The sequence below is a fragment of the Neovison vison genome, chromosome 3 (genome assembly GCF_020171115.1).
Source record: "Neovison vison isolate M4711 chromosome 3, ASM_NN_V1, whole genome shotgun sequence".
Taxonomy (NCBI): Eukaryota; Metazoa; Chordata; class Mammalia; order Carnivora; family Mustelidae; genus Neogale; species Neogale vison.
In genome coordinates, this window is record NC_058093.1 from 55,217,259 (window position 1) to 55,358,035 (window position 140,777).

The window sequence follows — 140,777 nt, forward strand, 5'->3', positions numbered from 1 at the left end:
ACTGAGCGGCTCCCCTTTTAAGTGTTTTAGACACTGAAGTTCAGGGAAATATGTAATTTTTTCAAAGAGCCTTCTTAATTTAAAAAAAAAAAAAAGAAAAACAAATAAAAAGAAAAGAAAACCGCAGATTATATAATCTAAGCTTCTGCTGAGATATAACGTGCTCTAGTTCACACTTTTAATGAAGGTGTTTTCATCTCAGAAAAAAAAAAGCTTTTATATTTCCTTTTCTTCATTCATGTGTTTTTGATTCAAGTAAAATAAAATCTTAATGACTTGTATTAGTTTTATATAGTTTATTTTATATTTTTGCAATATCTCTCTTATTAAATAAAAAGATGAACTGATGTGGTGCTTTTCAAAAGAAAATTAAAGACAACACAGAGATGGGATGAAGTCAATCCTGCCCATGCTTAACTTCAGTTATTTTTTCCATGCTGCCTTTGGGCTCTTAAATAGTGTACTGCATTATCTTTGAGGTAGAACGACAACCAAAAAGGCAAAAACATTCACATAAAGAGGGAAAATGAGGAAAAAAAAATCTGTAAGAGATTTCTTTTTAACAGAATCATCATCATTAGGCTTTGCAGTCTTCTTTGCCACAAAGTTGAGAGATAGTCTTCTTAACACGAAGGGCCGTTAGGCGGGCTGCCCCATTGGCATACCAACATTCCCGCATTATTCTCCCCATGACTCGGAGGGCCTTTAAGAGAGAAAAATATCAAACACTTTAGCTAGTCACACAAACACAGTCCAAGAGAAGCATAACCACAAACCCAGGGATTGATGCTAAGCTCTGACGAAGAAATAGTAAATTTAAAACGGTATCAGAAGATCAGGACCAAACGTCTTTAAAAATCCGGTCAAAACACACACATTAACATTATGGAGACTAACTTTTAATTAAAAATTCAATCCACTGATTTCTGGGAATATGGTAGAGTAGCTCTCTTTTAAAATTTTTTGAGAAGGGACATGAAAGACAAAAAGGCATACAGGATGAGTTGCACATTCCTTGATCTGGATGTTAAGTACATACACGCATACTCTTTTTGTTACTGCATATTAAGATTTGTGCATTAGAACATTTAATTTATGCCATAATACAATAATGACCTGGGTGTAAATATCAAAAATTTGAATAAAAAATAGTATAAGTGAGCTGCTAAATAAATAAGATAAATACTCAGAGTGGAAAACAATCAGAGAACACAGGAATCAATCTGGAGATGGAAGAAATCACTGAACCAGCGTCCACTCTGGTAACATCTGCTGATCTCACAGTCTAGACTTTCAGAATTGATGAACAACATGGGAAAGACAGGAAATGCCGTCAAAACACACAGGAAGTATCAGGTCAAGATGTTTCCAAAGTCCTGGATATACCAGTGAATCAGTCTTATAAGGAATTTTGTAAAGAATATTATCTAAATCTTGACTCTTGGTAAGAAGAAAAATCAAGCCCAGGCCTTAAAATTTTACAGTAAGCCTAAGCTCAAAACAAAACGTCACAAGACAGTAGAAAATAAAGTATCATAAGCAAGAATCAATTGAAACAACAAACAGTAAAATCAAATCCATCAAAACATTAGATGCTAGAATTAATGCCCTAGAAGAATTAATGTCCTAGAATAACACATGAAGAGATGCTCAACATCACTACTCATCACTTCTAGGTCCTTTTAAAAGATCAACTTAAATAAAATACATTTAAAGAATGCACATTAAGAAATCAGAAAATGATCTTAGAAGGAAGCTCTGAGGGGCGCCTGGGTGGCTCAGTGAGTTAAGCCTCTGCCTTTGGCTCAGATCATGATCCCGGGGTCTTGGGATCGAGTCCCACATCGGGCTCTCTGCTCAGCGGGGAGCCTGCTTCTTCCTCTCCCTCTCTCTGCCTGCCTTTCCACCTCCTTGTGATCTGTCAAATAAAAAATTAAATCTTAAAAAAAAAGAAGAAGGAAGATCTGAGAGGCAAAAAGGAATGTTGAACAAAGAAAATGATAAATATCTTCTTAAGTTTAAATAAGTAATAGTGGTATAAAATTGCACTATATCTAATACATAGGATTAATACAGAATAAAACAGAACTAAAATATGGTAAAAAATGGACAAAAGTTGCTTTTATCAGCAATGTACAAAATCAATCACATAAAAAATGACTATGTTAGTTCTATTCTAGGAATGTATGATTGGTTTAACAGTGGAAAATTTATAAATGCAATTTATCACATTAAGAGACAAAACTAGAAAGGCTATATCATTACCTCATAGGTAGGAAAAAAGCTTTTATCAAACAAAGTCAGTTTTTATTTAATGTGATTAAAGTTTTGACAAACAAAACCTACAACGAACAGCATACTCAAAGGAGAAATGTACAAAATTTTAAGGAATAAAACATGGATATCCATTACCAATTTTTAAGCAACACTATACCGGAAGTCCTAGAAACTCAAGAAGAAGTAAAGAAAAGGCTTAAGAATTTGTCCCAGAACTCTCATTATTTGGAGATATGATCATTTATGTGGACACCCCAAAAGAATCTACAGTTTTATACTCTAAGACATTTTTCCCCCAACACATGCATATATATATATACATATATACATCTATGTATATATATATATCAATCATTGTTTAAAAAATATTAAAATCACACATAAGACAATCAACAATAAGAAGAAAAATTGTATTCTACCCATATAATAGACTACTGCACTGATATGAGCATGAACAGATTATAGCTACATATATAAATCAAAGTGAATAGAAATTAAGAAGACTCTCTACAGTAAGTTTCAATAATATGTTTCACAGGGTGCCTGAGTGCTCAGTTGGTTAAGTGACTGCCTTCGGCTCAAGTCATGATCTTGGAGTCCTGGGATCAAGTCCTGCATCAGGCTCCCTGCTCAGCAGGGAGTCTGCTTCTCCCTCTGACCTTCCTCCTTCTCATGCTCTCTCTCTCTCTCTCATTCTCTTTCTCTTTCTCAAATAAATAAATTTTTTAAAAAATCTAAAAAAATAATGTTTCACAATAACAAAAACGTAAACAATATATTTTTAGCATGAGTATATATATATTTATATATACATATTTATACATAATATATATTTTTTTCTCCTAAAGAAAAGCAAGGCAATAATAAATAATCACTATTGTAATCTCTCAGAGCAGTTTGGGATCTTTGTTCTATTTTTTAAACTTAGTAGTGAATTCACTGACTGCCACTTTATTATTATGCATAAATTTTATATATAGTTACATATTCTTTCATATACATAAAATTATTAACAATAGAAATAATTTAATTTCAATTTGGTTATAAATATTTCAAATTCTGCTTCTAAAATAAGTATGTAGGTAAGATATCTATACAAAATAGAAACATCAAGACATAATTCCTCTCTTAAATAGAAAAAGAATTGAATGAAACATGAAGGGGAGGGGAAATGAGGAGAAAACCTATTGTATGAAATAACCCTTATGATGAAGTCCAGCTAAAAAATGTCACTATAAAAAGACCTGAAATATTACAATTACGTATGGTAGAATATAACAGTAATAATGGGGCTGAGGGAGAGTAAAGCCATAAAACAGTTGCGGAATTAGTCAGATGGTTTGCAATCTTTCCCTCTTCTTCCCCTCCTTCTCCCTGTGGGAACTAGAAAAGTCTCTCGCTTCACGTAAGACAGAACAAGCACTGGGATAACCACAATCTATGCCTATGACATGATGCTTACTGGATGCATTGTTGGTGATGAGAGAACAGTGGCCTCTGTCATGAGGAAGCTTCTCTGATTTAAAAACAGAAGCTCAAACTTTGGCAAATGTACTGACTGTAAAGATGATCGAAAAATTGCAATACTCTGCCTTGCATGGACACTGACGACCAAACCTGTCTGTGCTCCTACAATTACCAGCCTCCTTGCAAGCAGATCAGGCCATGTGACTGACTCTGGTCTGTGAATCATGAGCGGAAGTGAGGTGAGTCACCTGAAGCCAAAGCATTAAAAGCCATGGGTGACCCTCCAGCTCCTCTCTTTTCCTGACCTAAACACTTCCTGACCTAGACACTGTGTTGAGATAGGAGCATCCCAAGATCAAAGTTACCTGGATCATTGAATCACCACAGAGAGCACAGCTGCCTGACCCATAGGGGACTGTCCATAGCAAGAAATAGTCTTGTGTAAAGTCACTGGGATACTTGTTGCTGCCACTTATCTTGGCGTTCTGTGTACATATGGCTGAAGGGAATAAAATCTTTTTGAAGACTGATACAAGGACATATACTTATACATGTGGAATGAACTGGATGCCTAGATGAAGACAGTAGAACTATATGGTCTCTGAAAATCTTCCCCGATACTTACCTCAAAATTATAACAATTAAAACATACGTAAGAACATAGCCTGGGGCACCTGCGGTGCGAGGTGGCTCAGTTAAGTGTCCGACTCTTGATTTTGACTCAGGTCATGATCTCAGGGTCAAGACATCAAACCTTGCACTGGGCTCCACAGTGGGCATGGAGCCTGCTTGAGATTCTCTCTGTCCCTCTCCCTCTGCCCCTTTCCCGAAACCCTGCCCCACTCCATTTCCAGCCAAAGAGGAACACAGACTTACTTCACAGCTTTGCCACTGGTTTGGGATACTTGGCCGAAACTTCTGGTCACAAACAACCTTCCTCATTTCCTCTATTGAAGGATCTGAAGGCACCATGTCATAATAAGGCAACTGGTACTCCTCAACAATTCCTATAAGAAATTTGCATAATAAATTTCCCAGTATGAATAATAAACAAAGATGCTTATTTCAAAAAGAATACCAATTAAGTCCTCTAGGCACAAGTGGCACTCTGAGAAACTGGAAAGTCAGGTTTATGAAAATTCTATATCACTATAAAACTAAGGATATAAATAAAGCACTCAGATGAATAATTATTGCATATGTTCTAAAATACATATTATGAAAGTTTACATAATCTTGAAAATTATATAAATTTTATATAAAACATAAAATTATATCCATTTTACAAAAATATAATTTATGCAATTACATAAAATCATACAATTTTATATAAACAAATTGCATGTATATAATTTTAATAATTATATAAAATATAATTGTATATTATAAAAATTATGTGAATACTGATTTATGTAAAATACCATTGTACAATTCAGAAGTAATGCCTAATTGCAAAATTTATAGCATGGTCCCATTTGGGAATGAAATATGTTTCTCCATTAAATAACCTTTTCAAAACAGGATAGTTTTCGCTTTTTGAAAATTGATAGGCAATCTTTTAAAAGTTGAGTTCCTTACATTTGGATTTTGGAAGTACTGTTCCAGAGAATGTGCCAAAGAAGCAGCAAAGGTACTGAAGATGGACAGTTCAACATGAAGGTTCATATTAAAGAGTCTCAAAAAGAAAGATCTGAACTTAATTACCAGAATATTACCTGGACTTGAGAATGTCTTCATAAAATTGTTTAAATTAACATTCCTTTCAATTTAAAATATTTAATTTTAATTAAATTAATTGAAATACTTAAATTAAACTAATATTATTTTAACTATTTCAACAGTTAAAGAAAATTTAAGGACAATGACCAAAAAGCAGATCTAGAAGAATATTAATATGAAATTTAAAAAATTTATTACAAACATGTTTCAGTCTTGCTATTCACCATGCACTGTCTTAAACTCTTTACATGTTTTAATTATTCCTCAAAAACCACTGACTAAAAGAGGTAGCATATTATCCCTACTTTACAGAATGAGGAAACTGAGGCACAAAGAGTCATCAGTTTGCTCAAGGTCAAAGAGCTAGTAAGTGGCAGATCTGGAACTCGATCCCAGGCTCGAGGATCCACTACAACTTTATTGCTGCTATAAACCACTTCATTTTCCTGAATGGTTTACTAACTTATTTGTGAATAAAAAGGGGAAAAGTATGTTTTCTCATTCAAAAGAATTTTACCCTTGTAAAGTTTAAAAACTTTTTTAACCCATTTTTTTTAAAAAAATGAAATTGGTATAAGGGAAAATTCTATCAATGCAAAATACAAAAACTGACAGTTGTCTGATAATGACAGCTCTTTTAGTGAACATTTACTCTGTCCTATGCTCTGTACTAATTAATTAATCAAATGAATCTGTTAAATCCTCAAAACCCAAGGGATCAGTTTTATTACTCATTTTACAGATGAGGGAAATGAGACCAGGTAACTTGCCTAAAGTCAGACATTCAGGAATTTGCTAAACCACAGCTTAGTGTTATGTCAGTCTCACTGGAAAGTGAAAACCCTAATCAGTTTTCTACCAGGAGGTAACTTTTCTCCACGGATGCCACAACTTCATAAACTGCATTTGTAGGGTTTCATCCTTTCAAACTCTTCCCCCTCTCATTATTAATCTCTAAACAGCTAGGAACAGTAGAGTCAGGAAGTTAGTCTTCCTCTCCACATCTGCCCTCCACTTTCTCCCTTCCACATTCATTATCATAAGGAAAAAGCAACAACAGTAACAAAAAGCATACAAACAGGACGCCTGGGTGGCTCAGTGGGTTAAGCCGCTGCCTTCGCCTCAGGTCATGATCTCAGGGTCGTGGGATGGAGCCCCGCATCGGGCTCTCTGCTCAGCAGGGAGCCTGCTTCCTCCTCTCTCTCTCTCTCTCTCTCTCTGCCTGCCTCTCTGCCTACTTGTGATCCCTGTCAGATAAATAAATAAAATCTTAAAAAGAAAAAAAAAAAGCATACAAACAAAAACTGGAAAAACCTGAAAACTAGAAGACATCAAGTCCTGTGGCTTTTGGTAAATCATTTAACATCTTTGGGTTCAATTTCCGGTAGAAAGTAGGGATACAGCTAACTGCATACAAACTCAAGAAAATTTTCAAGTGCTTCGCAAAGGATCATTAAGAAAATCAGAATGATCAGAACTGTCACCCCCACCTGAGCAGTAATCATGAGACAAAATCATCATCATATGTAGGATGCTCCACTCTTGCCATGGGAAAGATCACACCAAAGGGCATTCTCTTAAATATTAAAAAAATGATTCAATATAATGCTTAGAAAAAATACATAGAAAAAAATATCTTGTATTCAGAGCATTGAGAAAAGACAGGTACAAAGAGTATCTCCAACATCTTACCTCCAACTGAACACCTTCGGGCTATTTCCCAATAAACCAGACCAAGAGAATAGATGTCAGCTCGTTTGAAAGACTCAAAGATATTCACATTCATTGTATCATCCAGCATTTCAGGAGCCATATACCTTAAAAAAACAGGCACATTCCAGATCCTCTGTATGACTTTATAGCAATCCAGTAAAATACAACCTTAATAAATCCCCACATAAAATATAAATTAATAGCTTACATCAAATTTAAAAGTAGATCCAAGCCACTGTAATAAATTAAATTTATGTAATATAGCTATTGACTGAACTATAATTTTAAAAACATTTTAAATAAAACTAGAGGTCATCCTACTCAGCATATCAAAGCAAGGTGCCAGGAGCCAAATACTTGCAAAGGACAAGCTAGAGGGAAATGCAGTAAGCAAAGCATTCAATAGGAGAGATGGAACTCAACCTCCACCAACAAACATTGCCATGGAAAGCTCCTTAGGGCAAAGAGCATCTCTTAATCATCATGGTGGGCCCAGAACTCTAACACAGTGCTTAGCAGCATTCCGTAAACACCTTCTCTGAATGAACAATTCTACTATAAATTGGCTTCCAGAAATATATACACCTTATATAGTGGCTACAAGAAAATGACAGCCTTGTTCAAATAAGACTAAACCAAAGAAATCTACAGCCCATGGGACCTGATGGAGTCTAGCTGTCTTAGGGGACAGTTTCCCAGAGTATTAAGAGTATTAAGATGAGGATGCAAAACCCTCCCAAACTCTTAAAAGTTTTAGAACCTCTGAAGGAGTCTAGCATCCAAGGCTTCCCGGGGAGTTGGGGGTGAGGGGTGTCTGTGATGGGCATACATTCCGATGGGCAAGCTGAAGTTTACTTTTTATAGGGGAAAGAAGAGAAGTCCCATAGGGCTGCCTGGCTTGAATAAACTGCCCAGAAGTATTCCTGGGGTGTCATTAAATTGTCCTAGGGAACCAAGGGAAGGACTCAGAGGTTTGGGCTTGGAATCTTAAACATGACTTGGAGGTCAACTATACCAGAAATCCCTTATTCCAAAGAGCCTTTGACAACTCCAGGAAAATGTTTTCATGTTTTCTCACTTCAAGGTCAAGAACCCAGGAATTAATGTCAAAATAGCATGAGCTTGATATTCGAATAAAAGGAAATGGAAGTACACTGGCCATATGACCACAGGCTGGCCAGAACAAGAAACCGCAAGAAATCCCATTACTAATGGGCCTGTGGTAATATATATGTCATATGTTCTGTTTCTCTCATATTTGTTCTGAACCCTCAAAAATTCTGTTCCTTGAATGTGGGACTTGTGTCCAAACTCCTACTACCTCAATATACATCAATATACATCAATTTGGGAGACTTAAGAATAAACACAATTATAGTAAATACAAAAACTGTTACATATTCTTAAATACGAAGGGAGTACAGTAGCACATGTATGTATTTATGTAGAGTCCCTCACTTATCTTGCTCAACACATTGACTGTATCTATTGTTTGGAACATTGCACAAAAAGAACTAGCCCTGAGTTTCAGTTCCCTTATGAGTATAAAGGCTTTGGGGGAGCTATATACTGATGACATGTTTTTCCCCTCCTAGCCATGGGAAAATGTATTTCCGGAAACTGGCCCACTCAAAATAATGTATCTTCCACCATCCATCTCTATTGGATTCCCCACCCAGATAGCTACCGTCTGTATTACTAAAATGCCAACTGTCCTCGCTTTATAACCATTCTGTTACTGACTTCTCAATGACCCAGAGAAGACTCCTTGCTTTCCTCTGCCTAATGATTTTCCATTTGGACTCCCACCTTCACCCTCAAAACACCCACACACTCACCCCAGGATTTCATGTTTATGGTGAGGTCATATGTCTGAGTGTGCCACCAAAGTTAGTGATCTTACCTTTTGGTTCCCACTTTAGGATTCTGAGGTATGTCAATTGTGTTCAGTATTGAATCATGCTTCACAGCCAGCCCTAAGTCTGCTATGGCACATGTTTCGCATTTTTTCACTAAGATATTCTTTGATTTTATATCTCGATGAGCAATAGCAGGTTTACCTAAGAAGCATAAGAAAAGAATACACTTTTTTTTTTTCTTTTTCGTTGTTGTTGTTGTTACCGAAGGCTGACTCTCCCTAAAAGGAATCACACCTGGCTCAAAAGTCACCTCCAAAAACAGGTCTTCCCTGACCACACATTCCACATCCCCTGTCAGTCTCCACAGAGTATGCCATTTTTCCTTCTTCATAACCCTTATTACTCCCTAAACTATACTGTTCATTCACATGTGTGTTTGATTATCTGTCTCTCCCAGCTAGACTATAAGCTCCCTAAGGGCAGTGCCTGTGTGTTATTCATCAGCCTTCAGCATGTCATTGATGCTTAGTACACTAGGTGGCATTTAGTAGCCACTAGTACATTTTTGTTGAATGAACAGGAAAAGAATTAGCATTGCTACATCCACATAAGAACACAGCAAATATTCTCTTACAAAACAAGTCTCAAACTTCTACTACCTTAGACTAGCAGTTCTCAGAAGTGACCCCCAAATCCCTGGGAGTGTTTGATACTCTTTTCCAAATACACAGCTGTGGGATATTAACTTTTCTGCACATATTTCAACCAAAACATAAAGGAACAACTGAATGAAGAGCATGCATGAAAATCTATGCATTAAGTCAGACATTAAAGAGATTTGCAAAAATGTAAAAACAAAACCACATTTTCACTAGATTGGTTTTTGTATTATTAAAAATTTTTTGAAACTTGTTTAATAATTATTAAGTAAATTAATAAATACTTTAACATTTTTTTCAATTTTAGTTTTTAAAAGAATAAATATTAACAGTTAGAATGAAAATACACCAAAACCTCTGGGGTCCTCAATAATTTTTAAGAGTTTAAGGGATCATAAATCCAAATTTGGTAACCACTGCCCTGACTGAACTATGACTTTCTAGAGCAAATTCACTATTAGCTCAATAAATAGAAAAGACAGTGGGAATCATTTGACCTTTAAGTACTTTACATGTAAATTTTTTTTCAAGATCATATTACCATCTCCAATTATTTTAGCTATCAGAAGTAAATATTTTAAATTAGTTATATTCTCTGAACATAGAGCATTTGCCACCAAAGTACGATCTCCCAGGTGTATGTGCTAAATGACAAAGTTGGAGCCACTAGGTGTAAAAATATTATTATGGCTAATATGCAAAAAGTGTGTAGATGAGAGTTGGCTATATTATAATATCCACAGCTTTATAAAGTATCTTAGTGTTTCTTTACATTTGATAATTGTTTTTAATAAACTAAAATGCAATTAAACACTAAAACACAATTTGGTGTTTCTATCCTCATAAATAAGCAGGAAAAACTTAGAAAGAAAACACGTACCTTGTGTGCCAACGATCTCCATATGTAGGTGGGCCAGGCCACTAGCTATTGAAAGAGCCAGTTTGATCATGCCAGCCACGGTCACTATGTTTCTATTCAAATAGTCATATAAGGAACCCAGTTCATGATATTCGGAGACAAGCCAAAGTTGAGTCCAAGTTCCATTATCTAAATGTGAAAAAGTCATTTTATTGCTATAAATATATGTTGAGAAAGAAACCAAAAGCTTTTACCAAATGTCAGTATTTAAAGTAAAGCTATACGGTTCACAAAGCAAAGCTAATTCCTTTAGTGAGGACGCTGATGGTCCAAATGAGCAAAGTAAAATTTCTCACTGTATCTCTGAAAATACTGATATGCTAGAACCTGTTGCATGTATCCACCAGAGCTACAGGAAGCTGTGAGAGTGATTCTGATGAAGTGAACAACTCCTTTCTTACTCTCTTTTTATACTGATGGCACCACATTATAGGAGAAGCTACTGACAGATGTACTTAGGCTCAGTGTCGTGTTAAAATTACTCTGAGCTTTCAAGAAAGATTGTTCCAGTACAAACCAGAAATGCAACAAATTTACACAAAGTGTTATTAATGTAATAAAGACTCTAAAATTCTAAGAATGTACAATGTTCTTCACCTTTCAAAATACGAAGCTGATGATTTTCCCCAAAAGTTAAGGTTAAGAGCCAAATACAGTTACTAGACATTTTCTAGTAATTTACTTCATTACCAAAAGCTAATCCATCTTATAAAATATTTTTAGCAGAACAGAAATTAGCCTATAACTTCTTCAAGTATTAGAGTCCCTGGAGTTAGCTTTAGCTTTTGGAATAGTGTCTACAGCAGCTCTGAACAGCCCTGGCCTGTTCTAACACTCAGAGAAAGGAAGCCATAATGAACATTTACTATGGACTTTTTCTATTAAATGCTTTATGTACAAGAGCTACTCCTAATCCAAATATTTACTTTTCAAATCCGGTAGTGATAAAATTTCCCAGGAATACAAAAATCAACATAACATGATAAAGTTCAGTAATAAACTAGCCATGTATTAAACTAATCCTTATTCTGACTCTGTCCCTGCTCAACACCAGTGGCTATCTTGCCATCTTATAGCAATGTCTCTGTCAGACTGTTGACTAACCAATGGAACTATAAATACCACAGAAGATTTAGAAATGAGGATGAAAGCAATGTTGGAGATCATTTGAAACCATGCACAAAGCCAGATAAGCCAGTGACAGAGGTAGACCAGTTAAACTGAAGAAGAGAAAATCAAGGATGATCTCCCTTGGGCCTATTGTTTTATAATCAAATAAATGTCATGATTAAATTAGCCTCATCAAGATGATCCATATAACTAAAGTCATTACTGCTTTGACAACAATGTTAATTAATCTGATCAGTAGGTACACCTCAGCTCAATCTTAGGAAGGAAAAGGAAAAGTTCTTAGCTTACTAAGAAAGGTCTCGTTTTCAGCAGTCTGGATATTTTTTCAAAGTACATAGAGTTAAGAGTTTGGAAAGAACCTTTTTTGTTTATAGCTCATCTTTATCCAGTTTATACCTGGGAAATCAGAAAACACATACCATCTGCAAACATAATTATGGCCAAAATGTACAATAATTCTAAGCCTCTCTTTTGTCATCTAGTTAGTAATAATCAAGCTTATAATAGATAAAAATAACCACAGATTTTAATTTTCATGGGCAATGGTGGGTCTCTGATATCCACAGGTAATTTGTTTTTTAGATAGAGGTTACAGTCTCTACCTCACCAAAGTTCTTCATGAATATTACTGATTCGAATTTTAAAAAATTGACTGGGTCATGGTTTGCTCATCATTGTGCCCTGTTTCCTTTTGTTATGGGAACTAATGCACAATTAAGTAAGTAAAAGCCATGCAAAAAGAAGAAAGAAAGCGTAAGTAATCTGCAAATTATACCCAGTCCCTGATTAATCAGGGATTTATACAATATTTTACGAAAATTGATTTCAATACCAAAACATTGATGCTCTGTCTTGCTCCACAAATCTCAAAAAGTCATACTATTTGAGGTTGTTGACGTTAAGTCTCAATATAATTTATACTCAAAGTACATTAATAGAAAATTTCACTGAAATTGATTTGCTTACTGCCTTTCTGGTAATACTCATAGAGAATTTGAGTCTAGGAGTTGAAGCCTATTTATACAGATGAGAAGTACAGTCTTAGCAAAGGTAAATATTCAACTAGCATTCACTGGTATGCCTGTCCCAGTTAAAATATTGAAATATTTCTGTCCTCATTGGTTAACAGCTGCTATTCAAAATTCCAATGTCATCCCTTTGCCCTAGACACCCAAAGCAACCTCCCCCACCTCCCACTCCACCCCCTGACAAGATGCCTCTCCAACTCTTCACGAACCAGCAAGTAAGCGATAAAAACTAGCACGGCACAGTTCTCCCAGGACTCTGGACCAGCTGAGGCTTCTGTTCTGATTGGATGGTTCCTGTACCATACCAGTCACCAAAGATTTTAAGTGTCAGCCTGGCTATGACGTCATCATGATTTCATGTCACTCGTGTGCCCTGTCTTTATTGTATGGTTCTGTACATTTATCTGTGGAGAAGAGGAAAAGCATCTTCCATCCTCAATAAAGAAATTAGACTTTTATGTATTTTATTAAAACAAAGAAATTATTTATGGTGATCCGACAATGGACATGACATGTTTACTTGCTGAACCCAATTAGATAGAAAATACCTTTGTTGTCAGCAGCAATGAAACCAAGTATGTTTTCATGTCGCAGCATAACTGTCTGATAAATTTCTGCTTCCCGAAACCAAGATCTTTCATCTCTGGAGGAGAAGATTTTTACAGCCACATCTTCCCCACACCATCTTCCATGCCAGACCTCACCAAATCTACCTTTTCCCACTATCTCCTGAAGTACGATCGTCCTTGCAATTGTTCTTTGAACCAACAGAGGTAGACCTAACCAAAGAAAAGATGGAATTGATGAGTACAAACAAGGAAGTGTCAGGAAAGAGCTATCATAATGATTATTATTTTCACACAAAAAAGGCAAACATTGAAGAGCTTTCATAATTTTACCGATTTTGAAGAAGTAAGGACCATTGTATCAAACTTTTAGGTCAAACCTTTCTCAAAACAAAACAAAACAAACAAAAAAAAAAACCACTCCAAATTCTTCATATGAATTTCTCTTCTCACATTCCCAAATAAAGATTTCTTGAACATAGACAGTTGCTACAGATATCTGATTTTCAGAATTGCTGGAAATTTCCCTGATTTGCCCACAAAAGCCAGTCAGGTTACTAAATACACAAAAGTTTAAAAAAAAAAAAATGCCATCAGCCTCTAAAACAAAATGCATTGTTTCTAGTACAACCGGGGAAGCAGAATTCCTTGTGAATTTTTTCAAAAACCAAATTAAAGGGCCATTTGGGTGGCTCAGTGGGTTGAGGCCTCTGCCTTTGGCTTGGGTCATGATCCTGGAGTCCTGGGATGGAGCCGCGAGTCGGGCTCTCTGCTCCACGGGGAGCCTGCTTCCTCCTCTTTCTCTCAACCTGTCTCTCTGCCTACTTGTGATCTCTGTCTGTCAAATTAATAAATAAAATCTTTAAAAAAACAACAACAAAAATTAAAATTGCAAAGTGAAGAATCAGATTCAATTATCAAGTGAGATAATCATGTTACGCTAAAAAAGCAAGGCATCATCATAGAAAACACCAAATGGACATTCTTTGTGAAATTAAAAAAAAATTCAAAGAAAATATATTCCAAGTGTATGTTAAAAGTTTAGATTCTTTGAACCAATAACCCCACCTCTAGAATTCTATCCTAAATATTTAATGCAAAATGCAGAAACATTATGTCAAAATATTTAATACTTTAATATTTATAGGAAATAGAAGGAGAATAGAAAAATTATTAAACATATTGTTGTGATTAAGAGAATAGATAAATTTAAAGACCTCAGTTCCAATTTCAGCTGTGCCACATGGTAACCACGGGCAAGTATCGGAACTTCTCTGAGCTTCAACTTCCTCATCTAAAAAATAGGGGATATTAACAGTACTTATCTCATAGGGGTAACACAAGAATGAATTAGCATGTTAAGCATCTGGGACAGTATATGGTATATTACATGCTCAGTAATGGTCAGCCCTTAATATTCTATCTTAGAACAGATTACTAGAGCAAATGATAATAATGCTGTTTATGAGGAGGTATTTCTTAATGACATGGGAAAATACTTTTGCTATAATGTAAAATGGAAATAACACAGTAAATTTGACTCATCTAAATAAATACACCTAGCTATTCAAAATATGCACAGGAAAAAAGCCTGTAAAGGAAATTTGCCAAATGTTATACATGGTTCTGCCTATTTAGTGGAATCAGGATGAACTGTGATATTCTTCTTTCTAATACACATTTTCTTAATTTCCACAAGAGGTACCTACCACTTTTAAAATTAGAGGAAAAGAGGTAAAGAGGTTACAGTCTAAGTTTACTCTGGGAGGTCATGTTTAGTTATTTTCCATGTGCTCAGATGGCTTGGAAACTCTCATTGCTACAACCCTCTAAGCTCTGCAGGGTTAGGCCTCTGCTCCTGAAATGAGCCACGGTTTATTCAGATGTTCTCCTCTTCCTAAGAACCACCCACTGTGGCTAAATAAGCACAGACTATAAGGTTGCTATTATGGATCTCAACAATTAGTCATAGAGCCCCATAGCTAGGAAGTTCTGAGATAGTCTTGTTCAACTTTATCATTTTAGGGATGAGAAAATCGGGGCCCTGCAGTAATCGAAGACTGACCCAGAAATAGGCTCTAGTGGGAGGCCAACCTACAGCTGAAAGCCTGGTGTTCAGTCCAAACTCTTGCTCTCGCTCGAGGAAGACAAAACATGAGGGACTCAATGTCACAAAACAAACTGAGGGTTGCTGGGGCACGTGGGGGTATGGAGAGGGTGGCTGGGTTACAGACACCGGGGAGGGTATGTGCTCTGGTGAATGCTGTGAAATGTGTAAGCCTGATGATTCACAGACCTGTATCCCTGGAACAAATAATACATTATATGTTAATAAAAATAATTTAAAACAAAACAAAACAAAAAATTTCTTGCTCTCACCATTCAGTGGATATGCCCGCAGTCTTCCCATTGGGAAGACTTCCAGCAGCAAACTCTAAGGGCCATTTCTTCAGGCTTATGGCCAAGTTTACTACTTGACCATGCAGTAAAAATTGTACAAACAATTATCAGGCCAAATTGCAATCTCAATCTTCCTCCTCCCTCCCCAATCTTGCACGCACACACTCAACAGAATACCGCCATCAACAACCACTACCACCAGAAACTGACTAGAGAACTCGATTAGCCTCTGTTTTCAAACTGCAAATTGATCAAACACAGGACCAATGCCACAGACCAGGGACAGAGGAACACAACATCAATAAAGGTACTGAGCACAGCAATTAAGCTGAGACACTAAAATTCAGGGAAAGTTGCTTCGGTATCTTTCAAGGCAGCCACTCCAAATAATCTAGTTCTTGTTTATACACTTAGAGATTTCATTTGAAGGTACATAAACTTTGCTTCTCCCAGTAGGTTCATTTCACTTTTTTAATTTTTTTTTCTTTTTTTTACCAGTAGTTGTAGAAGCAGATGCCTGTCTGATGAGAAGGCATCTTTCAGTAATGTCACAACCCATCAGAAGTGTTATATTGGGACAGGAAAGCAGCCATCCACCCAGTTTCTCAGAAACCACCTGAAACATAAGCCATTCTCAGAAATAGTCCAGCAGCAGATCTGTTCACTTACCTTTTTTGCAGGTATTTTATCTCTTTGAAATGACCTGGTCAGGGATAAGCCTTACAATTTTTTTCAACATCTAACAAAATTGGCTTTGCCTAAATTTTGCTGGCCAATTAAGAGAACTAAAGGGGAAGCGGAAGCACCTGATTTCCTCCCAATGAACGAGCTTTCATGATGGAAAACTTGTTGCAGCTAGACCCATTCTCTCTGATTACCAAAGGCACTGTTGTCATGAGGTACTTTTAGCCAGTGCTCACTGCTCAATGGATATAGTTGACTCTAAGAAAAAGCCTAAAACTCTTTCAAACTGGTCATTAAAATCATCTGTGCTTGGGTACATGTACGGCTTTCTTTTTAAGAAAGATCTTAGAATAATTTAAAGATGAGAGTTCAGCAGTCAATAAACCCAGATTTAGGTTTAAAGATGCACAAAAACACCAAAATATCTTAAGGTTAATTTTTTAAATTTCATGTCTTGGCTCATGACTACTTTCTTAAACTAAATATCCATTCTCCAGTTATAAAATCTCTATTATATTTACTTGAGAGGGAAATTCTTAGTCATCTTAAATATATTCAAGGAGGAGCTACTTAACGTCTTCAGATAAACTGAAATGCTTGGGGAGAATATTAAATATTCTCAATATCAATTATTTTGATATTATCAATTATTAAATATTCAATATTTTGATATTGAGAATATTAAATATTCTCAATATCAATTATAAATAAAATAAATATTTTATTTATTATTTAATCACTTGAAATTTATCAAGAAATTATATGAGGTTTCAAGGAATTGGGCACAAATCAGAGCACTCTCTGCTCATATTTTGTGCCTAGAATGCCACCAGTGTCCAGGAAATTAGCGCCCAGTGGGTCCCAGGATGTAACAGTCAAGGAAGGATGAGTACTGAATGTGAACAGCTTTACTTTTAAAGGAAGAACATCAGTTTTCTATGCAATAATTTAATTTGGATTTTAGTTCTATAAACTTTGCAGTCTGGAGACCATTTTTTCTGGGATGCCTCCTTTGAAAACATGCCACCTAATTTGTGCAGTGATGGCAAACACATTGAGACCTTGGTCCATGACACAGCAGGGGAACTTGCCCCCCAAAACAACAAACTCTCTGGACTCTGTGGATGGCCTGATTAGGCCTCTCTTTCCTGGACTCTTAGGGGACTCTAAAGCTACTTCCTGTTAAACAGACACTCATACAGATGCTACTGTCCCTCCGGCATCTGCCCTTGTTCATTGTGCCTGCCTGGATGAACCTAAAGGCCATGGGCTGGAAAGTTTCTCGAAGTCTGTTTGAGGTAATCATCCTAAATGATCCTTCCAAAGCAAGAGGGGTCCCAGGGGCCCCTAAAATGACCCACATAGGCTTACTCTAGTTCAGCTTTCAGTACTGCATGCCGGCAGGATTTCTGGACATATACATTAGGAAAGGTCATTTTAGAAAGTTTATTATTACAGAGAAATCTGCTTGGTCGCCAGAAACCCAAAATGGCCTCATATGGTTTGTGCGATGAAAAAGGCTCATTTAGGCCATAAAACAGCCTGGTCTTTTGAATTGCTTCACCAGGGGTTGGGGAGTTCCATTAAAGAGGAATAGACTTACCATACTACCTTAGCAAAAGTCAGCACAGGAGGGCTGCGCTAATCCCTATCATCTCTGTTTCTGTGCTTTAAGAATACATTCTTGATTTTAATTTTAGGTCAGCTCCCCGTTGACTTCACACACACACACCTCCCAGGGGGTGCTTCGGATTCTAAAGACTTCCATTACCACAAGCAAAGACACTCTCTAAGAATACCACTTCGCTCAACTAAAATCCTCCTCAGAACTCAGCTCCTCAAATACAGTAACTTTTGTGCCCATGAAACATTACAAAGAGAGCAACAATGATTATTACTAACCATAATGGTGGGGGGCGGAGGGAGAAAAGAGAAACTCTTTATCGATTCAGAAATACATTCTGAAAGAATATAAAAATGAGAATCTGAATACCTAAGGACAGAAAAGGCAACTGAGAGGACTTAGTTCTTTCGGCCACAGCTGTTGGCTCTCTTCATCAAATCCAAAAACAAGTTTTAATATCAGAACTTACCCGTACCACATCAAGCATTCTAAATGACCCAGTTCAAAATACTGGGGCCCTTTTTGTTAGAAATTGTTTTTATTTCTTTTTTAAATAAGAGTTTTCTTACTACAAAATGGACAACAGGCACATACCAGAGCCAGATCCAGAGGCAGTCACATCATAAATCAGATCTTTGAGAGTTTTTCCAGCATTTACCAGATTGCACTCGGAGAGGGGTTCCTCCACATTCTGTCTCTTTTTCTTCCTGTTTGTGCACGGTCGACCTTGGCATGCCCAGATGGTCAGAACTGTGGCCAAGGACAGGAGGCAGACTGGCACAGTAATGACAACGGTCAACTCCATGGGTCCAAGTTTGGGGGCATTCGGAGATGCTTCAGTTTAAAAAAAAAAAAAAAAAAAGAACATGACCATACAACAACTCATTTAAGGTACTCTGGAAATTGGAAATGTGATCACCAAAATCTCACATCTTTGATGTGGAGCTATACCCTATGCACTTAGGTGAGTTGGTAAAGATTCTCTGGGGGATAAGCAAAGATGGGGAAAGGGAGTTGAGGTCAGGATGCACCCAGCATAATTATGCCAGGTGAAGATGGGAGCCCAAATGAGGATCACGGAAAGCACTAGTGTGTGGGATCCTTTTTAAATCCTCCAAGGTATTTGACATTTTCCTACTATCTTCTTCCCATTTTTCAGCAGTCCATCCTGAGAGCACATTCATTCATTCACGCCACAGATAATTACTGAGCTCCGGCAATATGTCGCCACTATTCCAGGTGCGGAGATACAGTGGTGATGACAGCCAAATCCTTGCTCTCGTGGTGCTTCTGTTCTCATACTCCCACTAAACAGATGGATATGAGATATCCAAGCAGGAGGCCCTCAACATTATGATGAAGCAGAGGGGAAAGCCCATGATGCCGGGGTGCCCCTTAAGACAGAGTGCTCCCAAAGGCTACTCTGGGAAGGGGCAGGGAGAACAGCAGGAAGAGCCCAAGAAGGTGTGCTCTGGGCAACACGAAAGCAAGTGTACACCCCAAGATGAGGCCCACTCGGGCTGCTCAGGAACAACCCCTGCCTAGAGTGCAGTAAGCGAGGAGAAAGGCAGAAGACAGTAGGAGGCAACCAAGGGAAAGAGCATGTGGGGTATGGTAGGCTAAGTGAAGGACTCTGTATTCTATTCCAAGCAGATGCTGTCTCAGGACTTGGAGCAGGCAGCCTAACTCCGTGATCTCACTTCCATTCTGCAGGGCTGCAGAGGGGCGCAGGAGCAAAAGTGAAGAGACACATGAGATCATCCAGGCAGGAGGGGACAGGAAGGTCTTGGCTGAACTCAATCTGAAATAGGAACACTACCTTCTCAGTCCCCATTCGTTCTCTATACCCCTTTACTGCTTTGTTTTCATTCCTGGGTTGTATCACTGTCTGACACATCATATATTCATGTATTTATTTATCTATTATTGAATTCCCTCCAAAGAAAGTTTGCTTAGTGAGAGAAAGAACTTTGCCTGTTTTTCACAATTATATCCCCAGTGTTTACAAATGGAGATGATTAATAGTTCTCGAATAGCAGAACCACTAAGAATTCTACTAGTTTTGTTATTAATCGGTAAGGGATAAGATTTTTAGTTTTGGAAAAATAAACCTAATAATTGAAACCAAGTAACATAAGGATATAATTTGTGACTCTAATATTAAAACACAGATAGCCACTTTTTCCAAAACTTTCCTTGCACCTAAGAAATCTTTTTAATTTAGGGAAAATAGTGATCCATGAAAAATCTACGATGGCAGATATTTTCTGTATTTTTCAAAGAAATTATTTTGACACTTGAAATGAGCACATAGTTCATTTTTCCTTCGTTCATTAGACATCCTCAGCATCAATTTAATTTCATCCCCATATCCTATCATTAGGGATCATGATTTTTTGCTTTTAATAAACCCTAGGAAGTATTTGATAGGATATAGGAACAGAACTCTGGTGTCTCAGCTTCTCAGACATCAAGGAGAAATAGAAGAATGCAGGCTTTGGAGAAAGAGAAGCAAAAGTAAGCAGTTTCTCCATTTGTGGCTCTAATGCCTTGAGCAAACTACACCCTTCCTGAGCTAACAAGGCATACCCAGAGAGAGGGTTGCAGACATGCATGGAAAGCAACAGTACAACAACCGCCCCTTAGAATCTAAACAAATGATGGTGATAATGGACCTTGTGAATTAAGCCATTCGTCAGACTTCCTTCTTTGCAATGACAATCCTGAAGAGTTCCTTATATTAAATGCATTTACATTTTACTTACAATATGTCAACCGGAATATATAAGTATAAAGGCAAAACAAATACTTAATTCTCAAGGAAAAGGAATCAAATTCTTCAAAAACGTGTTCATACGAGTATCACTATAATCCTAAAAATAGCTGTTTTTTTTTTTTTTTTCAAACCGATAAATAAAAGAATTAAAACTGTTAAGAGAACCCTGGAAACAAACATTATCCATGCTCTTCTACTTTGCCCTGGGAATTCTGGCAGATCACCAACTTTCCTTCTCCAGAGTGTTTCAGGATTCCGCTGAAGTCATCAGGAGGTGTCCAGGTGCATATAAGAAGAACTTGGCCTTGAATGTTCTCAAGACAAGGTGCTAAAGAGTTCTTTGACTTGACTTCGCTTTAGAAATCCTTAACCATAGTACTTGCAACTTCTACCATTTGCTATTATAAAAGGGTTTTATTATTCATTTCGCAATGATCTTTCAAACACACATTTCAAGTTGTATCTGTATCTCTAGGTCCTCACGATGGTATTCTAGGAATTCTATGAAAGCCACAGAAAGCACTTAATCTTTTACAACCTACATAAACATCTCACTTAAATATGTTTTTAAAACAAAAATAAAATTTAAAAAATAAAATTCCACTATTAGATCCATTTATATGGCTATATCTTATTTCAATATATGTTATCAGGAGCTACCAAGATAAACATTAGAGTTAAAAAGCTTATTGATTGTCTTCATTTTAGTAGTTCTATTAAGCAGAGCTCAGATCATCACTATGGCAACCAATAAAGAGGCGAAAGGTCAGTAACCCTGAAAATAGAATATTCTCTATAAAATTGTACTGCTCTAGTGAAGGTTACTGCTCTCAGAGATATTTATTACAGATGAGCAATTTTTCTACTTTTGTGAACAAATTTACTGATGGGAGTTAGTAATAAAAAAAGATTACTCAGCTAGAAAAAGGCTGGCAACAACATCCAGAAAGAGCTCCTTAAACACTGAGCAATTTTTAAAGCAAACATTTGTAAAACTATCTTCTAAACCAAATGTTGACTATAATCTCTATAGGAGATAAACGAAGAAAAACTGTAGTCTCCACCCAATGAGTCATAGCAAAGGAGATAGCAGTGCAGCTAAGAAAATATTTTAATAAGTTACCTTTGATGAGTGTATTCTTTTTTCTAGCAGGTTTTACATTCTCGATCATAGAACTCTCATTATTCAGTAATTTCCAATCTGAGATTGCCTGTGCCAAATGAAATGCCCGCTCCGTATTATAAGAAGCTCCATGGGAGAGTGTGTGAATCCCCAAAGTGAGGTCTGGGGAATGCTGCATTGTTCATTCATGTAATTTCACTCTCCAGCAATTAAACAGAATAGATGGGGGGAGGGGGCAGAGAAAAGCTCTAGGTGAGAGCCTAGGTCACAAAGATCTCCCCTATGTAAGTTCTATAATACACTGAACCAAACAACACAAGGAAGGAAGTATTAACGAGGTAGGAAGAAGGGCACATTGACTCAAATGGGGTGGAAGATTCTGGACAGCTGAAGAGAGTCATGTGAAAGGCAGACGAATGTAAGAAAGTAAGACAAGACAAAACAATAAGAACCAAAAAGGAGGAAAAAAGAAAGGAAGGAAGAAGGGAGGGAGGGAGAAAGGAGCAAATTAAAAAAAAAAAAATGTTTTGTGTGTGTGTGTAAACTTTGCAACTTCCCACTAGAGACCTGAGTAGAACTGTTGATGGTGAAAGTCAATGATCATCACCACTGCTCAAATTTCAGAACTATTTTCAATGCCTCAACTTCTTCTAGGACAGCGCCTCCTTGCCACTCCCTACTTTCGGCTTTAGGGAAGCATTATTCAAGATGAAAAGAAAAAGGTAATACGGCCATGACCCCCATGTTTCCTCCCCTGCTGACCTCTTCTCTTTCCTCATTAAAAATCATTTTTATAATTACTGATGTTTGCAAGATGTATATGACCTTTAATTAATTTATATCTCCTTAGTTTATGCTATTAGTAGGATGACAGAACTAAGTGGAGCTCTGGACTAGATCAATAGCTTCAAATAGCCCATATTGATTATTGGTATGGAAATCTTGAAAATGTCTCTGTTCCATGTAAAGACACATTTCATTATATTTAAGCACCTTTCAACTGATTACAAACTAAGACATTACAATGGAGTGAGGAATAGAAACTCTGAGAAGGGACATCTGGGTGGCTCAGTCGGTTAAGCATCCAATTCTTAATTTCAGCTCAGGTCATGGTCTCAGAGTTGTGAGATGGAATCCCCTGTTGGGCTCTGTGCTGCGTATGGAGGCTGCTTAAGATTCTTTCTCTCCCTCTCCCTTTGCCCCTCCTTCCCCTCTCTCTCTTAAAAAAAAAAAAAAAGAAAGAAAGAAAGAAAAAGAAAAGAAAAAAGAAACTCTTTGAGCAGAGAATGACTAAAGACATATGCACTGGTCAAACAGTTGGTGAAAAACAAATCCAAAGAAAACAGAGGTCTCTGTCCAAAATGATTTTTTACAAAACTTCGCAGGGTCAGTGCTTCCTTCCCAAAGTTGTTATAGGAAACAACCTATAGAAATTGAAGAGGATCCAAAACACCCTTAAAGAAACCACAAACTAATTTAATATTAAAACCACTCGTGTTCCTTTTATTAAAGGTTTTGCCCCAAGGGAAAAGATACCACTTTGCAAGATTGTAACCATGAATGCATAAATATCAAGTCTTCAACTGCCTCCCCTCCCCTTCTCCCCATAAGAGGAAGAATTTCTTTTTCCAGTTCGGAGCATGTTCTCAGGTAGTAAGCCAACGAAAACAGACAATGCTGTTTGAGATGCCTTCTGAAGGGTGTGCTTCTGCCCTGGCATGGGGAAGAAATGCCACCAGGGTCAAATGAATGCTGTGATCCGTCCACCTACCCTATAAACCCTCTATGACACAGGCTGTGACATTAATGAAAGGGTCTTTGTTTAGTTTAGTTCATAGGGGTCTGGGGGACATCATGGAAGTAATATCTGCAGCTGAAACAAGAGAATACATTGCCCCAAGATGTTCAAAGCTATCTTGTTAATTAGCTCAACAGGAATAATATCTTTTGCCAAAAAGAGAAAGACATGTAAAGCACTGAGAAGTCTCCCAAGTCTTCACGATGAACCTCTTTGAACCTGCCATTTCAAATCATCCTTAAATGTGGATACCATCATTTCGAACATCTGCTTGATGGTAATGAAAAGAGATTTTGAATTGGTTTCTTGCTGCTCTACTGAAAGACTGGATCCAAATGGATTGCTTTGTGTGACACCGCACTGAGAATAACTCTCTAGGGCAGATGCCCGAAAATGAGGCACAGTCCACATCCTTATGGAACTTAAATTCTACTAAGGAATACATGATTCGCCTAGGGAAAAATTCCAAAACAATTTCTACAGTAAAAATATGAAGACAACTTTACATAAGAGCAAGGCAGGTGGGTGATAAGAGAAAGATCATGATGAAGAATTCCATTCATGATCAGTCCAATATAAAACCACATGGAACTGCACTTACATGTGGGCAGTGAATGGGTCTCCTTTGCTAAGTCAAAGATACTGGTTTTATTTGTCTAATACTCTTACATTATTCCACATTCATGAATTGCAGGCAGCTCCCCACTCTCTGGAGCTTTTCATAGCTTCCTACTTCTTCACAGTGACCCTTATAAATGTCATCAGGAATAATCCAATGAGAAGTGAATTCAGTTAGATCCCTCCAACATACTCCAATACAAGGAAAAGCAAACAGCCACCCTTCTCCATGGAGTAAGAATAATCATGTTAACAGGTTATTTCTCATCAACAGGAACCTCAAGGACAGAACAAGGGGAGAATATCATCTAATCTAGAGATTCAGCAGAGCAATGAAGGTGACAAATAACGTGAGAAGTATTTCTGCCTTTTAACTGAATCCAGTGAGCTATCGATGGGGCCATCCCATTGTTCAGTGCTCAGTCTACTATGGCTGTTTCCATCCACCATCTTCCCCTGGAATTATTTCATGATTTTATGGCGTGCTGATCATACCACATATAAACCTATTTCCTGGCAGTTCTCCTTGTGTTGCTGGGCTTCCGGGAATATGTGAGGAACACTGGGTATATCTTCAAATCTTCTCTTGTCCACTTTTGTCTGAATTTAGAATAAAATTGTTTTAATATGTTAAGGAATTAGGAACATGAGGTTGAAGAATATCAACTTTGGCATGGGGTCTGTGGAACTTTGACTTCAGGGTTCAAGATTCAAGATTCAAGATTAATAAAATGTAAGAAGGACGGGCACCTAGGTGGCTCAGTGGGTTAAGCCTCTGCCTTCAGCTCAGGTCATGATCTCAGGGTCCTAGGATCAAGCCCCGCAACTAATAAAATGTAAGAAGGAGGATTTAAATCAGCTCCATAGTTGTTCTTTATTTCAGTGCATGCACCCAGAGATTAGTTTATTATCTGTCATCAAAACACATATGATATGATACAATACATATTTGTATAGAAATTAGGTAGTAATTATTCAAAGACCATTTCAGTGTTGTTGCTTTTTTTTTCCTTAAGCCAACCTTTTACATGGAAAAAATGAAAGACCCTTGTAAGCAGCACCTGTCTCTCCTATCACTGTTTCCCCTCTCATAACAAAGCCTTGTTCAGGGAAGCCATTTAAAAACATTGACCACGGGGTGCCTGGGTGGCTCAGTTGGTTAAGCCGCTGCCTTCATCTTGGGTCATGATCCCTGGGTCTTGGGATTGAGTCCCACATCGGGATCCTTGCTCAGCAGGGACCCTACTTCTACCTCTGCCTCTGCCTGCCACTCTGCCTGCTTGTGCTCTTTCTCTCTCTCTCTCTCTCTCTCTCTCTCTCTCTCTGACAAATAAATTTAAAAACAAATAAACAAACAAAAACACCAAAACATTGACCAAGGGAAAGAAGTTACACTTCTCTGTCCTGAAATTCCTGCTACTGTAAATTCTCCCACAGCAAACATACTCACACAAAGCAGGTTTTTCACTTGGAAAAAAGACTGATGCGAGATCATCCTATTTTGACCCAACCCAATGTCCCGTACAGGATAATCACCCAAAAAGTATTTCAGCAAACAGGTAATAGTATTTACATATCTGAGAGAGTAGAGGCTCACATTGTGTGAAATCCTCAATTTAGAATTGGTTATAAATTTTACTTCCAATTTCCCATTACATCCCTCTGAACAAAATTTCGTAATTGAAATCAGTGTACTTCTTTACCGAGATAGGAAATGCTTCCTATATTAAATGACTTTAAGGCACATGTTTGACTTCTTTGTATGCTTATATTTCATAGCATTTTCTCAAATATAAAAATCATAGCACCTAGCAGTTTACGGAGGGGGGAAAAAAGAGCCCTGTCTGGCACACCTGTCAGGTGTGCACTGAATCCTCAGAGGATAAGCTATAAATGGATTTGCTCCTGTGATGGCAGAACAATTCCACAAGGGGTCCCGTGAGTATTTCTCAGCAGGTAGATGTCACCTTACACTGATGCCAGCAATGAATTGGTTTAAAATAGAAAACCATAAGAAAGTTTGAAAACAACAATGAATTTTTTAAAGAATTGCAGATCACAAGACGTTTAAAGTCCCAAAAGAATTATACGATCAGAGTCTGCAATTTTTATAATTAGAGCATCCTTTGAAATCATTAATTTTTGATAAATCTAATTGTAATGTTTTGGCAGTTTATCTTCCTTCAGATGTAATCCTTCAGTTGGTTTAAATGAAAGTCTAATTTAGACATGTACCTAATCAATATGCATTGTTTACCTACCCTGACTGATATAATCACTTTCCCTTTTTCTCTTTACACAACTGAGAACAGAACAGGAAGGTGGAAATTGTACTGAGGTTAATAAAGCACCCAATATTTTCATGTTGTGCATGTCTTTTCTTTACTAAAACCAATTATTTGGAAAGCAAAAAATATAATAGCATTATTAAAATAGTGTATGAAATCTGAAAGGGAATTATTAGTACATTTACCTTTTCAAGCGCTGTATGTTTTGGTAGCAAAATAGGAACAAAGATACCTGGAACTTGGATGTTTTTGTTGAATAGCCGATTTCCATATGAAAGGTGGTAATTAGTGCAAGCCTGAACTAAATAGCAATTCCTATCAAAATTAACCCAGTAGGGATGCCTGGGTGGCTCAGGTGGCTAAACTTCTGCCTTTGGCTCAGGTCATGATCTTGGGGTTCTGAGATCAAGCCCTGCACCCAGTCCCACAACCAGTCCCAATGGGCTCTGTACGGGCTCTGTACTCAGTGGGGAGTCTGCTCGTCCCTCTCCCTCTGCTCCTCCCTCTGCTCCTCCCCCTACTCGTTTTCTCTCTCTCTCAAATAGATAAATAAATAAATAAAATATTTAAAGAAAAAAAATAAAAAAAAAAATGCTTGCTAGATACTGCCTGCATGAATAAACAGGGAAAGCCTGTGTCCACTAAGGAAGAATGAATTACTTCTCAGCTTCCACCAAAAGATAAATGAAGAAAGACATCAAGGGTGCCATCCCTGATTTTTCAAAACAAGCCAGATATGGAGAAGTTTCATAGGAAGATTCTGAATTTTTAACAATGTAAAGAAATTCCTGTTTCTTTCCTTTTCCAGAAACCATAGGTCAAACAAAACCTGTGAACCAGATATAACCCATAAGCAGGTAGAACTCTGGATGACAAGTTTTGTTGTTTCTATGTAATTAGAATTGGGTTTAGCCACAAATAACAGAGAAAACCGGACAGACGTTTCCTCAGTCATGGAAATGACACTTGAAGATGAGTTGTCCAATGTGAGCAGGTGAGTCCATGAAGTTTTCAGTGAGGCTCCTGTCAGTTCCGTATCACCACCCCCATGGTGCCTCCTCACAGGCCAAAGGCAGCCACTAAAACCACCTCCACATCCAGGCATCAGGATGGATGTGCCAGTTCTAATGGACTCCAAAACACTCACATTCGTCTCATTTGCCAGAGCCTAATCACATGGCCACACTTACCTGTAAGGGTAGCTGAAAACATTGTCTGTTAGGGGGACAGCTATATGATCAGCAAAAGTCTAGGTCCTGCTACAAAGTTGGTTTTGGAGGAAACAATATGTCTTTGAAACACTTATTTATAGGCATAATAAACTTTGATTTATTAGATTTTTTCGTTAGAAAAAGAACACATGTGCGAAGAAATAAATCAGACAGTACTGTACGAGAATTGATAAGAAAGGAGTTACCTAATGTCCTCAGCTGTTCAGCACTCCAACACCAACTCAGATGTTCATAGAATGTGTAACCTCAACCCAAACATTACCCTGAAACTTGATGTTTTGTTCTTCTTTTGTTGTGAAATATAGTGAATATACAGAAAAGTACACAGATTGTACTTTTAGGTTGAGTACAAAATGAATGATAAACTCCCATGCATCTCCTCTCCCCATCCCCCTTCCCCCGTCCCCACTACTCTGAGATACCCCCAAATGGTCACAACCTAATTTCTTAACCAAGGGTAACACTTACCTTGATTTGAGGAATAATGATTTCCTTACACTTGTACTGTGGTTCCCAGAATCCCTTTTCTTATATGGTTCCAGGTTCAAGTTGGCATATTTGCATACATGTTCATAAATATGAGTGGCTTGTAATTTCCTTTTCTCATAGTATCTTTGTTGGGTTTTGGTATTAAGAGTATGTATAAAATGAGTGAAGGAGTGTTTCCTCTTTGTTTGCCTTTTGGCAGAGATTTGTGTGAGATTGTGTGAGATTTATCTGTTCCTGGAAGTTTATCAAAATTTTCTGATAGCCCTCAGGGGCTTTGAAATTCTCTTTCTGGATATACATTTCCTACCTTTTTAAAACTACTGATTCAGACTCTTTATTATCATAATACTACTCAGATTTAGTAAATTACAATCTCCTAAAAAATTAGATTGTTTGTAAGCCATCTGGTTTCAACCTTATACAGTCTCACTAATTATTTATCCACTTGTTCTATCAATTACCAAGACTGTGGGATACTAAAATCTCCCCCCTGAGATTGTAGACTTCTGTATTTCTCCTTACAAATCTCAAATATTTTCTTTATTTTTGAGTCCCATTCTTAAGTATACAGGAATTTAAATGTATTAAGAATTCCTAAAAAAAAAAAAATCCTGGTAAGTTGAAACTTTAATCATTATAAAATGACCCTTCTTAACTCTAGGAATTTTTTTTGTCTCAAAGTTAATTTTGTCTGCTCTTAATATAAACTGATTTGTTTTGTTTTGTTTTGTTTTAAAATATGTATGGTTGGGGCGCCTGGGTGGTTCAGTGGGTTAAGCCTCTACCTTTGGCTCAGGTCATGATCTCAGCGTCCTGGGATCAAGTACCGCATCGGGCTCTCTGCTTGGCAGGGAGTCTGCTTCCTCCTCTCTCTCTGCCTGCCTCTCTGCATACTTGCAATCTCTCTTTGTCAAATAAATAAATAAAACCTTTAAAAAAATAAAATAAAATATGTATGGTATATCTTTTCCATCAAAAACCACTTCAACATTTCTCTAAACTTTCATTTTTAAGACATATTTAAAACAACATTTAATTGGATTTGTTTTCTCCAATCTGGTAATCTTTGTTTAGTCTATTTACATTAAATTATTTTTGTTTAATTATTACTGACATTTGGATATTTTCTTTTTGTCATGCCTGTTGTTTGCTTCTTTTGCCTCTCGCTCTCTCTCTTTTTCTTTTTTTTTTACTTTTTTTTTGACAGTTTTTATTGTTCTATTTTTCCAACTATAGATGAGAAGGAACATAGTCACCACTCTTTTAGAAGTAATTCAGATATGACAACAGGGACACTTGAAAGCATAAGGATTAACAATATTTTTATCCTCCTTCTAGACAAAACAAGGCCCCTAGAAAAGTTTAATTCCATTTATGCCTCTCTTGACATGTATAGTATGCTATTTTTATACTGAATGACCATTTTATCTTTTTTTAACCCCATAAGACATTGCTGTTGTTGTAGATTAATATTCTTTAGAATTAGTCACATATTTCTCTCTCTTTCTCTCTCTTTTTCTTTTTTCTTTTTCTTTTCATTCCTCCTTGCATGCCAGAACTTTGGTATAGTTTTTTGTTGTTTTTTGCTTGTTTGTTTTGCCTGAAGTACATCTTTAGAATTACCTTTATCAAAGACTTTGATAATGTGAAACTCCCTTATTTGTGTTACTTTGACAATGTCTTTTACTTAACCTCATTCTTTTTTTTTTTTTTTTAGATTTTTTTTTTATTCATCTGACAGGCAGAGATCACAAGCAGGCAGAGAGGCAGAGAGAGAGAGGAGGAAGCAGGCTCCCCACTGAGCAGAGAGTCCGACATGGGGCCCGATCCCAGGACACCGGGACCACGACCCAAGCCGAAGGCAGAGGCCTCAACCCACTGAGCCACCCAGGCGCCCCTTAATCTCATTCTTTAAAGGTATTTTTGCTGGGTAGAATTCTGGGTTACCAGTTAATTCCTTTTAGAATATTGAAGATGTAATTCCACCTTTTCTCTTTTTGCTTTTTGTTATTGAAAAGACAATGTCAGTTGCTGTGTAATTCCTTTGAATTTCATTTACCCTTTTGTCTGTCAGCTTTTAGTGTTTCACTTTGTTTTTGGTGTTCTGCAATTTTACAGTGCTATGTAAAGGTTTAGCTATCTTTTTATTTCTCCTCTTTTTTTTTTTTAAAGATTTTATTTATTTATTTGACAGAGAGAAATCACAAGTAGATGGAGAGGCTGGGAGAGAGAGAGAGAGAGAGAGAGAGAGAGAAGCAGGCTCCCTGCTGAGCAGAGAGCCCGATGCGGGACTCGATCCCAGGACTCTGAGATCATGACCCGAGCCGAAGGCAGCGGCTTAATCCACTGAGCCACCCAGGTGCCCCTATTTATTGATTGAATTTCTTAGATTTATAGATTGGTGTTCATCAATTCTGGAAAATTCTGAGCTATTACTTCTGCAGAGATTTGGCCCAAATCTTTCTCTCCTCTCCTATGGACCACTGTGTAAAAGCACATGTTAAACCTTTTTATGTGTTCATCTATTTGTCATCCTCTCTTCTATATTTTCCATTACGTATTCTCTGTCTTACTCCACACAAAATAACTTCTGACCTGTATTTCAGATCCCTAATTCTCTCCTTATACTAATTGCTATTAAACCTATCTGTTAAGTTTTCAATTTTTGTTATTATATTTTTAATTTTTAAAAAGTTTTATTCTGTTACTGTTCAAATCTGGTAGGTCACTTTTTCATAATACCTTCTTTAAAAGTATTTCCAGACATCTCTGCAAACAAGACATCCAAATGGCCAACAGATCCATGAAAAAGTGCTCCCCATCACTTGGCATCAGGGAAATATGAATCAAAATCTCAATGAGATACCACCTCACATGTCAGAATGGCTAAAATTAACAAGTCAGGAAAGGACAGGTGTTGGTGAGGATGCAGAGAAAGGGGAACCCTCTTACACTGTTGGTGGGAATGCATGCTGGTGCAGCCACTCTGGAAAACAGCATGAAGGTTCCTCAAAAAGTTGAAAATAGAGCTACCCTACGACCCAGCAATCGCACTACTGGGTATTTACACTAAAGATACAAATGTCGTGATCCAAAGGGGCACGTGCACCCAAATGTTTATAGCAGCAATGTCCACAATAGCCAAACTATGGAAAGAACCTAGATGTCCATCAACAGATGAATGGATAAAAGAGATGTGGTATATATGCATATATAATGGAATACTATGAAGCCATCAAAAACCCAAAATCTTGCCATTTGCAACAACATCTATGGAACTAGAGGGTACTATGTTAAGTGAATTAAGTCAATCAGAGAAAGATAATTATCATATGATCTCATTGATATGAGGAATTTGAGAAACAAGACAGAAGATTATACAGGAAGGGAGGGGGAAATGAAACAAGATAAAACCAGAGAGGGAGAGAAACCATTAGAGACTTTCAATCTCAGGAAACAAACTGAGGGCTTCTGGAGAGGAAAGGAGTGAAAGGTATGGGGTGGTTGGGTGAGGACATGGGGGAGTGTATGTGCTATGGTGAGTGCTGTAAATTGTATAAGACTGATGAATCACAGACTATACTTCTGAAATTATACATTATACATTAATAAAAACAAAGTTTTTCCAAATTTGCCTTATTTTTTTTAAACTTAGAATAGTTGGTCTACAATTATTTTCTGATAATTCCGATATACGAAACCTTTGTGCTCTATTCTGCTGGTCTTGCATGCTGCCCTGCACCCCCCGTGTGCTTAGGAGCTTATTCTTCACTATGTACTGCTCACGTCCTTGAATAAGCATCTGATTTATCTGCTTGAGACCTAACATTAAAGTTCCTTCCTCTAGAGAGCTGGTACTTTCTTCTGGCAGACTTAGGGCACTAACAGTCTGGGACTACCTTAAAGAACGTTTGTTCCCTAGAGAGTCCTTGAACCACTCAGACAATGGGAACAGAGGCCTGTCCGGGCTATATTCGTAGCTTCTCAGGGACAAGTTTTTGTTTGTTTTTCATTTTCCCTCTCTGCCTAGTGAGAAAGCCAAACCTCCTCCCTGGGGTTAAAAGGAGATGGGTTTGTATCTTGTTTAAGCTTGCAATATGCAAAGAGACCTTTGATATCTCTGCTCAATACGGTGCCGTCTATTAGACAATCCAATTTGAGCAAATCGTGTTTCTTGACCTTCGTCATCCTTCAACCTTGAGATCCCTGATAATAAAACCCAACATTTTCCATATTAGAAAAAGCAGACACACGTGAGGAAAAGAGTCTTAGCTAAAAGTACCAGAAAGTTACATAATAATATATTAATAATAAGGGTGTTTACCGATTCATGTAATGAGAATTCTGGAAATAGCCTGCTGATATTATTGAGTCTCTTTGTTAATAAATCATGGAACGAATCTACTTCCAGATTCCTAATCATGTTGAGTTAGTGAATTCCCTTATTAAGACATTATTATCTAAGTTTCGGATACTTTTATTTGAAACTATCTTGACCTATACATCACTCTTCTAATTTATGCAAAGCTAATGGGTAGAAAATAAAAATGGTTGTTGTAATTCGCATTCCTCCAGCTATTAGTGATATTTATCATCTTTTCAATATTCTGGCCACATAGAATATTCTCTTCCGGGTGCCTGGGTAGCTCAGTCAGTTAAGCGTCTGCCTTCAGCTCAGATCATGATCTCAGGGTCCTGGGACTGAGTCATACATCAGGCTCCTGCTCGGCAGGGAGTCTGCTTCTCCCTCTCTCTCTCTCTGTGCCCCTTCCCCTGCTTGTGCTCTCTCTTTTAAAAATGAATAAATTAAAAAAAGAATATTCTCTTCCGTAAAATTCCTGTTTGTGTCTCCTGCCCACTTTTTCACTGAGCATCCCCTCTCCTTCTCTTTCCATTCTCTTGCCATGCACACGTACGTACATGCAACATACACACGCAAGATGCTCCTTACCTTCTCAGAGTTAACTTTTCTCTAGTCACACATGCTGCAAATATTTCTATCCCATATTTAACTTATCTTTGGTTTTATTTATGTTATCTTTCATTACTCATTTTTATTTTAGTTTGCATGCAATTATATCTCTTTTCCTTTTATAACAGTTGGATTTCCTGTCTTATTTAAAAACAGCTTCCATACTATAAAGTCATAAAAATCTTTTTTTCTAAATTTTCCTCTGACATTTAAATTGTTTTATATTTCACAATTAGATATTTAATCAAGCTGTAATTTATTTTTGTATATGGTATGACACTGTGGTACAGCCCTGTTTTCTTCCAGATGGATAGATAATTATGCCAGCATCATTTCAAAAATAAACTATCCTGGAATTTCCATTTCTGCCAAGTTACAATTTAGATGTCCACAGAAGCCCTTCTTGGTACAGCACATGCAAAAATGCTGAATAAAATATAAATGAAAAACTTTTTTTTCTATTACATGATTAAGCTGGTGGAAAATAAATGAATTGCTTGGAGCCACAAATAAAGTGAAAATCCAGAGAGGTGCTTGTGCACTGGGGCTGCTATTTACCCTGGAGGCATCTGCCAGCTCCTGGTGGTTACACACTTAGCTTACCAGACCTCAGCACAAAATCAGGAGATAAAATATGGTTCCTGAGATAATGCAAGGCCAGATCAGAGACCCTCATCTAAATTTGGCAACTATGAGTGGAAATACACTGAAAATAAAACAGAAAATGTTCTATAGAGAGAGACAGGGTATATACTTGTCTATTTATCTGTCTCAACCTTGACTTTTATATAGCAAAAAAAAAAAAATCCTCAAGACTTGCTCACCCTAGTGTATACGACAGGCAGGCTTAGAGCCTGAATTCGTATTATATGTTGGCCCAAATAAAGCTAATCAAAACACTGAATGGGTTTCAGATACTTAGCAGATACTTAGCAGAAGCTAAAGTAAATCTTCTCTGAAGGAACATATTTTAAATACTGGTCTCAAAAGTGCCCTCCAGATACAGTTCCCAAAAACATGAGCTCACATTCAAAAATTACAAAACACAAGGTAAGTAGCCACCAAAATATGAGTCAGCAAAATAAAAAAACAGCACATTCAAACTTAAATAAACTGTAGATACTAATATTATCAGAGATTCAAACATTAGAAAATATGGAGGAAAGATTTTAAGAGATATAGAGAATAGACGCCAAAAGCCCAGCTTGCACAAACTCAGTGAAGGCATTGTGAGAACCAACAAGAACCTATTAGAAGGCTCACAGACAACTTGAAATGGATAAAAGACCTCAATATGAGGCAGGAATCTACCAAAATCCTAGAAGAGAACATAGACAGTAACCTCTTCAACATCAGCCACAGCAACTTCTTTCAAGACGTGTTTCCAAAGGTCAAGGAAACAAAAGTGAAAATGAACTTTTGGGACTTCATCAAGATAAAAATCTTCTGCACAGCAAAGGAAACAGTCAACACAAAAAAAAGAGGCAACCCGCAGAATGGGAGAAGACATTCACAAATGACACTACAGACAAAAAGTTGATATCTAAGATCTATAAAGAACTCCTCAAACTCAACACCCAAAAAACAGATAATCACATCAAAAATGAGGCAGAAGACATGAAGAGGCACTTCTCCAAAGAAGACATACAAATGGCTAATAGACACATGAAAAAATGTTCATTAGCCATCAGGGAGATTCAAATCAAAACCACATTGAGATACCACTTAGAATGGCCAAAATTAACAAGATAAGAAATAAGTAGTGTTGGAGAGGATGTGTAGAAATGGGAATCCTCTTACACTGTTGGTGTGGATTCAAGTTGGTGCAGCCATTTTGGAAAACAGTGTGGATATTCCTTAAAAAATTAAAAATAGAGCTACCCTATGACCCCGCAATTGCACTACTGGGTATTTGCCCCAAAGATACAGATGCAGTGAAAATAAGGGCCATATGGATCCCAATGTTCATAGCAGCAATGGCCACAATCACCAAACTGTGGAAAGAGCCAAGATGCCCTTCAACAGATAAATGGATAAAGAAGATATGATCCATATATACAATGGAATATTATGCCTCCATCAGAAAGGATGAATACCCAACTTTTGTATCAACAGGGACAGGACTGGAGGAGATTATGCTGAGTGAAATAAGTCAAGCAGAGAAAATCAATTATCATATGGTTTCGCTTACTTGTGGAACATAAGGAATAATAAAGAGGACATTAGGAGAAGGAAAGGAAAAGTGAACTGGGGAAAATCAGAGGGGGAGACAAACTACGAAAGACTGTGGACTTTGAGAAACAAACAGGGTTCTGGAAGGGAGGGAGTTGGGGGGATGGGTAAGCCTGGTGGCGAGTATTAAGGAGGGCACGTACTGCATGGAGCACTGGGTATGGTGCATAAACAATGAATACTGGAACACTGAAAAAATAAAATTAAATTAAAGAAAAAAGAAATGAAGAAAGCTCACAGACAGAATCCGTCATAGAGACACATCTAAATACTTTCCAGTGTGAAGACCGATTATTATTTGTTAACCCTACCTGATCCCCGAGTCCCCCACCAAGTGCACACCAATTTGTGCAAGTAAGTCTTTTCTTTTTGAAATGGAAATATTCTTCAAGAGCTAAGAATTAATCATTTACTTTTAAAGGCAAATTTTTCCAACTCAGTGGCTTCTTTCATAAATTCAAAGAAAGCTGAGAGTAGGCAATCTGCAGGAGTTACTGCACAGGAAGTTTCCTTAAGCCTGGGAGTACTAAAGTCAGAACTGGAATCTGACTGGAGTCAGAGCAAGAAAAGTAGCACCCAGAAAGGTAGGCAGATATGTTTGGAATTGAGGATCTAAAAATAAACAGGAAGAATAGATTAGACAGGGTACACTACATACAGTATATGTTTATCTTATTTAACTGATTTGCATTGTCTATATTCAATTTTTAAATATTCAGTACTACACTTATATGAAAATAATAACATATTTTCTGTTAGAAGAAATGTGAACTCAAAGTACTAGTCAAATAAATGGCTGTTTTTTGGAAATGGATATTGCCTTTCAAGTTTTACCTAAGAAAAATAAACTTCTAAATATTTGTGATAATAATTGAACTTAGAAGGTCATTCTAGTGACAACAAAGATACCAACTTTAATAAGCTTCAGGGGAGGAAGCAAGTTTTCTAATATTATATCTCTATCAAACTATAAAATTGCTTCTAACCAAAAAATTATTAACTCCTAAAAATTAAACTCATGTGCAATGTCAAAGAAGACAGTATGTTTTTTAAGGGCAAATTACTGAATTTAATGTGATCTAAATCAAATCTTGCTTACAAATATCTGAACTAATTCAACTTAAATCTAATGCAACTTAATATTAAAACTGAATGGGTAAAAGGTTTTAAAGTTCATTTAGAAAGAAAACATTTCAGATTAAAATGGTAACTAGATTCTTACCAGAGTTTTGTGCAGTAAATTAAAATAATAAGTGTCCTTGCTCCATTTTAAATTACCACATTTTAAATATCAACTAAAGTAGGGTTTCTCAAACTGTGAACAACCTATTAATGGGGTCTAATCAGCATTCCTAATTAAGGAAAATTCATATGGTGCCTCACACATTTAAAGGGTATGAATATTTTGTAAAAATTCAATTATTTCAGTTGTGCATGCATGCAGGTTGAGGGATATTGTATAAAATGTACTTCTTCTGTGTGTCTCAGTGGAAATCTGTATAAAAGCCACTAGTCTAAGTCTTTAGGAATTACAGCCAAACACTTAAAAGAATTTATAGGAGGGAAAGAGGGAGGGCCTACAGTTTCCAACTGCTGAGTTACAATTGCACTAGCAGAGAGAGGAAGGGAGAGAAAAAGTCCCAAGCTCTACTCAAGGTAGGAATTTTGTCACAAAGAAACAAAGCAAGAGCCCAATCATTACACATAGGACTTATGAACCAAAGAGGGTCAGCTAACACATCCCAAGCCTTGGTTACTCCACTTCCATCAAGTCACTACCCAAACATGGCCCCACAGTCTGGGGTGGTGGGTGAAAAAGCCAAAGAGCCAAGGGTCTACTTGGCTTTCAGAGGAACCAAAAGGGGAAGTCCGGATTTTCTCCAGTCTCTTCTGGTGACTTTCCTCCCTTTTTCTTCTCTATTCTGCCCATCATTGTGATTGCGGTGGTCACACCACTTACTCTGCAGAGTGCTTTTATAGATTTCATATATATATGTAACCACACTTGAAATGAATAAATCTCCTCTAGGCAGAGCAGGGAATGGATAGCGATCACACTCACTGATGACACAAAAACAGTGGAGTTCTTGGCACCGACTGTGTCAGTGCTCAGCCTGGAAGTTCCTTCCCAAACAGCTGCTCTTCCAAATACAGCTAATAACCATTAAGCGCTGCCTCACAGACAGAACAACCCGACACAAAATGACTACACATGCAATCCTGTTCAATTTCATGTCAGCTGACCACACAATGTCACTAAAGGACAAAAATTCTTAGTTCAAGTAAAGACATTTGAATTCAATGTCCCATAGCATTTTTTGCAGACATGCTAATTACTGATGAGACAATACATATCTTCCCTGTTATAAGTAATATTTGGAAACCAATGTCTGTAATCTATCATATCAATAGACTGAAGAAGAAAAAGCATTCTATAAGCTCAATACATTCATGAAAATACTTGAAAAATTTAATATTCACATAGGATTAAAAAAAAAAAAACTCTCCCCCCCCAACTAGGAATAAAAGCAAATCTCATCAATTGATACCAGGTATCTACAAAAAACTAGAGTTAAAATCATACTTAATGGTAAAAGAGGGAGTGCATTCACTCACTCCTTGGACCAAGAAAAAGGCAAGGATCTTCACTCTTACCACTCCTACTCATCATTGTATTAGCAATCCCAGCCAGTGCAAAAAGCAAGAAGAAGAAATAAAACACATACAGACCAGAATAAAAGACGTAAAATAGCCTGTATTCAAAGAGAAAATGATTGTGTATATAGAAAATGACAAACAAATTTTAAAAGAGCTACCAGAACTAATAAATTCATTTTGGCAAGCTTGTGGGAAATAAGATCACTATACAAAATTAATTTTATTTTCATATACTAACAATTAATGTTGACCAATTAAAAATACCATTCCCAATATCCCAAAACAGGTAATGTTTAGAGAAACATTCCAGGAAATATATATGAAACCTGTTCTCGGACAACTACAAAACATTGCTAAGAGTAACTGAAGAAAAATTAATGGGAAAACACACTATATTCTATACTAAAATGTGAAAATGATGATTTTCTTCAAATAGTTTATATATTCAACTCAATCTAATAAAAATCTCAAAAAAAATCTCAGGTTTTTGCAAAAACTGCTGAACTAATTCTAGAATTTAAATAGAAATGCAAAGGCCTCACAATAATCAAAACAATTCTAAAAAAGAACAAAGTAGGAGAGGTCACACGACCTGATTTTAATACTTACTATAAAGCTACAATAATAAAGAAAGTTGGATAGTGACATTAATATAGACATACAGAACACTTGAAAAGAATTATGAGGTCAGAAATATACACACACATATTTCTGGTCACTTTGCGTTCAATCAAAGTGGTAAGGTAATTGAAAGGATAGATTTTTCAACAAATGATGTTGGAACAATTTCAGATCCATATACAAAATAAAATTTCACCTAAACCTCACATAGTAACAAAAATTAAGTTTAAACTGAACATAGGTCTAAATGGAAATGCTGAAATGTTAAAATATCTGGGAGAAAATATAAAAGAGTATTTATGGCCTTTGTAGATAAAGACTCCCTCAGTTAAGACATGACATATAGGAAAAACATAATAAAAATACATACTTCACAAATTTTAATGTACTCTGCAAAAGACACATTCAAGAAAACAAAATGGCAATCCACAGAGTGGGAGAAAATATAATACACATACCTGATAAGGGACTTGTCTTCAGAATACATAAAGAAGTTTTAAATTCAACTTTTTTAATGTGAAAAGATTTGACGCTTTACAAAGCAAGACACACCACTGTCCAATATGCACATAAAAATAAATGGACATCATTAATCATCAAGGAAACGCAAACTAAAACATAATGAAATACCATTACACAATCACTTGAATGGCTACAATTAAAAAAAAAAAACTGATTATACCAGGTGACTATAAAAGTATGGACCAACCGGGACTATCATACATTTCTGTTGGGGATATAAAACGGTACAGTTTGAAAATTACTTGGGAGATTTTATTTGTAAAATAAATAGGTACTTATCATATGTTCCTATAATTCCACTCTTGGGTATATTTCTTACACACACACACACAAACATATATCCAAAAACTTGTACATAGACATTCATAGCACCTTTGTTAAGAGGCCCCACATAGAAACAGCGTGAGGACTCATCGGTGGGTGAATGGGTAACAGCAACAGCTGTAGTATATCCATATAATGGATATACCATTATATGGATATGCTCCTACCACACCCACAACATGCATAAATCTCAAAAAACCCTGACTGGAAGAAGTCAAATGCAAAATAACATCTTCCCTAAGAACTCCATGGTGTGAAAGTAAATCTAGTCCACAGTAACAGAAAAATAGATCGGTTGAGCCCTGGTCACACTGGGGATAGATTGAGGAGAACATTCTGAGGCAATGGAAAAGTGGTGGTGGTTACACCGGGTATGTGTGTGTCAAAAATTATCAAACCATATACTCAAAATGTGTGCATTTTATTATAGCTAAATTACACCTCAATAAAACTGATTTTAAAAAAAGACTGGTTCCTACGTGGACTTCAGGGTAGAATATAAGCTTCTCAGAGTATATAGTTAGGCTGGAAAGGACCCACCGTCTAGCTGCACTAAGTATCTTTAATTTGCCCAACTGCATATGAACCATTTTGCCCTCCAAGATGTTTTGTTGCTGTCAAAGTACTATCTTGTGTCTATACTGACTGGCAGCATGTGGGAAGCCACCTCAAAGATGTCATGGCCACAGGCTAAGGCAGACCTATCTCCCCCTCCTTAATTTTTGGATCTTGGTCATGGGAAGACCAATATCAGATACAGAGAGGTTTCACTTCAGGGTATCTCGGATAACCATGGGAGAAAATACAGTATCCAGAATAAATGCCAGATCAGCACCAAACCAAGGAAGCCTATGGAATCTGAGACACAGAGCCTAAGTATGGTCTAACATCCACAACTGCAAGTAACTTTGGGGGATGAAATATGCCAGATATGACTTCTGAGTTTGCAGTGGATAGTTTAATGTCCCAAAGATTGGGACAAGTCTCAGTGGTGACACATAAAATAATCTGAGATAATTTGGAATGGTCAACAAACATGATTTAAGTAACATTGAATTACATAATAATTATTTTTCTAATTCTTTTAATTTCTCTGATAACCAAAAAGCCTTATTTTCTGCTAGTATGTCTTAACCATCATATTCTTCTGTCTTTTAAACAAAAAGAAAATATAAAATACTTAACTGGAATGCAGTAGCTATGTTTGTTTAAGCACACAGTCATCTTCTACTTATGGTAAGTAAACTGGTTTTTCATTTGTGGTAGTGATGCCCAGTTTCTGCATAAAATAAATGTTCTTCAGAAAAAAAGGGGGACAGTGAATTTACAGAAAAGATAATAGTTTAAAAAGTACTACAGTAGAATATTGATATGGTGATAGGGAGCAGCTGAGATGATAACGCTAACTTAAAATGTTACTTTGTAAGAAAGACTATGTATCGGTGTGCAGATAGTAACATAGCAATAGCACTGAATTATTACTAAATTAATACACATTAAAGAAAATTCGCTACAGAATGTTTCCTGTCATAAATCAGCTTGTGATTTTAATTACTTGCCCCTTGATATCCCCCAAAGTTTCAGATTCCAAATTACAGATAAAAAATGAGATTAAGCTTTTCAGTGTCTTGTAAATTAGGATAAAACACCATGAAATTGGGGGCAAGGCAGGAATTTATCTGCACAATAATGAAGAGTTACACCCCATTTTCCATCTTTCTGCTCCTGAGGGCTTGCACAGGGAGGCAAAGAAGTTATCCAGAAGGTGCCCATGAAAAAAAGATTTTGTCTCCATAAAAGTGGCAATCTACTATTTTTAGTTCTGCTCTTTAGTCTCTTTTTTTCCCCCTTGGTATACATTTCAATTTCTTTCCAAGAATCCATACAAATTGGCATTTTACTCTGGGTCCATTAATCCTTTCAAAAAATACAATTCACATGGACAAATGTCTTCACAATTATTATGCTGTTGTCAATGTTTTGACAATCCTGTGTGATTCAAACAAAAAATCAGCCTCACCTAGGCTCTAGAGAATGCCACCAGTCAAAAAACAGAGAGAACTGTAAAATGGATTTTCCTATGTACAGTAATAACCAACACTTTGATTTCTAGCATGCTTATATAATTTCCCCCTAGCACAATAAATGTGAAATGAACAAAGAGGAATGCCTTACCCATTGGAAGGTGCAGTGTTATATTGTTGCAAAAGTCTGTGAAGCAGCATTCGGTTTTGGTAACATTGTTGGAACTATGGCAGAAGACTTGAGCATTCAGTTCTGGGAGAGAGACACAGGACTTGATCACCTGCTCTTTTCCATTGGCCAACATAACTGAAGCCCAGCATGCTCCTTCAGTTTGGCAGGTAAAGTTTGAAGAGTCACACAGAAGACATACACACTTCAATCCTGGAACGTGTAAGGCGGAAAGCTTTAAGACATAGATATATAGATATATAGATGATAAGATATCATGCAAATTCATTTTCTAATACTTGAATAGAAGAATTCAATCTTAATGAAAATTGAGGAAGGGTTTAAATGAACAGCACTGGATAAATATATGCTCCTGCTCTCTGTTACCCCTCAGTCACCGGTTTTATAAAATCGGTGGCCCAATCTTCATTTATTATTGCTTGTATTTTTGTGAATTTATTCAGTTGCTACTGTATTTTAAAACAATTTTCTTAGCCATGGTCTAAGTCCCACCTTTTTAAACTCAACTGGCCTATTCCTAAATCAACAGCTCTGGTGAAATGCTGGGATACAGTAACACAATGACCAAGGGGCACTGTCCAACATAAGCATAACAAAGAAATGCATCCCTTTCTACCTGTGGAGTGAGTTGAGTGCTCACCTTTTTTTAACAGACCAGTTTAGAACCTAGATAGTCACACAGCAGGGTGGCGTCTGGCCACAGTCCAAATAAGGACCTCAGGAAAAGAAGGTCTTGGTCCTACCTCTGTCACTAACTTGCTCATTGACTTTAGAGAAGACATTTAACCTTACAGGGGCTCCGTGGCTTCTTCTGAAAATGGGAAATAAACCAGGGTCAGGTCAGTGGATCCCCAAATCCTGAAACCTCATAGAGTGCCACCATTTAATAGTCTATGATTTTATAACTCATGGAAATTTACAATTACAAAATACAGAAAGCCTTTGACATTGAAGAAACTTAATCCACTGTGGTTATTCTTTACCCTCATATTTTGAGGGGCTGAAGTTGGGAAGAATAAATCTTCTGACACACAGTCTCAAACCAGTTGTTACTAGACTCCTCATCAAAGTCTGCATAAATTTTCTATTTCCAAGAGAAGCTAGCCTAGAAATCAAGGCAACTAACTATGGAATATGGGTCCACTGAAGGAAGACAAGCATAAAGCACTCAACAGTTAAACGTATGTTAGTTTCATGTGTATTTATCATTACTTATGTATAATTCCCAGTGCGAGTGTGGGAGTTAGGTGTCCCTATCTCCGTTCTATAGATAATGAAATAATGCTCAAAAAAAAAAAAAAATCAAGTGACTGCATTAATGTAGAAGCTAAAAGACTACTCTAGCAATGTTGTTTCTACCCTACCAAAACTGATATATATATATATATATTTTATTTTTTAAAAGACAAGTCCATAAAACATTTTCCTATCTCACCAGTTTCTAGCAATTGAATAAAATATAATTCTAATACAGCATAAATAAGTTAATAATTGACAATTGACAATTGAGATTTTGATCTGTATTATCCTAATTATCTTTCAAAACACAGTTGATATTTTTAAAAACCTACTTATTTTCTGAGAAGACAGGTAGTTAAATAAAAGTAAATTATCATGTGTGTGTGCATCTACGTAAATAACCTTATCTTTCAGGTTGTCTAAGTTGTGTATTAAGTGTGAACCTTTAAGTGTCTAACCTGATACTTTTTCTTGGAAATATTAGTAGCTCCTTATAAAAATGACTACATAATTAATAGCTCTTATCAAGAAATAATGTGGATACTCACTGAATGTTTAATGAGCTATAAAGATTTCCTTCAGTTTTAAGTAAAAGGTACAAATCAGAAGATTAATTCAGACCGAGGTGACATAGTTAAGGCACAGTAAATGCCACCTTGCTTTGCATGGTACACAATGGAAAATAGTGACAAAACTGAGAATGTGTTGATAATAGCTTCAAACATCTGCTAAATGTTCTTATTTATTCCAGGTCAACTGTCAGTACTATAGCCCTGCTGGAGAACACACAGCAAACTAAAAGGAACCTAAGATGTATAGCTAACATGCAACATATTCAGTCTTGCATTTTTCACTTCCCATCAAACCACTATATGGTCACATTTGGTATATAATTAAATTATATTTATATCAACCACCCTCAACATAGAACCCTTGTGCTGCCAATTAAAACATAAGTTGCCCTTAGTGATTAGACTTATGCTTTCATATTTTGTTTTTTAAAAGACTGATGTTAATTGAGTCAATTATACTAGAATATTCCATGACAGGATAAATCTGGCTGTTAGCAGACAGTAGTCCAGCCTTATGTTTCTTTATTTTGTACTTTCCCATTATAATGTACTTGAGTCATATGGAAAGGGATAGCAAATGAAGTTGAAGAAGGAGGTAATTACCCAGAATAAGGAGGTCTATTAGAGTTTCCCCACAAGAAAGATTGCACTTTTCTTGTATCTCCTCCCACCCTTTTAATTAGCCCCTTTTCCCCCTTTTTGCCAATTAGTGTGTAAAAGCCAAGACATCTGTTACTCATAAGACATCTGTTACCCACATGAAACCAAAGGATGTGCACATTCTTAATCAACCAGAAAATAAATTTTCATCCATATTTTCATGTGATGGCAAGCAAACCCTGGTGTCCGGAAATGTAAAATCCATCAGACAGCAGAAAAATAACCAAGTTTATTAATTTGTATTTATGTGCTAACAAGAGTTAAAAATCCAAATATTTGCTTGGGAAATATTAGTTGTTTTGAATTAGATACTACTTGCAATAAATCAGTCGCCTACATTTTATATGCTAAAATATCGATTGACCAGTGCCTTACACAAATTTCTGACACATTACCTTTCCTATTCTCCAGACATCAGTTGATTCAATTTCCCTAATTTTAGAGCAGGCTATTGAACACATTTATTTTTTTAAAAAAATTCAGAAAACTGTCTCCAATTTGACCTCCTGAATATATAATCTTTTCATCATTTGCAGACTTCTGAGTTAACAAAGGAACAATTCAAGCTCATCCATGTGCTGAATATAAAAAGAACCCCAGGACAACTAGCACTAGTGTGTGTAAAGGAAAGCCAGAGAGAGGTCAAAAGAAATCAGGCAAAGACCTAGCTTCCCTTCTATTCCTTTTCAACATTTGATTTTCTTGTCATGGGGTCATTTCAAATCATTTCTCTTCCTTCATGTTAGGGAAAAATATGATAGAAAAAGAAAGCAGAAGTAGTAAAATAGGGACAGTATGAAGGTAAACGTTTTGGCCAAAGGAGTTTTAAAAAGAGATACAACTTTTAGAAATTCTATTTACCAGGCTGATCCAAGGACATTCAGAAAGGAACCACTCTCACGGGAGGGATTCCATCCAAGAGAATTGTTTTCACTTCCAGCTGCAGGGCTCAAATTAGGAAGAGTCCAGCACATTTTGAATAATAGGACTAGCCATTTTGAATGCCCTCATTTCACAGGCAACACTATTTGAAACCAGACATGTCAGCCCATCTCCACCGCAAACCATCCAACACTACAATGTCTCTGCATCATAGATGCCTCACCTGAAATATAAGGTCAGGAAGCAGATAAAAAGATTTTTAAAGACCCCAGTTTTATAGTCTTTTCCTGCTCTGAGCCCATGTCCCAATACTCAGTACAGCTAACTACAGGGGTTATCTTAGGTATGATAAATAAGAAGAGAGAGCACCCAAAGGATAGGTTTATACCCCCAAATTCCCAAAATGATATTTTAGTGGATGGATGGCTCCTACTAGTTTATAATCCAACAAAATTTCTCCAGTTAACATTGAAGATTATTAACTGTGTCCTGTATCATATGAGAATCTAAAGCTTTTTCCAATATTGGCACAATATTTTTAGGGAGAGAGGGGAAGCTCATCACCTCTCTGAATTGGGCCAGACACTTAAAGTCTTGCCTAATCCTTCAATCACAGATATATACACCAACACAGAAATGGCACATGAGACCAAAAGCTATTCAAGAGTTCCACACTACAGCAAAATCTGATTCTACTAAATAGAAGTGAAAACATTTCCCAATGTTTAAATGGCTGACAAAAAGAGTAAAGTTTAAAACTGTCCAGGATTAAGTTATTTCTTTACTTATACCCTCAAAATGGGGACCAGATACAGAAAGGACATATCCTATGGCATAATCTTGAAAAACTATTTGTGCAATTCAAAAACTTCTTAACAGAGAAAAATGATCAGTTTAACATTTTTGCTTCTCCACATAGTAACTGAAAAGTTCATTTGTCAAAGAAGGACTTTTCCAAAATTACTAACATTAGCACCTAGGCTCATGCAGTATGATACAAAAATAAGACAACATATAAAGGTTATCTAATCTAAATTAACTAATCTAAAAAACTAATCTAAACTAATCTAAAAAGGGGGGATGATGGTATTATTTGTGCGGATTGTCTTAAAATATCCCTGTGACGGCATGAAAATGCAGAATTCTGAGCTGGGGAGAGGACAGCCTTGTCCCTTCTGCCTCTGGAAGTCAAGGCAGTCATTGGCAACAGGCAGGTAGGGGCGGCAGTTTCATGATGACCGCTTTTGGGACTAGCGTGACATCTCTTAAAGTATAGGCTTGTTTCCTTAGGGAGGGCACACTTCCTGTAGCTCTCTGGCCAGCTTTAGACTTGGTAGCCATGGACAGAAAAAAAGGACCTCATTTGGGATCTCCCGTATCAAAACATCATGTCAAAGAAGAAGGTGTTCCTAATCACAAGACACATTTCCTTGTCACCTCCCATGTCATTCTCCTTTAATTTAAGAAGTTCTATTCCTGGGCTGCCAGCCTAAATGGCTTCTCATCAAACTGTTCTCTCAGTCTTGGGATTTTTTTTTTTTATTTGTCTTCTAGTTAAGAAGAGAGCTATATTCAATGGAATCTAAGTACATCTGGAATAAAACAAATCCATGGCCATTATTTGTGACCTCATAAGCTAGTTGCTCCAACTTGGGTCCTTCCCACTTCTTTTTTTTTTTAATTAATCTTTTTTTAAAATTAATTTATTTATTTTCGGTATAACAGTATTCATTATTTTTGCACCACACCCAGTGCTCCATGCAATCCGTGCCCTCTCTAATACTCAGCACCTGGTACCCCGACCTCCCACCCCCCGCCACTTCAAACCCCTCATATTGTTTTTCAATGTCCATAGTCTCTCATGATTCACCTCCCCTTCCAATTTCCCCCAACTCCCTTCTCCTCTCTAACTCCCCATGTCCTCCATGCTATTTGTTATGCTCCATAAATAAGTGAAACCATATGATAATTGACTCTCTCTGCTTGACTTATTTCACTCAGCATAATCTCTTCCAGTCCTGTCCATGTTGCTACAAAAGTTGGGTATTCATCCTTTCTGATGGAGGCATAATACTCCATAGTGTATATGGACCACATCTTCCTTATCCATTCGTCCATTGAAGGGCATCTTGGTTCTTTCCATAGTTTGGCAACCATGGCCATTGCTGCTATAAACATTGGGGTACAGATGGCCCTTCTTTTCACGACATCTGTGTCTTTGGGGTAAATACCCAGGAGTGCAATTGCAGGGTCATAGGGAAGTTCTATTTTTAATTTCTTGAGGAATCTCCACACTGTTCTCCAAAGAGGCTGCACCAACTTGCATTCCCACCAACAGTGGAAGAGGGTTCCCCTTTCTCCACATCCCCTCCAACACATGTTGTTTCCTGTCTTTCTAATTTTGGCCATTCTAACTGGTGTAAGATGATATCTCAACGTTGTTTTAATTTGAATCTCCCTGAGGGCTAGTGATGATGAACATTTTTTCATGTGTCTGATAGCCATTTGTATGTCTTGATTGGAGAAGTGTCTGTTCATATCTTCTGCCCATTTTTTGATATGATTGCCTGTTTTGTGTGTGTTAAGTTTGAGGGGTTCATTATAGATCCTGGATATCAACCTTTTTTCTGTACTGTCATTTGCAAATATCTTCTCCCATTCTGTGGATTGCCTCTTTGTGTTTCTGACTGTTTCCTTTGCTGTGCAGAAGCTTTTGATTTTGATGACTCCACCCGCAAACTACTAGAACTCATACAGCAGTTAAGCAACGTGGCAAGATACAAAGTCAATGTGTATAAATCAGTGGCTTTCTTATACACTAACAATGAAAATACAGAAAGGGAAATTAGAGAATCAATTCCATTTACTATAGCACTAAGAACCATAAGATACCTGGGAATAAACCTAACCAAAGAGGTAAGGGATCTGTACTTGAGGAACTACAGAACACTCATGAAAGAAATTGAAGAAGACACAAAAAGATGGAAGACCATTCCATGTTCTTGGATTGGAAGAATAAACATTGTTAAAATGTCTACTGCCTAGAGCAATCTATACTTTTAATGTCATTCTGATCAAAATTCCACCTGTATTCTTCAAAGAGCTGGAGCAAATAATCCTAAAATTTGTATGGAATCAGAAGAGACCCCGAATCACTAAGGAAATGTTGAAAAACAAAAATAAAACTAGGGCATCACGTTACCTGATTTCAAGCTTTATTACAAAACTGTGATCACCAAGACAGCATGGTACTGGCATAAAAACAGACACATAAGCCAGTGGAACAGAGTCAAGAGCCCAGATATGGACCCTCAACTCTATGGTCAATTAATCTTCGACAAAACAGGAAAAAATACACAGTGGAAAAAAGACAGTCTCTTCAATAAATGGTGCTGGGAAAACTGGACAGCTATATGTAGAAGAATGAAACTTGACCATTCTCTTACACCGTACACAAAGATAAACTCAAAATGGATAAAAGACCTCAACGTGAGACAGGAATCCGTCAGAATCCTAGAGAAGAACATAGGCAGTAATCTCTTCGATAACAGCCACAGCAACTTCTTTCAAGATACGTCTCCAAAGGCAAAGGAAACAAAAGCGAAAATAAACTTCTGGGACTTCATCAAAATCAAAAGCTTCTGCACAGCAAAGGAAACAGTCAATAAAACAAAGAGGCAACCCACGGAATGGGAGAAGATATTTGCAAATGACAGTACAGACAAAAGGTTGATATCCAGGATCTATAAGGAACTCCTCAAACTCCTTCCCACTTCTTAAACCTCATTTCTTATCACACAGCCCTTCAGACATACTGAAGGGCTGTGTGATACTGAAGACCTCTCCTTTTCAGAACTCTAGATAACAAGTTTTTTCACCTAACGGTTTTTTCTTTTCTCTCCCCCAACCCCGACCCTCCGGCTGCTCCCTTTGTCTGGAGTGTGCTTCCTCTCCTTCTAATTTTTGGGCCTTAGCTAAAATGTCACCACTGCAGGGAAATCTTCAGACTTCTCGCCATAAGTGATCTTCTCCCCATCCTTTCCGCTATATACTGCTATCTGCAGTTAGCTAATTTATTGTATCAGTTCCACTAGAATGAAAAGTACATGAAGGCAGGGACGCTTTCTGCCTCATCTATCACCACATCCCAAATACCTACAATAGGGTATGGCAGATAATTAAAAAACCAAGAAATGTGTATTAAATTAAAACGTATAAAAAAAAAAAACTATATGGGGGCACCTAGGTGGCTCAGTCTTTAAGCATCTGCCTTTGGCTCAGATCATGATCCCAGGGTCCTGGGAATGAGCCACACATCAGGCTCCCTGCCCAGCGGGGAGTCTACTTCTTCTTCTCCCACTCCCCCTGCTTGTGTTCCCTCTCTGGCTCACACTCTCTGTCAAATAAATAAATAAAATCTTTTAAAAAACTATATGGAGGAATGGAAAATGATCAAACACATGAAAAGACTCACAACCCTGTAACTATTCTCACTGTGGTATATTATCTTCCAGTCTTTTTTTCTATATAGGTTTCCATAGTAAAATTCTACCTATAAACACAACTTTATGTTCTTCCTTTTTATTATGTCAGTATTATATCATGAGCTTTTATAATCACCTGTTTATAGTCACTTAATGGCATTTATAGACCCTCCATTAGTGTAAATGAATGACATCCAGCATTTACTTGTTTTTAGGCCTTTCTCTTGTTTCCATTTTTTTAAGTAGAATTTGAAAAATGTTTATTGGATAAATGACTAAATAAATGGGTAAATTATCAGTCATAAGTACAATGAGAATCCTTTATAGAGTTTATGGTTCCTGATTCATTCAGTATAAATCTTTTTTTTTTTTTTTTTAAAGCTCATCTTGAAGTATATTTGCTATAAAACGTTTAGGTATGGCAGGCTTTTCAAAAGTTTCCAAATTTTGCAATTAAATAACACTGTGTTGAATATTTCTGTGGATTAATCTTTAACCAAATTTAGTTTCCTAGGCTAGAGTCCCAGAAGTGGAATCACAACACCAGACTTTCTCGATAGACACTGTCAAATAGTTTTCCAGAAAAGTTGTACCAATTAAGATTTCCATTGGCCCTATATGAAAGAACCCATTTATCAGCATTAGATATTCTCACTAAAATCTTAATAAAATGATGGATGGGTGTTGCATCTATTTTAATTTGCACTTCCCTACGACTGGGGTTGAACTTTTCTTTTTCAAATGTTTCCTCTGGATTTCCTCTTGGGTGAATTTTTTATCCATGCCATTTAGCTCTTTGATAAGTATTAAATTTCTTCTCAAAGAGCTCATTATAAAGAACAGAAATCCTTTGCCATACAGTTACATAAAATTTTTCCCAGTTTCACTTTTATTTGCTTCTTCCTAATGTACCATCTTCATTGTTTTTGAAAAAAAAAAAAAATACTTGGCCCTTGTCAAAAGAAGTCAAGTAATACATGTAATATAAAGAAGTAAAATAAAATTAATTATTCCTAATCCCATATCACCAAAATGACTAATGTTAACATCCTCTCCAAATATCTTTCTATGGAACTTTACTATAGCTATCAAAAAAACTAATGTGACAGATGGAAATAGTATCAATCAATCAATCTTTTCCTTGGCACCTTCTTCCTTTGCTTTCAAGCTTAGGAAATGCCCCATCCAGTTTATGACTTTTTAATACACCTAATCCCTAAATATATGTGGATTTGATGGTGGTGTTAAATAATAAATAAATCTAATAAATAAATCTCTTTGGCAGGTGATACATGAATTACTCTATGGTAAGTTTCTGGATGTTAAAAATTTCCTTAAATTATTATTTAAAGAATATTGTATTAGCCATGGTTCTCTGGAGAAAATAGAACCAGTAGGATATATATGCATATATTCATGCACACACACACACACACACACACAAAGGAAGAGAGAGAGAGACACTGAGAATTTATTTTAAGGAACTGGCTTACTGGACTGTGGAGCCTGACAATTCAAAAATTTCCAGGGTAGAGTTGATATCGCAGTTCAAGTCTGAAGACTGGAGGCAGAATTCTCTCTTCTTCTGGGGACCTCAGTTTCTTTTCTCTTAAAGCTTTCAACTGATTTGATGAGGCCCACACAACTATGGAGGGTAATCTGCTTCACTGAACGTCTACTGCTTTAAATATTAAACTCATCTAAAAAATACCTTCACAGCAACATCGAGACTGGTGTTTGACCAAATATGCAGGTACTATGGCCTAACCAAGTTGACATATAAAATTCATCTTCACAAATATTTTTACTGTATGTCAAATATATGGTAAGAGCTAAGGAAAGAAAAGAAAAAAAGACCATTCCTTAAAGGAATTATAGAGTTAAAGCACATTATGATAGCATGATAAGACAGTTAGTGTTACGTGCACAATATTTAGGGAACAAAGGTTGAGAACTGCTTAATCCAACCTGGGGGAAAGGGGGCAGGAGCACGCAGGTAATTTTCTTTGAGGTGAGTCCTGAGGAACACAGTTGTTCTTCACTATCCCCAACCCATTCTCCTCCTCCATAGTCCCATCCTACCCTCTCAGCAGTCATCAAAGATCCTCCAGCCAGCCCCCACCAGCCTGGATAAACTGAGGCAGTCCTCAACCAATATATGGTGGGAAATGTCTCCTGTTGTGGGGCTGAAATGTAGAGGATTTAACCTGTTCCCACTTTGCCAATGTGTTCTTGTTAAACACACCCCCACTTGAAATTCCATCCACAGTCCCAAAAGGCATCAGTATTCCAGGAACAGCCTCATAGGGCCCCCGGACTCAGCTGCTGGTTGGAAAAGCCCAGCCTTCCCTGGAGTTGCAAGATAAGGCTCAGAGTCCTCCCCAAAATAGGGCCACATAGCTTCTGCTTCCTCTTCATCTGACCTGTTTGCCAATCCCTGCTGGGGTTACCAGGGATCCTCAGGCTTTCAGCCAAGCACTGGCATGAATGCATTCTAGACCTAGCTCCTGGCCATATAGTTGTTGATATTCACACAAAACCATATTTAATAGTGGTAACCAGATTTGGGGATTTCACCAACCAGTTAAATTTCAAAAATAGTTTCAGGACGCAACCAGGGTTGCATTAAATTTTTGCCTTCCCCAAGGGAGAACACTGGGGACAAGGGGAAGCAACTTTCTATTATCATCATTTCAAAAAAGAAAGGTTATAATAATACCAACCAAGTAAGGAAGAACATAAAGGAACTAGAGGCTGACTTTGGCAAGATCATAGATACCTTTTTAAATTTTCAAATGTTGAAAAATATAATTACTTCATATAATGTTACATTTCTTTTGTCTTTTTCCAAAACAAATTGTTAATCTGGAGTGCCCAACCTATTCCTGTACTTTGCTTTGTTCACAATCAACGGCCACAACCCATATAGGAATGTTCTCTAGAATGGAAAAGGCAATATTCTACAGTGCTATTTTTATTCAGTATGGATATTCTGGAAAACTGAAAAAGCTGAATAACAGCCTCCTGTCCTAAGCTACCAAGAAACCTAAGATCTGTCCAGATCCCAGATCCGTGGTCTAGCTAATAAGGGTCTAGTTTAGTGAAAGGGCTACTGGATCTTTTGGCCTCAATTCAACAACTTCACTCTAGGCAATGCCTCCGTCAGTACTGGGGCACAGAGCTTAGCACTATATTTAATCAGCCTACACATTAGGGTCTATTTTACAAGACTTGGAGGATGACATATAATTTTTGAATCATTACAGACCTGTGTTCAATATATTGCTTGTCAAATCTATGACTTACTTCATTGTAACTCTTGATCAGGAGTACACCATTTTTAGTATTGTTGTCATGAGAAATTGTGACTAATTACAACCAAATCTGTGGGAGGCCACAATAAGGCTTGAGACGAGGACCAAACCAGGCCCTGACTTGTGCCTCCTTTAAAGTCCGAATAACCTAACCAAAGGTTTAGGACAGGAAAAGTTGAGTAGCACCAAGAAAGGGTCTGTGCTATGTGCTGTGCGCTCGCCTACGTGACTTCCCACACACTTGCTAAACAAATGAGAACAATTCGGTTGCGGTCAAAAGTTCGTTGTTGGTCCTTGCTGCCCTAATACTGCTCATAAATTACTTTCAGGTTTGCTGTATCAATACAGAACAATTGTACTAGCATCAGCCGTTTGGCATCACGAGGTCTGTTTACAGTTAAATGTGAAACTTATTATGGGAACTTTGGTTGTTTAACTGGACACAGGTGTATTGTCTCTCCTATCACTATATATATGGCCTTAATGCTTTGAATAAACTTAGCACTGTTGGACCCTCCTCAGTGCTCCTCTTGCCCCCATCTCTTTGCCTCTTAACTTCTTTTCTTCATCCTCTTAACCTCACGTTCCTGGTCGATTTGTCGCGCCGGCCGCGACACAAATCTCATAAAATACAATTTTCAGCAACATTTTGTACTGATAACGCAGAAATTGCTATCGTTTTGCATGGAGAAATGAACCTGGGTAAAGAGAAGAACAGGGCAGTAGTTCTAATCCAGTCTAGTGCATTTGCGGTCCAAGTTAGAAGACCTGAAGTTCTAATCCTGATTCTATTAATGTGGCCTTTGGGACTTTTATGTCCTCAACTGATCTGTCCAATTAATTTGATGATCACCAATTGTTCTAAAGTTGTATGATCCAAAGAAATGAATGCATCAAGAGCTGCCATGTAGTATCAGAAAGAGCGATATGAGGTGTGATACCCAGGGAACAAAGAAGTTGTCCTGGAATCAGAGATCACAAAGAAAATAGTTCAGGAAAATACTGTATCATTCTGATAAGGACTGAAGTCAATAATCTTGAGTTCCTACGTTGGGGGTCCATTAATTTATAGAAATCTAGTTTTGTGTTTCCAATCTCCATGAGGTAGAAAAGACAGAAAACAAATGGGAGAGGACCACAAAGAACTTAGTGATGTAAGGAAAACAGGAGCACGTGACATGGTCAATCTATTTTGGAGAGATGAAATAAAACACAAAAAGTTAATGGTAAAAACAGAAGTTTTTAAAGCTAAGGAAGCTCTGACTTGATTAAGGGAGGCAATTAGGTAATCAGTAAAGAAACAAGTAATCAATAGTTAATAGTCAAACTATAGGGCTAAAAGAACATACAGAGAGAAAAAGAGACAAAACTATCTGAAGTTTAGAACGAAAGAAGAAAAGGAAATTAAAAAGTTAAAGTCCTTGAGTTCTCGGGGGTTCACTTGTCAGAAATTTTTATCATGATCCACAGTTATTCATTTATATGATCAGATATGGTAAGGAATAGATAATTCTCAATCTAGAAATAAAAGGGAACTATCCAGAGTAAGATGATCTAACTAAAAATAGATGGGTAAGTGAAGAGTTGAAAGGGGAAAAGGAGGGCAAGTAATTTAGAAGGAAAGCTTTTTTTTTTTTTTTTAAAGGCTGATCTTAATTGGTCCTCTTTCTGACACTGACCCTAAAACTCAAAGGATTGGCTTAGATAGTAAGAAAACTTGTATTATACAAGCATAAGACAGGCAGCATCGCCTGCCCCTCTATCCATAGAAGGTACTTGGGAGGAAGAGCTGAGCAATGGGAAATGAAATTTTTAAATCTGTAATTAAAAAATATATACCTAAACCTCAGACTTCTTGGGATTATCATAGCTGGTGTAGAAAGTCAGTCATACAGCTTTCTCTGGAATTACATTTTCTTTTGTTTATCAAAGCATTATTAAACAAAATAACTGTTTTCATTGCAGCTATACTAATATATTTCAAGACATAAAAGTGAAGCAATAGAAAAAGAAATTAGAGGACCTCAGAGAAGTCTCAAAGAACTCATACTAGCCAGAACAAAAGAGAAGTCTAAGGCACATTGTTTTGCCTCAATTTTGCTGCTTCTCTTATATTAAACAAGTATAAAACAATACAACAACATAAAACTACAGGAAAGAAACAAAAAAAAAAAACCTGTATCTTTGTAGTTCTGTTCATTTGAGTTTACTGTTGTAAGACTTCAGCAAGGTGTTGGGGAAGGATCCTCTGTATCCAAGGACTGTCCGCCTGTAGCTGAAATCCAGAGTCCCCACGGGTTCAGCCTCAGGGCGTAACACCTCTCCAAACATGACTACACACTACTGAAACATGGATAATAATCCCTATCTCACAGGGTTTTATGTGATTAAGAGATATTTTAGATAAAACATTTCATGCACAGCAGATGTTTAAAAACAAAAATGAAAAATTAAGCTCCTGCTATTACAAATTATAAGCTATATGGACAGCTCAACATTCAAGGCCCAAACCACACTCCCTAAAACCAACTGTCAGTGTTCTGACAACCATTCCTGGCTTTAACCTTCCCTTTGGTAGCAACATTGCCACTTCAAGGTGATAACATTGGCAGCTCCAAAACAAATAGAAAATTTTTCTTTAAAAAAAAAAACAAGCCTTTAGCATCTGGGCATGATCAAAGAGTGGAAGTATCTAGAATGTTAATTCTCATATTGGTTACTATGTTGTCCGTGGAAGAATGAACAGAGTAAATGGTAATACATTATTTCCATTTGCCAAATAAGAAATGATTTCATAAATTACAACACCCAGAATTGGCAAGGGGTTATCAGTGAAATTTCATCTTTATTCATAGTTGGTAGAACATTATTTGGTACAAACTTTTGGGAATACAATCTGAAATGCTTGTCTTAGGAGTCCTAAAAATATATTCTTTGTGGTTGTATTTCCACTTCCTCTTTATAAAATAAAAGGAAAATAAAATTTCCATTGCAGTTATTATTCACAAAAATAAAAATTGGAAATAATCAAAATATCCCTAAATCAAAACGGGTGAGTAAATTTTGACAAAACATATGATGGCATAATGTCCTGTTTTTAATAATATTTAAAGGGAATGGAAATGGCTCACTGTGGCTATTAAATGAAAAGTAGAATTATATAGGATATGATTTCAATTTACATATATATGTGCACAGAAAGTAAGATTAGAAGGAAATACAACGAAATATTAATAGTAGTTTCCTCTGAACTAAAAACTAAAGATGATTTTTATAATTTTCAATGCTTGTCTCTAATCTCCTACAAAGAACACATACTAATACTATGATACTAAAGTCACCATATTTTTTTTTCAATTTAAAGATTTTATTTATTTATTTGATAGAGATCACAAGTAGGCAGAGAGGCAGGGGGAGAGAGAGAGAGAGAGGAGGAAGCAGGCTCCCTGCTGAGCAGAGAGCCTAATGCAGGGCTCGATCCCAGGACCCTGGGCTCTGAGCCACCCAGGTGCCCCAAGTCATCATACTTTGTTAAAATCATGTCTTACAGAGATTTGTTTTGGGAATCACAGTGATATCTTCAGACAGCAATTCTGCATAGGTCTTTAAAAGAACACTGATGCTGGAGTCTGGTGAACACCCACATTCCCGCTGCCATGTTACCCCACAGCTTACAGCAGCTCTATTTTCCAGACTAAAAATTGGAATTTGTGATCTGAAAATAGGCTAGCATATTTGAAAGCAGCATTGTCCCTGAAAATTCAGGTGCATGAGTATTATACAATGACTCTTACTCAATCCTGGAAATTGACCTGATCCTGAAATGGAAACCAACAGACTCGCTAGCCTGATGATCCTTCCCTAATCTTAACCTCTCATCTTTAAATCTGTCTTGGAAGAGGGTCAAAACACCCATGGTGACTTTCCCTAACTGTGTAGAGAACAATCAAGAAATGCTGACTGCCCACTGTGTGCATGAGACTGTACTGAACGAGGGTTACCTCTAATTTAGCTCAGCAAAATGAGGTTTGTTAATGCATTAATAAGCCCGTGTATAGACTGCTGGTGCAAGCAAAATTATCCATAAGCAAGTTTAAGGCTCTAGGAAACCAACAAAAAGAGCCCAAGCAGCCAGTAAGTGCTCCCTGGTAGGTGATAAATGACCTTTCAAGTGGTTTCACCTAAAAGAGCAGGTGAGGAATGCTGCATTTACAGTGGGCTTTATCTACGTATGGATGATGTACCTTAGTTGCAGTTTCCTTTGCCCAGAGAGGAAATCACTGCTACTCCAGGTTAATGAATTAAAACAGTCTAATTTATCCTAATTTCATTTCATTTCTTTCTACTTTATGCCATCAGACTGAAGATGATACACACAAAAAACCTTTTAACAGAAATCCTTTATTTGTATAGAGAAAACAAGTCAATTATTTGTAATTTTAAAATAGTTTAAAGTAGTTTTTGTTTTTATAACCAACCCTATCAGTGCATATGATTAAAAAAAAAATTCGTATAGGAAGAATTAAAATAGAAAGAATCTATCCCACTTCTTTCCACTCCTCCCCAGTCTCACTTCACAAAGACACTTTTAACGATTTTTGTTGTTTTTCTCTAGGACATTATCATAGGACATTAACTCTAAAAATACACTGCTGTTCTTAATTAACCAATTTGAAACATTATTGGCTAACTTTTTGATTTATACAAGATTCGTTAGTTCTCATACATACTCTCCAATCTGGGGAGGAGGATCAGGTTTATTAAGATTGAATTTACATATAGTAACATTCATTCCTATGAGTATACAGTTTTATGGGTTTTGACAACTGAGTTCAATTACCCCTCTTCCCAGATTTTCTCAGGCTCTCTTAGACAACTCCTCCTGCCACTCCCGTCCCTGGCAAGCAGTGACACTTTGTGTTCCTGATGTTTTCCTTCTTCAGAATGTCAAAATGAATGCAGCCATTTGATTCTGGTTTCTTTTATTCACTTTTTAAGGCCTTCATTCATGTTGTTGCATACATCAGTGTTCATTAAATGGACATAAAACAGTTTGTTTATCCATTCACAAGTTAAAAGCCATGTGGGTTTTTTCCCCCAGTTTTTGCTGATTAGGAATAAGCTTGCAATAAACATTAACATACAGATCTTTGCTGGAAATCAGTTTTATTTCTCTTTGTTAACTGTCTAGAGTGAAATTATTATATTTTATATTAAATGTATGTTTAACTCTATATAAAATTGCCAAAGTATTTTGTCTAAACTGGCTATCCTACTGAATATTCACTGGTAATGGATGAGAATTCTGAGTACTTAGGATTCCTACCAACACTGGTATTGTCATCTTTGTTTCCTTGAGCTTTTTTTGGTTGTTGTTTGTTTTAGTCATGCAAATAGATATGCAGTGGAAAGTTGCCTGTGGTTTAAGAAGGATTTCCTCAATGACTAAAGACACTGGGCAGTTTTGGTGTGTTTATTTCCATTCATACATGTTCTTTATACCTATTCCACTCTTTTGCCCACTTCTTATTGGGTTGTTTTCTTGTTATTGAGTTTTGAGAATTCTTTACATATGCTGATTCAAGTGTTTTATTAAATATGTGTCATGCAAACACTATCTTCCAGGCTGTGGCTTGTCTTTTCAATTCTCTTAACAGCATCTTTGAAAAAAATGTTAAGTGTTCAATTTTGATGAAACCCAATTTATCAATATTTTCCTTTATGGATTGTGTCTTTGGTGGTCACATTTAAGAAATATTACTCAGCCCAAGACCAAAAGATTTTCTTCTATGTTTTCTTTAAGATGTTTTTTTATAGTTTTAGATTTTATTTTCAGGTCTATGATCTAGGTCTATGATTTATTTTAATAGTTGCACACAGGCAAAGCATGTTTTGAGGTACTTTTCTTTCTTTCTTTCTTTCTTTTTTTGAGTATCAATGTCTAATCACTGCATCATCATTTGCTGAAAAGACTAAAAAGACCATCCTTTCACCATAGCATTGTCTTTGTACCTCAGTTAGAAAAAAAAAAAAATTGGCAATATATGTACTGGTCTATTTCTGCTCTCTCTATTCTATTCCATTAATCAACGTGCATCTCCTTTTACCAATAACACAATCTTAATTTCGTAGATTTATAAGACTTCAAATTTAAGTTACTATAAATATGACAACTTTGATCTTTTTTTTTCAAAATTGATTTGGTTATTCTAGTTCCTTTACCTTTCCACATAAATCTGAAAAAACAGCTTGGTGAATTCTGCAAAAATTCCTGCTAGAATTTTAACTGGAACATTGATTGGTATCACACTAACTCTATAAACTAAATTGGGGGATAACTGCCATATTAAGAACATTGTGACTTTGATACTGTGCATATATTATACTGTTCCATTTATTCAGGTCTTGTCTAAACTCTTTCAAATGTGTTTTAGAGCTTTCAATACATCCTTCCTTTCAATACAGACCTTCCATACATCCTGTTAGATTTTTCACCTTCATATTTCATGGGTTTTTAGGTGTTATTGTAAATGGCTCCCTTTTTCCCTAATTTCTAATTTTTTTGCTAGTATATATAAAAATACAATCGATTTTGTGTATTAATGTGTATCTTGCAACCTTGAATTTGAACTAGAATTTCAGTTCTAATTCCTTTTTTGGAAATTCTTTGGCATTTTCTCTACATAAAACCAAATAATCTGTGAATAGAGAAAATTCTTATTCTTATCCAATCCATATACATTTATCTTAATGCATTGGCTAGGACTTTCAATGCAGCACTGATAACAATTGGTAAAAACAGACATCTTTGCCTTGTTTTCACCTGTGATGAGGGAGCAGGAGGCTGGCTGAGACAGAGCAAAAGCTGGCGCCTTGCACCCCCTCTTCACCCACTCCCCTCCGTAATAGGTGTAGCATTCCTCAGACACCCCTGACTGCCATAAAACGAGAAATAGTTAACTTGCAGGGATCGCAATCCTGCAGAACAGGAATCTCCCTTGCTCTACAGATGTCCTAGAGACCTAAACAGGAAGGTTACCTTATCAATATCACAAATTTCCAGAGGCAATTCTGAAGCCCTAATGTCTCCCTCCCCACCATAAACTGGAGGAGGCTGAGGTAGAAGGGAATGTAAATGATAGCAGGATCATAACACCCCACCAAGAATCTCCCAACTATCTTGATGTTAATGCCTGACCTAAAAATGACATTGATCAGGCCATAAGGGCAAGGCCTCCCCCCGGCACCTTGTAGGCCCTCCTTAACATGTGAAAACTCTGTTGAAACCTCCCATCCCTTCCCCTCACCTTCCCCCAACCACAAGGTATATAACATGCCTACCCTCACAACCCGGGGCAGCAGCTCTTCCTGCCCACGGGTCCTGTCCCCATGCTTTAATAAACCACCATTTTGCACCAAAGATGTCTCAAGAATTCTTTCTTGGTCATTGGCTCCGGACCTCAGCCCACTGAACCTCACCTAGGTTCTAGAACTTCATCACCTGTAGTGAAAAACACCCACTCTTTCATAGGTAAGTGTAGTGTTAGCTGTAAGTTTTCTGGAAAAGCTCTTTATCATGTTAAAGAAGTTCACTTCCATTCTTAGTTTAGTGAATTTTTATCAAAGATATTAAGTACTGACATCTGGGTTTTATGCATCTATTGATACTATCATATATTTTTTTCTTCTTTAGTCTGCTGAAATGGGAAGATGGAATATTAGATTTTTGAATGTTGAGCCAGTCTTGCATTCCCCAAAATAAACTCCACTTGATCACGATGTATAATCCTGTAATATCCTGTTTATACTCTTGATTTGATTTGATAGTATTTTATTAAAGATTTTTGCATCTTCATGAAAAATATTAGTCTGTAGTTTTCTTTCACTAAGATGTCTTTTTCTAGTTTTTGTCTCAGGGTAATGCTGATCTTATAAAATGAGATGATAAGTATCTCCTCCAGTTCCATATTCTGAAAGAGTTTGTGTAGACTAAATATTATTTCTTCCTAATTTTTTAAAGTAATCTATATGCCAATGTGGGACTTGAATTTATGACCCTGAGATTAGGAGACACCTGCTCTACTAGTTGTACCAGCCAGGTGCCCCTCTTTCTAAATTTTCTGACCGAATTCATCGGTAAAGCCATCTGGGATTGGATTCTTCTTTAACAGAAATTTTCCATGTTATTTATTACTTCTTGAGGGGCCTTTGGTGGTTTATACTTTTCAAGGAATTTGTTCATTTCCTAAGTTTTCTCACTGTGGGCATAAAGATGTTTTGAAAGATTTCCTAATTTTTAATTTTTGTATATGTAGTATGTGCAAGGACATCCCCTCTTTGACTGTGGACATTGTTATTTCAGGTTGTTCCTCTTTTCCTTGGTAAATCTAGCTAAAGGTGAGTCAATTTTATTGATCTTAAAAAAATATCTTGGTATTCTTTAATGTTTTCCTATTTTCAACTTCACTGATTTCTCTTTTTAACTTTATTATTTAACTCCATCTATTTGCTTTGAGTTCATTTGCTATTCCTATAAATTTCATTCTAATTACTGCTTTCAATGTATTCCACAATTTTTGTTATGTTGTAGTTTCATTTTCCTTTCATTAAAAGTAATATATACTTCTACTTTAATCCATGAGTATTTAGACATTTGTTGCTTAATTTTGAAATATCTGGTGATTTTCCAGATAAGCTCCTGTTGATTTCTACTTTATTTCCAATATGTTCAGAGAAAATACACTGTGTACATTAAATTTTTGTATATGTATTAGGTTTGTTCTATGACCCACATTATGGTTTATCTTAACATACTACATGTGTTTTAAAATAATGTATATCCTGTTGTAGTTGGAATGTTATATAAATGTCAATTAAGTCAAGTTGATTTAAAGTGTTTCTCATATTTTATATATCCTTACTAATTTTTGGCCCACTTATTCTATCAGTTATGAAAGAGTAGTGTCGAAGACTCAAAATATAATATATACTTGTCTGTTTGTCCTTCTAGTTCTATCAATCGTTGTTTCATGCATTTGAAACTCTATGATTAAGTACCTGAACATTTAAGATTATCATATCTTCTTGGTGAAGTGTGCCCTGTCTCATTATGGAATATCCTCTGCAACATTCTATTTTCTGAAGTCTACTTTATCTATAATAAAACACTTTATCTGTTATTAATCTAGTCACTCCAGGTTTCTTATGATCAGTAACTTTTTCTCTTATCTTTAGTTTTAGTCTATTTGTGCCTTTATAGTTAAAGTGTATATCTTATATTGCAAGTGTGTTTCTTAGAGCCAGCATATAGTTAGAGCTATAATCTCAGTTTTTAAATTAGTATATTTAAATGACTCACATTTAATATAATTATTGATATGGCTGAATTAAAATCTGCCATTTTACTGGTTTCTTTCTATTTGTTTCACCTCTGTTTGGTATTTGTTTGCTATTTGTTTTTAAAGATTTTATTTATTTATTTGACAGAGAGAGATACAATGAGAGAGGAAACACAGGCAGGGGAAGTGGGAGAGGGAGAAGCAGCCTTCCTGCTGAGCAGGGAGCCCGATGTGGGGCTCCATCCCAGGACCCTGGGATCATGACCCTACCAAAGGCAGACATTTAATGACTGAGCCACCCAGGTGCCCCACACCTTTGTTATTTTATCATGTTTTTGGATTCAAAATGTTTATTTCCTTTTATGTACTTTATTATATTCTTATTTATGCATTTATAACTTAATAGTTCAAGGGTTGTTCTTGGTTGTACATTATACATCTTTAATCATAATATAACTTCAAGTAATACTATAATCCTTCACATAAAATATAAAAAACTAAACAATTGTATATTCTCAATTTCTCCTTCCTATCCTTTGTGCTAAGGCTATATTTAATCTATATCTATGCTATACATTCAAAGAGCACTGTTAGTATGTTTACTTAAGAAAGTCGATGATAGGGGCGCCTGGGTGGCTCAGTGGGTTAGGGCCTCTGCCTTCGGCTCAGGTCATGATCCCAGGGTCCTGGGATCAAGCCCCGCATTGGGCTCTCTGCTCCGCAGGGAGCCTGCTCCTCTCTCTCTGCCTGCCTCTCTGCCTAGTTGTGATTTCTCTCTGTCAAATAAATAAAACATTAAAAAAAAAAAGAAAGAAAGAAAGTTGATGGTAGGGCGCCTGGGTGGCCCAGTGGGTTAAGGCCTCTGCCTTCGGCTCAGGTCATGATCCCATGGTCCTGTGATCAAGCTGCGCATCGGGCTCTCTGCTCAGCAGGGAGCCTGCTTCTCCATCTCTCTCTCTGCTTGCCTCTCTGTCTACTTGTGATCTCTGCCAAATTAAATAAATAAAATCTTAAAAAGAAAAAAGAAAGTCAATGATATTTCAGGGTGATTAAAATTAAGGAAAATATATTTTATATTTATCTTCATTTTAGCCATTTTTAGAGATATTTCTCTGTGTGTATTCAAGTCTATGATACTGTACACTTTCTATCTGAAAACATTCCTTTAGTATTTTTTGCTGTACAGGTCAAGAAGTAATGAATTCTCAGTTTTTATGTATTTAAAATGTCATTAACCCCTTTATTTTAAAATACAACTTCAGGGGTGCCTGGGTGGCTCAATCAGTTAAATGTCTGCCTTTACCTTAGGTTATGATCTCAAGGTCCTGAGATTGAGCCCCACATCTGACTCCCTGCTTTGCTTCTCCCTCTCCCTTTGCCTCTCCCCCACTTGTGCACTCTCTCTCCATAAATAAATAAATAAATAAAATCTTTATAAAAAAAGAAAAGATAATTTCATGTAGTATGGAATACTTGGTTGCTTTCCACTTCTGCTCTTTAAAGTGGTCACCTTACTGTTTTCTTGTTTGCACAGTTTCTGATAAGAAGTCTGCTGTAATTCTTAACTTTATTCCTCTGTAATAGGTCTATTTTATTTGGACTGCCTTCAAGATTTACTCTTTTACTTCTGAATTTTATCAGTTCATATATGATGTGTCTAACAGTGTGGGGTTTGGGAAAAGAAATATTTATCCTGCTTGGGCTTCTCTGAGCCTCTATGATTCGTAATTTTATGTCTTTCATTGTATTTGGAAAATGATTAACCAATATATCTCTTAAAATATTTCTTCTGGGGGCGCCTGGGTGGCTGAGTCATTAAGCATCTGCCTTCAGCTCAGGTCATGATCCCAGGGTCCTGGAATTGAGCCTTGCATCAGGCTCCTGCTCTACAGGAAGCCCGCTTCTCCCTCTCCCACTTCCCCTGCATGTGTTTGTTCCCCCTCTTGCTGTGTCTCTGTCTCTGTCAAATAAATAAATAAAAATCTTTTAAAAAGCATCTCTTCTATCCAATTCTGTCCCTTTTCTATATAGAATTCCATTTACACATATGTTATACCACTTTATATTTTCTCACACCTCTTGGATGCTCTGTTTTGGGCCTTTTCACTCTTTTTCTTTTTATCTCCTGACACCTCCCATTTTACTGTAATCATCTTGTAATACCATAATTACATAATTACAATGTAATTTCTGTTTGTCTATCTTCAAGTACATGATTTCTTTCTTTGGCTGTGCTGAGTCTACTGATGAGCATATCAAGAGTATTCTTCATCTCATGCTTTCATATCTAGCATTTCCATTTGATATTTTCTAATATTCCCTTTATGCTAAAATGCCACATATGTTCATGTGTATCTCCCACCTTTTCTACTACAGTTTTTAATCACAATTATTTTAAATTCCTATATGATAGTTCCAATATCTGCATCATACCTAAATCATGAGTGCCCTGTCTCTTATGAGCAAGGTATTTCCTTGATTATTTGAATACCTCATTATGTTTGGTTGATGTCAATATAATTACAAAACTGTTAAATGTTATCATAGAATTATAAAGGTCTTTACACTGAAGGTGTAAAGGAGGTGTCATGGGATAAAAAGGGAAGTGAAGTTGGCAAAATGAAGCGTTAAGTATAAAGAGTGATGTATGATATAGTACAATATTGACTCAAAAGAACATTAAATTAAGAAAAACTACATGTTAGCTTAGAAAAACTACTAAAAAAAAAAATTAAAAGAGGGGTGCCTGGGTGGCTCAGTGGGTTAACGCCTCTGCCTTCAGCTCGGGTCATGATACCAGGGTCCTGGGATTGAGCCCAGCATCACGCTCTCTGCTCAGCAGGGAACCTGCTTCCTCCTGCCTCTCTGTCTACTTGTGACCTCTATCTGTCAAATAAATAAACAAAATCTTTTCAAAACAAACAAATAATTAATTAATTAAAAGAGAGTGTCAAGACATCAATAAAGGAAATGAAATGGAATACTCAAAAAAAGTGACTAGCCCCCCAAAAAGGCAAAAAAAGGAGACAAAAAAATAATAAAAAGAGAGACAAATAGCAACAGGGTAGGCGTGAATCCATACCAGTAATTATAATAAATGTTAATGATCTAAACACTTGAATTAAAGGCAGATATTGTAATATAGTTAAAGGATAAAAATCAAGAACCAGCTATACGCCATGTACAAAAGTTGCACATCCAAGATAAAGACACAGACGGGGTGTAAGTAAAAGTATGGGAAAAACAAGCATGCAAATATGAAGCATAAAAATGTTGGCATAGTTATATATAATTTTGCACAGAGTAGATATGAAGACAAAAGTATTAGTGAGATGAAGTGGGATATTTAATAATAATTGGTCATTGCTTCAGGAAGACATGACAACTGTAAATGTGTGTACCTAATAAGAGAGTTTCAAAATATATGAAATAAAAACTGACAGAACTAAAGGGAGAGAAAGCTAAATCCACAAGTATAGTTGGAGATTTTCAATACCCCTCTCAGTAAAAATATAGATGATGTGAACAATATTATCAACGAACTGTACCTAATTGGCATTTACAAAGCAATACACTCAACAGTTAAAACTAATCTATGCTGGATAAAATACAAACTCAGGAAAGACTGGGTGGAAACAGGAGGAAACTTATTGTGATGGTGTTTATTATTAACATCTTGAAAAGATTAAGGGAATGAAATTCTCAAAACACCATGAATGCACACATAAGCTTTGTGAATATTATTATATGTAATATATGTAAATGTTTCATGAAAAGAGAAAAATGTTAGCAAGTGTACTTATATAAATGCATAATGAAGTATTTAGAGGGTAGTGTAATGATATTTGTAACTTATTTAGAAATACATAAAAATAATACGTATTTGATGAATAGAGGAATAGATAAACGGATATATATGTGATAAAGCAAGCATAATGGTATGATCTAGTTGATGGATATATGAATCGATGAACTAAATTTCTTTCAATTCCAGTTAATAAAAAGTTTCTTTTTCATCATTATTATTAATTTCAGGGATAGGATTTAGTGATTCATCAGTTGCATATAATACCCAGGACTCACTACATCAAGTATACTACTTAGCCTATTACTCAGTTACCCTAGTCTCCCAACCACTTCCCCTCCAGCAACCCTATTTGTTTCCTATAGTTAAGAGTCTCTTATGGTTTGCTTCCCTCTCTATTTTCATCTTATTTTATTTGTTCTTCTCTTTCCTTATGTTCATCTGGTTTTTTTTTCTTAAATTCCACATATGAGTGAAATCATATGGTATTTGTCTTTCTCTGACTAATGTGGTTTGCTTAGTATAATACCCTCTAGTTCCATCCTCATCATTACAAATGGCACGATTTCATTATTTTTGATGGCTGAGTAATAGTCCATTGTTAATATAGACCTCACTTTCTTTATACATTCATCTCTTGATAGACATCTGGGCTCTTTCCATTATTTGGCTATTGTGGACATTGCTGCTATGAACATTGGTGTGTGGCTGCCCTTTCAAATCACTATGTTTGTATCCTTTGGATAAATACCTAGTAGTGCAATTGCTGGCTCATAGGATAGTTCTAATTTTACCCTTTGAGTAAACTCCATACTGTTTTCCAGAGTGGCTGTACCAGTTTTCATTCTCACCAGCAGTGTAAGATTGTTCTCCTTTCTCCACATCCTTGCCAACATCTACTGTTTCCTGAGTTAATTTTAGCCATTCTGACTGGTGTGAGATAGTCAATTGATGAGAAGTTTAACTAAGTGATGAGGAAAAGGAAAATGAAATAAATCTTTTCCAGAAAATAAAATTCATTGTCAGAAGAAATGTTCTTCAGGTTAAAGGAAAAAGACACCAGATGTAAATTCACATCTACACAGAATAATGGAAAACAATGAGCAGAAATGATAAATAGGTGGGTTAATGCAAAATCCTACATTCATTTTTTAATTCATATAAAAATAACTAAGTATTTAAGCCAAAATAAGAACTATTTTTTTCAAGGTCTATAAAATATTTAGAAGTAAAACATGTGAGATTAATTACACAAGGGACAAGAAGAAAAAAATGAAAGAATATGATAATAAGGTTCTTAGATTAAACTATGATAATTTAACGATGGATATTATAAAACTTGGAACAATCACTAAAAATAGACAAAGAGATGTAGCTTATAAACCAATAGTGGAAATAATACAGAATAGTAACATTTTGTCAATTAAAACCAAACAAAGGCAAAAAATAGAAAGAAATTAAGGGAGAGACATAAAAACAGTAAGATGACAGATTTAAACACAACCATATTGATAAATACATTAAATGTGTATGGTCTAAATTCTCCAGTTAAAAGACAAGTATGTAAGCCTGAAAAAAAAAAGCAGGACCTTTCCATATGCTCTCTACTAGAAGCCCAATTTAAATATATATATTTGTGTGTGTGTATGTGTGTGTGCATACACACACATAAGTATGTGTAGATACAAAAACAACAACAAAAGTTTAGAATAAGAGAAATCTATGATATGCAGGCAATCAGCAAAAGAAAGCAGGAGTAGCTATATAAAAAGGGATACAAAAATATTAACCATGAAAAAGCTGGGATGGCTATATTAATATTAACAGAGTAAACTTTAAAGCAAAGATTACAAGTGATAAAGAGAGACATGGCATAAGAATAAATAACACCAAGGGTAAAGTGGGAGATTTCCTAATGATAAATATGCATTAAGAGAACATAACAATTTTAAGGTATATGTACCTATTAACAAAATTTTCAAACACATGAAGCAAAAATCAGAAAAACTAAAAAGAGGAGCAGACAAATTCACATGTCTGTAGGAGATATCAACAATCCTCTCTTGGTAATTGAAAAACAAGCAGGTAGAAAATCAATAAAGATATAGAAGCCTTGAATAACACTGAGAAACAAATTGACCAAATAGCATCTATAGAACACTCCACCCAACAACAGCAGAATATACGTTATTTTCAAGAACATGTAATACATTTACCAGGTCAGATACAGGTTAGGCTCTAAAACAGATCAATAAATTCAGAAAAATTAAAATTATACAGATTATGTTCTTTCACTCCCAGTGTATTTAAATCAGAAGTCAATAACAAAAAACAACCTGAAAATTCCCAAAATATTTAGAAATTAAACAAAAGACATCTAAAAAACCCACAAGTCCCAGAGAATCATAAAGAAAACTAGAAAATACTCTGAACTCACTGAAAGTTAAAATACAACATAGCACAATTTATGAATGAGCTGAAACAGTTGCCAAGGAGGAAATGTGAAACTTTAACTGCCTGTATTAGAAAAGAAGAAAGGTCTTAAATGAATGATTTAAGAAAAGGTCATCAAACTATGGACCATTGGCTGTCCCATTTGTAAATAAAGCAACACCTATTTGTTTATGCATTGTCTATGGTTGATTTTACACGAAAATGGCTGAATCAAGTAATTGTAACACAGACTGTTTGACCCACAAGCCTAAAATATGTATTATCTGATCCTTTAAGAAGAAGTTTGCCTGCTCTTGATCTAAAGTACCAACTTAAGAAGCTAGAATAAAAAAGAATAAATTAAACTCAAAGTAAGGAGAGGAAGGAAATATTAAGTTAAGAGTAGAAAACAACTAAAGAAAAAAAACCCTGAAAATCAATAAAGTATACTAAGAAAAGTTATTTGTTTGAAAGAATTTAATAAAATTTAATTTAATTTAATTTAATTTAATAAAATTTAATAAAATTTTAATAAAATTGATAAACTCCCACCGATCAAGGGAAAAAGAAAGAAAACTCAAATTCCCAATTCAGAAATATAAGAGGAGACAGCACTATAAACCCTATAGATATTAGAAACATAATAAAGGAATTTAGGAAAAACTTTATGATAATGACAATATATAAAGCAGAGTTCAGTAAAAGCAATTCTAAAAGAGCATCTTCATCTTGATTTGACACAATAAATCTCATTCTTTAAAGTCCATTTGTCTTAATGAAATCAATTTTCTCCTCTGAGCAAAAAGTAATACCTTTTAATATAGTTAATATACAGATAGAAAACAGCTGTAGGAAAAAAATTAAAAAATAAAGAGAGATTCATTTAATTACACATTTATTATCCTGTAAGAAATGTTCTACTAGGGGCGCCTGGGTGGCTCAGACTGTTAAGTGTCTGCCTTCAGCTCAAGTCATGATCCCAAGGTCTTGGGATCCAGCCCCGCATCTGGTTTCCTGCTCAGCAGAAGCCTGCTTCTCCCTTTCCCACTCCCTCTGCTTGTGTTTCCTCTATCCCCGTGTCTCTCTCACTCAAATAAATAAATAAATAAATAAATAAATAAATAAATAAATCTTTTTTAAAAAAAGAAAGAAAGAAATGTTCTGCTAATCATATATTTATTCTTTATTTAGAGTTTCAAATTTACAATGGATTATCTATTTCTGAGAAATATACACTACAGGTAATAGGTGGAATTTGAGTGAGAACAAAGTCTCAATTTGATTATTAGAGCAGACAAATATTCACAGAGCAGATTTTTATATTCTTGAAGAGCAATAATGGAGATGGAGAAAAGAAATAAACACACTTTTAGGGGAGCAGTCCAGAAAAGTGTCATCAAATAAAATTATGAGATGTGATGCATTAATACTCTTCAATATATTTTGGCTCTGTTTTAAAACAATCTGCTTCCTTAAAGCTGTGTTAATCTGGATTACCACCCTCTGAGTCAACATCTCTTGGACAAGCATGCATTTATGAAACTAAACATTTCACATTAAAATGCTCATTGTCTGGACCATAATGGGTTAGATTTATTTCTCATCTTGTTTTTGACCAAGTCAATCATGGTGTTAAACAAAATATTTAAAAAGAACTCAATCCACATACAGAGATACGGTGCTTTTCTCAATCAATCATTGTACCTTATCATGAGATAAGGATGATAAAACAAATTAGAAGAAAATATACATGTCTCGCTTCCAAAACTAAAGTATCCTAATCATTTTCTCGGTGTGAAAAGTTTAATGAAAAAGTAGATAGATCTAATTTGGGATCCTTAAGTCACTGGCAAATTTAAATTGTTTTAAAAAATAATAAGCCAAGCTCTTGAGTCATACTGAATGATTCACCCATGAATTCTTGAGGGGATTAATTTAAAACAGTTCCAAAGAAACATAAGTATATTCACATACTCTAAAACACAGCAGAGAACAACAGAAAAGGGAAATTACTCTGGAGGACAAAAAGCAAAAAAATGAGGACAGAGTAGAACCTTATGATTCTTGTTGGCCAATCAGAGCAAGTGAATGCAAGAGCCATGTGGTAAAGCAAAGAGCAACCCCTCCCAATTAGGAGAGCTGGCTTCTATGGAAGTGAAGTCTCCTCATGCCTGCTTCACACTCCTACTCACCTCCTCCCTCCCTTTTACTTTTTACTGGATTCCTAAATGTGAGGAGTAGTGGTTTTCCTGTCCCCATTCCAGGGAACCAAGAGGCCCATGTGCTTTAGGGATGCGGCTTCCAAAGAATGTGAAAGGCACCAGGTTCATGACCACAGTCCTGTCTTCTACAGAGGTAACAAATGTGGGAAGGGCAGGACCTGCTTCCTGGTAGAATAGAACCAGCCATCTCTTTCCATAGACTCTCCACCTTTTCCTGCCTGAGCAGTAGCCCCTGACATTATTGCCTGAAACTTGTCTGCTACCAAGAAGGCTGGGGACTAATGTGAGGTAATGGAGAAAGAGGTCCCCACTCCGCCATCCTGATTCACTTGGCAGGCAACCCGCAGCCTTTCAATCAGTGTCAGGATCCAGGATCTGAGGTACCACAGCCTCCTCCCCTTTACCCTTAGGCTGTTTAACTGTTACAAAGTTTGAAAAGAGAAGTAGGTTAGAGTTCTGCCATGCAATTAGGGGACAAAGTACCAGGTAACCAAAAGAACAGTTACTTTGCTTTATTTTGCCTCTCTTTTCTGGATATCACTCTGAATGACCCCTCTTAGACTGGAGAGGCACAGCTGCGACAGGACAGTATTGGGTATTCCCATTTCTCCTAGGAAAAGGGGAAGATCTGTACCACTTACAAATATATCCCTTTATTATCCCAGTTTGGTAAACAATGTAAGGATAAAACTTGAGATCTGAGAATTGGCTACGAAAATTTAAAGTCGAGACAGCCAAAACAATGAAAAACCCAGAGGTGGCCTCACAGATATGTGATAAGGAACAATATAGAGGACACTCTTGGTGCTTAGATTTTTCCCTCTTTTTCCCCATTTGGTTCTGTTTTCCATTTATATTTAGAAATTAGCTCTCTCATTTTATTAAAATAAACCCTTTATATACATGCGAACATATCCGTTTAAGCTTGTTAATGATCCATGCATAGAGTTGTTCATTTAAAGGCCACCGTCCTCTACAAATCTCAAAATGAAGCCCATACTAATCATTTGGTAGCTGGCCAAGACTTAGCTCAGAGCGAGAATTAAAAAGTCCATAGTTGAAATTAATGTATCCCTGTCCATTCCCCAAGGGATGAGCAGTTACTCTCTTAGGCACCTGCTCTTAAACCTCAATCTGCCTCCGATGAACAGGTCCTGTGAGGGTACCCCCTCCCCGGCTCTGACTCTGCCCATTCTCTACTCCCCTTATCCGTCTCTTATTTACAGTAAGAGATACAAGTACTGCCAAGAAAAATACAATGAACTGCATCTTGGCTACTGCCTGGAAGCAGTTCTCCTAAAAGAGAAACCTAGGAATGCTTATTCAAAAGGCAAATACTCTAAAAATGCATTTGAAAGTAACAATCACATTCAGAAAATAGTTGGGCAAAACCACCTGCTTTCACCCACCAGGGAGTCTAGAGAGCTCTAACTTCCTCACCACCTTTTCAGGTCAAGAACCCATGTCAGGTTAGGAGAGGCTGTCTCTCCGTTCACTGGAAACAGTAGAGCCAGGCAACGCATGACCGCAAGTGCTAGAGATGAGCATTCAGAGACACATACAGGGACGGTGGCCGAGCTAGAATACAAGTGGTAAGAGAAAGGGCTAGAAAAGAGGTCTGTGCTTCTCTTTCTAACCTAAGATCCCGGCATACCGGAAACAAGAGCAGCTTAGCTCGCCGCAGTCATCTCTTTCATGTAGGACAGCCAGGTAAAAGTACAGAACACTCAGTTAAATCAGAATCAAACACCAATTATTTTGACTCTGGATTCTTTAGCGTTAGTCTAGACTTGTGCCCGGAACTCCAGGCCCTAAACAACCAACTGCCTACTTGGTATCTCCACTTTGGTGTGTACTAGGCATTTTAAGCTCTCCACGCGGAAACTTAGTTCCAGGTCTGGGCCACCATCCCCACCCCCACCTGGGGCCAGATCTGCTCCTCCTGAGGTTGCCAACCTGACCCCACATCGGGGTACTACTCCTCCACTGCTCGAATCAAAAATTTGGAATCATCCCCATTCCTCTCTTACACTTATATTTATTTGAGGAACTCTCTAAACTTGAGGCTAGATAACAAGTTGAGGTACTACAGTTAATGAAGAAATATGCTGCCAAGGACTTCTGCACAGAGTTTCTCCTGGGCCAGAGAAGTCTCTTCCTTAAGAACCATCTGTGCCTTGTCACATGTGTGTCAACCAACCAATAAATGACCCTGCTTAAAGAAGGGCAAAGGTGGCAACGTCTTGTGCATTTGTACCCTCATCCAGCCCAAGGCTTTCACTTTCACTTCCAGCACACCTTAAAATGGGCAGTGGAAACATCTCCCTATCTGAAACCCCTACCCTGTTTATTAAATGAAAAGTTATCTTCTCACTCTTAGAGCAACGGCATCTAGCTTTCCAGTCTCTTTATTTTATTATTTTGTTTAAGATTTTATTTATTTATTTGAGAGAGAACACAAGCAGGGAGAACTGTAGAGGGAGATGGAGAAGCAGGCTCTCCACTCAGGAGCAAGCCCAGCCCTGGGCAGGGGAGGGCAGAGGGGGTCTTGGACCCCGGGTCCTGGAATTATAACCTGAGCTGAAGGCAGACACTTAACTGACTAACCCAACTAGGTAGCCCCTGAACTTTTACTTACTTACTAACTTACTTATTTATTTATTGTAGCTTTCCAGACTCTTAATAATCCATTCCCAACCAGGAGACCAAGGAATTTCATAAAATTAGTAGAGAATGAACAATGTGTAAATCCATATAATATCCCAATCACAGCTTCAAACTCTAGAACTCCAGGATATTTCGTGCTGACTTTTTGTTTAGTATACCTGATAAATGTGAGATCATCTCAGGTCTTTCTTAGCAAATAACAAGGAACCCAGACACTAGATAATTAGTGTAACTCAGAGCAGCCTAATTTTTTAGCCAGCCCAGCCCAATAAATATTTTCTCTTTTTTTTTTCCATCAATGGTTACCCTCTGAGAGTCTCATCAAGGAGCAATGGTTTCTACTCTACTGCTAATGCATGGCATGGTTTAGGTGACAGAGATGCTGGGGAATAACAGCCAAGCAGAAAGAGTTTATTGGTTTATCGATGTCTTCAGGTATTTAAAGTCGTAAGCCTGGTGCTCAGCGGAGTCAGATTGGAAAGTGGTGTTTTCTGCCACCCAGCCATGTTATAGTGTCAGCAGCGACTTCTACATTTTCAAAATTGACCATTATGATGAACTATGTAATTTATAAAAGTAACTAGATTAAAAAATGATACAGGTAACCACATGAGAAAAACAATTTAAAAGACGAAGTTTTAAAAAAAACTACTTTGACCTCCTCTGCCAAATAATCAAAGATGGGTATAAAAGTAAAATTCAACAAAGTAGACAGCAATAGACATTGTTTCTGCAGGACACAAAGAGAGATAAAGTTCTTACAAGAGATTTGACATAGAAAAGTTTATTATAAAAGTTTAATTTTGGTAAGTACTTCTTTACTATACTGACACATTATCTCCATATCGGTCATTTTTCTTAGCCTTCATATTTTGAGGGAAAAAAATTTGAATGGATGGTCTATTTTTTTTTCTTTTTCATACATTTCAATGTCAAAAGTTTCCATGCCTTTTAAAGAACATAGCTTTGCATGTTTATCAATATTGCTATGCCCAGGGTCTCTAAAATTTTCTGAAGATTCTGACATATAACAAAATATATGTTAGATAAAAAAATAATTATCTTTTTTAAATGTCTGTGGCAAATTTATTAGCTCCCTAAAATAAAAAGTGTTGTACAGACAATCTGTGGAGGTAATTTTACAGGTACCTCGTCAAAACTGTAATACCTAGAAAGTTGTTTAATTCTTCTTCTTCTTCTTTTTTTTTTTTTTTTTTAAGTCTGCTAAATTCATCAAGAGTACTTTGAGTGGGGCGCCTGGGTGGCTCAGTGGGTTAAGCCGCTGCCTTCGGCTCAGGTCATGATCCCAGAGTCCTAGGATCGAGTCCCGCATCAGGCTCTCTGCTCAGCAGGGAGACTGTTTCCTCCTCTCTCTCTCTGCCTGCCTCTCTGCCTACTTGTGATCTCTCTCTGTCAAATAAATAAAATCTTAAAAAAAAAAAAAGAGTACTTTGAGTGTTCCAAGTTAGTGGAGTTTCTGCTCATTTCTCATAAAGACTTTCCCATTGTCAGTTTTCTTTCCACTGATGAATTTACTAACTCTGAATGCAAATGTTTCACTTTATCCCATCATTCTCTGGACAGTCTCTGAGTAGTAGCTTTCATAAAAGCCTGTGCTTTTCCAAAGATAACTAAAATGCTTTAATCCTCATATTGTATTAATCACTTCCAATAATCAATTTTCATTTGAATATTGTATGAAGTGATTCTCTCAGGCCATCTGAAACATGAAATCTGCACTTGACAGAAATCATACTATTCAAAACATTCCCCTGCACATGTCACTAAAAGGAAAACTACCCACCCTGGAGTATAGCTATTAATGTCAAACAGATTGTCATCTGGGAAAACAAAAATGCATAAAAATCAGCTTCGGACAAAGTACAGCTCTATGGAAAAACACCAGGTTTTTGTGTGCAAAAGTCTTAAATGTCTGATTGAAATGTTTAAAGAACGAGTTAGCAAGGAATCTGCCGCTGTTCTCCATAGCCCAAGATAATGTTATAACGAAAACAGTTTTAGAGCTAAAGGGTTTTTCTTCATAGCACACTATGATTTTACCGAAGATGCATTTGCCCCAGTTTCTAGTAAACGTTATAAGAAATGTTTGGTCTCCAGCTTGGGCCGAGGGCTCTATTTAGCCTATCAAGGCACAGACCTGTTAAAAACGCTGGGGCGCATGCCAGAATTTTTTCTCCTGCAACTCTTGGTAAAGATCGTACCTCGAAAGCAATGTGCGTTGCAAACCACGCAGATCTAAGCTCCCTCTCCCGCCTACAGAGCTTGGCACCAGCGGCTTCTGAGAGATCCCTTGCCTCCTAAAACTCAGACGGAATCGCCACCACCATTCCCCACCTTTCCACCACCACCACGCCACAATCTTTGCTCAGCTCTCCGGAGCCCAGTACAGAGCGTGCCCGAAGCCCCTGCAGAGTGAACTCCTGGTGCCACTCAACTCCCCAGCCCAGCGCACACCCACAAACACACTCCCTCCGCTGCAAACTGCCCGCAAATTTGTCACCCACCTCACCCTACTACCCCCACGTCCTTGTCGTTTTTTCGCTCCTCCTGGTGGCTCCGTCCCCAGCACACCTGTCTAATCCTATGGCTACCAGACGTCAGGTGCCCACGCTGCGCCCTATCCCGCGCCCTCTCGAACCAACTGGCGCTTCCCACTCCGCCCAGTGGAAAGTCAGTGTACTCGCAGCACCTTCTACCCCACCCGCGTGCCCACCCGCAGACCTCCCCCGACTCCCACCCTCTCTTGCGCTGCAGAAGGAGCGCCCGTCGTACCTGTCGAGAGCGCGGCGGCGGTGGCGAGCAACAGGAAAGCCTGGCGGAGCGTCGCGCACTGCGCTCGGGTCATGGCCACCAGGCGGCCGCGCCGGGGCTGCGAGGTCCCAGAGCGGAGCTAGGCTGTCCGAGCCGCCCGGGCCGCTTTGAAGTTCCCGGGGCGCGGGCGGGATGGAAGCACAGCCCCGTCACCTTTTTGAAGAGCGCGGTTGGCTCTAATCCATGCGGGCGCCCCCCTCTCGTGCCTCCCCCATCCCTTGCCCCCCGCGGCTGGCAGTGCGCGGCGCTCCTGCCACCGGCCTCAGCAGCCCGCTGAAAGGGCGGGGGGGGGGGACAGAGCCCGCCCCCGCCGCGCCTCCGCCCCCTGCGCCCTCTTCCAGCAGCCCGGGGCCTGCGTTGCCGGCCAGGCGGGCAAAGGGAGCTCAAAGGCCGGGCAGTGAGACTCCCAGAGCTGGGGACAAGAGAGGGAATTGGGTAGCGCGGAACCCACAGGACCCGAAAACTGGGAAAAGGGTCAGGACGCGAAGACGAGCCCCACCGAGGCTTTAGGAAAACTTAAACCCTGCCGCAATTGCTTCCTGGTGGTCGCTCTACAGCCTCTTACAGAAGAGCCACTCGTCCAGATCTCTTGACATTTGTTTGTAGTCCCGTGGGCTAAAGGTTTTCTAAGTAGACTGAGCCTTGAGACACCCTCAGGTGTTCCCGCGGGGGCTCGTCCCACCACCTTGTCCTGGCTGTGCGCGCGTCTGTAGAAGGGCGCCCTCTCTGTTCAGCCCTGGAAATAACCAATTCCCTACTGCCTTGGCTACCCATAGTTTGGGCTTAATTAACTTTCTTACTCGATGCATTCCGGTGACGCCCCCCCCCCCGCCCCAAGAATGGGCCAAAGCTGGACCACCAGCGCCAGGCCATGTAGTTATCTGACACATTTGGAGGCAAAATACCCGTCGTCCTATGCGCTATGGAAGGTATCTTGCAACAATTTCAGCAATGAAAATATGGGCCGGAAGAGGGGAATCGTACACAAGGATTAAGGCAAGGTGAAGCGTCATTTAAAATAATGTGTTGGAAATTTGTTTGAATTTAATTCCTGGAGCCCCCTCATCAAACGGGCGAGCTTCCCATGCGGGTTGTGATTGAAAATTTAAGGGCATAGTTGCCAATTAACAGAAATTAGCCCAAATTTAATTCATATATGTAGCCTATACGTTAAAATGAATGGGATTATTTTAGCCTGAACCACACACAAAGCCCAAAAGCCGACATTGGTATTATTGCCACTGTTAGGGGGCGCCTTGAAAATCGATTGTCATATATATTAATTGCTTGAGATTAAGAGGTATTATACTTGCTTCCTCACCCCCTCAGCTCTAAATAGAGTGTTCTTTCTGAGGTTTATGAAAGTCTTCTGGTGAAATAATGTATGTAATTGATTTCACCACCAAAAGATCACAGTAATGGGGGTGGGATGTTTGTTGGATTTGGTGACAGTCCTCAAGATCTCACCCCCACCATCACCACCTTGGATGAATCAAAACATTCCTAAGGGTAAAAAGACTTTGTTCTAATTTTATTCTGGATCCAAGCAAAAAAAAAAAAAAAAAAAAAAAAAAAAAAGTGGAGATGTGGGACAAGACTGAGCCCTTCCAGACACCCACAAAACAGATGCTTAAAAAAAAAAAAAAAAAAAAAAAAGACAAGAAAATGCTAGGACACATTATATTTTGGCTGACTCGGCTGGCTCATTATTTGATAACTGAACCCTAGATTGTGATCTACCATTGGATCATGAGATTTGGAGCTGAAAGAGCAGGATTTAGTGTCTGTGCCTGCTTCCTCAAAAGTAAATGGAACTTCATCCCTCCCTATTTCTCGAAACCATGACTGGGATTTAAAAGAGGAGTGACCGTGAAAGCACTGTTAAGCCATCAGGCATTATACTAATGTCAGGTATTCACTTTCAATATTTATTTTGTCTCTTGAATACGGTAAGCAACATCCCTGCATGTCAGAAAGCTCTTATCTTCTTTAAAAAAAAAAAAAGAAAAAAAAGCAAGGTTATTACCCAAGAAGTCTAATATTGAATAACTTTAATATTCTAAACAAACCCAACACTGTCTTCTGCATCTAATGATGCCCTGTCCACTACAGAATCCACTGGCCACATGCTATGGTACCACTAGCCACGTGTAGGTAGTGAGCACTTGAAATGTGTCTAATCGGAACTGACATGCTCTAAGTATCAAATGCATGCTGGATCTCAAAGACTTAATATAAAAATAGAAGGTAAAATATATCATTAATAGCTTCTCTATTGTTTATGTTGAAATGATAATATTTTTAAAGTATTGGGCTAAATAGATTTCTAAAGTTAATTTTACCTATTTCTTTTTACTTTTTAACATGCCTACTAAAAATTTTAAAATAAATATGGCTTGTATTATGTGTTTATTGGGCAGTGCTGGTCTAGTGAATCTTCATCAATGGCAAGGTCTTAAGCAGAGTACTAAAAAAAAAAAAAAAGAAATAGAGTTGTTGGGTGCCTTGCCAGTCAACATATGGCCAGCCAATAAAGGAATCAGGATCTTTTGCATTTTGGCACAAAGTTCTGTGACATACACACACACAAAAAGGTTAGTATGTCAAAAGCTAAGCACGTAATTTGTAGAAGTATTTTTAACTTCATCTTCAAACACCATTTCCCTCTGTACTCTGGTGCATGTTCTCCTTCCAACACCAATACTATAGAGGCTTTGAAGTAAAGAGTTAGTCATTCTAAATGTATTGAAGCCCAATAGCTGGCAAAGTATTCTCTTAGAGAATTATAAATATTTCTGATATGCTTGAGTTCTTAACACCACCTTCGTGGCAACCAAGAAAAGAATTTAATCATCATAATGTGTCCCAATTTTAATTTAGAAGAGTATATTTTATTCACACACACACACACACACACACACACACACATCCCTATAGAAATTAATCCAATCTTAATCCAATGCCTTTTTGTGTGAACTATTATTTTTTTAAAGAGATTTTATTTATTTATTTGACAGACAGAGATCACAAGTAGGCAGAGAGGCAGGCAGGGGAGCGGGGAAGCAGGCTCCCCACTGAGCAGAGAACCCGATGCAGGGCTCGATCCAAGACCCTGGGATCATGACCTGAGCTAAAGTCAGAGGCCTTAACCCAATGAGCCACCCAGGCACCCCTTGTGTGAACTATTATTAAGAAAATATTCTTTGGAGAATAGTGGGTGACTCCTGTCATTCAATATAAGCAACACAATGTGTTGAATATATGATATGATATAACACATCTTTTATATTTTTTATACGTAACAGAAAAAATTCACGTGTGACTTTTTTTTTTTAATTCACTGGAAAGAATTTATATGCAAATGTGTTTCTCAGGACTTAACCTACCCCCCACCCTTAATCATCTATTTGTACATATTCATTACCATAGCAACATTACATCATGACTCCTGGATCCTCATAATCAAAAGAAAACAACAGCAATAATCAAGGAGTTCATAACCCACCAGTGAAATAGACTTTGGTTGAATGAATCTTACATAACCAAGAAAAACAAGTATAGGAAATTTAAATTGGAATGACTCAACACATTTGCAAACTAACTTTCTGAATTAATAAGGCAAACAAATGTGTATAATAATTGAACTTTGAAAATGACTACTTGTTGGGTATGGTTGTTTGGGATTTTTTTTTATCATACATTTTTCTTTTTTTGTTATCCTTTCTAGAATCTCCCATGCCATGCATCTTAATTTTTCATTTCATTTTGGAACATGAACTTATCATGGAATGAGCATATGGTGAGGAGGCATACTACAATAATTTGCTATATACTATCAAGGTCTAGTCTGTTCTCATTTTACTGCATTTTTCCTTCCCTAAACTCATATTCTCCCTAAAGGAGCCTATGATAAACTCATTTCTACTCCTCTCATCTTGTAATCTATCTTTCTATTAAGGAACTTAATAGAAATCTTTCTGTTAAGGAACCTGGGTTCACTTCTATTCTCCTCCTTCTCCTTTTGATTGGTCATTCCATTCCATGAAAATAGTCATGTGTTTTAGGACCTTTATTAAGGTTCTATAGTATGTACCTTTAATCCATCTACCTCAAGGACAGTTCAAGTCTCATAAAGAAGAAAAATAATGGCATCTCTGTGGACATGATAGTGGGGACATCAGTTTCTTTCTTCCACTGCCACTGCTAAAAGCTTAAAGTCTTTAAGTACTTATATTATCTCTTTTTACCACCTTCCAAAATGGCTGCATCCCTTCCCTGAGTTTTCATATCCCTATTACTATTACTATTAATATTCCTAACACTATTAATTATTATTATTATTAATATGGTCCTTCTAAATAACTCAAACTTTGTCTCAGTTTTCCCTCCTACTGATTAATGTCAGTGTGCTGGGCTTATTAGCTGCATTCAGTACAGGCTCTGTAAAATGCAGGTCAAAGATTCAGTTCCAAGTAAGCAGACCACTACTACTTGGAGCATTTCCTTAGAAAGGACCTCTAATTATACTCTACCAGAGTGAGGTGACAAGGAGGTGAGAGAGTTATAGGACTCAGTACAAATCCATCCCTTCCTGAGTAAATAACTAAAAACAAAACAAACAAACAAACAAAAACACAGTTACTTCAATCCCAGCCAAATCAACACTAGCGTTCCGATGACCTTGACTCAAGCAAAAGAGTAATCTAAAGCTGCTCTGTTGAGGGCAGCAGCCACTAACCACCTGTGGCTCTTGAGTACGTGAAGTATGACTAGTCTGATCTCATAGGTACTGTGAGTGTCAGATATACACAAGACTTCAAAGACTTAATACCCCCAAAAGTCTCAATAATTTTTAAAGTTAATTACATGTTGACATGATAGTATTTTGTATACTGGGTTAAATGAAATATATTATTTTAAAATTAATTTCACCCCTTTTGCCTGTAAATGCTAGTAGGAAATCTAGAATTGTGTGTATGGCTTCCATCCTAGTTTTATTAGACAGTTTTTACCTCAAGAATCTTCATCAGAAGTCAAGGAACTGTCAATTTTCCTGCACTTAACATGGTAGGAGAAACAAGACCTTTCTTCCAGACACGTCGTTACAAAACCAGCTATCTTTTACTCATTTCATTCTTCAGTCATGATCCACATTCAGTCATAATAAAATCACATTTATTTTCCTTTTGTGTTGTCCTTGTCATTCACAGTTATTTCCGAAGTTCAAGCCCCTAACATCTTCATTACCTGAGTTGTAATTACCAACTAAATCACCTCCATTGCTTCATGTTATCCCCATCAAAATGTTTCCTCAAGACTGCCATCAGAATAGCTTTTTATTAACATGACTCTGATTATGTTTTCCCCTGTCCTCAAATCTTTAGTGATCACCCTTGCATACAGAATCAAGGCTAAATTCTCTAGCCTACTGGTTCTCAGACATTTTGATTATTATGATCCCTTTACACTTCAAAAATTCTGAGGACCCCAGAGAGCTTATGTTTAAGTGGGCTCTAACTATCAACATTTATCATATTATAAATTTAAATTGAAAAAATTTTAAAACACAGGCATACACAAGCACACATTCCATTAGCTTCCAAAGCATTAACATCATACATATCTTGTGGCTTCTGGAAAATACCATTGTATCTTTGTGTCAGAATGATACTGGAAAAGACAAATTACATCTTAGCATGACTTATAGACAAATTTTTTACCTTATAGACCCTCCAGAATGGTCTTGAATACCACAGGTCTCCCTGAACCATACCTTGAGACCTATGGAATAGCTCATTTCTCTATACTCTCCCTTGGTGATCTAATCCTTTCCCATGACTTCAATGTTTATTTCTGTTTTTTTGTGCTCAAGACTCCCAAGTCCTTGTCTCTAGCCTTGACCTTGCCCATGAACTCCAGATTTGTATATGCTACTGTCATCTCTACCTATATAGTGCAAAGGTGGTAAAAACCGACATGTGTAAAACAGAACCTGCTCCCAAACCTACTCTTCCTGTCTTACTTATCTTGGTAATTGTCACCACTCACGGCAGATACCTTGGTTTTTTCCTTTATCTCTCCTCTCTCTCTTCTCCTTCACATCAAATTAATCAGTAGTTTCTATGGATTCTAGCTCTTTTAAATATCTCTCAATTTTTTTTTTTACTTCTTCCCACTTCACTGCCACCACCCTACCTCAGATCAACCATCTTCTTTTACTTGAAATGTCAAAAAGCCTTCTAACTGATCTCCCTTCCTTGAGGTTCACTCTTCTCCAATCTATTCCCACTACCCTTCAGCCAGAGGAATCTTTTTATAGCACAGATGTGATCATAGCACTGAAAGCTATCTAAGACACGTTGCCATTTCTAACACCAGAAATTCTAACACTGGCATTCGAAATCAGCTTAGCTCATAATAAGTACTCAATAAATACTTGTTGAATGAATAAATGACATTTAAGATCCTCAACTGTATTGTCCCAAACCTGCTTTTCCAAGAGTATGTACATGTTCCCCTCTGCTCCCCTCAAACTGACACTATGTTTGTTGAATAAATGAGTTAGTTGAACAACAGCAGCATTTTTATAATGAAAGATTTGCTCCCTTTACACTCACATTGCCAAACCAGAGACAGTGATTTGGGTAAAGTACAGATAATGAGAATGAATGCCAAAGCTGAAAGTGAGTAAACATTAAAAAGGACAAAAGAGTGCTCACTAAAGACTATCTGGCTTGTGGTCTAAGTCATCCCAACAAAAGAAACTTGAGCTGCATATTGGTCAAAGCTTTTAGTTGCAAACAAAGAAACCTATCTTTAAAAGTTTAAGCAGAAATTAAGCTTATTAAAGAATATTAAATAGCTCATACCTTCTCTAGAGAAGTCCATGTAGGAGCACCTGGGTGGCTCAGTCGGTTAAGGCTCTGCATTTGGCTCAGGTCATGATCTCCAGGTCCTGGGATTGAGCCCTGTGATAGGTTCCCTGATAAGCAGGGAGTCTTCTGGCTTCTCTCTCTGCCTCTACCCCCTGCCCCACTACTTGTGGTGTTTAGGTTTCTATCTCTCTCTCTCTCAAATAAATACACAAAATCTTAAGAAAAGGAAAGAAAGAGAGAAAGAGGAAGGAAGGGAAGGAGGGAGGAAGGAAAGAAAGAAGGAAGGAAGGAAGAAGACAAAAGAGAAGAAGAGGAAAGGAAAGAAAGGAAAAGAGAAGGAAAGGAAAGGAAAGAAAAGAAAAAGAAAAAGAAAAAGAAAAGAAAAGAAATGAAAGGAAGAGGCGTGGAAATCACAGGGCCAGGGACAACGTACCCATCCCACCATAGACCCAGCCTCAGAGATGCTCTACCCCCTTCTTTCACGAAGCACAGACAGGACATCTTGCACCATTAACACCCTGAGGCTGGACAGTGCACGATTCAGCTAAAGCATTTCCAACTGCTACATCTGGACACTAGCCAGTTTTCTTCACCCTAACTGGAGTTTCAAATGAGGTTTGGGACCCAAGCATCAGGCTTTTATAGAGTAAGGATTCATAAAGTCAGGAATTTCCCCCCAAATTGGATCAATACTAGAAGGTGCTGGTGGTTCAAAAGGAATGAATGACAAGCTGGAATCCTGAAAGCCAGGGTTCTAGTCTCAGTTTTCTAGAATTTAGGCTAGTTACCTAAGTTTTCCAAAGTTACAGTCAGATATTGAGGTTTTTCCTGTAAGCTTTATGTAGCAACAGCTTTACAACATTTTATACTCTTCTATATTATGGGAAAAGCACCTCCAAGGTTTATTTAGACCACTGTGCAAGTATAAAGTGATAATAATATCATTATCACAAAATAGGGATAACATTTTCCCCTGCATAGAACTGTTGATAATGAGATAAGATCATGTGGAGTCTTTTTGAATTTCCGAAGAAGTTGGACAAACACAGGCAACAGATTTTTAATCACTTGTGTTAGAAAGAAAAGAGTAGAATACTTAAATGTAGTTCTAAAAATTGCAAGTTACATTGTTGCTAAAATTCTTTGAAAAATACTGGATCTTTTTCTACCATTGCTGTTTTGATGGTAAATGAAGTTTATGTACAAATATTGGTTGGCATGAGTGACCTGTTTCCAAATTAAAGGGACCGTGTATTTCTTCTTGTTCCTATTTGCCTGTCTCTTTGTCTGGCAGGGGCTTGGTTCTCCATGCTTTTCAAAACAAAATGTAAAACATAAAATATAAAAAAATTTAAAAAAGGATTGCAAATGACAAAAGCCACACACACACACACACACACACACACCAAAAAGAATCACTTTCTATTCCCTTGGACTAAGCCACTTATCCCTAAACTCAGAAGTCAGGGCGTCTTCTAGAACCTAATAGAAAATAAAAATAAAAACCTGAAGAGAACAAGGATGGAAAGCACTGCTGTCTGAAGCTGCAGAGGCGCAGGTATGAGACTGAGAAGAAGGATGGTGGGCCATCTCAACAAAACCCAACAGGTTTTATAGTGTTTGGATCCAAACTTTTTCTTGTTAGATTTTCTACATGACCCAATGGCTTTCACCAATCTATTGCCAAAGTAGGGTATTTGTCTTGTGGTAAGGTCCCCTAAATGTGTCTCTGCTCTTAGAAATTCATAAGCCTTTATCAACACACCTATTTCTTTGAAGATGACTCTTACATGAAGACCTTTAACTATACAGCAAACTATGACATTTGGGATGGTGGGGTACATTATTTTCTGGGTAGTTCCCTCCTCCTGTCATGTAGAAATGTAAAATGTACTCAAACTTCTATTTATTATGCATTCTCTGGGAGTTGGATTCTTCCTAAGAAACACTGCCGTGGTTGGGGAAAAACTCACCCAGTACTTGGCCCATTACTCAAAATCAGGTTGGCTCATAGCTTATCACATTCCCCATAGACCAAAAGGACTCAGAGCACAGCCTGTTATCTAGATCTAGTTGAAAGTAAATATGCCTCACTCCAAGAAAAAAGGCAAAGTAACCCCAGCTTGCCATTGATATTTCTAGCTTCTCTTATTTCCTTCTTCTCTGTACAAAAGGATTCTATTTTTGGCCCATACCTCTCATTCAATCAAGAAATGTTATGAAATCATACGTTCATTGGTCAATACATTATAATTCAGAATGAACAAAATTCTGTCAGGCTACTACTATAGCTGAGTACTTGTATTTTTCTTCAACAACTTTCAAAGAACGGCAAACTGATTCAGGAGAAATCTGAGGGCTATGGAGAAACTTGAAATGTTACTGTAAAGAAGAGTCTAAAGATATTCCTCTAAGGAGACCAGAATCGTACTCAATAAATTAAGTCTAATATTTTCTGTGATTTCAATGGGGAGAATATTGTCAGGTGGGGAACAGGTAGATGGATAGATAGCTAATAATTCTGACACCACTACTTGGTCCCAGCGAGTGAGGACATAAGGTAGTCAAGTAGAAGAAAATGTTCACTTATAATACTCTGGCTCAAATGTGGAACACAACTATTCTCTAAATTTCTAGTACTAGAGTTGACAGGAATGGAATATTTAAATAAATTCCACTTAAAGCTCAGATATAATAAAAAGGGAAACAAACCAGATAAAAACAAAACCATACAACTAGGCAACATAAATCACAAAACATCATTTGCTCATATTTTGTCCTGTAGTCTCTAGAGAGGCCTTTCTCCCTCATCCTACAGTTCCAGGCTCCTTTTCCTGTGGCCTATTTGGCAGGGGCCATCTTTAACAAGATGGAGGCTGACCCCAGAGAGCAACCGGTATTTCCTCTTGCACTTTTAAGCCCACTGTCTCAATGTTCATTCTTTTCCACAAATCCTCCTCTTCACCACATCATTGACCCCAGGAAAATCCAACTCTTTAAAGTGAAAATACACTCTCCTCCCACCCACATAGGCATGGCTTTATCACTTCACAGAATAACCATATCAGAATCCAAAGCAAAAAAGCACCAAAGAGACACATGCATGAGTGCAATACACACACACACACACACAGTCACACACACACACACAGATACACACACAGTAGCAAGGGTCTCAATTCTCTGCAGCAGATTTGACTCTATGGGGATGACTGGCAGTCAAGTTTGAAATCAAAAACACCAAAGATAAGTTTCCCTGAAGAGAGTGGCCAGTTCTGTTGCCCTGTTGCAGCTGTCTCTTAAGAAAACAAGCCAAGAAAATAAGATAGGGACAGGGAAGTGGACAACCAGTTGTCATCTGCCTCTTCAAGGTCCTGAAACATGTCATGCTATAGCACAGACACATCTAGCAAGCTCTGATGGACTTAGGATAATTGAAATGGAGAACAAGAATGTTTGTAGATGCTTTCATAAACCTCAGAGGTCAAAGTTTCTAATAACATATGGCAAAGAAACAGATAGAAAACTTGCTGTTTTCTATCGTGGTTTGATTAAGATTACTTCCACAAAGCCCCCAAGTTTTAAGTTTTAAGTTTTCTGAACCATTAATACATCTTTAGTGTATATATCAAAGCACTACTGCTAATAGCTGTCTTTTACACAATCTTTCAGAATTGGAGTGACCATTATGTCACTCCATTATGGAAATGGTTTCTTGACACAGAAGTCAAACAGACTTAGAGTCCAGCCACTCCTTTTGTTAATAAAAGTCTAAGTAAATCAACATAGCTGTCTAAAAATACTACTGAACACCTACAACGTGGGAGATGCTAATCCTTATGTATCTATAAAACACAAGAAGATAAAGTTGATCTGTCGGAGATAGCAAGGAAAGTTTGTAGTACAAAATATGTCGACCAAGGCTGGAAAGTAGAACAGAAATTAGCTAGATGTTGTTTGTGTATGAGTGTGATCTTAAGGACTTGGGCAAGAAGTCATGTGGTTTTAAAGGGACCTGAATAAGGCCAATGTGACAAGATGGAAAAGTACTAGATGAGTCAGAAGAAATATTTCGATCAGGTGGGTGTCTTTTAGGCCACATTGAGAATTTGGGTCCCAATTTTTAAGGTAATGGGAAGTCACTGAAAAACTCCAAGAAAGAGAATGCCATAGTCTGAAATATTAAAATATCGCTTACAGATACTAGTATGAAGAATGGGTCAGTTCTTCATACTAGTTAAGGCACAAGTTAAATCTCAGTCACTAGTTGGGAGGATTATTCAATCATGTGGGTGATAAAGGATTTTTGTCAAGAACCCACTTGGGCAGGGGAGATGGAAAGAAGGGTTATTTGTTGAGGAAGGAGTAGGCAGGAAAAGAGAGAAATGTTCTAGGCATGCCCCAAGGTTCTGATCTCTGCACTGAGTGAACAAAGATTCCATTCACTAAAAAAGGGAACACTGTGAAGATTCAGGTTGGATATGTATGAATTCCACTAAGGACTTTGAGTTTGGAATGAATGTGAGACACCCAAGTGGAGCTGAGGAAGCAGTAATTAGAAAAAATAGCTTTAGGGTTCAGAATATTGGTCTTGGTTAGAAGCAAAACTTTGAGAGTTCTCCTGGTATGCAAGAGGTAATTAAAACCAAGGCTGTGGATAAGATTTTCTGGATACATGTTTTTAAATGAGACATCCAGTGAAAGTGTCTAGAGTTTTTTCCTGATTTTTTATAGACTCCCAGAAAAGTTCAATTGGTTCATCCTGACTTAAAATGTTTTCAAGAGCTATGCTCTATGGCACCAAGGTATGGACTCTCAACCAATTGCTGCAACTACTTAAGAAAACCCAAAATTTTTCCTTAAGAAAAATGTTGACTCTGTGCATAGATACCACTATATTGGCCAATTCCTGTGTAGCTGTGTTGATCTTTTGACTGGGATAGACTTCACATTTGTGTACTCAAGTGTACACAACTGAAAGAGAACTTTGCCCCCTTTGAATCTAGGGTTTAAAGCATACGCCTTCACTTGATTCACAGTGCAAAATACATACAATAGAGCTAATTCTTGGAAAATTCAATCATGGATGAAAGTCTTTTTTGTTTGAGAGAAGTACTTGTAGGGGAAGAGGGAAAAAAGATCTAATCCTCTACTAGGTTTATCAGTAAGAAAGTTTTTGCCATTGAAGGTCTTGGTATTATTTTAATCTGCTATGTTTTCCTAAGTGAGGATCATTTTCATGTGTCTGTGAAGGTTAAGGTATTAAAGAACAAAGTTCTGCAAGATTTCAAAGCTCTGCCACTTCTTAGGCGTAGAGTAATAGAAAAGGCAAAAGTAACAAAAGTTAAATATTTAATTTATATTTCTCTGTGTTCCATGAAGAATTTGAGATGTCTTACAATAACATATGAAATCTATATATTCAAAACATGAAAAAATAGAAATTGGAGCCGATGGTTATTACAGAGGAAAAAGGTAAAATGCAAATGTATAGGCCAAAGACCCCTGCACAAGTACTAAGGTTGGATTGCAGATTTGAGTCTGAAATTTCGGCTTTTGAATAAAAGGATATGTCATTACATTCTTTATTATACACAAGAAAGATATTTTCTTTCTTCCAAAAGTATTGCTTGAGGTTTTCTTTAAAGGGCTCCAAAAGATATATTTAAAAATATGTTCAAACATATCTCTAGAATAAAATGCAATAGTAGATTTTGTACCACTATTTCTAGTAGTATGCTTCAATTCAAGATTAGGACCTAATTCCAAAACCAAACCCATAACAGTAATTCTGTGAAATGAGAAAGTAGAGGGGAGATGACCCATGTGCCCCAAATACGTGGCTCTGTGACAGCCTAACTTAATCCATAGCTAAACTCTAGCATAGCTGGATGACTAATTTTTAACTGTTTAGATGAGCTATCCTAAGGGAATCTGATTAAAACTATGGATCTCCAGCAAAACAAATATTGCAAACACGTGTGTGTGCACACACAAACACAGTAGCATGTAAATTCAAAAGATTCACTAATCTTTCCAAACCTAGGTTGTAATACAGGATCTTAAGTACCTGAAAAAAATTACATAAATAATTAGAGGTAATATGAGAAACTGCTTAAGAGTATATGCTCTGGGATCAAACAGAACTCAGTTTAATTCCAGGTTCTGCCCCTTCTGGCTGGAGAGCTTTGAGCAAGCTGTGTAACTTCCCTATGCCTCTGTTTTCCCATCTGTAAAATGAGGCTGATAATATATTTTCTTTCATAAGGTCAGGTAAGGATTAAATGAGGTAATGCATATAGAGGGCTTAGCATAATGTCTCTAACACAGTAAGGACTTAATTAATAGTAGCTATTAGTTATCATTAGTTTAATCAATCAATTTAATCAATGAATTGAAGCTATCATTTTTAGTTACACTGTTCCCATTTCCCCATAAGACCAAGAACATCTGATGAGTACCTGGATGCCTTAGTCAGTTGAGCGTCCAACTCTTGATTTTGACTCAGGTCATGATCTCAGGGTCATGAGATGGAGTCCCCAATCAGGCTAAGGGGGGGGAGTCTGCTCCTTTTCCTCTCCCTCTGCCTCTTCCCCTGCTCATACTCTCTCTCTCTCTCTCTCTCTCTCAAATTAATTAATAAATCTTAAAAAAAAAAAGACCCAGAACATTAGAGAAGTGATAATCAATCTACAAAACACTATGCTTATATGTAAATGAAAATTATTTCTTAGGAAGGGTATATAGAATCATTTTTCAGATTTTCAATAACGTCCATGAATGAAAAACGTGGAGACTACTGCAAAAAGGCAAACATGAGTTGGCTCGGTTCTTTATGAAGGTACTGACTCACAATCACTCTTCCCCAGTCTCCATTTCAACAGGACATTCATGAGCTCTGAGAATATATTTATCTTATACGCTGTTTCTCTAAAAAACAATAGTGGCCTCATGGCTCACTAACTGTCACTAAGCTCCTTTATTGGTCTGATTCTATTTCTGGACACTCTGTCATTGACCTGAGTATGCCTAGCCCACCCCACAGCCCCTTGGATATGTCAAGGATGCATTAACATAAGAAATGACAGAAAACTTACAGGTAAGTTACCGAGCAGTACAAAATTACTTTAAAATCTCTCCAAAATTGCCAGCAATCGTCACTGCTTCTCTTGTTCAGAACAACTTTCTCCCATTCCCTGAGTAATTTCACCTTCTGCCTTTACTGTCCTTTTACTTATTTTCTTTCCTAACCCAGACTTCCTATTTTGTCCTTTTAAAAGCTAGCATTTGTAATAAGAATACCCTTTCTGTTGACTAAACAACAAGTCAGGGTAAATCTAGAAACCTCAACTCTTCTCTGCAGTTCATTGCATCATGCTCAAAGATTCTTTTGTTGTTGTTGTTGCTAGGCATACAACGTGGCTTGTTTTATTTTTTTCCCAAATCAGAACTATTTTGAATGCTTGAAAGAATCTTCGTCCATACAACCAAGAATGTACTGTATAGGAATGAACATTTTAAAGCTTTAAGATTTGGAACACTTCCAAAAGCCTTGCAAAATTAGGGTTAAAGATGAAGCATGAGGTTCTAGGGTCAGTGAGCTTTGTTTTCTGAGACCTTTGACTTGCTGATGTGTTTATACATTATGTGGCTCAAATAAAAGCCTTCTCCAGCTCATGTCATTGCTATGGTTATCTTTATTTTAGTATCCCAATTTCTGTTCTTAACAGTTACAAATTTTGCAATTTGCAAATATTGCAGCCATGAATCTCTTAGCTCAAATAATTGCTTAATAGACCATATCTTCACCTCAAATGAAGCAGGTCCTTTATGAATACCCACAATAAATAACAGATATTTATGGTATTTACTATACGCTAGGGGTGCGCTGATGCTGTCATACATTCTTTGCCACACTGGTGAGAGGACAGCTACCATTCCCATTTTATTGGTGAATAAATTAAGGCTCAGAAGGTTTTAAGTGACTTGCCCTAGCTCAATGAGTCTAATTCTAAGGTTTTTGTTTGTTTATTTTTTAAAGATTTTATTTATTTGACAGAGATCACAGGAGGCAGAGAGGCAGGCGGGGGTGGGGGAAGCAGGCTCCCTACTGAGCAGAGAGCCCCATGTGGGGCTCGATCCCAGGACTCTGAGACCATGAGAACATGACCTGAGCCAAAGGCAGAGGCTTAAACCACTGAGGCACCCAAGCGCCCCGAGTCTAAGATTTTGATTTTTAACTCAAGTATGTCTGACTCTAAAGCCCTTGTTTTTCGGCTAATAAAGAGGGATCCAATTGAATTCAGAACCTATAAAGGAACTTTATAAAATTGTGAATTTTTGAGCTCCCAAATCTTCTAATTCAGGAGATCTAGGTGGAACGTGGAAAACTGGTAAGGACTGGATTAATGGTATCTATTGTTAGTTGTTAGTTATGCTGCTTCAGTTTTTTAAATAGGATCAAGAAGAACATTAGAGAAGGGGTTATTAATATTCAAAACATTACATGAATATGCAAATGTGAATCTCTGGGAAATGTTCCATAATCTTGTTCAGATTCTCAATGAGGCCCTCAAACCAAGAAAGTTAAAAAACCACTGGATAGAGGCAAACACAAGTAGGCTTGTTTCATTTTTTTTTTTTTAACAAAGGTTTCCACTCACACTTAACTACATTTTATTCACCCTTTAAGAATACTAATATGCTCAGAACAGGCATGTTTATTTTATATATTGTCACTTTAAACTCTGTAGGTCACAAAATGTCTACAAATAGATTTGTTGCTCAAATCACAAATACCTTGGACCGTTCCACTTTTCACACTAATGCTCTTCATTTATCCCATAGACACTTGGAATTTCTGAAGCCCAGGTAATTCAGATTCATAGCCAGTTTGGGTTACAACTAGTGATTACTAACCCTTTTGGTAAACCATTAATCTTATTTATTAACTAAAACCTCTTTATTAAGTAGCACCAGTTAGTGGCCCTAAAATAACAAAAGTTTTCCTAAATATACCACAATATGCATAGATGCTAGAACAGTCTTTAGATAGATTAGTGTACATTTTATTACAACAAAATTCATAATAATTATTGCTTTTGCATACCTTTTTTCCTCCAAGCTGTTTATGAACATGAATGCCTGATTGTTAGGAATGACAGCCTTGGTGTGAGATAATGTTCTTCATTGTAGCACTGGGGTCTGTCCTTTGAATTAATTTCTATATGTGATATAGCACCCAATGATGGTCACTTTCTCAACACTCATTATCCCCTTCTTTCTGATTTTTTTCAATGTGTCCAGCCCCAAGGGTGAATTATCATTGGCCAAAGTCTCTATCTGCCAATGATTAGTCTAGTGATAGACATATAGCCCAGTTCTTATTCATTAATAAGGAAATTAAAGACAGGCAGTCTTGGTGTTCATTTGGTAGATCACATTGTCATCAAGAACCAAAGTTCCATGTCAGTTTCAACTCTGCACAAATAACATATGCCCTTTAAAAAAAAAAAAAGATTTAGATTTCTGCCATACATTGATCTAAATCTATAATTAAGCATTATTTTTTGCAGTAAAAACAGAATAACTTCTGTCAGCTTCAAAGCTGGAATTATCCCAAGATATTTGATAGCTATTAAAACTGATTAATTTTAAAATAATATGTATTAAAAACTGACTAATTTGATCATATATGATATGCATCATATATTAGTTTATACACATATGACCAAATTAATCAGTTTCCAATGAGTATAGGTAATATGAAATTATGTCTAGGAGCCTAGATGGAGAATTTCATAAGCAAGACAAAGAAATTGATGCCAGAAACTTCATCAAACAGAACATCCTGTATGAAGCTGAAGAGATAAACAATTGGTTGCCCCACTGCAATGGTACAAAATTCTTTGGTTTCTTCAGATTAATGAGAAACTTGAACAGTTGATTTAAAAACAAGAACTTCAACAATTTGAAGTGCTACAGACAATGTTTAGAAGAATAATTTATTTTCACTATTTACAATGATTAGGACTTAAGTACTTGTCATGATTTTAGCAAGGACTTGTATATGCTAGACATTTTATAAGCACAACATTATTGAGAGGACACAGATATGTTTCTCAACATTTCACAATGGATGACTTTAAAAAAAATCATAAGCAAACTTGATTCAAATGTATTCAGTATCTTATGTACCTGCTTTACATAATACATTACATGTGAGGAAAAGAATTTGTTTATTTCACTCAGTCCCAATTGTTTTATTGGTCTCATTTTGTTTTTGGTAGAGAACACTTTCCCAGTACCTAGAAGTTACTTGTCAAAGTAAAAAGCCCTAGCAAAAATCCCTCATCTGAGAAAACATACTAGGTATTAGGCACTTGGGGGCAAGCCAAGGCCAGAACTAGGGAACATCTAGTCTGCCATAGAAGAGAATCAATCAAATGGTTTGTTTGTTTGTGGGTATTTTCTTTTTTTTTTCATTTTTTTATTATGTTATGTTAGTCACCATATAGTACATCATTAGTTTTTGATGTAATGTTCCATGATTCATTGTTTGCTTAAAACACCCAGTGCTCCATACAATACATGCCCTCCTTAATACCCATGACAGGGTTCACCTATACTCCCACCCCCCTCCCCTCCAAACCCTCAGATTGTTTCCTGGAGTCCATAGTCTTTCATGGTTTGTCTCCCCCTCTGATTCCCTCCCCCTTCATTTTTCCCTTCCTTCTCTTAATGTCCTCCATGCTATTCCTTATGTTCCACAAATAAGTGAAACTTAGCATAATCTCCAGTTCCATCCATGTTGACGCAAATGTTGGATGGTTGAGTAATAGTCCTTTCTGACAGCTGAGTAATATTCCATTGTATATATGGACCACATCTTCTTTATCCATCTGTTGAAGGGCATCTTGGCTCTTCCATAGTTTGGCTGCCGTGGTCATTGCTGCTATGAACATTGGGGTGCATGTGCCCTTTCTTTTCACTGCATCTGTACCTTTGGGGTAAATATCCAGCAATGCAATTTCTGGGCCATAGGTAGCTCTATTTTTAACTTTTTGAGGAATATCCACACTGTTTTCCAGAGTGCGTGCACCACCTTGCATTCCCACCAACAGTGTAAGAGGGTTCCCCTTTCCCCACAACGTCTCCAACATTTTTTGCTTCTCGCCTTGTCAATTTTTGCCATTCTAGCCAGTGTAAGGTGATATCTCAATTTGGTTTTGATTTGAGTTTCCTTGATGACTAATGATATTGAACATTTTTCATGTATCTGTAAGCCATTTCTATATCTTCTTTGGAGAAGTGTCTGCTCATATCTTCTGCCCATTTTTTGACTTGATTATTTGATTTTAGGGTATTGAGTTTGAGAAGTTCTTTATAGATCTTGGATACCAACCCCTAATCTGTAGTGTCATTTGCAAATATCTTCTCCCAATCTGTAGGGCCTCTTTGTTTTGTTGATTGTTTCCTTTGTTGTGTAGAAGCTCTTAATCTTGATGAAGTCCAAAAAGTTCATTTTCTCTTTTGTTTCTCTTTCCTTTGGAGATATGTCTTAAAAGAAGTTGCCGTGGCTGATGTCAAAGAGGTTACTGTCCATGTTCTCCTCTAGGATTTTGATGGATTGTTATCTCACGTTGAGGTCATTCATCCATTTTGATGAATGAGTTTTATCTTTGTGTATGGTGTAAGAGAATGATCCATTTCATTCTTCTGTGTATAGCTGTCCAATTTTCCCAGCACCATTTATTGAAGAGACTGTCATTTTTCCACTGGATATTTTTTTCTGTTTTGTTGATGATTAGTTGATGATAGAGTTGAAGGTCGATATCTGGGCTCTCTATTCTGTTCCATTGACCTATGTGTCTGTTTTTGTACCACTGCCATGCTGTCTTGGTGATCATGGCTTTGTAATAAAGCTTTGAAATCAAGCAATGTGATGCCACCGGCTTTGTCTTTCCTTTTCAACATTTCATTGGCAATTTGGGGTTTTTTCTGGTTCCGTACAAATTTCAGGATTGTTTGTTCCAGTACTTTGAAAAATGTCATTGGTATTTTGATAGGGTTGGTGTTGAAAGTATAGATTTCTCTGGGGAGCATAAACATTTTAACAATGTTTATTATTCTGATCCATGAATATGGAATGTTTTTCCATCTTTTTGTGTCTTCTTCAATTTCTTTCATAAGTGTTATGTAGTTTCTAGAGTATAGATCCTTTACCATTTTGGTTAGGTTTATTGCAAGACATCTTATGGGTTTTGGTGCTATTGTAAATAGAATCAATTCCCCAATTTTTCTTTCTACAGTAACATTGTTAGTGTATAAGAAAGCAACTGATTTCTGTTCATTGATTTTATATCCTGCCACATTACTAAATTGCTGTATGAGTTCTAGTAATTTGGGGGTGGAGTCTTTTGGGTTTTCCACATAAAAATTCATGTCATCTATGAAGAGAGAATGTTTGACTTCTTCTTTGGCAATTTGAATACATTTTATTTCTTTTTGTTGTCTTATTGCTGTTGCTAGGACTTCTAGTTCTATGTTGAACAATAGTGGCAAAAGTGAGCATCCTTGTCATGTTCCTGATCTTAAGGGGAATGCTCTCAGCTTTTTCCCACTGAGAATGATATTCACTGTGGGCTTTTCTTAGATTTTTTTAAATGAAATTGAGGAATATTCCCTCTATCCCTATACTCTGAAGAGTTTTAATTAGAAAAAGATGCTGTATTTTTGTCAAATGATTTTTCTGCACCAGTTGAGAGGACCATATGGTTCTTGTCACTTCTCTTAATAATATATTCTATCACACTGATTGATTTGGGAATGCTGAAGCACCCTTGCATCCCAGGGATACATCCCACTGGTCGTGATAGCTAATCCTTTTAATGTACTATTGGATCCTTTTAGCTAGGCTTTGGTTGAGAATTTTGGCATTCATATTCACAGGGACATTGGGCAGTAATTCTCCTTTTTTATAGGGTTTTTGCCTGGTTTGGGGATCAAGGTAATGCTGACCTAATAGAATGATTGGAAGTTTTCCTTTTGTTTCTATTTTTTTAAACAGTGTCAGGAGAATAGATATTATTTCTTCTTTGAATTTTTTGTAGAATTCCCCCAGGGGATCCATCAGGCCCTGGACTCTTTATTTTTTTGGGGGGTGGTGTTTGATCACTGCTTTAATCTCATTACATGTGATTGGTCTATTCAGGTTGTTAGTTTCTTCCTGTTCAAGTCTTGGTAGTTTATAGGTTTCCAGGAAAGCATCCATTTCTTCCAGGTTGCTTATCTATTGGCATATAGTTGTTGATAATAATCTTTAATAATTATTTCTATTTCCTTAGCATTAGTCGTGATTTCTCCTCTTTTATTCATAAGTTTATTAATTTGGGTCCTTTCTCTTTTCTTTTGGATAAGTCTGGCCAGTGGTTTATCGATCTTATTAATTCTTTCAAAGAAACAGCTTCCAGATTCATTAATTTGCTCTACTTTATTTCTGGTTTCTAATTCATTGATCTCTGCTATAATCTTAGTTATTTCTCTTCTCATGCATGGTTTAGGCTTTATTGGTTGTTCTTCAGTTCTTTAAGATACAAAATTAATTTGTTATATATTATATATATTACATAATATATTATATATATATATACATATATATGATATAAAGTTTTTTTTTTTTTTTTTTGAGGCTTGGCTGACTATGTATTTCCCCCTTAGGGCCACCTTTGCTGATTCCCATAGGTTTTGGACCATGTGTTTTCATTCTCATTGGTTTCCAAGAATCGTCTAAGTTTGTTGATTTCTTGGTTGACCCAAATATTCTTAAGCAGGATGTTTTTCAGCTTCCAAGTAATTGAATTTCTTCCAAATTTTTTCTTGTGATTGAGTTCCAGTTTCAAAGCATTGTGGTCTGAAAACATGCAATCTCAATCTTTTGGTATCAGTTGAGACCTGATTTGTGATCCAGTGTGTAATCTATTCTGGAGAGAGTTCCATGTTCATTCAAGAGGATTGAGTGTTCATGTTCATAGGTATATGAGGTCCATCTGGTCCAGTGTGTCATTCAAAGCTCTTGTTTCTTTGTTTATTTCCTGCTTAGATGATTTGTCTATTGCTGAGAGTGGAGTGTTGAGGTCTCCTACTATTAAGGTCTTATTATCAATATGTCTCTTTATTTTGGTTAACAGTTGGCTTATGTAGTTGGCTGCTCCCATGTTGGGGCACAGATATTTATAATTGTTAGACCCTCTTGTAGGATAGACCCTTTAAGAATGATAAAGTGTCCTTCTATATCTCTAACTAGAGTCTTTAGCATAAAATCTAATTTGTCTGATAGGACCCTTTAAGAATGATATAGTGTGCTTCTGTATCTCTAACTAGAGTCTTTAGCATAAAATCTAATTTGTCTGATAGAACCCTTTAAGAATGATATAGTGTCCTTCTGTATCACTAACTAGAGTCTTAAGCATAAAATCTAATTCTTCTGATATGAGAATTGCTACCCCAGCTTTCTTTTGAGGTCCACTGGTATGAAAAATGGTTCTCCATCTACTTACAGTCCAGATGTATCTTTAGGTTTAGAATAGACAGCATATGGGGCGCCTGGGTGGCTCAGTGGGTTAAGCTGCTGCCTTCGGCTCAGGTCATGATCTCAGGGTCCTGGGATCGAGTCCTGCATCGGGCCTCTCTGCTCAGCAGGGGCCTGCTTCCTCCTCTCTCTCTCTGCCTGCCTCTCTGCCCACTTGTAATCTCTCTCTGTCAAATAAATAAATAAAATCTTTAAAAAAAATTAAAAAAAAAAGAATAGACAGCATATGGATGAGTGATGGCTTTTTATCCAATGTGCAACTCTATGCTATTTTATGGGAGCATATTGAAGTTATGATTTTATTGTCATCATGTTGCCTGTGAGTCCTTGTTTCTACAGATTTTCTCTGTAAATTTCTCTGTAAACCTCTGTTCTATATCACTCTTGGGATCTTTCTCCTTTTATAGAAGCCCCCTTCATATTTCTTGCAGGGCAGGCTTTGTGGTCACATATTCTTTCAGTTTCTGCTGGTCTTGGAAAGTGTCTCTCCGTCCATTCTGATTGACAGACTTGCTGAATAAAGTATCTTTGGCTGCACATTCCTCTCATTTAGTACTCTGAATATGTTTAGCCAGCCCTTTCTGGTTTGCCAGTTCTCTGCAGACAGGTCTGACATTATTCTGATATTCCTCCCTCTGTACATAAGAAATCTCTTCCCCGGGGTGCCTGAGTGGCTCAGTGGGTTAAGCCTACACCTTCAGCTCAGATCATGATCAGGGTCCTGGGATCCAGCCCTGCATCAGGCTCTCTGCTCGGCAGGAAGCCTGCTTCCACCACTCTCTCTCTGCCTGCTTCTCTGCCTACTTGTGATCTCTGTCGTCAAATAAATGAATAAATAAAATCTTAAAAAAAAAAAAAAGGAATCTCTTCTCGTCACTTTCAAGATTGTTTCCTTGTATTTAATATTTGCAAGTTCTATTATTATGTCACAATGTCAGTCTGTCCTCATTGATCTTGATCTTGAGGGGGTCTTCTCTGCTTCTTGGAGATGAACACTTGTTTCCTTCCCCAGATTAGGGCAGTTGTCAGCTACGATTTGCTCAAATATATCTTCTAGACCTCTCTCTCTCACCACCCTCTCAGAGATGCCAACAATTCTGATTTTAGAATGTTTCATTGAGTCACTGATCTCTCTCAGTTTGATTCCTTGTGTTTTAATTTTTTTTTCCCATGTTGCTTCAGTTTCTTTCTTTTCTATCATCTTATCCTCTAGTTCACTATTCATTCTTTTGTCTTGCTTATTCTGGCAGATAGAGTATCCAGTTTAGACTGCATTTCGTTCATAGCATTTTTAAGTTTGACCTAATTAGGTCTCATTTCTGTCCTTAGAGATTCTATATTGTCATTAATATTTTTCTCAAACCTAGATTTTGCCTTGATAATTATTACTCTAAAGCCTATTTCTGACATCTTGATTATATCCATATCCATTTGTTCTGTGGCAGAGGTCACATTCTCTCGTTCTTTCTTTTGTTGGGCGTTCCCCCTCTTAGTCATTCTGTTGAGGGATGGTTGAGGAAATGTGCAGAACCCAAATTATTGACCACAACACAAGCAAGATGCACCTGTGTTTTTTTTGTTTTTTTTTTTTTAAAGATTTTATTTATTCATTTGACAGACAGAGATCACAAGTAGGCAGAGAGGCAGGCAGAGAGAGAGGAAGGGAAGCAGGCTCCCCACTGAGCAGAGAGCCCGATGCAGGGCTCGATCCCAGGACCCTGGGATCATGACCTGAGCCGAAGGCAGAGGCTTAACCCACTGAGCCACCCAGGTGCCCCAAGATGCACCTGTTTTATAGAGACCTTAGGATTGTCAGCCTATTGTTCTTCCAGTCTGTCTTCTGGGGGAGGGGACTGTCATGCTGTTACTTAGGTAACCCTGTTTGGGCAGAGTTGCCCTGCCCCCTGTGGGAAGGGGATGGGCTCAGTGAAAACCGGTTTTGTGGGGGCTCTTCTCTCTGGCAGCTTTCCGCATCTCTTCCAAGAGTCAGAGCAGAAGTGGCCATATCCAAATTTCTGTCTCAGAACAGAGAGATCACAGTCTGTACTTCACTGAGCTCTCCAGGCCACACTGCCTCTGTTTCTGTCTGTGCTGCTAAAAACCACAGCATCCTGGGGTGTGCACCTCACAGCAACATTCCCAGGACCAGGCAGGTCTCTGCCCTTTGTGCTTCTCAAACCACAAGCTGCCCCCAATTCGCACACGTGCCCCCCACTAGCTCCAGGGTTTAGTCTAGGGGGTTGCCCTAAAGTCCTTTCCCCACTGCTACTGGTCTGCAAGTCTGTGCCTGGTCTCCAGCCTCGGTGGTTTTTGCACTGACATGGGGCAGAATCCTGGAGACTTGCTCCCACTTCTGTTAATCTTTCAATATGTGCCCTCAGTATCACAGCTCCCTGCTTCATACCTCGAGACCAACTGTTGGAGATATTGTCTATTGAGATCCACTCCAGGACAAGATGATGGTTTCCTCTTCTGTACTTCTCTTCTGCTGGGAACACCACTCCTCCTCACCAGACCTGATAAGCTGGGCTCCCACCACCCAGGAAGGCAACTCCCAGGCCTCTCCTGGCACAGACCTGGACAGTGCCTGGGTGCAGAGGGCATGCTCAGAAGCTTCCCAAAGACACACACATTGCTCAAGCCCTCACAGCCAGCAGAGGGGCTTCTGGCCAAGCTCCCACCCTCTGCAGCCTGGCAGTGAGTGATGAGAGAGCATGCTGTGGGCAGTGTGCAGGCTAGGATTCCTGGGCTGAAGGTGTCCTTTCCCGGTCCAGTCCTCTGCCCCGACTTAGCAACAGTTCCCTGTGCATCCAGGGGAATGTCAAACTCTTCACTGTGAGGGGGTCCAGTATGTTGTCTGACTGGAGCCCTGCTCAGTGAGACAAATCCGCAGGGTGCCCCCCGGGAACAGGATCCAATTAAACTGTTTAAAATAGCAAACTGGGTTCTCCTTCTGGCTTTTTCACGAAGACTGTTATTTTGAGGGTAAATGACTTAATTTATTATGACAACTAACATTTATTTAATCTTTGCAACATGATAAGAGTTTTATCAAGCCCTGAAAGTAGGTTTTCTCATTGAACCAACATATTATCCCTATAAGGAAGCTAGTATTATTGGCCTCATATTCACATCAGAATCTGAAGCTTAGACTTTATATCTAAGTGTACATGACTAGGAAGTGGCAGAGTCCGAATTTGAACCCAGACAGTCTGATTCCTGAAACCTCTTAGACACAATTACATGAAAAACATATTGATAAGATAATTTCTAAGGGACTTTTATGCTTTAACATTTTTTTTAACATCTGTATTTCCAGATACCTTGTCCTTAAACAAAATATAATTCAGCAAGAAGTATCTTCAATGCAAATATATATACTACAGGGCTATATATATAATACAAATGGCAAAGTTCAATTTAATAAGTATTAATTGAGCACTGCAAATGTGCCATGTGTAGTTTAGATATACAATCGATAATACTCTGTGAAGTCACACATGTATAAAGAAGATATTCAAGATGGGAAAGCTTCCAGATTAGGGAGGAAATGGCAAGTGTAAACTGATCTTTTTTTTTTTTTTTTTAAGATTTTATTTATTTATTTATTTGACAGAGATCACAAGTAGGCAGAGAGGCAGGCAGAGAGAGAGGAAGGGAAGCAGACTCCCCACTGAGCAGAGAGCCCAATGCGGGGCTCGACCCCAGGACCCTGAGATCATGACCTGAGCCACAGGCAGAGGCTTTAACCCACTGAGCAACCCAGGTACCCTAAAACTGATCATTTTAATAATATGAGGCACAAACTATGATGGAGATAGTCTTAGGATGCTTTTACGAAGAAGCACAAGACACTTAATCCATTCTGAAATGAAAGAAGAGATCAGAAAAATCCACCTCTGGAAGGTAGATGTCCAAGCTGAGCCCAAAACAGAGAACAGGAGTCAGCCAGCAAGAGAAAGGTGGGTGAGGGAACCCACAAAAGCAAAGCCACAGGGAAGTAAAAGTACGTTGCTGGAACCTCACGTAAGAGGCAGGATGTAGTGGATAATGAAACTAGAGACGAAAAGAAGAAGAATTCCTCATCATGGAGGAATTTAAATATTTTAGAAACCGTAACTCCTACCCCATGGGTCATGGTCAGCAAAGAAATTACACATGTTCTCATTTCCCTCCCCCTATGCCCAAAGGAGGCATCACTAAAAGATCACCAGTCCTTTCCCACTGCATCTGGTCACAATGTGGCAGTACTCCTCCAATCCCTGCCCTAAACCGTGCACCATTAAGGGATTGGATTTGCATTCATTATTGGTCCCATCTGCCATTCCAGTTATGGCTGATGAGCCACTAGTCAGAAGGTCTTACTGGGCTAGCTGTCTACAGAGCTTGTTAGGGAGCTTGTTAAAAACATAGTTTCAAATCTAGTACACAGAGTGAGGCCTGCTATCTGTATTTTTTATTTGTAACTTCCGCAGGTAATCCTTACCCACTGCCTTGTTTGGAAACCTGTGATTCAGCTCATTCAGAACAGGGAACAACATACATCCAAAATTGCAGAGCAGCAGCCCATATGCTAAATTTGGCTTTCGTGTGTCTTATGGCTAAATGGTTTTTATATGTTATGTCTTATATTTCTATTTTTTACTTCTCAATATTTAAAAATTGGTAAAAATCACATATCATCAGGATTTTTTTTTTCTCTTTGACAATGAGAACATCTGCAGCTCTGGATTTCTATTCCAACAGGGCAACTACCAGTGGGAGCGGAATGGAGCTGCCCGCCCTGGGATGGGGCACACATACATTTACTATTCGGAACCAGTCCTCCTCTTGCCTTGACGCTTCCTGCTGCTGCAGAGAAACACCGCTGTTTACCGCCGTGTTTTCACTTTTATTTTGCTTCTATGGCTAGTGTGTACAGAGAAGAGGAAAGTGAAATATTTTTTGGACTCCAGTCTTAGTCAAAAGCAGGAAAACAAATGACCGACCAAAGAGGTCAGTCGTAGAGGCAGAACACTGAGGGATATTAGGGCATCAATCTCTTTCTCATGAAATTTCAAGAAAGATTAACGACGTCCTTGTGCAACGACTTTGCCAAACAACTGTTTGAAGTCCGTTTCACAATTTTAATAATACCAGGGAAGTTTCGTTCTCCACTGTTTTTCTCTTATGTTAAAGAGCAAAAGTTCAGTAGAGCGCAGCAGAGGAGAAAGGTTCATCTCAGCGTGTCACACTCTCTGCTGCAGTATGACATTCAGTGTGACGGGGCTGGATGCGGTGTGTCCGCAAAACCACCTCGACCTAATGAGGCGCTCGGCATTAACTTAAAATATATACTGTGCCGAAGCCAGTCCTGAATTTAGTGCTTTATGAATCACCCTGCTACACGTCCCGATTATTTGCGATCTTGTACTTGAATTTCCAATTGTATTGTGAAAAAATAAATTACCTGGGTGAAATTTTGGAAGTTCTCATTCCGGTAAACCTCATAGCAAGCAGGACTGTCTAAGGATAACTTTGATGTGGGTTTTGTTTGTTTGTTTGTTTTGTTTTTGTTTTTGTTATATAAGTACAAGTGAATATATTCTAGTCATAACCCATTTAAATAGAGAAGGGGGCTCCTGGGTGGTTGAGTCCGCTGAGCACCTGATTCTTGGTTTCCGCTGGGGTTGTGATCTCCTGGGGTGGTGGAATCCAGCCTACCATATGGGGCTCCGTGCTCAGCAGGGAGTCCGCTGGAGGATTCTTCCCCTCTTCCCCTCCCCCAACTCGTGCAGTTCTCTCTCTCAAATAAATAAATAAATCTTAAAAAAATAATAAACAAGAGAAAGGTGTAGAGAATAAAAGTGTAACTCTCTTACTTTCTTACCTCTCCACTGCTCCCCCCACCATGGACCCCACTCTCATTATCAGAAGCACTTCCTTACCTTTCAGGTGTGCTTTTTTTCCAGACATTTTCTATATAGTTAGATATATGATATATACTTTTGTCTGAAGGATTTCTTATCATTTATGGAATTATACTATGCATTTTATTCTGCAACTTGCTTATAATATTGTTAAATATTATATATATTATTATTATATAATAACATGTTTGAGAAACCTGTCATCAGTACTTAACCACACTATGTTTAACCATTCTATAATGCTCCATATCAACCATTCTTCTATCTATAGATATTTAGATTATTTCTACTTTTTCTTTCTGATGTGGTAATTTTAATTCTCTTAATCATATGTCTTAGTGCACCTATGTATGTAAAAAAGATATCCAGAAGTGACATTTGTCTGTTCAAGGTATATCTACAGTATAATTTTTTCGGTACTCCCAAATTACATTTCTACGTGGAATGTACCCATCCTCCTGACTTATAAATATTCTAAGGGTTTGTCTTTCTGAAAGGCAAAAATATGGCTCCATTTGAATTTGCATTTGAACATTTTTAACATGTTTATTGACCATTTATACTTTATAAGATTTGTATTAGGTTGTTTTTTTCCTTCTTAATTTGCATGAAACCTTAGATACTAAGGCTGATATCTTTTTGTGTATACATGTAGCAAAAATTATTGTCAGGTTGACAATTGTTTTTTAACTCTGCTTTTGATGTCTATTGAACAAAAATTCTCCACTTTTAAATATATAAATCAGTTGATGAATCCCTTCCTAATTTATGAATTTTGTGAATCCCCAGGAAGGTTTTACCCTCTGGAGGGTCATAAATATACTCTCCTTTATTTTCCTATATATGTTACTTACCAGGCCTACTGACCTGGGTTTGAATCTCATAATTAGGGAAATGTGGCAAGACACTGAGCATAATCAAGACTCTTCAGGGCCCAGGTGGCAATGTGTAATTAGAAACAGGCCCTTTCCCTCAGTTTTAACATAATCCAGCACCAAAATCTTGTAAATCTGGGAGCATGGCATGTCCACAGACAGACTGAGATAATGCCATTCCCACTCTATATACCTTTGTCATCACTCGGGCTCCTTTCCAGACCAGCAAGGGCAGCTATCTCAATGGAACTATACCTAACAAACTGCTTTTTTTTTTTTTTTAAGATTTTATTTATTTATTTGACAGAGAGAGATCACAAGTAGACGGAGAGGCAGTCAGAGAGAGAGAGAGAGGGAAGCAGGCTCCCTGCTGAGCAGAGAGCCCGATGTGGGACTCAATCCTGGGACCCTGAGACCATGACCTGAGCCAAAGGCAGCAGCTTTAACCCACTGAGCCACGCAGGCGCCCTAACAAATTGCTTTTAATGGTCATAATATCAATAACAACAAAATCATTAATTATTAACTACATTAATAGTGATGATGATGCTTACGATGTAGCAGGGATGACATTTGTCATCTCATTTAACACTCTCAGAGACCTTATGATGTAGGCATTACTGCTACTTATGACCATTAGCATCTACTAATATTTTCTGAAAGTGCCACAGCTAGTAACTATAAGAGCCAGAATTTAAATGAATCTGTCTGACTTCAGAAGCTCTGATTATAGGCAAGGAATTGTCCTGCCTCATACTTAGATGATTCATGAAATGAGCCTTTAAGTATATCCAAAAGACAATTGAGGGAGACTAATGAAGTGGCTGAGGTCCTCAAACCTAGTAAGTAGGGGTTTGTGTCATCTAAGTTGAGTATTCAATCTATGAAAGTGGAATGAAGAGTTGATAAAGAAAAAGAATAATCTCCAGATGGATATAAGATCTAAATGTGATAAAAAATTAATTCATAGAACTACTAAAAAAAATCAAGTGATTTTTCAAATAATTTGGAAGAGGAAATAAATGTTCTAAATATCAAACAAAGCTCAGAAACCACTAAAAATAGATGTTAGATTCTCCTATGTAAAAATAAGAACTTTCTGTGTTGCAAAAATGACCAAAACTCAAATGACAAATGATAACTTTGGGGTAAGAGGGGGTAGGAATTTGCAACCAATGTCACTAATAAAAGAACAAAATCCTTAGACTTATGTAACTCAGTAAGAAAAGTCCAAGAACCAAACTGAAAAAAAACCAGAAGTCAAACATTAATAGAAAATATTTTTTAAAAATTGGTTCTTAGACACAGGAACTATTGTTTGGCCTCGTTGATAATTTTTAAAAGGAGTAAACAGAAATATGATGAGGCTTCATTTCCATTTACCAGTTTGGCCATGATAAGAGAGAGAGAAGGGGGGGATTATGTTCAGCAGAATTGAAGGGAAAATGCATTAAGTAAAATAAATTATGAAAATGTGTATTTCTTACACATTGTTGGTTGAAAACTATATTAGTATATCACTCTACAAAAGAAGCTTAAAACTTTTAATTTTCCAAAAATAAAATTGCACATACTCCTTGATCCAACAATTCCACACTTAAGTATGGTGCTACAGATACATGATCACCTATAAAATGGTATGCATATAAAGATATTCACCACATTGTAATAGCAAAGATGGAAAACAACTTAATAACAGACTATTTAATATTTAAAGGATGAATAAATTGTGCTATATCCATATAAGGAAATACTTCAGAATCAGTAAAAAGAAATAAGCAGCTTAAACAGACAACTCTATTATTAAATTAAAAACCAAAATACAGAGGAGTATATAGATTATGGTAATATTTGTGGGGGGAAATTTTGTATACATTTCCCCCTTTCCTGACACACAGACACGTAAACACACACCACACACACACACACACACACACACACACAGAAAATCTCTGGCAGGATTCAGAGGAACAGGAAGAAAACTGAATGGTTGGGAAATAGAGAAGCTAGAGTGAAAATTCTTTTTCACCATATGCTCGTGTGCATCTTTTGAATTTTGAATCAAGTATAAATGATACCTATTAAGATTGAAATGATGAATGTTATTGGGAAATTCATAAGGATGCCTTCATCAGGAAGCATTTTTTACAGAAAAAAAGATATCGAAGATGACCTTGATATCTATCAACAAGAAAATAATTTTGTAAGTGGTACATGGAATAGTGTACAGCTGTGAAAGCATTAATTTAGTCTTTATAAATGTTTACTTTTAATATTAAAAAACACATACAATCAGTGTAATCTGATCCCAATATTTATAAGACAAAAACCAGGCATGTGTATGTGTATACACACACAAGAGGGTCTAGGTTTTTACATTTTTTAAATACCTGGAAAATAAGGGGTGGCAGTGGGTAATTGCTCTAATTTTTTATTCACTTCTGTTTTGTTTGAATTGTACAAAGCCATGTGTTCCATTTATTGTTAATCTTACAAATCAAGTCATTGAGAGCTTATTTGTAAAAGAAGGATATATAAGTCAAGGACTTGGTGGTTATAAGATACTAAGTTATTTTATTATTTTCCTCTGAGTTTCCCAGACTTGCAGTTTCTACTTTATCTACTTGATATACTCAAATATTAAGAAATACATATAAATGAGAAATATGTGCTTGTTTACAATATGTTAAGGTTTATATGCTGAAATTAACCTATAGTCAACATCTGAGAGCTCAATAAAAAGTTGTGTTTGGTATTGTGTAAGACTGAAGAATCACAGAACTGTGCCCTAATACAAATAATATATTATGTGTTAATTTTAAAAAAAAGAAGTATTTGATAAAAAGCTAGAAAGTTACTTGATTGGGTTAAAAAAAAAAAAACAGAAAGTGAGGTTTCAAATTAAGTAAAGAAAACAACCTCAATTTTAACTCCAAATTTCTTATTATGTATTTATTCTTTTGAAGCCCTGTGTCAGGCCAATTTACAGATGGTCTGGTAAGCCACAGGAAAATAACCTCACTTAGCTCATGAATCATAAGCAGTTACTCTAAATAGTTGTTAATGCAACTTCTCAAGGCGTCTGCCTTACCTCAAGGGAATGTTTTACCCATAAGTTTGAATCTTGCTCAAAGTAAAATGGGTAGATTGATGCCCTGCTGATAACTGAAGTTACCTCCTAATGAAGTCCTTTGGGTACTTTATAATCTAAATTTCCCATCACAAAGAAGGATTAAAATGAATTCAATTTCATACAGAAGTTCTGTTCTGTAATTAACAAAGTTTATAAGAAGGCCCGTGTTAAACAGACTTCACAATTAAAACCCCTGGCACTCTAAAACGCTGGAAGACCTTCACTTTCAGATTTTTTTTTTTTTAGAACGCCAGCTATTAATGCGCAGAAAGCACGTTTTCCACGTGTTCTTTAGTGTGCGTGAATCTTTAGCTGTATTTAACGGATATTAACCAACAATGAGTTCTCCATTTTCAAAAAAAGTCACTTATCTTCCATATGCCTAAAGAACTAGTCTTGGCTGGGAATTAAACCCTCCAAGGACTCAACGAGGCAAATCAAGTTCTGTCCAGAGTTTCTCAAGTACTGCTTCACTTTGTTCCAGGGATGTGGGTATTTAACTTAATTGTTTTAGATAGGAAGAATGCATACTATATCTGTTTTCGCAACATAGCTCAACATGACTGGGTTATAAATGACAGTAAAGAAAATGTGTGTAGGGGCACCTTGGTGGCTCAGCCAGTTAAGCAAGCAACTTTTGGTTTCAGCTCAGGTCATGATCTCAGGGTTGTGAGATGAGCCCCATGTCAGTCTCCATGCTCAACACAGAGTCTGCTTGAGGTTCTCTCCCTCCCTTTCCCTCTGCCCCTCCTCCCTCCATTGTCTCTCTCTGTCTCTCATTTTTTTCTCTCTCTCTCAAATAAACAAATAAGAATTTTTTTTAAGAAAAAATTTAAGAATACTTATTTTATACTCTGCATGATTAAATACGCTGGTGACCAAAAGGCTTTCCTAAGAGGCAAAAAGATCAATGATATTCTATGCCATACATGAAATATCCAGGACTTCACTGTAAGCAATGAATGTAAAAATACTCCCAGCCTAAGTCTCCATCCCTAGCAAATATTTTGTTTATAGAAGAATGAAGAGTTTCAGTTTCTTTCTTTTTATCCTATGAAATGGACATTCTGGTAAGGATTATACTACCTAGAAAACAGGAGAAAATTTTAATATTAGAAAGAGCACAGTACTAGAAATCAGGGAATGTGAGTTCTAGTCAAATCTCTCTCAAGATTAGGCTGAGCACCAAAGGAAAATCAGTTCTTCTCTATGGTCCTTAGTTTCCTCATTTTGCAAAATAAAGGGTTAACATTAAACCTTCCCTAAGATCTCACAGGTCTAAGGCAATATAGAATAATGTTTAAAAGACTGTCCTCAGTGATATGTACGGGTTGTATAAGTCTGAGCAAATTATTAACTTTTTGTGTTTCAGTTCCTTATCTGGAAAACAAGGATAATAATGTACACCACATTGGATTATTGGTAGTTATCCATGAGTTAATATGTGTCAAGAACCAAACCTGCTCCCAATAATCGTGATGGCAATGATGAAGATGATAATGGTGGTGGTTCTGCTGGTGATGGTGCCGATACTGTGGACTGAGCATTAAGAGAGAAGGTAAGGTACAAATATTTGCACCAGCTACAAGTTTTATAAAATCCCAGAAAATACAAGATATGATGATATATATTAGTCAAAGGAGTTCAGTTGAGAAACTTTGTTATATAAGTATCATATATATTCATCATTTTTTAAGGCAACTTGTGCCTAAGATACTTAATCACTGGGTAGGTAAATCCCCAATTATACTAATTTCTTCAAATACCAAACTACATTAAACCTAAATATTAGATTTCAAGTATAGGGACTCAAAAACAGTCCAATGTAAGTTTCCTCTTAGACATAGAGACTCACTGAGAATGACCCAAGTCTATTATTCCTTGTCTTGTTCTCATCCAGTGGTATCCATTAGACCATGCTTCTCTCAACATCCTTGTCAAGAGATGTTTGTTTCTCAGTCATTTGGTCATGAGATGTTAATCTGTGCAGAATGGCCAACTCATCCAAATAAGTTAGAAAAACATGAGACTAGCTTGCAGAACATGTGCATGCAAAACAAGAGATCAATAGTGTCTTTCTTGTTCTTTCCATTTGGTCTTGCTCTGTCAAGATTCTGAATTGTTCGGTGTCCACAGATGACATTTTTAAAAGTTATAAGAGCACAATACATCTTTTTTCTACATCATTCAAAGAAAAACAAAAATATATACCTGATACTTTATCTTTAGATTCTAAGATCTACTTTTTCTTCGGTAACTAACATATTATAGTTCTTTGAAATGTGAAAAGGAAGTGTTCCTGGTACCCTTCTCCATTTCCTTTTTTTTTTCTCTCTTAAGAACAGAGTCACCATTCCAAGCCACCAGCCTTTTAGAAAGCCACTCTCAGAAACATTTAGTGCCGTACGGCTACAGAAAAAGACTCTTGACACGTGACTAAATTAATCCATGTACCACCTGGAAATGGAAATTCTTAATACCTAAATCCATAATCCTTCTGCCTGGATGGCTAGCAGTTTCACTCCTGAATTTAGCTGGTCCATTTTTCTCTTCTGATTCATGGGGGCTCATTTCTCATCGGTGCAGCCATTCCCTGGAGAAGCCTAGTCTAGTGACTGACAACATGCAGCAACTTAGGCAGGCCTCCGGAAAGTTCTGCTTTGCCAAAAGATGGTGAAACTAGCTTGATGTTTTCTACCTCCAGTCCATGTCCCCATGAAACTGGGGGTGAGGCAGGGGTTGTAAGGTTGAAAACCACTCTCTTTTGGTTTACAGAAACACTGTAGTTAGCAACTGACTGGAGTTATTAGCAATGTCCTAGAGCCACGTCCGTGGCCCCCAACCAGTGAGAGATGATAGACAGAGCAACACGGTTAAGGACGGAGTTATTTTCAAGAAAAAGTACAGTGGTTTTAAAAACAAATTGTTAAAGTCAATCACACTCAGTGGGAAACTCCAACCAAGTGTGTTTGTGTTGTTAAATACATTTTCTATAGTATCTCCCAGTTCAGGGGGACAAAATCAGCCCTCAGCAAAATTATAATAAGCTTTTGGGGGGTAATCTAATCTCTTCTTTTGTCCTTCCAATGCCCAAGGATACACAAGTTCCTTTTCAAATTTACTGTAAACTGCCAACATATCCAATCATGTTAAAATTTTGTACAAGATTAGAGGAAATTGGCTCAAAGTGAGGGCCTGAATTGTTTTCCCGCAAATAAAGTACATGAGCTTAGTAAATAGACTCAGTGACTTCTATTTTGGGTACTTAGAGGTTCATTTTTACTTACTGATGGATGTTATTTTTCTAAATTTGATATTCTCAGATTAGTGAGCTGGTGTTCCTAATGAGCACATGTATCATTGCCTTAGAGTCACTTAGTCATCTCCATGTTGATTATTTCTGTCATGAAATAGAAACACTGAAAGAGCAAAGGCTCTGCCGAAGCCACTCCACACAGGTCTTACTAGGCATGGGCCATATAGCAAGTAGAGCCCTAATGCCAAGTAAAATCAATAAAAAGAGATTTAAAAAACAACAGCATCTCAAACTGGTAATGAACAATAAAATCCTTATCTTCCAGCTTGGCATAGAGCCTTATAAGGGTAAAAATAGTGACTCATTTACCTTTTTACCCCCGACACTGAGTACAGTGTCTGGCAGGTTATGTAGTAGTTGCCTTCATCATTACTTGTTCGAAATGAATGGATAAAGGAGGTCTTTTTAACAGACACATAACACAACGCAACACGGTGTAATGTTTAGAATATCTACCCATAGTGAGTCTCTTTTCTCATCTAAAATTGAGTCTTATATGATAATCAAGAGGGTAATTGCAGGACCCATGCTGACACAGGACCTGGCGCAGAGCAGGTACTATTTGCTGAACTGGAATCTTAGATACTTTAAAATAAGTTAATAGACAAAGAGTGAGGATGCATTCACCCATTCAGAGAGTTTGTTTAGATCAGAACAACTTGTTACAAGAAGGGGAGGTGGACTTTCCCTCGATGTGAGGAACATTTGTAGGTAGTCTCCATTCCCTATTTACGGACACTATATTTAGTAACAGCAAAGGATTTGGTAAGAACAACTTGCGACAGACCAGAATCCTAAGTCTGTATAATTGTCCCTGAGCTACGGGGCACAGCGTCATTCAGAAGTACTAAGGGCACAATTGAAATTTCAATCTGTAAGCCCCCTTGGGCAAACGATCCCAACCCAGCTCAGCTAAGAGATGACTTTGATGAATCTGTACAACCAGTTCCATTTTTAAGTGCTTAAATAACCATTTCAGAGTATCCATGTCTCTCTTGTTTCTCTTTTTTTCTATTAGGCACAATTTTGATTTTAACTGACTCATTTGCAATAGCATCAAGAAAATGGTAAGGTCAGATAAAGAAAATTATATGAAAATCCATCACACTTATTATTTAATAGCTATAGTAATGGGTTTAGTGTGGGCAGGAAAAGGAGACATCAAAACAGTGGTTTCTAAAACAACTCTGTCCCCTATTATGGTGGTGAATTGAAAGTGGCTAGGACTACTTTATTCAGGTTTCACAAAAGTCAAAGTATGCTTTTATCCAATTAATAAACCAATAAATTTAGAGTGTATGAAGTGTTCCTCCTTTATAAAGGACTCTAGCCCAAGGTGAGTGAAATAAACATCTTAGCGAAGGAACAACAACAAAAACAGAGAAACCAACTTTTTATATGTTTCTCACTGTGACAAAAGGTTACGGTGATAAAGCTGATGATATTGATTAAATTTCCCAGGATAACACACTGGAGCCACTCATTTTTCACAACAAGAGAGCACTCTGTGTCCTCCAGATTTTATTTTGGATTGTTGGGGAGGGTAAACACCTCTCTTGCCCTAAAGAGGAACACCATGTGCTGTTGGAGACATTCATTGTTTCCCTACCTAAATAATTTCCAAAATATTCTACAGGTCTTACTGGTATCCACATAGAAGCACTCTTTGATAGTAATCAACTTTTTTATGTGTTGGAACAGCCTCTATCATGCTGTCCCACTGTTCAGTATGATTCTTACAGGGTTCCAGGAATTGTGCCCAGTGTGATGTCTCAAGAGCAATAGAAAAATAGCCTTGTTTTGCATGACTCTTTTTTTTTTTTCCATTTTAAGGCCACTAAAACAAATAACTACTTTTTTTTTTTTCTACCAAATGTCTCTCCATCAAAGTTATTTGAACCAACTGCAGCCATCGGGGGAAATAAATCAGAAACAGTGAGGAAGACAAAGAGAGACTGGGTATTTTTGTTATTTCAACCAATGAACCACTGAGGCATGTAATAAAACAGCAACTGCTTTTGACCAGAATCACTAATACCCCAAGCCACTCTCAGATTCAAAACCTACTCTCATATGATCTCCCTGATATGAGGAAGTGGTGATGCAACATGGGGGCTTAAGTGGGTAGGAGAAGAATCAATGAAACAAGATGGGATTGGGAGGGAGACAAACCATAAGTGACTCTTAATCTCACAAAACAGACTGAGGTTTGCTGGAGGGAGGGGGGTTGGGGAAGGGGGGTGGGGTTATGGACACTGGGGAAGGTATGTGTTTTAGTGAGTGCTGTGAAGTGTGTAAACCTGGCTTCATATGGCGATTCACAGACCTGTACCCCTGGGGATGAAAATATATTATATGTTTATAAAGAATTAAAAAATTAAAAATTAAACAACAACAACAACAACAACAAAAACCTACTCAGGGTTGGCCTCCTCCTTGACAGTCAAACTATTAGCTGCGTCATGGTATCATTTGAGGAGTACTTGGAGTCTCTCTGGCTCCTACATATTAACCTTGTTAATTTCTTTAGTCCTTAGATTCCATTGTTAAGGTTTTATTCCTTGGGATTAAGAACTTTGGTTTGTTAGCATAGTAATACTTTTGAAACCCATAAAAAGTAGCTCACCAACCAAACTTTCTAGGTCTAGGGTTGGGCCCAGGATTTTCTGTATTTATAATACACCCCTGGACACAGTTACTGCTGACCTGTAGACCCCACTTGGAGTAGCAAGTTCCTAGACTTTTCTCAAGGTCTCCTAGATTGGGACATAAGCTATTAATAAAGTATTTGAAAAACACATCATTTACAAAAACAGACAACAGGATAGATTTGGCCCACAGGCCATGGTTTGTGGACCCCTGCTCTACCCATGCCTAATCAAGGCAAAGAAAAAAAAATTCAGAATGAGAACAAGAGAGCAACCAGGAAGCAAAACCGTGTGTTTTAATATCCTCATAGAAAACTTGGAATCACCTTCAGAAGCCTAGCCTAGTGCTCTAAACAGAGAGGACATGAGAAATGGAGATACAAGTGTGCCAAACCACTTACCAGTTCACAAGTTAACGTGTAACTTGCTTCATGCTCATTTCGGATTTTCCCTAGCAGAATAAGAGACTTAAGAGCAGGAAAGAGACAAAGTAATCTTATACCCTGTGAGCTCATACCCCTACTACCAGCCTTTTGTCGATAGGGGTAAAATCACATTTTAAAAAATATTTTTTGGCAGCCAGGAGGAGAAAAGATATTCCCAATATGCTGTAAGTTCACTGTACAAGCAACACAGATGGCCCTCCGCTTTGTCTTGCTGACTCTTGTTCTTACCCATTCCACACCTGAAAACCTAGATGTGTTGACACTCTAGTAGGCATGCTCATATGCCCAAATTCATTCACTCTTCAAACATTAACAGAGCATCAATTTTGTAACTGGGATAACAGCAATCCTGAAGAAAACGTGGACAAGGAAGGCCTAACCCTTACCCTCAGTGTTAATGGTGTAGTGGTAGCTTCAGACAAATATATATGTAATTAAGCTTCACTGGGATGAGAACAATGAGGGCAGGAATTCTGGTGCTGTGAGCAATGATAGGATAGACATATAGTTAAACTGTGACCTGAAGAATGAGCAGCTGTTAGCAAGAGTTGAAAGAAGATGCAAGGAGGCTCAGGAGGAGAGTAGTGTATGGAAGCAAAAGAAACCATGTATGTCAGAAGAAATGAAAGGCATTTAGTAAGACAAACAGAGTATAAATAGGAGGTAGTGAGAGATACGATGAAAAAGCATTCAAAACCTAAATAATAAAAAGTCTTATAAGCAGGGTGACCTTATAATCTATCAATCAAAGCAGAACACATTTGTGAGTGAAAGGAAGGACTGTGAATTATGTTGAAATAACAAACATAAACTGAGACTATTCCAGGAAAGTGGATATATGGTCAGCTTACTTATCAACTATATGAAGGAAAAAATAAAATAAAAATAAATAAACCGTATGAAGGAGATAGGTTTGTATCCAAGTGCAATAGGAAACTGTTAAATATTTAGGACAAATGGTGATATGGCCATATTGGTGTTTCAAAAGAATTATTCCAGCCACATTATACCAAAATTGGAAGCAGGACAATCATGGGGCAACTACTACAATATTCATGTGAGGGATAATGATATCCTCAACTAGAGTCATGATATCAGAAAGAAGTGAATGGAGGGAAGAGCTACGGGGGACTGAGAATCTGCAGGACTCAAGATTGATTAGTTTGGCCACTGGGGGAGGTAGCAAGGAGAATGAGGAAAGGGGGAGTCAAGGATGAACTCTTGACTCATACAGTGGTCTCCACTGTATGATATTCATAGTAATAACATTCAACATTGGGAAGCATAGAAGTCATTATAGACCTGGGGGATAATTATTTTTTTAAAAGATTCTATTTATTTATTTGACAGAGAGATAGAGAGCAGAAGTAGGCAGAACAGCAGGTAGAAGGAGAGGGGGAACCAGACTCCCTGGTGAGCAGGGAGCCTGACACGGGTCTTGATCTCAGGACCCTGGGATTATGACCTGAGCCAAAGGCATCTATTTAACTGACTGAGCCACACAGGCGCCCCTGGTGGGATAATTATGAATGACGTTTTTGTATATACTAAGCTTGAGAGGTTGTGGACTATCCTAATGGAAATGTCCAGTAGGTAATTGGCTACATATATGGATAAGAAACACATGAGAAAAGATCAGGCTGGAGATATCACTGGATGGTCATCACCTTGTAAGTAGTATTTGAAATAATAAATTTCCATGTAGAATTTGCAGTATAAGAAAAGAAAGGCCTAAGACTGAGCAGATACGAATTTTATAGGCCCTAGATTAAAGCATGAAAAAACATTAACTTCCTTAATTTTGGGAAACATTGTATTACATTTTATTCCCACTGAGATAAGCAACCTTGGTTGAGTAAATTCCTTTATAAATAGTTACCATTTGTTAAGTGCATGTTCTACAAAAGGCACTGGCCTAGCCCGGGACTTAGCAGTCTTCTTGTTGTATCTCATGCCTGCAGACACCAGACCATGTATGATTCTTAGCAATGGACCCAACCACGCTCAACCCAGAACTTCTACTAACAGAGATAGTGATAAAATGGTCATTTTTACAGAAATGAGTGTGACCTCTGAGATTGTCAGGACAAAATTAGGAACTTTTCTCCCTCTTAACAGTCTGTATTGGAGATCCCCCTCTTATCTGTTTCCAGAACACAAATGCAATTCCATACCAGCACTTGCCACTCTGTACTGTATCATGTATTTCCTTGCCATCTTCTCCATGAATTGGAAGTCTTCAATGGCAGGAACTGCAACTCATTCACTGCTGTGGCCAAGGCCAAGTATAGTACCTGATAGGTAATAAGATTTCTTCAATATTTGTTACACAAAGGGAGAATGGTGAACAGAAAGATGTTTATGTTATCTTCTTCTTTATTATTCTTCCTGCTATGTTTTTGCTAACCTTGTCCTTGTACTTGTAGGAAAGAACAATTTTGCTAAATTAAAGAAGCCTTTGGTTTCAGAGTGTTGTGCCAATCCCTGACATACGTCATAGCATATGGTATCAGGATGGACATCATATGATTGGATAGAAAAAAAAAACTATGTAGAAGAGAAACCCAGTGGACACTAAATATTAAATGTTGCTGAGAAAAATATACCTCAAACACCAAAATTGTCCCTGTGAATCTCAGAAGCAGGGACTTGCTGGCTCATTTCTAGCTTGTGACCTTGACAAGTTGAATATCATATCAGTGTTTCAATTTCCTTAATTATAAAATGAAGGATGGAGAAAAAAGAGAGAGGGAAACATAACCATAAGACATTCTTAACTATAGAGGACAAACTAAGGATTGACAGAGGGAGGTAGACAAGGGATGGGCTAAATGGGTGATGAGGATTAAGGAGAGCACTTGTTGTGATGAGCACTGGGTATTATATGTAAATGATGAATCACAAATTCTACACCTGAAACCAATTTCACCATACATGTTAACTAACAAGAATTTAAGTTAAATAAACTGAAATAAAAAATTAAAAATATCTTCAAGCTGAACATTTAAGAGCTGTGCATTTTGCTATATGTTAATTAGACCTCAATTTTTTTAGAAAAAGAATTGTTCTTGGTTGTCAGAGAAAGCATTTGGTGGGAGAAATAAAAAGTTTAAATTACATTTTATTGACAAAATAAGCAAATCTCATCACCCGTGATACCCCATGTGCCCCTACCCCCACCAAACACACTCATGTCTCACACCTGATTAACCAGAAGCCTAAAGTTACGAGAATCTGGAAATTGATCACGTCTGAAAAAATAAAGTCTGAATAATGATATTAATACAGTTTAGTTCTTGGTCTTCAAAAAAATAATAGTGCTAGTTAACATTTGCTGACTGCTTACCATGTGGTGAGGAATATGCATTAAGTTATTTAATCTTTACAATAACCCTGGAATATAGGTACTATTATTATTCCACATTACAGATGAAAAATATTGAGCCACAGTACCTTGTCTAAGATATAGTCTATCTAGGCAGATTGGCTCGAGCACTGTGCTTTTTTACCACTTTACTATATAGTCTCTCAACAAAAATGGCCATTTCCAAAGAAATCCAAATTTACTTAAGAACTATAATATTGGTTTTTTATTGAAAAACATTGGATTTGCTTCTTCCACACTCAGGTCTTCATTTGATCTCCAGATTGTACTTCCTAAATATGTAGTCAGTATTTAGCAATTTAACTGAAGCACACGCAGGACATGACACCAAAAGCACAAGCAACAAAAGCAAAACTAGACAAGTGGGACTACATGAAACTAAAAAACTCCTGTACAGCAAAGGAAATAGTCAGCAGAGAGAAAAATAACATACAGAATGGGAGAAAGTATTTGCAAATCATATTTTGGATAAGGAATTAAGGTCCAAAATATATAAGGCAGTCCTAAAACTCAATAGTAAAAGAACAACAGCAACAACAACAAAAATATCCTAATCAAAAAATGGGCAAAGGACTTGAATAGACATTTCTCCAAAGAAGACATACATATGACTAACAGGAATATGAAAAGATACTCAGCATTACTAATCAATGGGGAAATGCAAATAAAAGCCACAATAAGATATCACTGCACACTTACTAGGATTGTTATTATTAAAAATATTAATAAGCATTAGTGATGATGTGGAGATATTGAAAGCCTTGCACACATTGGTGGGAAAGGAAAATAGCTCAGCTGCTAAGGAAAACCGTATGAAGGTTTCTCAAGTTAAAAATAGAACTATTAGACAACCCAGCAGTTCCATTTCTGGATATATATTTAAAAGAATTGAATTCTGCACTTCCATGTTCATTGTACCATTATTCACAATATCCAGGCTACAGAAACAACTTAAATGTTTATTGATGAATGAATAGATAAAGAAAATGTGGTATATCCATCCATACAATAGAATACTATCCAGCCTATAAAAAGAAGACAATCTGCCATATGCAATAGCATGGATGAACCTAGAGGACATTATACTAAGTGAAATAAGTCAGTCACCAAAAGACAACTATTGCATGATTCCATTTATATGAGGTACTAAAATAGTTAAACTCATTGAACCAGAGAGTAGAATAGTGTTGTCAGGATCTGCAAGGGGAGGGAAAGGAAGAGTTGCCGTACAGAGGGATAAAGGTTGAGTTACGCAAAATGAGTAATTTCTAGAGATCTGCTGTACAACTTTGTGTTTATAGTTTACAAAGTGTGTATTGTACACTTAAAATGTGTTAAGAGAATAGATTTCATGTTCAATGTTCTTACCACAATAATAAAAAAAGAGAAAGAAGCTGTCATCACACAACATATAATTAGATAATACCATTTATTCAAAGCTTTGTCTCATCCTTTGATGTTCAGTAATTTGCTAAACTACAATAAGCAAATTCTCTTTTTTATCTCATTCTTCCTTTGTTTAACTCCTCATCGTATTTTACCTATAAAGAAGCTCAGAATTAAAGCAATTATGAAAAAATAATGTTAAAGCCCACAGGTGATTTGGGAGAAATTATGGAACCAACAGCATTTAGTCAATTCTTAAAAGCCTGTCTCAAATGTCACTTCCTTTACAAAGTATTCCCTAAATCCCAAAGCTGGATGAATCTCTGCTTCCTCTGTTCTTACAGTTCTGTGGTTATAAGTTATGTTAGCATTTATTATACTGAAATATTATATTTCTAAGCCTACATAAGGGAAAAATGTGTCATAACTAGCCTTGTATCCCATAGCTTAGCATACCTGGCATACAGTAGGTGCTAAATACATATTTGATTGCTGAAGGAATGAAAACACTTTTAGAGGTGCTTGGAAATTTTGTGTTATTTTGTATATAAAGTAGCATCCTTAAATTGATTGTGTAGAAACTGAAATTGACAAGTACATCAAGATTAGGCAATGGCTGGTTGCTAAGAAGCAGTCTGCTATAATAGCCCTTGAATTTGTCTGGTTACCAAGCACAAATTCTTTTAGAAAAACAAGTGATTTTTTAAGTCGTTGACATAATTTTTTCACTATAACCCTCCGTAGGTTCTTGCAAACCACAGTCCCATCAATAATCTTGAGGAATCTATTAATATGTTTCTCATTTTAATTTCTACAGTACTTGACAGATTAAAATATTTTATAATTCTAATTTCCTATTCCATGTAGCTATCCAAACATTTGTGTTTAGTGCTTTTTAAAAGTCTGTTTTTTAAATTCTAACATAATCATCCTACAGTGTCATATTTGTTTCAGGTGTACAATGTGGTGATTCAACAATTCTATCCATTTCTCAGTGCTCATCACAATAAGTGTGCTCTTAATCCCTTCCATCCACTTCACCCATCACTCCATCCACCTCCCCTCTAGTAATCACCAGTTTGTTCTCCATATTTAAGAGTCTGTTTTGTTGTTGTTGTTGTTGTTGTTTGTCTCTATTTTTCTTTGTCCATTTGTTTCTTAAATTCCACACATGAGGGAAATCATATGGTATTTTTCTTTCTCTGACTGACTTATTTCACTTAACATTACACCCTGTAGGTCCATCCATGTTGTTGCAAATGGCAAGGTTTCATTCTTTTATGACTAATGTTCCATTGTATATATACCATATCTTCTGTATCCGTTCATCTATGGATGGACACGGGTCACTTCCATATCTTGTCTATTGTAAATAACGTTGCAATTTGAGTTCTAGATGTTTCCTTAGACCATTCTACCAAATGTCTTTGAGGGAATTATTAGGGCTGTACTTCCCCTACTATACTCAGCCCCTGGCAGATCTTTTGAACTAATTATAGCTCTCTTCCCTGCACTTTCTGAGACTTCAATACATTCTCAGGATAGTTGTTACTAAACAACCAGATGAGCCTAAGCAGCATTTATTTTTTTTGAAAGATTTATTTATTTGAGAGAGAGACAGAGTGAGAGAGAGCATGAGATGGTAGGTCAGAGGGAGAAGCAGACTTGCCAGGCAGTCACTTAACCAACTGAGCCACCCAGGAACCCTTAATCAGCATTTCTAATGACCAGAATTTAATCACCCATTGGTCTGCCTTCCAAGCTGTTTTCCCAGTCATTGCCCCACTCACGCATACAAACCTGAACCACCTAATGAATCTGAATCTGAAAAGCTACAATGGTTTTCAAGGTCTTCCTTGTCCCCAGGCCTTAAAGTTTCCCCTGCCCTTTGAGTTCTTGTATATCTCAAAGTCTTGGTCTCTAGCCTGAACTCTGAGCCACTTGAATTCCTCTCTTCATAAGTATTTTTTCTTCTCATGACATGGTATTCAGAATATGTGATTCTTCACCTCAAGCTACCAAGGTCTTACCACTGCACGTCAGTAAGCACAATTAGCTGTGCTTCTGAATCTTCAGGTAAAAAAAAAAAAAGAGTCTAAATGCTCATGCTGTGAAGCATGAACAAAAAAATCCCAGAAAGAATTCTGAGTTTCTACTGAATATACTGTTCACCCCTTTCATTACCATTTTATACTTGTGAGTGCCAAATTTTTTAATGGTCATAATAGGGGCTGGGTCCCAAAGGAATAACATATCTCAAGAGTGGGTTCTTTGATGATGGTAAATACCTAAAAGATGTGAAAATTCATATCTAAAAGATGCATACTATCCCCAACTGCAATATCCATTCTTTCACTCACGTCTAGTAGTGCAAATCCAACTTATTAAATACAACCTGAAATTCAAGAAACAGCCACATTTGTTTATTGGCATAAAATAATACAAAATTAGTCATTTCACGTCTGTAACAATACTTCCTGACTCTTTCTTCCCAGGGCACCTTTTCACTGAAAAACTGTTCTTCCTTTAGCCCATGTGATTAAAAGTGAGATTCTCAAAACGGTCAAGTGGTCTAAGGCACCAGACTCAAGCCCTGCTTCCCATGAGATTAAGACGCAGCCAGTCACCCTCTGTTCCTCATGACGGGTCCACAAAGTAAGAACATGGAGTCCTTCCCAGACACATCTTATGTCTAGGTACTCATAATGAAGATTCTCTAATCTGAAATAGAAAGCTGTGCCAGCCACATGAGACCCAAGTTAATGACTATAACTCCTACAGAAAGAGATAAATGCCTGATGACATTATCTGAGCTTTCTAAATCCATGCATACCTGATCCATTCTATCCCTGACATTGCCAGTCACATTAGTCAATAGAATGGTTTTTTTTTTGCTTAAAATAGTTTCAGATGGATTTTTGTGACCAGAAGGAACCTATGATCTCCTTAAAATTTGAGAAACTCAAATTTTATACATTAAAATATATATTTTATTAAAATATATTTCATTAAAAATTATTTATATAAAATTTTTCTATAAATATAAATATATCATCTATAATATATATATTTTATATATATAAATATAAAAAATATATATTTTATATATAAAATATATATATTATAGATGATATATTTATATTTATAGAAACATTTTATATGGACTCTGAAAAACAATCTGAGGGGTTTGAAGTGGCGGGGAGGTGGGAGGTTGGGGTACCAGGTGGTGGGTATTATAGAGGGCACAGCTTGCATGGAGCACTGGGTGTGGTGAAAAAATAATGAATACTGTTTTTCTGAAAATAAATAAATTGGAAAAAAAAAAGAAAAAAAATATAAAAATATTTATATAAAATTATTTTATATAAATATATTAAAATATGCTCATTGGAGCTGCCACTATCTTCCAACTTGCTGTATCTAAACTACTCGCCTGGGTTTCTATTACCTAAGACCTAAGCATAAGCTAAGAAACAAAAAAGCAAGAACCATCTTAATTAATTCCTCCTCTGCTCTAGTGTCTTCACCTGCCTCTTGAATTAAGTTTTCCTATCTCTGTTATATTACTCCTGAAACCACTAACATCCCTACCATTACATGGCATGTAGTCTCCTACTTCACATTTGTATGTTATGTCTTTCTCTTTGACTAAATTGTAAGATTCTTAAGGACAAGGACTCTGTTTCACACTACTTTGAGTCCCCCAGAGAAACCCAGGGATGAAGGTCTGTCTCAAAATTGTTTTCTTGGGATTTTTTAAAATGTCACATAAGGTATTAATTTTCCATAGAAAATTGCTTTAGTTATTTATTGTGATTCTGGAAGTTTCATTAAAAGCAGCAACTGCAAAGTGATTACTAAAACAGAATCTGAGTGAAAAATAGTTTGGTGCTATTGATGTGGGCTCAAGTTTACAATTCTGTAGACTCAGCTTCTTCCAACTAAGCACACTCCTTAGTTAAATATTCTGGGCAATTGTCCATTTATTTTCTTCTGTGCCATAAAATTAGAATAACTGCAGAATCAAACACTTCAATGAATGACTTACAGTCATCCTGAAATCTCTTCATGCTCCACTCTCATCATTAAAACTTTTCTGAACTGTCTACAGTTCCACCTTATAAAGATAGAACATAATTTTTATCTGAAAGAAAATACTGTGGTGTCAAGGTGATCGCTTGGAATATCAATTCTCTTTGTCATTTAGAAAAAAAAGTATGGAGTGTGGGCCCATGTCTCTATAAGAATGTTTATTTTTATTTTAACTAAATTCCTGATTGGGTTGTTATATTTAAATTTGTTTATCTTACCTAGAAGTTAAGTGTAGAGAAAAACAATCAAATCGGTTGAAGGATTTGCAGATCTACTATACTCTGGATGGAGTACAAATTCATGAATGAGGTCTCATTTCATATACTGTACTAAGTGTACAACCTCTTATAATGTCTCAGTAAGCCAGAGTTGATACATGAAACACAAATTCTATGGTGCTACAAATACGTTGTGAAGACATAAATTTTCCAAGATATAATGAACAGTAGAATTGCCTCTAGACTTAATTTGCACAAAGTTTCTATTTGTTATGGTGGGAGGAAAAGTAGACTTTCAGGGATACATTTACTTTCCTTGAGAAAGAGATTTGGAAAAGAATACCACAAAGATAACAGGAGAGGAGAGTCCACCCACAAATTTGCAGAAGGTGGAAAACATATGGATGACCTAGTGGACCTAAGAAGCTAAGTCTTAAACTGGTAGTGAGGAGAGCAGAGAAGTAACTTGTTTCAAACTGCAGAATCCCCAAAGACTCAGGGACTATCCACCAGGTACTTCTAGAGGTAGTGTGCAATTGGGGTTAAAATCAGAATGGTTGGTTCCTGTTCTATTCAAGAAATAATTTACTTCCAAGATCCCCTCTCCCTGTTGGCAGAAGATAAGAGTTTATTCTCTGGAGAAGGTTAAAGAGGAAGTCTAGCTAGAGGACTCTGGACACAGTTGAAAATGGGTGTCTTAACCTGAAAAAGGAAAAAAACAGATGTGTAAAAGATTGCATATTAAATGTTGTGACACTTAGCCTTTTGTACCATTTGGATTCCTGAGTATTGGCAGCCTGTCATAACCACTTCAGGTCAAAGATTATAAGAGTTTTCTCTAAGGAATCTGACCAACCAGAAAGAAAAGTCATCAAGATAATGACATTAGGAGCTGTTTAATTAAATGGCTCACCCCATACACAGAGACCTTTCAACTGGTTTCTCAGAGTTCTACTCTTACAAATAATCATCAAACACCTGGAAAACAACTCTAATATGAATATAGAGGTCAAAACTAACAAGAAAAAGTAAAACATAGAGGAAACAAGGGATTCATTTTCATGAAAAGAAAACAATACATGAGCAGTAATTAATATCCAGAGAATTCAAAGACAAATGCTGCGACCATTGAATATGAATGGGAACGTGTGTGTGTGCGCGCACATGTGTGTATATGTGTATGTGCATATACATATGCATACATATATTCAGAAACAACAATTCAAGTTCTTTGGAAATTTAAATGACAGAAGAAATTTAAAAGTTCAAAGAGTCAAAAGGTAGAGTTAAGAAATTTTCTCCAAAAGTCAAGCATTATGACATAATATGGAAATAGGGAGAAAACAAGATTTCAGGGAGAAGCCAGATGGTCCAAAATCTGATTAACAGGTGTTCCAGAAAGGAAATACAAAACAAACAAGCCATAAAAGAAAGAGAAGAGATAACTATGAAAAAATAATTTGAGGAACATTTCCAAAACTGAACAACATAATTTTCCAGACTAAATGGGCTCATGAAAAACTCAGCATGATGGAAGCAAAAAGACCTACACTCTATCAGACATCTCTTAGGTAATACATCAAATCTTCCTGGTCTCCCTTGTCTCTTATTTCAGTCACTGCTATAACAGCAAGATTCTGCCAGGCTCCCACAAGCTTCACATATGTTTCACCTCAAGCCAGCACTGCATGCTTCTTGACTCCTATCCTGAGGCTTTCCACTGGCACTAAAGAGTGAGATGCCCCAAACTCTATTGGACATGCACACATATACTTATTTTGAAGCTCAGAGCAAGCCTTTCACCAGTAAAAAATGGGACCTCATGGAAAATTTCTTTCCTTTCCCTTACCTGAAATGGATGATCCTGAGATGCATTCAATCCAAGAGGATAGTTCCATGATATTAATCCATTAGTAGTTTATTCTCATATTGGCCATATTTCTTTTCTCCTTCACTCCTCTTATCTCTCACCATGATTTCTAGACTTGTACTACCAGTAAAATAACTGTAAATAAGCATTTGCTTCAAGTTCACTTTCTGGGAAACCAGTATAAAACATACTAAGATATATCATCATGAAATTTTAGAACTCTAGAAATAAAAAAAGTCCTAAAGACTTCTGGAAAGAAAAAAAAATAGGTCATATGCAAAGGCTCAATATAACAACAAAAACAGAAGAAAGCTAGAAGAGAGTGAGGCAAAGCTTTCCAAGTTCTGAGAAAACAATTTTCCAATATTTAAATCTATAAACAGAGGCCAAAAGTCATTTGATTAAATTCAACATCCATTTATGAAAAAAACTTAGCAAACAAGGAAAGGAGGAAATATTATTAACCAAATAAAAATATTTATAAAAATAGGGACACTTGGGTGGCTCAATCAGTTAAGCATCTGCCTTCAGAGTAGGTCATGATCCCAGGGTCCTGAAATCCAGCCCCACATCTGCCTTTCTCTCTGCCCCTGCTTGTGCTCTCTCTCTCTCTCTCTCATTCGCTTTCTGTCAAACAAATAAGATATATTAGCAACATGGACGGGACTGGAAGAGATTATGCTGAGTGAAATAAGTCAAGCAGAGAGAGTCAATTATCATATGGTTTCACTTATTTGTGGAGCATAACAAATAGCATGGAGGACAAGGGGCATTAGAGAGGAGTAGGGAATTTGGGTAAATTGGAAGGGGAGGTGAACCATGAGAGACTATGGACTCTGAAAAACAGTCTGAGGGGTTTGAAGTGGCGGTGGGGTGGGAGGTTGGGGTACCAGGTGGTGGGTATTATAGAGAGCACGACTTGCATGGAGCACTGGGTGTGGTGAAAAAAATAATGAATACTATTTTTCTGAAAATAAATAAATTGAAAAAAATATTTATAAAAATATAATTATAATATATAAATATATATGATATAAAATATAATTTTCAAAACTATCAATCAAAGACAAACAACTTTACAAAAAGCAAGTAAATAATAAAACAAAACAAGAATACCTCTCATGTATCCTTTCTCAGGTATTTACCAGAGGATTTGCTCCACCAAAAAATGAAATGGTAAACTAAGAAAAAAGAAAACATGGGATGCAGGAAACAGGGAACCTAATCTAAGAGACAGGTAAAAGTAACCCTAAGATGATGATTAAAGAGATGTCAGGAAGAAGGTTGCACACAGACCTCAGATGGTAGCAAAACCAGATTAGATCCTCTAGGTTTTAGAAACTTCTTCAATAAGATGGTAGAGATAGAATACCTGAAGTGTTCAAACATAATAAAAAGAGAAATACTTAACTAGAGGTTATTTTGGAGATGAAAAAAAAAGCAAGTTAGTTGTGAATTCCAAGAAAACTAAAAAAATGCATGCAATAAATAATAATAGCATATTATATGGTCCAGCTAAAAATATTCACATACTTGGATACTATTGAATATTTACCCAATCAAAATTATGGTATGATGATATTGGAAAGATGGAATATGGGAAAATTTTATGTATAGAGTAAGGGTGGGGAACAAATAAAAAGCCAAATTGCTGTACTCTCTCATGCAGTCAATGTTTAAAATATAAAGACTCAGGAAATAGCAAGATAAGCAAAATAGAAGTAAATATGAGCAATTAACAGCAAGATTGAAAGTAATTTCCTTTGAAAGCAAACAACTGGGTCAAGAACAGGGAACTGGCATTGCTTTGTTTTGCTTTATAAAAGCACTGGAAAATTTTTTGGCTCTTTAAACTGTGCATGTATAACTGTGGGTAAAAATTAAAAGGCAGATTTCTGCTTCCATACATAGGGAATAAACAAAGTTTAGACTTACTGTCAGTTCATAATCAACTAGAAAACTGAAAAATATGTAAAACAACAATTCTCAGACATTGAACAAAAGGTAGCACACGCCTGTGATGGCTGAGTGATAGGGAACTAATAAGGTGTATCCTGTGAGTGCCTAGGAGTTATGCCTGGAGGTAATTTCCAAAACTCAGTGCAAAAGAAGGAACCCCTCATTCTCACCCGGTAGAGGAAACAGAGTTCTGAGTTCAAGGAGGCTGATGAAGTTAGCACGTGCAGGAAAGAGTAATGAAGAGAAAGAAAGAGCATCAGAAATATTCAGAGGGTTCCCTTTAGTGTTTTGCTAAATATCAATCTGGACAAGCATAGGGTGAAATTCTACAAGTCTGTGCAAAGAACCACTTCTAAGAAGAGAACAATTGCCAGAGAGCTGCAAACAGTTCCAGGGTTTACACATGACTGGGAATATTTTGAGTTCACAATAGAAAATGAAAAGAAAAAGATAGTGGACTTAAAGACAATGCAATATGAATTTGCCAAAATGAAGTATAAAGAGAACGAAAATTAAAGAAGGAAGAGGAAGAAGAAGATCCTCAGTGACCAGAGGAAAAGGAAAGACAATTATAAAAAGTGGAACAAAGAAAAATTACAGCAAGTTTCTCATCAAAAACTATGAAATCCAAAAGTTAATATAATAATAATATTTAAGGGGCTCCTGGATGGCTCAGTAGGTTAAGCCTCTGCCTTCGGCTCAGGTCATGGTCTCAGGGTCCTGGGATCAAGCCCCGCATCAGGCTCTCTGCTCAGCGGGGAGCCTGTCTCTTTCTCTCCACCTGTTTCTCTCTCTGCCTGCCTCTCTGCCTTCTTGTGATTTCTCTCTCTCTATCAAATAAATAAATAAAATCTTAAAAAATAATAATATAATTAAGTTCTGGGGGAAATTTTCAATCTAAACTTCTATAACCAGAAAAATTTATCTTTCAAAAATGAAAGCACTTACATATAAGTCAAAGCTGTGTGAATGCATTGCCAACAGAACAATAAATTACACCAGAAGACAACTTAAATAAATAGAACTAGAAATGATAAATAAGTAGATAAATAGAAAAGATATTGTTTTCTCATTAAAATTTTTTCAATAGCTATTTAAAATAATAATGAAAACAATGTATTTGGAGTCTTATGATATATGTAGAAGTAAAAATGTATGACAATGATGCCACAAATGAGAAGAGAGGAAATGAGTTATACCATTGTGAAGTCATTAATTATATGTGAAGACTTTTTTTTTAAGAGTTATTTATTTATTTTAGAGGGAAAGAAAGAGAAAGCATGCACACATGAGCAGGGGAAGGGGCAGAGAGACAGGGAGAGAAAGAAAATCCTCAAGCAGAATCCCTGCTGAGCACAGAGCCAAACTCAGGGCTTGATCCCAGGACTCTGAGATCAGGATCTGAACCCGCCACTCAAATGACTGAGCCACCCAGGCATCCCACGTTATCTGTGAAGTTTTGTTGTGTAATTTGAAAATAGACTGTGTTAAGTTTAAAATGTATACTGTAAAGCTCAGAAAACACTTTAAAAGTTGAAACAGAAATATAGCTAATAAGTCACTAGTGAAAATAAAATGGAAGAACAAGAATAATGAATTCTAAAAGAAGACAAGAAAAGAAGTAACAGGATAGAAAAAAAAAGTTGCATATTGTTAGATTTAACTTCAAATTTATCATTAAATACACTAAGTATAAATATTTTAAACTCTACAATTAAAATTCAGAGATTGTTGGACTGGATAAAAAGGCAAGATTCAATGATAAGCTGTCTTCAGCAAACTTCCCCTTCATATAAAAACACTACTAGGTTAAATGCTATTAAATTAGAACTCAATAATAAAAATACCCAAATTTGGAAATTACACAATACATTTATAAGTAGCCTATGAATTTAAGAAGAAATCACAGATAAATTAGAAAATACTTTGAATTAAATGAAAATGAAAATATATATCAACATCTGTGAGATATGATATATAGAGACGTGCTGTTCAATACAGTGGCCACCAGCCACATGTAACTATTTACATTTTAATTGTAATTATTTATAATTAATCAAAAATTCATTTCCTGAGTTAATAGTAGCCATATTTTAAAAACTCAATAACCTTTTGAAGCTAATGGCCACCTTATTGAACAGTACATAGAACATTTCTGCCATCACAAAAAGATCTATTGCCCAGCACTGTCTTAAAGGAAATGATCAATCATTAAATAATTCTTTTGGAGAACAATATGTTCAAAATCAATTATCTAAAAGTATTCTTTAAGAAATTAGGAAAAACCCCAGCAAATTAATCCCAAACTAAGTAGAAGAAAGGAAATAATAAAGGTTAAGAGCAGAAATCAATGAACTAGGAAACAAAGAAAAGTCAATGAAATCAAAAGCTGATCATTTAAAATGATCCAGTAAATTGATAAACTCCTAGATAAACCAAACAAGTAAAAAGAGAGCAGATACAACTTACCGAAATCAGAAATGAAAGGGGACTTTATTATAGATCATGCAGACATTAAAGGATAATAAGGGAATATTAAGAAAAACTTATGCCAATAGATTTGATAAAGTCATGGAAATTAAGAAAAATCCTTGAGGGGCACCTGGGTGGTTCAGTCAGTTAATCATCTGATTCTTGACTTTGGCTCAGATCATGATCTCAGGGTCCTAAGATTGAGCCTGTGTGCAACTCTGTGCTGGGTGTGGAACCTGCTTAAGATTCTATCTTTCTGGGGCACCTGGGTGGCTCAGTGGGTTAGGCCGCTGCCTTCGGCTCAGGTCATGATCCCAGGGTCCTGGGATCGAGCCCCGCATCGGGCCCTCTGCTCAGAGGGGAGCCTGCTTCCTCCTCTCTCTCTTCCTGCCTCTCTGCCTACTTGTGATCTCTCTCTGTCAAATAAATAAATAAATAAATCTTAAAAAAAAAAAAAGATTCTATCTTTCCTTCTTCCTTATTCCCTTCCCTCTCCCTTTCTAATAAATAAGTAATAAAATGTTTAAAAAAATTTTTAAACTTTCTTGAAAGGCACAAATTACCAAAACCAACTCGAGAAGAAATTTTTAAAACTAGCCTTGTATCAGTTAAAAAGTTGAATTCCAATTTAAAACCTCTCTAAACAGAAAATATTATTAAATTGAAGCAAGCAATATGTAAACAGGATAATGCACCATGACTGAGTGGTATTATTATACAAATTCACTTCAGAAATGCAGAACATTTGACACAAATAACTGTATTAATAGAATAAAGTAAACAAACATACAATCTTGTCACTAGATATGAAAACAAACATTTGATAAATCTTAATAACCATTCACAATAAAATATCAGCAATCTAAAATAGAAAGGAGTTTTTGAGCTAAATAAAAGGCATTTGCAAACAACCTACAGCTAACTTAATGTTAAGAGACTGAATGCTTTCTCTCTACGATTAGGAATAAGACAAGATACCATTCTTACCAATTCTGTTCAATTATTATACTAGAGGTCCTAGCCAGTGCAGTAAGGCAAGAAAAATAAATAAAAGCATATGTATTAGAAAAGAAAAACTGTCTTTATTTGCAGATGATAGTATTATCTATGTATACATATTAAAAGAATGGTAATAAAAATCTCCTGCATATAATAAATAAATTTAGCAACATCTCAGGAAACATTATTAATACACAAAAGTCAATTATATTTCTATATTCCAGCAATAAACAATTAAGATGTAAAATCCTTTAAAAAAATAACATCTAAAACATTTAGGAGAAAATTTTTCAGGAGTTATGCATGATATCTATAGTAAAAACTCAATTATATCACTAAAAGAAATTAATAAGATCCAGATAAATGAAGAGATATAGCATGCTTAGATAGAAAATTTCAATATTTTTAAGATGCCAATTTTCCCCAAATAGATTCAATGTAATCCCAATGAAAATCACAGCAGGCATTTTTTGTTTTTAGAAATTGGCAAGCAGATTGTAAAATTCATATGGAAATGCAATGGACCTAAAGTAGCCAGAAGACTATACTGGGGGAAAAAACCCAAAAAGTTTGAAGGCTGACATACACCTGACTTTAAGACTTACTATACAGCCACAATAATCAAGAACATTTGCTATTGGTGTAAGAATGAACACATAGATAATGGAATAGAGATAGAACACACATATATATGGTCAGATGATTTCTGACCAAGGTGCTAAAGTAATTCAGTGGAGAAAAAGAAAGACTTTTCGACAGATGGTACTAGAACTGGGTATCTCTATGGATAAAAATGAGACTTGCACCGCACATCACGTGAAAAAATTAATTTGAAATGGACTATAGGCCTAAATGCAAAAACTAAAAGTATACTACTTCTTAGGAAAAATATATGAGAATCTTCGTAATGTTGGAGTAGGCAAGGATTTCTTAGATAGGACACAGAGAGCATGATAAAAGAAAAAGTAACAAATTAACCTTCATAAATATTTAAAACTTCTCCTTGAAAAATGAACAAAAGAAAATATAAAGCAAGCCACAAATTGGGAGAAAATTCACATATCTAAGAAAGACATTACAAAATACATACCAAACTTACACAATTCTGTAATAAGAAAACAAAGTGGGCAAAATATTTTAACAAAACCCATAGGGAAAAAATACACAAAAGGTCCTTAAAGCATGAAACAATGTTAACATCATTAGTCATCAAGGAAATGCAAATTAAATCACAATGAAATACTTTCATTTCACACCTACTAGGATAGCTAAAATAAAAGACTGACAATGCAGAGTGTTGGAAAGAATGTGGGCAACTGAAACTTGCATACTTTTTAGATGGAATACAATGTGATATTCGCATGTTCTTATGAAGTTAAACATAAACTCAACGTTTGACTCAACAATTCTACTGCAGCAGAAATAAAGACATATACCCACATAAAGACTTGTACATAAATGTTCAGAGCAGACTGATTTATAATAGCCAAAATTTGGAAACAACCAGATGTCTAACAAGCGGTAAATGGATAAAGAATTTGTAATACATTCATACAATAAGATATTGCATAACAATAAAAAGGAATGACCTACTGGTGCTCACAACAACGCGGACAATCTCAAGAAACAAGCCAGAGAGAAAAGAATACATACACTAGGATTACATTCACATGAAACTTTAGAAAAGACAGATCCAATCTGTGGGAATAGAAAACAGTTCAATGGCTTGGATTGCAGGTGAGGATTGACTGAAAAGAGGTACAAGGCTATTTTTTGTGATTATGGAAATGCTCTATATTGTGAATGTGGTGTAGATTCACATGTGTATGCATATTTCAAAACTCATCACTTCCATAGTTAAAATGTGTGTATTTTATTGTATGTAAATTATACCTCAACATTGTTTATGAAACTAAATTAAAATTTTTAAAGGGTGACAAATGGAGAGACAGAAAAAAAGAGGAAAAGAAACTTGTGAAATAAGAGGCAAAAAAGTTATGACCAAGTTAGGGAAAAGAAAATTGAAGAAAACAAGAGAGTAAAAAGAGTGCTTCAGATTAACTCTTACAGGACTCACTGCTATGGGCTTGGTACCTTTCTATTTTCTTGAATTCTTTTTTTTTTTTAAGATTTTATTTATTTATTTGACAGAGAGATATCATGAGTAGGCAGAGAGACAGGCAGAGAGAGAGCCCTCCCCTACTGAGCAGGGAGCCCGATGCAGGGCTCGATCCCAGGACCTTGCGACCATGACCTGAGTGAAGGCAGAGGCTCAATGCAGTGAGCCACTCAGTCGCCCCTATTCCATTAGATTCTTGTGACATTCTGCGAGTTACAGTTAACTACCCTCATTTTTTAAATATGGAAACTGAGGGAGATATGGAAATCTTGAGAGATTATATGCTTTTCCAATTTTTCATGTGTTGTCAGTGCTCCTAAACTCTATCATATGTTTTTGTAGGGTTAGCTCTCCAGCTGCTGATTTGGAGTTTTTGTGCAGAGTACCTATTGAGGATCAATTTCTGTGGGAGAGAGAAAAAAGTAGGATTAGGTAGAATGAGAAGTCAAACTAGAATGCAGGTCCAACAATATATCTGCCAATACTGGGCCCAGGGCAGGAGCAGAGTTGAAGAGTGTATGGATCCTCCATGTGTCCCATGTGGCATCTGCTGTCATGCAAGTCCTGGGGGGAGGAGGGCAGTCCTTTCCTAGAGATCACTCACCTTTTACTGAAGTGACTTCAAAACAAGAAAGGAAGGGAAAAGGAATGGGAAGGGAAAAGAAATCAATAACTAAAGTGACAAAAACACTTGATATTATGTTTTATGTGCACCATACATGTTTTAATTTCATTTAAAATTCGTAACAGCCCTTTAAGGTAGATACCACTTTTTTTCCTTTTTATTTATTTTTTTATTATGTTCAGTTAGCCAGCATAGACTACATAATTAGTTTTTGATATAGTGCTCAGTGATTCATTGGTTGTGTATAACACTCAATGCTCATCACAACATATGCTCTCCTTAATATCTGTCACCCTGTTACCCCATCTACTCATGCCCCTCCCCTCTGAAACCCTAGTTTGTTTCCTGGGGTCCATAGTCTCTCATGGTTTGTCTCCCTCTCTGATTTCTCCCCCTTCAGTTTTCCCTCTTTTCCCCTTTGGTCCTCCATGCTATTGCTTATGTTCTACATATGAGTCAAATCATATGGTAATTGTCTTTCTCTGCTTGACTCACCTCACCTAGCATAATCCCCTCCAGTTCCTCCATGTCAGTGCAAATGGTGGGTATTCGTCCTTTCTGATGGCTGAATAATATTCCGTCGTGTGTATGAACCACATCTTCTTCATTCATTCATCTGTTGAAGGGCATCTCAACTCCTTCTACAGTTTGGCTATTGTGGACAATTGCACTACTGGGTGTTTACCCTAAAGATACAGATGTAGTGAAAAGAAGGAACACAAGCACCCCAATGTTTGTAACAGCAATGTCCACAATATATACCATTTTGTAATCTGTCCTTGATGTCATGGAAACTGAGGCAGATAGCAATTTAATTTCCAGCCTAATGCCACATAGCTAGTAACTGGAAATAGTAGGACAGGATCCCACAGTCTGGCTCCAGGCTGTGCTTTTCCAGCTTCAAAAAGACAGCTAGCCCTTTTTAGTGGCATACTGTAGACATACTTGATCAAGTGCCACCTGGAGTTTCATAGCTCCTTCTCAAAAAGAAGCCACCCACTGAATCTTCAGGTTGCTCTTCCATTTAAAACAAGAACTGTCTGTTGAATATATCTTTCTCCTCAGGCAATTGGTTCTGACACACTTGGCCTTGAAGCCAATAGCTTTGCATTTAGGAGCCTTATACGCTAACTATAACTCTAAGCTATGAGGGAAAAAGTTTAAGCAAAGAACCACCTTGAGGGAAACTAGAGTGAATTTACTTTGAATTTGAAAAAAAAAGGGGGGGGGTTGGGTGCTATTACCCTGCCTCCACCAAATTCAGATTGGTCTGTAACACAATCTGACTCTTGAATACTTAAAAATAGAGATAATTGAACACCCCACGCTGTGATGTGGGGCCTTGAAATTCAGTGCTGTATTCGGTGGTGGGAGTGCTGATTTGCATTAACTTAGTCATGCCCACCTCATCAACTTAGATAACTGACGTTAGGTCCCTAGAGTTTCCTAGGAACCTAAGTGTTCCTAGGAACACATTAAACTAGGAATCAGACCGGGATTTCATTCCGTGTTCTGCATTTAACTAGTTCATCAACATTAGACAATCCACCCAGTTTTTCTGGGCTTCAGTGCCTTCATTGGTAGGCTTTGGAGCTTGGATCAGCTAAGGTCCTTTAAACAGCTAATTCTGCCACTCAAAATAAGCAAAAAATATAATATATCAGATGATGATAGGTGCCAGGAGGCTAGAATAACTAGGAAAGATTCTTTGTTAAGGGGAATTTTGAACAGAGATAGGAGTAAGGGAGGGAGTCAGCTATAAGAAGGAAGAGTGTTCCAAATAAAGGGAACAGAAAAAACAAAGATCCCAAGATGAGAACATGCTTAGAATATTCATAGGACAACAGAGAAACCAGTGTACCTGGAGTCAAGTCAGCAAGGGGAAGAGTAGAACCTGGGATTAGATCTTAGAAGGAGCAGGTTATAGGGTTTTGAAGCTAAAGTAAAGATTTTGACTTTGACTCTGAATGGGATGGTAAGACCTTGGAGCATAAAAATAAGGTGATCTGACTTACATTTTAGAAAGATTACTCTGGATGCTCTGTGGACATAGACTGTAAGAGAGGGGAAGGGTGGAAAGAGAGAGAACAGTCGGGAATCTGTAGTAATAACCCAGGTAAAAAGTGATGGTGACTTGGATGATGGTGGTAGTGAGCTGGCAAGAACTGGTCAGATTCTGGATACATTTCAAAGCTAGAAACTGCATGACGCCTAGATGAATTGGATAAAGGGGGATCGAGAAAGAGTCAAGGAGACTCCAAGGCCCTGACCTGAACCACAGGTTGGATGAAATTGCCATTCACTGAACAAAAGGAGGCCACTAAAGTAGTTTAATTTGAGGAGGAGAGGCAAGCATGATCACATTTGTTTGTCCAAAAGATCACTCTGTCTTCAATATAGAGAATAGGTTGGAGATGGACAAGGAGGGTATTAGATGCCTAGTTGGAAAACTAAGTAGGTAGTCCAGACAAGAGATCCATTAGTGGATCATCCATGAACATTTTTCCAATTTAAACAGCTTCATTTAGTTATTATACATTTATATTAATGAATAATATTAGAAAAAATAAAACACCAACCCTGTGACTTCAGGAAAGTGTTTAGGAAGCAAGGTAATGTGGTGCCTTAAATTTGATGTAAGAAATATAGTTGGGAAATAATGAGATATTTGGGACTCAGAAATGGGGAAAAATGTGATGGTGGTACGTAGATATTAAAGTATGGAGAAGATATTCTACTATACTGCCTCTTTGATCCTTTGAGTAAGTCATACTTTCGGGTATACCCCCAGTCCACAAGCTCAACTATCACTCTCTGTTCTAAGAAACTTCCTTTACTTGAACTGTAGCCGTGTCTGTCTGACACGACCCAGGCACTGGGCATGGTAAATGGGACCAGGCAGGAACAAATCAGACACTCCTTTCTGGAGTTGAGATTTTGGACAGTGACAGCAAACTAACTTCTCTGGGTGGATTGAATGATAGTCCATAAACTCAGGAGCTAGGGGTGGTCTTTGTCTGTTCTGTGGTTTGGAGAAACAGGAAGTTGGCTGCTGTGAGAAAGCAGAAGGAAGCAGATACGTGGGGAGGTGCCAAGATAACACAGAGGACAGACAGCTTATCAGCATCTAGTTCTGGTTCTTTCCCAAGATCCAGTGGCCTTTCTCCATTGGATCCTAAGACATTTTTCTACAGTGATGATAAATACAACTTTTTAATTTAGCTCTTTCAATAGCTTTTCCTACTTGCTAAGAAAAGGGTCATACCTAATGGAAATTTGAAAAGCTTAACGGCTATTTTAAAAGATTAAAAGCTGTATTTTTCTTTATGACTATCTGCAGGCCTTTTAAACTTTCTGTATCCAAACTCATCACTGCACAAAAGAAAGTTCTAAATTGTCTAGTTTGGGGACAGAGGGTTCATATGGCTTTAGACTAGCTCACAGAAGCAGTGAAAAGAGGGATTCTAATGGATGAAAGTAAACCAACATTGGTTGAGAGAAAAATTAACAGAAGATGCATTAATCCCATAGAGGAAGAAGAAAGAATGAGAGACCCCCTAGAAACAAATCAGTGATGAGGAATTATTTTAAATGAGAAACTTGGTCAAAGTATGGTTTGTAATTAATTTAAAATCAGAAGACTTCACATAACCCAGTATTTGAATTTCCACATTGTATGAAAGTAAGGGACACCACATCAAATTGGGAAATCTATTTTCACAGTAAGCAGTGTTTTGATGTTTTTACTTTTAAAAAGTTGGCTAATCAAATATAAATTTTAAAAAATCATAAGTGTGGTGTACTAGATTCCTTCACCTCATCCCTGACCCTACCTACCCCCCTTAGCCATGGCAATTTTCTCTCTTCTACCATACAAATCTGAGAGGGAAAAAATGTTTAACTGACAGAAATATTACAATATGTGAAACTGCTCACAATTTGTGAAATGTAAAACAGTAATCTATTTCTCTACTATAGATAAAACATGTTATTTTCTTTTGTTTGTTTAGTAAGATGAAACAATAGAAATGAGGGAGAAACAATGAGCCATGTTGCTTGATTGACATAAGGGGATTTAACAGATTTTGAAATTTAACAGAACTTGAAAGTTTTTCTACTTTTTAAAATAATCCATTTGAGAAATACTAACCAAAACAAAATTTTAGTGAAATATGCTTTCTAACCTAAATTGAACTTGGGGAGAGATCCACAACTATATCCAATTTTTCAAGCAATTTTGGAAATTTGTATATTTATACAGTATCTTTCCATTTAAAAATATTAGCTATAGGGGCATCTGGGTGGTTCAGTCAGTTAAGCATTGGACTCTTGTTTCAGCTCAGGTCATGGTCTCAGGGTTGTGAGATCGAGCTCTGCATTGGGTTCACACTGGGCATGGAGCCTTCTTAAGATTCTCTTTCTCCCATTCCCTGTGCCCTTCCCCCACCACTTGCATACATGCATTCTCTCTCTCTTTCTCTCCAAAATACACACATGCACGCACGCACATACACATACACACTCATATATAATATATATCATATATGCAACACTATGTGTGTGTGTGTGTGTGCGTACATGTGTGTGTGTATTTTGGAGAGAGAGAGAATAGCGTATATATAGATATATATCTATATATACACACTATGACTCACTTTTAAAATGCTGACAACCATATAAAACACATCTGTGAACGACCAGCCTGTGTCTGTCAGGTGCCCATTCTTCCCTGAAGTGCAATAAAGAAGTCTACATCAGAAACCCTATGATATTTTAGCAGGTCTACCATGGTTCCATTTCTAGAAATGCTGGTGTAGAAGTCAAATTGTAGATTTCCAAGGGCCAATCTGGCTTCAGTGATTTCACATTTACCAAGTACTCGCTGCACACAAAGCTCTGAGCTAGGCACTGTGAAAAGGGTGGAGATACAAATGGGACAAAACCACACTCCTGCCTTTGAGGAGGTGACAATCAACCACATCTTTGATTTTAGTGACAAATGAGTAGAGTTTGTGTTCAGCTACCTTGTTTCCCAATTTCAATATTGTCTTTTCTCTTATGGAGCCCCCCAAATATTCCAGCATTCTTCTGTTTTTCTTACTCAGATGCTCCTCTCCTAATGCTTTACTCCTACTTCTATTTCTTCTTCTTCTTCTCCTCCTACCCCTCCCCCTTCCTCTTCTTCCTATTCTTCTTCTTTCCCTCCTCCTCCTCCTTCTCCTCCTCCCCCTCCTTCTTCTTCCTCTTCTTCCCTTTCTTCCTCTTCCTTCTCTTCTACTACTATTACTACTACTACTACTACTACTACTACTACTACTACTACTAATACCTCCACCATTATTAATGTAAGAAATATGTATTAGGGCTTTATCATCATTCCTGGAACAATGCTCCTAAAATCCTCAGAATTTCCTATAAGGAGAGGAATAAAAGTGACTTTTAGAAAGCATCTAAGGATAGGGCTTGCTGGCAGAAGAGCCAACCACATGATTAGAGGGTTAGAACTCTCGGTCCCAGTCTCAGGTAGAACTGCCATCCTCATACACACACCTCCAGTGAGGTGAGAGGGGCCTGGAAATCTGGATCACTAATGGCCAATAATTTAGTCAATGTGCCTATGTAATACGAACTCAGAAGTATGGATTCAGAGAGCTTCTTGTTTAGAGAACATGTAGAGATGCAGAAAGAGTGGAACCTCAGAGGAGGTGTGGAAGCTCTGTGCTTCTTTTCTTTCTGACTGTTCTGTTTTATATTCTTTTATAATAAACCAGTAATCTAGGAAGTGAAATATTTCTTTGTTCTGTGAGCCACTCTAGCAAATTAATCAATGCCAAGAGGGGATTGTTGGAACCATCCATCTATGGTGGGCAGGTCAAAAGCACAGGTGGATCCGAAGTGGGTGGAGGGTTCTCTTCCAGGACTGAGCCCTGAATCCGTGGGATCTCATGACATCTCCAGGTAGTTAGTGTCAAAATTTAGTTGAATTATAGGACACCTAGCTGCCATTGGAAAGTTAGCTTGGGTGGTGGGGAAAAAACTTCACATATCAGAATTTAATTGATGAACACACACTGTAGTTAGTAATTAGCAAAAATGGGACTGAAATGTAAAACCACTGGAAACTTTACACGATGCGGCTTTAAATAACATCTACTTTTCTACCAAAACTTTACATCTCATGGCCCATTCACTTAGGATCAACCTGCCCTTTAGGTAATAAATCAATTAGGTTTATTTGGTAGAATGTTACAAACTAATTCTTAAGTTATTATTTTTCCCTAAATAATGTTTTAAATAAGACCTTTCATGCCTTAATTTCCAAAAGTGATAAAGGAAAGGAATTCTAGTCATTCCTGTTTTGTGGTATTGTTTTGCATCTGTAACACTTCTAAGTCATGCCAGGTTTGTGGTTATATATACTACTGGCATCAGAATTAATCTGTTGGTAGGTGGAACATGGGATCTGGAGGTGGGGTCAGCAGATGTTTTTTCTGTAAAGGAACAGATTTTTCTATGAAGTTTAGAGATTTTTGTTTTGGCTTTGTGGACCATACAGTCCTTGTCAGAATTTTTCTGTCATAACTAATCAACCGCTCTTGTAAGGTGACAATAACCACAGACAAAATTATACAATGTGGAGCAGCTGTGTTCCAATAAAACTTTATATACAGAGAGCCATATTTGGCCTGAAGTCTATATTGTGCCCTTATCTAAGTTTGGCCTCATACCAGCTCTGTCACCATGGCGGAGGGGGTCACTTGCACTTTATTAACCCTGCTTTCTTCATCAGCAAATATGATGATACTACTATATCAGCTAACTTGAAAATATGAAAAGGAAGAATCAACTTAGATAAATTAGATAATTTATATAAAATCACCTTGTAAACTCCCTAGTGCCAGAGTAATTGTTTAATAATTAATACACAAACATTGAGGCTTACCCAACTAATAGTGGACCTCCTGACAAACTGTCACTTTTTGTTTCTATCTCTCCATCCAGTTGCCTACTTTTTGTCACTGTTCATAGTCCCTTCTACACACACACACACACACACACACACACGTGCCTGTGCAAACCACGTCCCTAGAACTGTATTCCAACCTGCTCCAACTGTACCCTAGAGCCCTCTTTTCCCGCCCATACTCACCAGGCTGGATTTTTGAATGTTCTCTCTCAGCTGTCCCTTTTCAGATTAGACCACTAATGGAGAATAAAGATCATAACTGAGCCACTTCCTAAAAGGAATGGTTTATAGATAAATGACTTGTTCCAACATGCCCTTGGAGCATCTCACAAGAAATGTCTGGAAATTCAAGAGGAGGGTCTGGTTCTTTGTAAAGTACATTTAATTACTTCTGAGAAACTCATTCATTGCCCAAAACAGTAACTCGGCTCTAGGAAACTAGAAGTTCAGGGTTAGAGGATGCATGTGAAGCAACTTGCACACACACAGTTACATTTACAGACCGGGAGCCACTGGCAGCGTGCAAAGACAG

General features: G+C 37.0%; 1 protein-coding gene across 2 annotated transcripts; it reads right to left on the reverse strand.

Annotated features, from left to right (window-relative positions):
* Nucleotides 1-315: 315 nt before the first annotated feature.
* ACVR1C (activin A receptor type 1C) lies at nt 316-76,372 on the reverse strand. 2 transcript variants are annotated; one of them, XM_044242099.1, is made up of 9 exons: nt 76,323-76,372; nt 41,875-42,105; nt 18,641-18,880; nt 13,321-13,551; nt 10,575-10,742; nt 9,080-9,236; nt 7,156-7,280; nt 4,621-4,751; nt 316-703 (listed from the first exon to the last, which is right to left on the reverse strand). In XM_044242099.1, the coding sequence occupies exons 2-9, from the start codon at nt 42,026-42,028 to the stop codon at nt 578-580; spliced, it is 1,332 nt and encodes a 443-aa protein (XP_044098034.1). In that variant the 5' UTR covers nt 42,029-42,105; nt 76,323-76,372; the 3' UTR covers nt 316-577. The 2 variants fall into 2 exon arrangements, with proteins under 2 accessions (XP_044098034.1, XP_044098036.1); XM_044242101.1 differs by lacking the exon at nt 76,323-76,372 and adding an exon at nt 45,246-45,299.
* Between the last annotated feature and the right edge of the window lie 64,405 nt (nt 76,373-140,777).

Excerpts from the sequence above, each read along its gene's own strand:
- ACVR1C (XM_044242101.1), bottom strand. Across the intron at positions 18,881-41,874 it reads AACACTGCACCTTCCAATGG|CATCTCCGAATGCCCCCAAA; the intron begins GTAAGGCATTCC and ends TTTAAACTGAAG. Across the intron at positions 13,552-18,640 it reads TGCCTCTGGATCTGGCTCTG|GTCTACCTCTGTTGGTTCAA; the intron begins GTATGTGCCTGT and ends TTCTTTGGTTAG.